At 27.9% G+C, this 144,179-nt stretch overlaps 1 protein-coding gene and 1 non-coding gene across 2 annotated transcripts; one reads left to right on the top strand and one right to left on the bottom strand.

Moving 5' to 3' along the window:
• The first annotated feature begins 34,285 nt into the window (after positions 1–34,285).
• LOC148238921 (uncharacterized) lies at positions 34,286–131,002 on the top strand. The gene is made up of 8 exons (XM_088187187.1): positions 34,286–34,683; positions 89,457–89,800; positions 122,274–122,614; positions 128,459–128,560; positions 128,628–128,736; positions 128,809–128,955; positions 129,026–129,160; positions 129,918–131,002. Exons 2-8 carry the CDS (start codon positions 89,677–89,679, stop codon positions 130,070–130,072), a joined length of 1,113 nt encoding a protein of 370 aa, XP_088043313.1. The 5' UTR covers positions 34,286–34,683; positions 89,457–89,676; the 3' UTR covers positions 130,073–131,002.
• Positions 131,003–133,092: 2,090 nt separating this feature from the next.
• On the bottom strand, positions 133,093–133,211 carry LOC148238920 (5S ribosomal RNA). The gene has a single exon (XR_015812122.1). It is a non-coding gene; the product is annotated as a 5S ribosomal RNA (ribosomal RNA).
• Between the last annotated feature and the right edge of the window lie 10,968 nt (positions 133,212–144,179).

Below are 144,179 nucleotides of genomic sequence, written 5' to 3'. Positions count from 1 at the left end.
TTGTTATTACTTTTTGTAAAGCAACAGCATCACACACACCCTTAATAGATAATAAAACAATTTTATATTAGTTTTTAGTGTCATTCAATGTGATATTTAAAAATCGTTTAAATTTTACATTTGTCTATAGTGACTAATTAAATAAAGTAAAAAAAGGTTTACCGAATAAAATAATCCTGTTTTCGTTTTCTTAAATGACCAAAAAACCGGTTAATTGGTTTCGGTTATAACCGGTTTCAAACCCCTATGCTTAACTTAAAGCAGATACCATATAATAATTATTATGGTATTTTTAAGAATTTTAAACGGTGGTAAAATGTCAATATTTTTAAGATTAGTTATGGATTTAAAATAGTTTATATATTTATACCTAATGTTTTTGATGTTTTTATATTTATTTTACCCGAAAAGCAAATTATAAACAGAAAATCAATTAATTAAAAATCAGGTAAATTCTCTAACACATATTTACATATATAATATAATAAATTAATTACATTAAAATCTATCATAAAATAAATGTCTACTTTTAAATGCTTGATAATTATTTGTCATAGTTAAAATAAACTTCCCTCTCTAGAGATGCATTTAATGATAATCATCTCTCCAAAATTTCCGAGCGTTTAACAATTTCGCATCCAAATAATGGCAAAACTTAACTACACATCTACAAATTACTCGGCACGCTCAGTTTATTAAGTAGTAGAGAGTTGGCCGAGTAACATTTTGCCTGTGCATTTACTGTGGTCAAAGAACACTCCAGCGGGGAAATTATTAAAATTAAGTGGTTGCCTTGTCTTGAGCTAAGGCTTTGTTCGTCCGTTCTTTGCGTACGAGGTATATAATATATAAATTTAGAGGTTTAAAATATGGCACTTAAGCCTTATTATAAAGCTGTATCTTGAGCGGCTTACCGAGATCCCGACGGTAAATGAGATTAGTACATACTACAAATATACCCACTTTGTGGATGTAGTTGTTTTTATATCAGATTGTCCCGGAATTAACGTTTGCAACTGTTCCGACGCTGGTTGTGAGGAAAGACTGAGAGAAAAAAACGACGAAACGACCCGTGTGACATGAATGAATTATTGCATTTCCTGCACCAGGTAAACCATTGTTCAGGAAAAACGGGGCTCCAAGTAGACGAGATTAGAACCTTTATGCATAAAGAAGTTAATGTATATTTTAGTTTGACTGCTTTTGTGTGTATTACTTACATATTTTTAGCGACATGTGTATTTTTGTAACGTTCTTAAATTATGGATAGGGTAGTCTGCAAAGAAAATATAAATTTTGATGCCATGTATGAAAAAGTACTAAATGGAAATACATTTTATTGATAATAATATTTCAAATTTAAATGAAACTGAGCTCCGTTTTGGCACTAACAATTTTTGCCTCTGATCGAGTGAAATTATTTTATATTTTACAGTTAATGTTATTCATGTCTAGTATACTGTAGGGACCTAGGCTTGAGCGCTACTGACGAAGATAAAAATGCAGGGACATTATTACGGCAACAATTTGTAAAATGGGCTTCTTATAAGTAATCGATTAAACATCGTCAACAAGAAATCAATTATTATGCAGATCAAGATTCGGTATACAAAATCTTGCATAATTGCAATTATATACCAAATCGTAAGTTGAAATAAAAATAGCACGTTTTAAACATTATTATTATGCATTTACGAAGATTGGCGTAAGCAAATACAGTGCTTGGTTCACAAACTATAACCTTACAACTGGTTGGTCGGTAATTCCTTAATAATTTGCCGACCAACCCAGCCATCTGATTTTTATTTCCGATTAACTATTCTGATTTCAGCGTGAGACCTTCAAACTAAACATGACAATTGAGACATCGGCATGAGATAGTACGTCACAAAATCATTAACACACATTTATATATTTTATTATTAATGTAGGTATTAAATATTTTGATTGTATGTATATTGTTTCTTTTTGGTATCATGAAACGCCTAACTTTTTTATTATTTATTCATATAATTCATCAGATTACTCACGATAAATAATTTGTTACATAAATTTACAACTCTGATATATACAAATGTTTATTTAAAATTTGTCGTTTTTATAACACAAGTAGATATCTATATGGTTTTGAAATAAATTAGTTAAATGATTAACTTTCATGTATATTTTATCGTAGTAGTGAAATATATCAATATATTGTACAATGTTATGAATTAAAATTAAGCAACATTTATTTTAAGGCACAAAAATTAAACATCAATATATTTTAGGCACCAAGGCACCAAATATACAGTATTTAAAACTAACCTATTATTGAAGAACTTGCAGAAATTTAAAGAAATAAAGAACATTTAAAGTTTAATTTGTTTACTTTTGTATTATTTACTGTAATAAATACATATTTATATACATAATTCATTTAAATGACCGATAAATAATTTGTTTTTACCTATCAAAATATCGACAAATTATTAAGCTAGCTGAGTAATAAGATATTATTTACAAATGTCTCATTTTATTTATACATTCACATAAATTAAAAACCAACATGAAAAAAATATTTCAATTAAATTGTTTTTTTTTAAAACAGTATTTATTAGATGCTAGTAAGTTTGGCAAGATGGCTAGTGATCTCAATATTAATAAGTACATAATATATATATAATATATAATATTTGTAAAAATTAAAATAAAATATTAAATCAACAAAATAATTTAATATTTGCATAATAGTAACATCGATATATAAATTATTTGTATTAAAAAATGATGTCCAAACTTTAAAATATCAATTAAAATGTAATTTCTTAAAATAACTAAATACTATTAAGAATAGCAATATTACTTGAAAAATATAAAAAATTGTATGACAAATAACACTTGAAAAATAAATTATATTTCTAAGCCGACTATATATATAATTTGGTACGAGGTTTGATTCATGCGAAAACAAATTATAAAATAACTTACGCAATAATTAAAATTCCAGTCGCTACCAAAGAGCTTAATAAAATTATATTATATAAGTAGCCTTATTTATTTTTACATCTGTTTTTTAAAAATCTTACTAATAATTGTTCATATTTTAATGCCTTCCAATATATTTAATTACTCTTGTTATTGTAATATAAAAGTAGCTACATCTAATTTTCTTTCACAGAAAACTCATTCATTTTAATTACTATCCCAAAGTACAAGACATGTAAAAAAAATATATATATTACCCTTTTTTTTACAATCTTTATTTATTTAATTATTATTATTATTCGCTAATTCATAGGCAGGTATGTAAAAAAATGTTCTTTGAAAACATATCCGATTTTTTATAAAAAATACAACAATATTTTCATTTTATATTATATAATTACAGACTTTTTAATGGGTGATTTACCTATAGAACACCTTTGGTTTATTAATACAACCTTTTGTACTATTAAACGATTTTCTTAATAAACTTCTTGCGACTTAATTTAATTTTTTTATTGCTTTATAATAATTTTGCAGTTTAAATGTTATTTTTAGATTTAAAGTAGACTATTTTTGCTAATTTTATATTATGACAAAAATTAAATACATAAATAAATAAAAATTTAACTTGTCAAATAAATATGCATCCAGATTACATAGAAGTCGCTTGGTCAATAGTTTTTTTAAATCTAATTAACACGTTCAGTATGGATTTTTATCCACATACATGTAAAGTGAAAATGCACTCCATTTTCGTGTTGATTTTCAGCGTTGATTTTAGCGTTCATGTTCAATTTAATATGCATAAGGTTTAACATGATTATATACGACCACGATTACAAGCTTAACTTCGTGTAATATATATACATACACAAAATATACACAATTTGCGGGAAAATTTATTTAATCCGATAAACCGCTATCTAGTTGAGGTTTTTATATTTTTAAGAAACTATTGCGATTATAAAATTTATTATTATTATATAAGCTAAGTGTAGTATAAAAAGCTTGCTTTTATTACGGCGAGCCTGAAATTCGACAAGGTCGAGGGGCAATTGGGCGATATTCGAGTTCAGCCAATGGCAAAAGTTTAATACGTCAATAAAAAAGTTTATTTTAACCATGCACGTCAATTACGCTTTCATATTGCAGTGAAGTTTTCATGATATAATACAATGTCGTGTTATTGCGTTATTAAAACACATCACAACGTAAACGTGTCGCAGAAAGGCGAAGGCGTCTCTTCAAATTTTCCTTCTGGATATTGCATTTCTCATACATGCCTCGTGTGTGTAATAAGCCACTATTTTTAGTTCATGATTTATATGGTACAAAGTTACTGAGATTATTTTAAATAAAATAGAGTTTAATTGCTTGTAATGAATATGTATATTCTAGAGTAAATACAAGTCATATTATAAGTAAAATGCATTTAAAAAATATTGTACATAATTGGTTGTAAAATTTTTTTATTAATTTTAATTTTAATAATTCTTGCTAGATATTATCTTATACCATATGTTAAGCATGTGTATATAATTTTATATCTTAAAAATATAATTAAAGTATTTTTACTATATTAATTGATTAACTAAGTAAATTTTAAAAATACGATACAATTTAAAATAAATTTAAAAAATTTAAATCTATAATTTGTGTCGTATAAATATTAAGTCAAATGATCTTATTTAGTTGCAATATAATTGTTCCATTACTATGATTTTCTTGTAAACTATTATATAATTATATTATAATGCTGCTTGCTGTAATGAATTAAGCTCATTCGTACGTGTCATTTGACATAATTGAGATTAATTCTCAATTCCTGTCCGATTTTAACAACAGCCTGCGCACTGAGTGACATGTGTGAAGTGGTGTTGAAGTGGGATTTATAGAATTTGAACTAAAATATTATATGGTAATGGATACCGAATAAACAGTTCCCATTGGCCTGTTTATATTGAAATATCAAGTAAGTTTCTTAAGCTGTATTATCTAATGCATTATTTATATACTAACCTAAAATATTAATCTATCCTTTGCAACCTGCTCGCATGATAGATGAACGTCGATCGGGGGGATAACCCTTGCAGAAAAAACTCATTAATATTTTATTACTTGGTAAAAATAATATTTACTTTTTTTGTTTCTCCTTCATGATAACTTCATTTTTATCCTAAATACATTTGTATATATGACCTTAAATTTTGAAATGACAAAATAATAGTTAGATTTGCTTATAATCACTGATCATCTTGATGATTTATCTCTTGTTATTTTTACATGTAAAGTGTTTATTATATAATAAAACACAAACACAGCTTTCAATGACAATATAGTTAAATTTTTTTAATCGCTTTTATGATTACGTTTTAAAGATAATAATGCTATGAAAACGTAGTTTCGAGTATGTAGAGTTTTCATTGCATAATTATCAAAAATTGATGCTTTATTATGATGTAAAGTAAATCCGTTTTCATAATGACATTTTTCTTCGAGGGTCCAACTTGAACCCTCTGCTCTTCACAATTTTTATTATCGACATAAATACGACAGTTACAAATTATAATTTCTTCTGTATGCATATGATTTAAAATTATATAAATGCATTTGACATGTTGCGGACTTCTTCTCTTTACAGAGAAATTTATATTCTTTGTGAAGATTGAATTTCTTTAACCGTAATTAAGATTCGCCGAGTTATTGTAGAAAATTGTGTGTCGCTAAATATCTCTTAAAATTACTGAAAAGTGCTGCCGACAATCAAATTATTCTCAAAAAATTCTTATATTGGGTTCTAGAAACATTTACAGAATCACGATCGCGTCCTCTTTTCCTGATCGTTAGAGCCAAGACGTCTGCACTAGCCGATTTGCCTATAGATGTCGCTATCCGGCTTCCTAATACGTTTTCATTTCACATTAATCCATTTAATGTCAGTTTCGACGAGCTTCCGGTTCGTATCACGTAATTTTAACATATTTTTATTTTATTAAATACATGTATAATAAGTGTTTCCTCAATATAAAGTTATTAATATTTGCATTAAATTATTTGCGACTAACTTTTGTAGTGTAACATTTTCCACGACCTCTACGCCAACGGTGGTTTGTTTGTTTGTGCCTTACCCATAAAGTGACAAAGCTTTTATCGGAAAATTACTTTAAGGTTTTGCCGATTTTGCCAGGAAAATCTATTATGAGGGCACAATAGCGCCCCCTGAAATAGTTTTCTTTGAGAAAAAGCGTTATCCTGCAGCACGGCGCACTCGCGTTATAATATCTAGGGTCGCGATATTTTACACTATGCCCCAACTCTATACATACATATAAAATTAAAATATATTTTAAATAATTTATATTTTCTGGCGCATTGAGCGCCTGTGTAAATGAAAAATACTTTTTATCGAACCTTTCTTATCGTCTATTTGCCTACTTCTGATAGATGGAATTTTTCACGTGACATACTTTTCTGTGAGTGCATTTGGATTAGTAAAGTAAATAAATACGGTTGTATCGCATACGGTTTGTATTGTTAAGAGGCTTAGTAAATCGCTTGGGAAATCATATTGACCCCATCACGCATGCTTGACACATCTATAAGCTTTTTTAGATATTAAAAGACTTTTCAGCAAATATTTTATGATTTTTATTTAATTAATATATTAGATTCTAATTTGAAATTGGTATTGTACGCAATTTTAAATTAATTATAAAACTAATAGAGTTCTACTGTAATGCTAAGCGTATTAAACATAAATTAATTTATATCATATTACACAAACTGGAATTCGTATTAAAATAAACATAAATTTAGTCGCTTTGTGATATTTTCAAACTATTTGCTTTAGTGTCAAGTAATGCAATTAATTTTAATTTTACTAAAATATAATGACACTGTATAAATATATTCCTTATAAAAATACGGTTTATTCTAATTATTTTATGTTCTGTAAATAAACTGATAATAAATGATTTTCGATGTCAGGGCTTGAAACAAATTTTACACGTGTCATTAAATTTTTTTTTATTATAATATAAAAAAACGCTATATTGTAAAATTTATTAGATAAAGTAGTTGCATTTTATAACACATTTCTAATTTAATAGAAAAATAAATACAAAAAAAAACTTTACTTTAAAAGTTGTGCTCGTGTGGGATATTCGCTGCTGGATTAAATATTAAAAAAAAAGTAAAATAATGTGTTTATTGTTAAATAAATAAAATGGCAACGTGAAAAAAATTGACTTATATGCAAACGCGTAACTCTAAAATAAAAATGCTTCAAGACAATCTATAAAAAGACATTGGTTTTATTATATTTATTTTTGTATGATCAAATGTATATAAAATAATGCCGATTCTATATTTCTATAAACAGCAAACATGTCTGAGTTTAAACAAATCGACATTGGAATTGTTTACAAGTAACCTTTACAATCGCGCATGGCGCCCTGTGGAGTTATTTTTTTCTCGCAAGCTTGCCGTGTAACGTTCTTTGTCGTTTCGTGACGCATGCCTTACCTGTAGGCTCGTGTACTTTTTTTATTATCTCTTTTTATAAAACGGCAACAATAAATAATTCACAGGCATTAATAATAGAACAAGCTTTTTGGGGTGGTGCCGAGTGGTGTGATTTTTCAGCCAGTTAGATGTTAGAAAAGCTGTTGATAGACAGCGTATTAAATACAAAGTATAATTTGTACCGATATAAGTATTAAAATAATGCAGGTGTCAGTATCAGGTGATGGTATCAAATGAGTAAGAGTCATACAGCCATGCAGTTGTAAAAATAATAAGTCTCTCTGGTTCCTTATGATCAGCTGAGTGGTGTTTGTGTTCGCTGAGAGTAAATTCATAATGCTCATCCGTCAGTTTGTTCAATGTTGGATGCGTGTTTTAAGCTAGCAATTTGAGGGTGACTATCTGATAATTACGAATGATTTGTACAACATAAATTTAGCCTTTGAAAATGGTTTTTAATATTGAAGTAATTGACGATTATTTATAGCCTTCGAAAGTTTTCGTTGCTATTTTGGAACTCTTGTGTGTTCCAAAATACCGATTTTACCCGTTCTAATAAGCCAAAACTTTGTTGTTGCAGAAATTTTCAAATATTTTTAATCACTTATATAAAAACGTTACCGTCTAAAATTATTAAAACACGTGTTAAAAATAATGTTAATTTTCAATAAAATACTAAAAACAACAATTATCAATAAAAAAATTATGGTGTTATAGAACTGGTTGTTGAATAATAAACCTGTAGGGAAAAATATTTTTTAGGAAACTTTTTATTAAAAAAAAATATTGTATAGACGTATTTTGCACTGCGCGGTAAACAAATTTTACAATAAAATTTATTTTAATAATTTTTATTTTAAGATCACCAATAGAACTTCTGCTCGAAATATATTATACTCGTAGGTAACACAACCATATGTATGCCTCTAGAATCAAATCTAAATTTGACTATTATATACCACAACTTTGTCAATTTAAGACTTAAAAAAATGTGTTTATATAAATTTTATGTATATGTTTGAAAAGGAAACTGACTTTCATTGATTTGCATTATCTATATAAAACCCAGAAAATTAAAAAATAAAGGTAACAACTAAGGGTGTAGAAAATTTTATATATTAATGGTCGGGCACTAAATATTGACCTGTAATTCGTCTGGATTTATATATTATTTTTCAAAACACGTCTGAATTTAAAGTAATGTGAAATATGTACTTGTATAATATTAGTTATAAATCTCACGTGTTTTTGGTATAATTTGAATGTACACACATATAAGTATGTACATAAATATATACATATAAGCCTCAAAAATATTATTTATTCTTTGATTGTTGCCTATTTGCTTATATCAGCATTTCCCAATTAAATTTAGTCACGGAACCTTTTTCTATATTCGATTTAATAAAACAAAAACCTTTGTATATTTATAGAGCAGCTCATAAAAAATGCTTCGTTTACGGAAAGTTTTCGTGGTCCGAAGTCAATCAACTTTATATAGAACATTACAATTTTATTATAAATAAATGCAACTGCTCTGAATATATATATATATATATATATATAAATCATTTACTCGTAAATTACTTAGACAAAGGTCTGATTACCTGTTAAAACTTTTAGACTCTCGTCTGAAGAACTTTCGGATATAGCTCTAATATTCTAAAGAAGAAGTGGCTTAAGTAGTAAAAACATTTTTTCACTATATAAATCCCTGATACGACCATTACCAACATAAGGAACTCCTGTATGGTCCTGTAATTTAAAAAAATGAGCATTAATCCAAAATAAGTGTTTAAGAATGTTATATTATATTATTAGCACTCTTATTTTTACATACATTTTTTTATTCTGAATATTTTAAAATATCATATTAAAATATCTATGATTTTTGTGATTATTGTATAAAAATGCTTATTTCACAACCTTTTGTAACAGAAAAAACGATAATTAAATAAAAAAATGCTATGCTAAACGTTATATTAAATCATCTACAACTATTTGACACTGACTATCGATTTCAACCAACATTGTCATTATGCGCACTATTATTTATACCAAAAATTATCTCGAAACATCGAATCAAACATATCACATGTGCCATGATAAATAGATAATCAAACAATTCTAATAAATAAATCATCTGAAAACATTTGAACCGAGCTAACAGCAAGTATGACTATGATTTTTGCACACATTGTATGTATGATTTGAGAAATTCAGCCTTTTGCAACGAATAAATTACCGTAAAAAACGCCAAACGCCAAACGCCCAACGTCTTAATAGCTTATTTTTTTAATTTTAAACGTGGTTGTCAACATCACAACAATACTAATTCAGATTACTAGTAATACTAACTAAGCTAATAGTATATTATATATAAACGTATTTATGTTCCAATTATTTTTATAACAAGGATAATACCAAATGCGAAATCGGTAATTTTAAACCTATTGGCTAAAAAGTTATCTGATTATGATCGTTTGAAATGTGACATTTCGTACTCTTTTAAAATCGTTTTGAAACTAGCTTTTGCACTTACTTAACTCTAGCACACACGGACTCTCGAGTCTTTTACCGACACTCACTTACACTTTTACTCAGTCGTCCATCTGCGAGGACTAGAGGCAATGAAAACCACCACTTTCTCACTTACAGACAAGCACCTAAGTCATCATCACTGCGCAGGTGAACCATCGACATGGCAAAGCCTTCAACGATGTCTAATCCCAATCGCAAATTAGAAACGTCCAACCCAGCTCACAAAACAGCTCACAGCTGTGATATAGCAAGCATATACTTTCTTTCATTTTAACAAATTAGGTACATGCAAACCTGTTTCGTGAAATAAACATATCTTTCAAAAGCAAAAGTAGTCCCCTGTCATTAGAATTATTTATGAAAGCTTTCATTCATAAGTTTGTATATTTATATATGTCAGATTAAATTTTACATAAAACGTTAAGATTACATGCAAAACAAGATAATCATAATTTAACGATTTATGGACTTCCGAAAAAACTTCGATCAAGCGAGATTATTTTTTTCAATGACACGTATATTTACGACATATATTCAAGAGAGTCTCACATATCTGGTAAAAAATGCTCAAAAATTATTTTTTACAATTTATATAAATTGATTTCAAAATATTGCTTTTCGATGCAAAATGTGTGATTTTAATTTTACTTTATAAAACTCTATGTGAAAAACGATAGTATTACATTTGAATGATTTAGTCACAGTCGGGCAACAAGTGATTTGAACACAATCATACATTTTAACATATATTGCTACCTTTTATTTCCGAAATCGATATCATTTAAGGTATAAAGAGCACCTACCGTAACCTTCCACAGACAATATGTCGCACACGAGAAATTAGGCACAGCTCCTCGGGGCTGGTAAGACCAAATAAAAGAGGGCAAAGGGCAAAATTTTGCCATGTTGGAAACTAGCCGGTTTTGTTCTCCGTTTCGGTCCGTCAGCCAAGCCCAATAAATCCGTCCGTTCATTGAATTTCGGCTTTGGCTGGTACATTACGGCTTATTTATCGTGCCGGTCCAGCTTGCAAATCATATTAAACCGGATCCGCCGATTCAATTTGGGCGCAATGCAAACCCACTCTAATAAATTTTATGTGCGACATCAATTCACTTAATAAACGGTATATGGACCCGTTTGTACCGGTAATTAGGCCCCGCTCATTGATTATTGATTGCCGAGCCAACCGTAAATCGTAACGATGCGATGGAGTGAGAGGGAAAAACTTTCGTTCTATACACTGAATACGTTCCGTATCTCACTCCATTTTATTCGAGATATTGCTGATAATAACTCGGTTTCATCTTCAAAGTGCAGAGGAGCTACCTCTGCGTAAAACTTCTTCGAATAACTTTCCGGCGCGAAGCGATTCTCTGCTTCATTTTTTCCTTGGATTCAGTTCGAGTTGTCCGAATTCGATATCTTGATATTTGCACGAGCGCAAATGACTTAAATTATTATTTATGTGCTTACAACTCAAACTTATAATTTATATTAGTTGTAATCAATAGGCTTAATAAACTCAAGATTTTTTATTAATTAGTGAAAAGCGATTCTTTACTTATTTTGCTTATTTAAAAAAAAATATTTTGACAAATTTTATAAATATACATATATTTTTAATTTTTTTTTAAATATTTCCAGATTTTTTTGTGACTGAATTTATCATCAAATATAATTCATAATCAAATGTAATTAATATTTTACACGTGTTGCTCATTAATAAGTAATTATCCTAAATACATGTGTATCGATTAAATATTTTGTATAAATATGGAGCAATTTAAATAAATGGAGGTCATTAACCAGTCGTCAGAATATACAGTTGTTTTATTTTTGGAGAGCTCGCCTACCATCTTCGCTGATCCTCATTTAAGTTTCGGCACAAAAATATACATTTATAAAATATAACAAACATAAAGTTTAATAATAACTATTACAATTTTGGTTGGTAAAGCTATACGTAATTAAAAATACTAGGTCAAATTAATCAGCAAACTGAAGTTATTACTGTTTGAGTTTAAATGTCCTAAGGCAAGATGTGCTTTAACATTTTGTGCATATATGTAAATTAAAGTCCTTTTTTGTTTGTATTACTAATACTAGATTTTAGTGGTTTGGTTTGCTCTCGCAAAATAAAAAAAAAGATAATAACAATGTTCTTTAATTGTTGGAATTCTATATTTTTTATGTAGCTTATAAAGATTCGTATAAATTTTTTCACGTGCTATGATGCTCATGAACGATGAGGAAGATGAACAAGAAAAATATTTAGAAGACTCATATCGAATTGGTTTAGAGTAGCAATGATACACCCAGAAGTAACCAGCCATTAGAAGAATTATGAGTAACTTTTGCTATTAATCACACGAGCTCTAAAGTAATTGCTGAAAAAATTATTGAAAGACTTATAAATTAAAGAAAGGTAATTTTAGACCAAGACAGCGCTTGCCCTCATGTAGCAAGAACACAATAGAAAAAATCAATTAATTTTCTTGGAAATTTCTTTCTCATCCACCGTATTTTTCAGACATTGCTCCTAACGACTATTATTAATTTATCTTGAAATTTTAAAATAAGTGTTCAATTTTTTTTTAACCCATTTGTGCTTCGTTTACATTATATTATACATATGTAATTATAAATATGCATTTAATATTTCACAAAATAAAAATGTATGTAAGAAAACCTTTTTGCATAAAAATCTTTATAATAAAATTTATGGTATATAAGAAAGTAAACCTAAAAAATATACTAAAAAACATGTGATAGTGATTCAAATGTATATTTAATAAGCTTCCAATGTATTAATAATCATTCTAAATAACTTTTAACCTAAAATATAATATATACTGAATATTATATATGAGGTTATATTACGTATAATAATCATATTAATATATAATGTACTATTTTAGTTACCATTTTAGCATTTTAACTATTAATTATAAACAATATTATGTTTGCTGAAATTAATCTCTGTGATTTTAACATAACATTAAGAAGATTATCGATAAATTTCTCACATATATTTTGCTATTAAGCGTTTATTATATTTTGCTTCACCATTGTAGATTATTATATTTGCATAGCTTATAATTATCGATGGTGTAAAGTTTTGCACCAACCATTCACGGCACTATTAACTATACGTGATCGAAATTCAATCAGTCAACGAAAACAGTTTTCGCTTTACTAGTGCATACACGAATTTTATGTCCATATAAATACCATTATGTGCAAGTTGTCGCCATAATGGCCGACATTATTCACGACGACAAAATGATGAAAATTTTTCTGACTCGCACCGATGAAATTCGTCCGAATCAAAATCGTGCTAAAAATTTACATTGTGTTGATATAATAGACGAAATGAACGTGTTTTGTCTGTTTTCGGGTTATATATCATACATCTACTGTGAAAATTGAATGTATACGTGTGCTTGTGATTTTTTATCAAAAGAACGCCTGATAACTATGGTCCAATTATATAATTTTTGGGTTAAGCACTAATAATTCAAATTTCCAATCGTTCATTATCAAATAACATACACAATACAATTATTTTGTTGTGAAAAGTAACAAAGAGTTTCTAAGAGCATGTGTAAAAAAAGCATCGTATTAATTTACTATATAAGATAATAGGTTAAGTAAACCAACAAAACTAAAAACCTAAGATACCTTTCCTTGTATACATATATTTTATAATTCGTCTATCGCAATCCTTAAAAAAAAAATTTAAGTTCATTTACTTAATAAATAATATAAAAGTTCTACCCAATGAATAATTATTCTGCAAAAAATAAATTAATTTTTTAACGAAGCTACAATAATATAAATAAAACTTAATAATAACTATTAATTCAAGTAATAGTACATTATATACAAAGTAAGAAAAAATTGGCTATGTTTTGAGGAATTATTTATACAGTGAATAATAATATTAATATTTATTTTAAATATTAAAATATTAAATTCATATTTAGAATTACCATTGTATATATGTGTGGTTTAATATAATGTATAAAAATATTTCAGTGTGTCTTCTTCATAAAAATTTTATAACACTAGACGTAGTTTTATATATTTTATGCATAACTATCGCTGTAAGAATTGCAGATTTAACTTATGAGGATTGCTTAAATTTAAGTGAGCAACTCAACCATTTATGACAAGTACCCATAAGTATTTTTTTATAGCTTCAATATGTTATTTATTTTTTGTAAAGAATAATGAGCAATAGAAATATTAGAGTTTAATTATGCTTTCAGATAAAAAATGATACAAGAAAAAAAATTTTTTTATGTAAGCTAGTTTATAATATTCAGTAAAGAAAAAAATGTGAAGCCATTTTACGAGGTTTCGAGACAAGATCAAAAGGTTTGATGGAAGGTATATTTTTAAAATCCTGCAGACATTTCAAATCTGTACATTGTGGATTGTTATATATCGTTCTGTAATACTTAGTATTTGTGTGAAGCTCCTAAAATAACAACCGTACGTCAATACTAGATATATGAGCACTTAGTTGCACTGTAATAAAACATATTTTCAAACATGACTTTGAATAAATAATAACTTAAAATCTCAGGTCTTAGAAAAGGGTTTATTTTATATATTTTATACAGTTGAATTTATTAATTTTACACAATTCGCCCGGTATATTTTAGTTTTCATTTAATAAATATATTAGTATGGTTTAGGAGTTGTTACATATATTTTTATTAATAAAATAAAAGCACTTAAAGATGCATCGCGGTGGTTTTAATATTACACGAGCTTAAGAATTGATATGTATTATATCATCTGCAAAATGACTAATTCTGACTTATTTGTCCGATCATCATTGAACTAATTTTCTTGTTTGTTCCAAAACCATTAATTTAAATTAAAAATAAGGGCTTCATTGAAAGACACAGAGAAGATTTCGTCTTTGATCGAAACTAAATAATATATTTACCTAATAATAAAATATGTCTATTAACCTCCTGCTTTTATTTTTCGTGGAAAAAATATTTTTGATAATTTTTTTCATAAAATACATTAAAGAGTCATTAAAATTTTTTTTTTTTGTAAAAAATATTTTTTTCGGTAATTATTTTCATTAAGTAGATTAAAGGCATAATTTTTTTTTTCATTTTAAAACACTAATGTAAAAAACATAAGGTGAAAACAAATTAAAAATGACTATAAAAACAAACAATAAAATTATTGTACATTGCAATATGCACTGTGTCTTAAGAGGTTAATAAGCCTGTGCTTTTTTATACTAAAATGTCTTGAAATATGTTCAGTCATTTATGTAATTTATTGCCTGTTGCTAACTTGTTAATAATATGCTAATAATGCTTTATTTCTTGATAAGCTCACTATGTAACTGTTACTATTTACAAGTGACATCATCGTACACTTTTTTGAAGCCATTAACCATGTGTTTAATTAATAACACAATTTGTAGTGATTTTTTAAAGTGAGATGTAGATAATAATAGCTTTGGGCTACCTGCCGGCGCTCTATCAAGATCAGGGCAAATAAATCGGCCAATTAAGGAGGTCCCGTCTAGCCGGGGGCTGTTTTCGCGACAAGCGGTTCCGATACGGTGCGATAACGTTATAGTCAGGACACGCTATAACGAGGTTGCCGACCGACGCTCGAGGCTCTATTATGCCATGACTTCGGCAAGAGCTTCTTGGAAAAAATCTACTATAACTGAGTAACCGATACAATAGTTACCGGAAAATTGCAATTTAAAATATTGTACACAGCTCATTGATAATTACATGGAGCTCTCAATGATATAACAATCAAATAAAATATACTATTTATATTTGGAACATATCTACAATGCTACATTGCTTTTAAGATCAATTATTTTTTACCTTTTAATCACTAATTATTAAGAAAAAATATTTTTATATTATAAATTTATATAAACTCCATTTATAAAATATTAACATAAAAAGTCACTACAAAAAAAAATTACAGAATTAAACTTTTAAAAACTTAACACAGGATATTGAATGACATGAATAAAATAACGATTGTAGTATAATTTAATAATGTTTATATGTGTATAATAAATGGTTTATATTTAATATATACGCTATTTTAAATTATATTTACTTTAAATTTTATCATGGTTTTTGCTATATATTGTCATGACAAAATTGATAAAAAAAAAGTTTAAAAATATAATAAGGAGACTGTTGTGACATATTTACATCTTAAAAATTCTCATTATCCGATCTTATTGTAATCCCTGGAATCAAGATTTTTTTTTATTAAGCTTCAATTCCAAGAATTCTTGGGATTCTAGATTTTTATTTATAGATACCAGATTTTTAAAATATGCTAATAAAATGTATTGTTAATTTTATATTGAAATGTAAAAAAACGAAGAATGCTAGCCATATAAGAATAATCAATTTTAATTTTGAACTCTAAACACATCTACTTATAATGGATATTAGAAATTATTTACCTTTGTAATTATCTAGGCAATGTTGCCACCCTGTAACATTTTTTAGTTTAGTATAAATATCGCTAATCCCACTATTATTATATAATATAAATTGAAACATGATCTTATATTTCTTTAAATATTTTTCATTTTTTGGAATAAAAACTTCATAGTATATTCCAAAATAAAATTATCAATACCTATGAACATAAAAACTAAATTATGATAATATTTTTTATTTAATAAATGAAAATCAAAATAAATATTATTAGATACTGTTAATGAAATAAAATCATAATTAATGAAATTTTTTAATAAATTCAAAAATAAAACGTACTTTAATTAAAAACAATCTTATTTCCTAAAATTGTGTCCCTTTAATATCTAAGAACTTTACAACAAGAAAATAAAAGTTACTAAAAGTTAGCAATTGATTGAAATTTTAACCTCACACTAAATTGCAAGAGCGCTTGTTTCGTAAGAATTAAATTTTATTAATCTCGCCTATTAAACGTGTACCGCAAAAAGATATAATCTGGTCCCGCTGTTGTGTAAACGCTGCGGGTAAAGGATTAAACAAAATTGCTATTTATTTATCTTTTAACCCCCGCGTTACAAAACCGAGTTTAGAAATCTCAATTGCGAGGGACCTTAAACCTATGTTCTGACCTTTCGTGTACTCTATAATATATTTATGAGCTATACACACACGAATATATTATTATTAATCTTGTTTTATAGGCGATTAATGTAAAATTCACAGTTGCGTGCGGTCCAGTTTCAATGTATTTCTTAACGTATCTCATAAAGCTCTCAGTGCAATGTCTGTATCAAGTTAAACCATTGAGTTGTTTTATTATGTATAAGAAAAACAGTACACGATAACATTGCACTATTACGTGCACATTGCATTAAAACATAAACCAGAATAGAGAAATGAGAAAACGCATTAAGTAAAAATTTTATATTTTAAATATAATATTTTTTATATCTACTTAGTATTCCAATTAATATTTGCTTTAACCATATTCTATCAATAAAATAATTTAACCTTTAAATTACAAATATAACCAAAAGTATGATATACTTGAGTACGATTTTTGAATACCTGAGTTGGTGCACATCTAAACTCTACATCACGATATTTTAAGAAAAAATTGACTAAAAAATTCACGATGACAAAATTTTTAGTAAAAGTAAATTTATACAAAATTCCATGTTGTATTAATGTTTTTTTAAGAATAAGACTTGGAGACAATGTGTATGGGTTCCACACAAATTAAGCGAAGAAAACAAGTCGGTGCGTATCCGCATATCCCAAGATCTTGAAGCTGGTCGCTTTATTTCTATTATTTGATAACCAGTGATAAGAAATGCTAGTGATAAAAAAGACAACAACCGTCGTAGATGACAGTAGTTATCTAAACGTGAAGTAGCAAAACCTACCTCAAAGTCAATAATTTTGTGTTATGGTGGAATTGCATAGGAACAGTGAATTAAGAAACTCTTTAACCACGTCAAACAATAACAGCAAGCTTATATTGTGATCAACTAAATCGTTGGGCACGAGAAATTAAAAGAAATATACTTACTACTACAAGTTTTACAGCATGAAAATACGCGATCTCGATTCATCAATGAACTAAGCTGGAAGTTTTTATCTCATCCACCCTATTCTACAAACCTTGCTCTTTTCAACTTTGACTTAATTCGATCGATGCAATACTTCTTAGATGGAGAAAATAAAAATGCAGAAAATGTGAAAAGAGGGCTATCGGAATATTTTGCTTCAAAGCCTCTAATTGAGAATTAAAAATTGACGTTATATTTTTAGAAAAAAAATATATTTTAAATTAATAATCAAAAAATATACATTTCAAAGTGATTTTTTTCTGTATTAAAAAAACGACATTGATTTTGAAATAACTTTAAATTATTATGCACTTATTATTATTAAACATCAACGAAAAAGTAAATAAATCTTAAAGAAATAATTTTGTATCTTTAAACATACTATGTATCGTTTGCATGTTTGAAGTGTATAATTGTGAGCTTAAAATTTCAACTATAGTTTAATTAACCCGTTTTTATTAAAATTTTATTACCATATTAGTTAGAGCAAACAAGAGCATAGATTAAACCGTAAACACAGTTTGTTTACATTATTTCGATTAAACAATTTTGTTATTTTGCATTTTTTTAATAATATAATGTACAGTTTTTGATTTTCATACTATATTTATCTCTCGTCCGCGTAGTATATTGGTATTTAATTTAGCAAAAATTGCAATATAAAGTAATAATTATTGATATTTTACAGTGACGTATATGTACATATATTTTTGTTTGTATGTATCACAAAATTAGTAACAGTAAATTTAAAAGTTTCATAAATAAATACAACCAAAATTTTTCTATGTATAATATATTACGTACTAATTTTTAAATCTTATAATAAGAAAACTTTATGAATTAATTATTAATATTGTATGTTATAAATATGTAAAAAAACTTGAATTTATATTAGAAAAAATGAATATGTGAAGTTAAGAAAAATATTGTTAAAATGCTTGAGAAATATTAAAATATTAAGTATTTTTATGTAAGTTAAAAAGTTACATGTATTACAAGTATTTAATTATAAATAGTAGTTAATTATTATAAATTAAGTACATCCAACAATATGTATTACTAGTATAATTTTATGTTATAATATTTTTAGAACAATCTGCAAAAATTAAAAATATACAATAAATGGTTTAGATTTCATCTTAAAATACATTTACTTTAAATTACCATATCAAATCCATTTTGTCATAGTTTTTACTATATTGTCCATTTTATGTTTTTTGTTATAAAAATATCTTCGTACATTGTAATTGTAATTATATTATATAGGAACCTATTTGCTAAAAAAATAATAATAAATCAAATAATAATTATTTATACAAACATTACAGTGTTTATTTCTTAGATAGAATTTGTAAATTGTCGTCTTTATTTTTCGATATTAAAGAAAAATCCTCAAAGTATACACATAAAACAAATTAATGGGAAATGTTTTTGAATTTTATACGCTCGTGAGGCGAAGAGTGAATTTATTTCGATGTTAATTGTTTAAAATAAAAATAGAAGAGGGCGCGTTAAGAAAATGTATAAGTGGTAGAAAAACGGTACGTATACATCCGAAGTAAGAAGCTTAGCTGAAAAAAAGCAAACAGAGCACAAAGGAATTTTCACAGAGCCGGCTAAAGCAATTATTCACAATTTAGTCTAACGTGCAGGTCTTTCGTCGGTGTTTTTCTTTCGCTTTGTAAGAGTGTGCTCATCTTGCTCTTTTTTTCCTGCTTTCCTTATTTTTTTCTATCATATAAATGTGCAAAATTTTCATTAGGCGCTGTTATAAAGCGTTGCCTTTTGAATGCGAAATCAAAGCAAATTGCAACGCACGAAATATCCACTCAAAACAAAATCTTACACAAACACGCGTATTATGTAGAGATAATGAAGAAACAAATTCTTAAAATAATAGCGACTAATGAACAAGATTAAATTCATTGTTTTTTTAACTAGAATAATAAATCTAAAATAAGTTAAACAAATAACATCTGATTAAAAAGAAAAAAATACTTATGTTGTATAATTATTTATTGACAAAGAAGCAATTAAGTAAAAAAAAAAATATTACATTATCGCTTACAATATTTTTATAAAATATGGTTAAAATTAATTAAAAATTATATTTATTTAGAAAACATTGTAATGATTCTGTTTATAACATAAGCTACGAAAAATATTTAAAATACTTAAATTTATTATATAATAAAGTTTTATTATTTACATTTTTCATCTTAAAAAGTTGAACTTTATATGTTTAATATTTTGAGTTTGTATGTAGGTAAATAGTTTTTGACATAATTGGAATTTTTAAATAATAAAATATGAATTTACTCAAGATACCATTTCCTAACTTACTTATCTTGCCGTATTATAAAGTTTCAATGGCCTCAAAGCATTTAAACACACCAAAATATGTTTATAGAAAACTTTTATGCAAAAGGTTATTTTAAGATTAATAATTTTAAATTATTCAATGAGCGTCTGACTTTTGACATTTTTACGCTTTACATATTATAAAAAAACTCGAGTCACTTTTGAACTAATATAAGCCTAAAGTAAACGCCTAAAAAACTCGTAAAACAATGATGCGCCTTCATTAGCGTCTTCTCGCTAGTAAGTTTGTTTGCCGCAGCCAAATTTTCGATAATATCATAATTATGACAAAAGTTGTTTCCATCTTTGAATCAACACACATTCATAGCTATTACGGCGTAGAATATACATGCACACAATTTGGCAAGCGTATGTGTGACGAGATCAACTTTTAAGTGGGTTTTATATATTAAAGTTTTATCGGCACCGCAATGTTTCCATCTCGACGAACAATGATTGATGATATCATTATTTATGAAGATAATCAACGGTGACACTTAAGACGTTTCCAAATCAGATCTGCCATGGTTTGACACTTAATCAAAACTGTGATTTAGGAATCACGGCTCAATTACAAATTACCATATCGTAATTGGCTAACGCCGCTCTTGATGTATGACCACCGCCAGTAGCGATCGGAAACTATGAAACTATTATATTTTACTTGTCCGTTTGGCAGGCATTCATTCGGCACAAATTGATCCATAGACCGTTAGGTGGGTTCAATTCAATTTAGATTTGCAAATATTGAACATAGCTCATTACTGTTTATTTAACTAAAACATCATTATAATAACTTATTCTGGAAATGCTAAAAAGCAGCATTGAAACTTATGGTAAGGTACAAATGTGATAAAAAAATGGCAATATTTATAAATATTTGATAAGACATGTAAGAAAATCCTAATCTATCCCCTGTGATCATATAAAACTAAACAAAATAACAATTGACCTTCGACTCCCAGTTGCTGACTAAGAAGAGCTGTCATTGTAAATTAAGATCGATGGACCATGTGACATAGTGCAGCAGGAAGCTCTTGATGATGATGATGATAATGCTAATTTTACAAATAAACAGTCAATCAGTCGCTTAAACGTTAAATAATATACTGTGATATCAGTTGCAATTTTTTGCGTAGTAATTAATTATGGTGACTGCAAGCCGACTTAAAATCTTTAACCTTGACGTAAACTAATCAATGTTTACCGCAACGTATAAAAATTAGTATTTTCTTGTTAAAATCAAATAAATTTTTTTCTTAGAGTGAATATCAATATTAAATTAATCTTGCATTACGCATTGTGAAAACTAAATGGTAGACTTGTCAGATATAACTTGTTCTTTTGACACATATATGATTCAATGTCATCAATTGTAATCATCGTAACTATTTATATTACAATAAAAAATAATATAGATACAGAAATATTGTATCTGAATCTACAAAGTAAATGTAGTAGAACGTAAATTATTATATATATTAATTTAAATTCATATAATAGACGCAAAACTTGTGTTATTTAAGGTTCAATTTAAACACGCACAAATAATTATAATTTAATTCTCACGTAAAATTCATAGGTTTGCCTAACGTAATAATTAAACGTCTGACGAATTATTTAGACGCCAAGCTTAACCTTTAAAATTACACTTGGCACGTGTTACCATATTATTTAGCTCGTGAATTGTCATTAGGTCTGATCTTCCTTATGCGTATCAACTTCATACGTGGGCTGTTTAAAAAGTTATTTTATTAATAAATAATGATTTAAGAGTAACCTACGACCTTTTTGACTAAATAATTTAGAAACACAGTTTATCCCAAATTGGAGAACAAGTCACAAATCTGTTTCTACACGATTTACTGTTTATTTGAATAGTTATTACTTTTTATTTTAATGGTCAATTATTAAAGATAATGCGTTATGAAAATTAATTTATATAAAGGTAATATTATTTATAGCATATAGATAACAATAGATTCTTGATGAACACCACTTTTTACATTAGACCTGGGCTCTCCAGCATACGGTCCGCGGGCCAAATCCGGCTCACAGCCAGATTTATTTAAGAATTCGACCCGCTGCTCTTTTATTTTTTTCTAATCTTTCCTTAGCTAAAATTCTTTATTGAAACACTAATACAATAAGTGATATTTTTAGATTACTACTTTTAACACTCTTTGTTTTTTATATTTATTAAACAATATATTCACATACTTAAATAACTTATTTTAAAATATAAAAACAAAAATATATATATGTTTTATAAAAATTGCATTAATTAAGAATTATTTATCCGTTGATAATATTTTTTAGGTTAGGTGTAAATTTACTGGTGCTGCTTATCAAAACTGATTTAAAATGGAAATCGCTAAATATAAATCTATATTTATATTTATTAAATTTTAAAAGTGCTAAATATAGAAACATTAAAAAGTTGGTGTGTGGAAGATTTGTATACAAATATAAGTGATTATTTTAGAGAGTTTGAATGTTATGTTATTTGAAATGACATAACAGTGTAAATTATTAATATTTCTAATGACACACGATCCAAAATTATTTTTAAACCAATCTACAGCTTTTAACGCAAATTTAATGAGAAACAAAGACTGTGACTACTGACTTAATTCTTAAAATGAACGACACAATTATTTGTTAATTGCGACTGAAATAAAATTAATTTTTGTACAAATGATTTTATGTAAGTGTAAATACCTAAGATATGTTGTTTATTTTTCTGTAGCTTTAAATTAAGATCATTCCTTCTATTATTATCGCCACAGTGCTCTCATACAAACTTATTTGATTAAATAAAGTAGCTTTATCTGGACATATTATTTCCGCTGATTTAACCATTTGAGTAGTGAGTTAATTTATACACATTTTTTAATTTGTTAGTATACACCTGGGAGTAAGTTAATTTCACGTATTTTTTTCCATAATTATTACTGTTGTTATTTATTTATTATTATATTATATTGTATTTATAGTAAATTATAAAAAAATCAATGATTTTCAACGTTTTATTGCTTTGATTTATTTTACTCCTTTTTTGTATTAGTATGTTTGAAAAAAATATTTAAACGCTTTTCTATTATTAAATTTCGATTATTTATTTTTTATATAATATTCGGCTTTTGTGGATTTTTTTATTTCAATTCAGAGGCTCTCAATATTTTTATAAAATGAATATAAAATATTTTTTGTTATGCTCGATTGATATAAATCTATAAAACTACTAACCTAGAATAAGTAAATATTTAAATGTCTAGTCTAATTTTTGTGTGAGTGATACTTTTTGATCAGACCGCATATACATATGTATATATATTATATATATAATAAAGTTTATAATATTAGACACACATGTCACACATTAGGTCAACTCAGCGTAAAATGTGTGAAACGGCGCTTGAAACGTAACATAATTCTACTTAATCGGCGAGCATTGAATTAAGCAAAGGAAAGAAGGCGGCAAGTGTTGTTACGTGTCATTCCGGCGTGATTTATCCCCTGTTTTCCTCATATGTAAGACGCCATATATTTCGGTAAGTTTTCTCCTAAATTGAGGGATGGGGTTCCTCCGAGGTCGGTTGCAAAAGAACCCGGCGGGGATGGTAAATGAAATATTGGCGGATGAAAATGTTTTCATAGGCCGCTGTAAATATTCCGAACGGTGGGCGAGAGATAAATTCTCGACGCGCGAATAAAATATATTTTGATACTTATTATAATAATATTTGGCACGTGTCAAATTAACATGATATATATTTTACCGAGACGCTTGTTCCGCGATCCAAATCCAAAGATCGCGCAATCCAGAAAAAGTGTCGTGTATTGTGTTGTTTTTGGCGCCGACAACGCGGATGACTTATGCGTTTCGCTTGTAGGGGTTACAAAAAATAATGTTAAAAAATACCGTACGTTAAAGATACATTATGTAGCCGGCTTGTGTGCACAAAAACCGCTAATGATAATCTACGTGTATTGTGCAAAACAACTAAAAGGGCGGCTCATAGACTATTTACGTAGAACTGGTAACCTTGCGTACTTTTGCAGTTTTTATGAATCGGAGCTCCAGTCGGACGAACATTTCTTTCGTGTTTTTATTTATCAGAATTAAATAGGTGTTGTTATATTTTTTTTAATTAAATATGTTGATGATTATTATAATTCAACATTACCTATTAACATTTACGGTCCGGCACAAACATTTACAAAATAAATAAATAGTGTATCCTGTGACTACTAATACACATTAAAATAATATTTTTATAAAAATACAGATCGTTTTAACGACAAAGAGTAAGCTAATCCAATGCGTCACGATGATCAAAAACAATACACAGTATTATTATAATACACAAAAAATAGTATACAAATAAAATAAAAATAATACATAGTAAAACAGAAAAAAATTATATACGAAACAAACCGGACCAGCTCATCGTAGCTGACATTAATGTGTAACGCCAGCGTATTAAAAAGCTATAGTCGAACCGGCTAGTGCAGACGTCCTGGCTCCAATGGCAATCAAAAGAGGACGGAATAGAGATTTTTGGAGATGTTTTGAAACCCAAAACTTGAATTCCCCGAGAATAGTTTGATTCTCGAAAGTGCTTGAAAAAATGCTTAGCGATATACAAATTTCTGCGAGAACTCGCTGAATTGTATTCCAACGCTCCTAAAAGAAGGTGCTGGAATACAAAAATGATAACAAACAAAAATCTTCTTATAAAGGCTTCTCAAGAACCTTCTCTAAACATTTTTAATTATTTGAAAATTCTAAATTGTAGATCTTGCTTCGTAGAGAATGCGAATAACTAACGGACTCCTAATTAATTTTTACTAAGATAGTAAAAATAATCATCTGTTGACAGTGTTGAAAAAATGATACAATATGCCACTCTCTAACACTAAAAAGCAGACGGTTGAAAAGCACATCTCTATATATAATCTAAATCACTATATAAATAAGTTTTAATTAATGAAAATATTTCAAGTCATTTGTATTTATGTCATTAATAAACAACGTGAAGAGCAAAGGGCACAAGTTGCACTCTTGATGAATATTCGAAGGGGTTAAATGTTCTTTTGACAATCGACCGCCATATACGATCGCTTAAGTAACTCAAGAACAACCGAGCTAAATCATTCGCGAATTTTTTTTAAAATAATACATATGTGACAAAGATGTTTAGCTTTGATTTCTCTTTGTTTTAGTAAAAAAATATTGTTTATATAAACAAAAAACGCATCATATAAAGCCACCAAGCCAAGTATAATAACTCACATTAATGTAGTTTCGATATATTTAGACATATATGTTTATGAATTAAAATATAAATACAAAGTTTATGGTCTGTTTATAACAGACATATTATGAAAATAATAACTCAGGCTATTTCAATATTAATTGTTTTGGTTCAATGATAGAGCACATATAATTATTTGATCGTATTTTTCAGTAAGATAAGAGCAAATATAAACAATAATCAATCTAGAAGCAAAGAAAACAAAAGTTAGTACACATATAATTAAAACTAGAGGATAAATTAAAACACATATATTAAAAGTTTATTTTTAATTGTTTAACCACTATTTTATATGTTTTTTTTTCTGTTTTATTATATAGTATATTTTTAATCATACTTATAATAAAACATTCTAATCATATTAAAGTGTGTACAGTATATATGAATGTGTATTTATTTATTCGAATCTAATATGCGTATGTATACATCGTAAAAAAGGTTCTTAATTAGGTAATTGCTGTTTATATGACCGCTTATATGAATAAACTTGATAAAATCAATAACAAATAATTAACACAATATTGATTAGACTCATAAAAAATATTTAATTCATTTTTGGTGTATATTTAGTTATAATTATACGTAAATAAACATTTTTTTGAGAACACATTTAATGTATAAAATTAAATAAAACTGTATATATTTTTATAACATACATGTTTATTATATGTATACCTCAGAATATCATAATATGATTTATAAGTCGTTTCAAAAAATTTATTTTCCCTTTTCATAGACAGCTCTCAAGGGGCACTATCTGGCCTTCGAGCGATGGCAATCATCCAATCCTGGTCGTAAAAGTATCTTATTTGATTTTTTAGCTTCATTTTTTTAAATTCCTATTAGGCTCTGATTTGATCCTTATCATTGTCAGAAACAAAGTTTGTTGATAAAAATATACACTTGGGAAAATCTTCAACGTACACTCTTATTTATTTATTTTATACATCAACACAAAATAGCTTCTATATATTTTTTCGGAACGACCACATCAGACCGTTGAACTTGGAGGTAATGTTTTTGTTTCGCTTTGAGTAAATAAGATTATATTATATTTACTACATTGTGTATGAGTAGAGCTAATAAAAATAAACACTAAAATAGAAATAACACTTTCTTGTCGCTCGTCTCTTGTGCTTTCTGAAAATTCAACCCTAAGTGTATGGTATTGTCCATATCCGATTTTCGCAGTGAATGGTACATACAAATATACGTACATGCCTGCTCTTTCCGCAGATTGTATGGAATAAAGTTTCAATTTTATTGCAGATTCTAAAAAATCAATTCTAGAAAAGCTTTGTAATTTCGAAACCAGCGAGCGTTGTGAAAGCCATGTATTTGGGATGGATAAAGTTTTCATTGTGAATAGAAATAATTTGTACAATGTAGACATTTTATAGCAAGAATATCTTCACTGCTCGATAACAATATGTATTTATTTATAAACTTTGTGATAAAGCGTTAATATTTTTCAAAAGGCAATCTGAATAAGTATTTTTTTAAATGTAAAATATAAGTTTAAATTTCATGTATGGATTTATAATTATAAATCTCATTTGGTTATAAATATTATATTTAAATGTTTCAATTTGTTACATTAAAAATATTAAAAATTTATAATTATATAAGTTTAATAAACGTTTTAACTTCAACATAAAAATATTTGAGATTGACATCCTTTTTTATTTATTTTAGATGGACTACACTCGTCAACTTGTCTTTTATCACTAATTTTGTCTTATTGAAATCTCATATATGTTTTTAAATATTATAAATCTGACCATTATAACTTAGATTTATCTAATGCGTTACCATGGTCATTGTGCAAACAATAAAATATGGTGCAATCATAGCTATCACTGTAAGCAAGGGGAGCGTAACGGACAGGAATAAGGAATGCGATCGCGACACTCTGGGGTCACTCTAAAAATGAAGAAAATGTAATTTTAAATAACATGCGCCCAACGAATACTGAACTTAATCAATAATTTTAGAATATATCGATTTACTACAGATATTAAGATTCATAGTTAATTGTAACATGACATTATAACATTAAATCTAAAGACTGAAAATTAAGTCTATAAATCAGTGACTTTATTTGAATAATTGTAAACAAACAATTTTCTTACAATTATTATATGTTACTATAATATAAAGCCAAATTTTTTAATAGCGCGTTTTTATAAATAAAAAATCGATTCTAGAGCAGAAAGCAAATCCACGGCTCTGAATTATTGGTTTAGCACCTTTTCAGCTTTGGTATGCTAACTTCAAATTATTATCACTGTAGCGAACACAAACAAATGACCATATTTGAAAGGGTCATTGTTTCAACACTATCGGTAATTTACTGTGACCAATATAATCGCCCATCAGAAGAAAACGGCACACACGTAAAGGGTTTTGGACCGCACAGACCTCGTTACAATCCCATAAATAACACGAATTTTTACAATAAATATTCTCCATCATTGAGAGAATATTTCTTACAGCAGATACATAAGCCCGGACTCCGATGAGAAGAAGGCAGTTTGACAGTCACGAAGTCACAAGTCCCCAGCAGTCACTTGAACAGACCAGCAGATTCACTTTCACCGACACACACAAAGATACCACCTGAGACTCCCGAATACGATCATCGTAGCAAGAGTAACTGCCTCCTGACACTCGCTGCAGACATCTTCAAGAACTCTGAGGATCGTCCACGGACATCATCCTTGCGCCAGCTTCTCCATTACCGCTTGAAGAAAACATCTCGCCAATAATCGCCCGTCGCAACATGTTAATATTGTAATAAAAATTCTAACTAGATTTCACCCTGAGTCTCAATGGCTACGAATACCCACCCCTGTGGTTCTCAAACCCTAAATCACTACAAGTAAATCTAAAAAAAATGTTTAGAAAAAATTATTGCATCTTTACATAATAACATTTTTATTTTTTTACCCTTTTATTTACTTCTCAAGGTACTGTTTCATGCAATTTTAAGTTCTACTCTCATACTCTCACACAAGTCTCAAGTGTGACAATAATTAAATTTGTAAGAAATTTCCATACGCTATCCACCCACTAAAGAATAACGTAATTGTAAACACTGTACAGCATTCGCGCAAGCTTAAACATATCAAAAGTTGTAATTCAGATTCCGATCCACACTTTATCAAGTCAGTTTATTCCGTTTTATACAAAACCACGCCGGTAATAATGAAAAGTTTTTGTCTCGGCCGTCGCATATAACGTCGCGTATTATACGAACGACCCCAAAACAACAACAAATGACGAGCACATTTCGGACCTTTGAAATTTACGCTTTTCGGATAACGATCGCGTAGTATATGTATTGTTTTTTATTTTCACACATTTTAAAAATAGCCTTATGTCTGAAGGGCGACCGTGTATAACGAATATGAGAGATATTCGGTAAATGCAATTACCGTCGGGGGCCATGCCCCTCCCCGCACCCCATCCATTGTGTCGACGGTTTAAGGGGGTAGAAATTTTCTCCCATTGTTATTATACGGCCTCAAAATAAAATCACACCAATTTATATGTATAATATTTACAGTGGCGGATTATGGATATAGACTTGGGTTGTGTGTGAATTTTATATATTTATATACATATATATTTTTTGACCAGAGAACAAAACGAAATCATCTCGTGGCGGAATGGAAACGGCCCATCTAACCGCGCAAAAATATTAAACGAACGCTCGGCTAGGTAAATGGCAATAAAATTCATCATGAAATTGTAAATATATACAATAAAATATACGTTTGCATATATTACGTAATATAGGTGGACCCATAAATATAACATATATAAATTTCTCAAATATAGTTAAGACAAATTTTATAAATTTAAATACAAATAATCAGCAATTTAGGTAACACATTTGCTACATATATATTACTTAATATATTATATGACAATACATATAAATAATTCATAGAGTATATATAACATATCGATATTCATATAACTGTAAAATTTATAATAAAATTTAACTATGTAGTAAAATTTAATTCCCTTAAATGAAGTGATGGATAATTATATAATAATTACAATTTTTTTTTCTCTGACACGATAGAAATTAAAAAACAGTAAGATCCATATGGTATTCAAATCCAAGTCTTTCCGGTATTAGACACTAACTTATATCATTGGTTAATTTTGCTGGAAACATAATAATATATGAGAGTTTCAACCACCTGCACAATTTAATAATATTTAGAACTCACTCTAACGACTATTTAAAGAATCAAAAAGGGAGATTAAAAATCGGCCCACCTACAATAATTAGAATTTTTTACGAAGCACCTAATAGCAGATTCGTACTGAAACGTTAATTATCCATAAGTACCGCTGAAAAAACTACTCTTTGTTGGGAAAGGATGCGCGATATACAGAGCACTCTACACGGCGCATAATATTATTGTTTTTGTTCCCTTCAGTTACTGATCGCCAATGTGCCCATCTAGATTTTTATTACACAAAAAACTATATTTTTTGCTATATTTATAGCACTTTTGCAAGTCACACAATAAAAATAATGCTTATTTTTTAATTTAATAAAAATAGTTATAATTATTATTTTAAATATAATGAGAACGTTCTTACAACTAAACTTATAATATTTATTAAAAAAAATCAATATTGTATATATTTAGTTACAATGTCATAAAAGGTCTCCAACACACTAAAGCTAGTAAGTAGTAATAAACAATAGTCAGATAACGACATCAAAGAAGACAGAATACTATTGACTAAATGTTATACAATACAATTTAGGTACGGAAAATTGTTATTCATGCATTTTTCACAACATTTAATTTACAAAAACCTCAGCACAAGTGTGTCTACAATTTGCCTCCCTCTGTACATTCGCGCATGTATACAAGTCAACGATGTGTTATTAATTACAGCACCACCTTAACAAGTGCAAAGCCATGTAAATAATTTATAAATTATTGTTTTTAGATGTACAATATATATTCAACGACTGTGAGGCCGCAACAATTGTTCCGCATTGATACCTTTTTCGTTTTAAATCCCTTTGGCTATTTGCTTTTAACCTGTCGAGAATTAATCATGAGCCGGACGCTATGCAGGCAAGGACGAGCCCCTTGTTATGATTGCTCCCCTACCTGTCCTCTACTTAGGAAAACACTCCCTTTTATATCCGACTGAACACCCTTCAGAATTTCCTCTGACACAACGTCATATGCATATCACTGTAAAATATTGCTATACAAAATCTCGCTTAAATTCAAAAATAATTGCAACGTCACCCTTTGCCTATTTATATTATCGTGGGTCGTTATATATGTAGATTCGGTAACAAATTTTAATGCTAAAGTATTATTTATTATAATATTACTGTCGCCTGCTACTATGTATTAAGACACTTACTTCTAAACATAATTATAATGAGTTTAATTATTTTAACTGTAACTTTTCAATAGACAATCGCTTCAAATTATTTTAAAAGAAAATTAAAGTTGAACATAAGTCATAACATTATTAATTTCTATGCAATTTTTTATTATACATCTAATAAAAAATCTAAATACCTGAGTAGAATGATGTATTCACCGGTATTTATTAGGCATTTACCAGAACCAAAATAAATGCCTCTATTATAACCCTTTATTGATGCTTAAAAATATGTTTAATTATAGTAATGTCAATAAATTTATTTATAAATTATAAACTTGAAAATTAAAATAAACAGTATCTCGTAATAAATACAAGATACTGCTTCATTTTTATAAATTCGCACGTTATGGTAAAATACGACTTAATATTAAATATTATAACACGTTGTTTTTACTACATAATATTATCTTAATGTGTGTATTCCCGTGAGAATATGTTTTGAAATGCAAAAAGGAATACACACCACGTGTATAAATAAAAAGGAAGGATCCCTTTTCTTATTGTTTTCCAGTGAAAACGCATCTCAGTTGGGAAATATAAATGAAAAGGGATGCGAACAGAAAGTCATATATACCACTATACACTATATATGTAGAAGGACAAGGGTGAGAAAATAAAATAAAATGAGTACAATGGGATGCATTTAGCTTCGATGTATTGAATTTATGGTGAAACAAAAGTATATACAGTGTGACCGATTTATTTTTATAATAATTTATTTAATTTATTTTAGACACCATATTATTATATTTTTTAATATATTCCAAACGCAGTTGAAATTTCATATACTTGTATGCTTGTATGCATCAGAGTCGTTTCAACATGTGCTGCAGAAGTCTGTAAAAAATATATTCTGACTCACAACTTTTTAAAAGTTTGACTCCGATTACAACTCCTGCTGTTGAGCATTAAAACTTATACAAATAATAAAAGTATATTATTAACTAAATATACATTATTTTATTTTATAATATCTTATCCTTATAAATAATGTCAAATATATTACCTCTTAAAGAATATGCCACAGGATCAGGGAAAGCAGAGAAAAATCATTAAGTTAGCTTATTTTTAATATTGAAATAAATAGTAAAGGTAATCAATTAGTGCTACAATGCTCAAATTAACACAGTTATGTATTTTTAGGGACAACCCATAATCGTTGCGCTTAAATAATGTCTTCAAGAGTCGTGAAACTGATGGATTTGTGTATCTTGAATTTCTTAAGAATTAATAAATAATTAATAATTAACAAAATTTTTAGTGACGATCTTTTTGGCAACACCTCAATAAACAACAGTCAGACTCGGATATGGTCATGGATAAGCTAGAATCACTGCCCGATTTACACAATTTTGAGTTATAATGAAACAAAATAATTAATAATATATGTATTAGACAAAAACAGCATTTCGATCTGCCGTCCTCAAACATTTTCCAGTCAATCAAAAAATTAAAATGCGAGGATATTTTTTCTAACTAAATTTAAGAATAGTTAATTATTTTATTTAAATTCTACAGAATTGCACAATACAAATAAGCACAAACAAAATAGCGCGACGACAAAATGGCGCAAAATAAAACAGCGCAAGGCGTACAAAAAAAAATTGAATAATTGTATAGTTAAATTTGATAATACACAATAAAGATAAAAAAAATGTTAGTGAGTAAAAAAACCATAATTAAATTATTTGCGATTAAACTTAATCAGTACAAATAAATAGAATGCACCTAAAGAGATACAATATCATATAATTTGTACTAAATATTTTTTACTTTTTTATATAAAATGATATATTTTTCCATTCAACTATACTTTATTTACAATCGCATAGTCTTATTTAATTTTATTGAAAAATTAAATTTAAAACTTGAATAATGAGAATCGACAAATTAAAAATAAAAATTGCCTAATTAAAATATATTATTAAATGATCATCTAAAATTTAATTCCAAAATTAAAAATGTCATTATTGTTTTTAGTCGTTGCACCGTTTTAACATGCGCCTTTTTGTACCCGAACTATTGTCGGCGCTTTTTTGTCTTGTGTACTTTTGACGAAACATTTTGTGATAGTTTGCTAGGTTACGTGATGAAAAGTTACCGTTAACTAAACCTAAAATAAATATTTTATTTAAAATTATAACCAGTTGTTTGATTTTTTACCTTTTTAATTATTTCATGAATAAAAAATATTTATAGTGTATTTATTTCTTCATTTTTAAGAATATAAATATTTTTATATTCTTAAATATGAAAAAACTGTAAAAAATCTTGATATTTCGAATATTTTTTCATTACGCTCTTATCCGCGGAGCAGATAAGTTAATAGTCTTTAATTTAAACAGTGTTTTTGACATAAAAACTGAGTGAAAGTGCGAATTACAAAAACCTCTTATCGCTGCGAAATAAAAAAAGTGTATGTAAAAAAATTAAAAATCTCCTGATGATGCTAATAGTTTACTGGCGAAATATATAGAGAATTAAATTAAGAAAGAAAAATGGAGAACATTTTTCACAATTTTTATATTACCTGTTACTATTATACTATACCCACGTGATAATTATCAATAAAAAAAATCTTAAAGGAACTATATACAGGTTTATTTAATATTTACAGTTTATATTGATGCGTATTTAATAAATATTTTATAAGCCTTACTGAATTATATTTAAAAATATAACTGTAAAAAAGGGCTCAAAATATAATATTCGTTCATTTATATAATATATATATATTGTTTGAATAATAATGGAAGCTAATGTTTAATTAACTATCATTAGCCATTTAATGTCGAATTGTCGCCCTAATTTGCCTAATATTTGCCGCTATCTTAAAATTGCCGCCCTATCTTCAAGACCATCGCATCACTTACACCTCAAACAAAATATATATGTATATATATATATATGTGTTTTTTATACGTACCTGAGTACGCAGTACATATGTATGTGTTCATTATCCCTCTCAGTTGATATATTCGGACTCGTTCGTACCCTCTCGGCAACGTTCGTTCCGCCAAAGCACCCCTTCTCCAGTCTTCATCCGAACGTCGTGAGGGTAGGATTCGCGCCCGGACTCACCCCGAAAACATTGCGATCGTGTTTTGAATAAAAATCTTAAAATGAAAAAATATAACAAACAATAATAAAAATATTTGGATTTTTACCTTATCATACATAAGTTAATAAGACATGATGAAATTAAAATAAATTATCGTTTAAATTATAAATAAAAGTAGACGTTATTTATTTAAACCATAAAACAGTGCCATGAATATAAATAACAGTGCAAACTTTCAATAATTAATTAATAATTGTGGATAAATTGTTATTTTGTGCATCGAATGCAGTTTGGTTCACGTGCATAGCTAAAAGGAACTGCAAGAGATTTGCCGCATTGGAGAGGAATACAAACATATTGAAACAAACACGGTATGCTTTTACTACTTTAATTCTCACAACTATTTACTGTTTATTTATTTATTAAAAAACATATAAATTTCTTATTACCCGTAATAAAAAAATAAGTAAAAACTATTTCTACTAAAATCTTTTTTATAGAAACTATTAAAGTGGGTCAAGTTTTATGCACGACAAATATACGCTGACCCTTATAAAACCGTCAAGAAACGAATGAACTACATCTTCTCCACTTTGGAGACATTCTAAACTTAGTGATTCAATACGTGTTCGTTTTATATAGCGCGAGTAAGACATAATAAATTTAAATTAACTTACTCAATTTCGCAAAATTTCTTATGCCCAATTAAATGTCTTAATTACTAACATTTCGCCTTTGAAAATATTTCTTTTGATATACACACTCCCAGTACGAAAGAAGTCACGCAGTTGAGCGTATTTTTATAAGCTTATAAATTAAATAATAACATAATGTTGTAAATAATAAATGTACTACAATTTTTTATCGCAGAGACATTTTTCCATTCGTTTATATTTTTCCTACTTGTGTTTACCTTCCTCTTCACGGCTATTAATAATTTGTCACAGGTGCGAAAATGATAATAGAAAACGTGTGAAAAATCGCATTTTTTTAACCAGATGACATATTGCAAGGTGACACAGAGAGGGGTGAAATTTATCCAAGAAAAAGTTCTTTTACTGAAAGAATGGAGTGAGTCATGAATTGTGACAATGATTAATTATTTTTTTTAAATACTTAATAAAATACTAAATACTAAAAATCTTAAAGTTTACAGAACTTTATATAAAATATCGACCATACTTTGCATTTATGTATTACGTAAGTATTTAATTTTTATGTAAATTTATTTCCTATATAAATATATCTTAAGCTAACGAAAATTAACAGCAACATTTTATTTTTTTAGAAAATAATGCAAAACAATTTTTATAGTTTATTATATAATATATGTTGTTCTAGAATGACTACAACAGTATTATACGATTTAACAACGTAGTGGTTTTGTATTTGTATTATTATCTATATGTACAATTATTTTAAATATGGTAGACTTTTTGTACAATTAAAATAAAAATATAGATCAATTGTTCGAATCTATCATAAACTGTAACAATTTTAAGATATTCTTATTTTGCTAATTGATGCTCATAATTTAATATCCAAATAAATATAAATATATTAGAGCAATTCATTGCATACAAATTTATTGAATTTAAAAATTATTTTTACAAATATCTATCCTAGTGGTGTTGTACAAATTGAATAAATGCGTGATTTATTGGATCGTTCACGTGATTGTGCATCTGCTAGGCTGAACCAAATCCAAATAATAAAATCTTCTGCCAAACTCAGATCTTCAAAGCTTCTCGCACAAAGTTCTAACATTTTAATAGTATTAGCTCAAAATCACGGCAATCTTTTTTTCAATTTTTTTAAGAAAGCAATTACAATTGATATGGCGTCAATGAAAAATATTCTTTTAATTACAATAAATAAAAAGTGATTGCGGTAACATTTTATCTCTATGCGTATTTCTTTTGGCACGCGACTTTATCTCTGGCTTAACGGATGGTTTTGGTAAGCGCCAATTATAAATTGACTTTGCCATTTTCTTCTTCACCCGTTTTTAGTGTTATTTGAGTTTTGTTATTTAACACATTGATTGCGTCAGATGCCTTTGTTAAAATATATACGAAGACATTTATTTTCGATGAATATTTATATTAAATAAATACTTTTAACGGCTTTGCTTAATGGACCAGTCTTTTTACAATGGCACGCAATTGCATTTTAGTAATCTCATTAAATTATTCCAACAGTTTTATTTTATTTTATGCCAAGATAATTTTTACATCTTTTTTATACAAAAAAACGCATTTGCAGTGTTTAGAAATAAAACCAAAGATGCATTCTGCTCTTTCCCTCTGCTTTTCGATCCTCAGTATATACATCCAACAAATCATTTTTCTGGATAAGCCCCGGTAAGAATATAAACACTATTTATTTTATAAATATTTGATATGTCGACTATATTAAATATAGCATTAATTTCCAGTATAATCATTCTGTAAAAACTTGAATTTAGCATGATCGTCAAAATTCGCAAAAATTTAAGAACCACTAAATACTTACCATATCTAATGTTTTTTGCAGTTTCTAGACCATGGTCACTTACTTGCTTATATTTTCCTAATAAATATTTTTTTATCTTAATTAACTAACAGCTATTTTTTATTTAAAGTATTAGATGCAGATTCTTTTTACCAGATTGTCAATTGTTTAATTGTCTAGTTAGCGTATTTTTAAATCACAGCATAACATTGAGTTGTGGAAAACCATTAAGCATTTGACGCAATTCCTAACGATTTTTTTTTTTGTACTTAAGAGTATTAATTATATACCAGGAAAGCGTACAAAATTGCAGATCTTAATATATATTTAAAGATAAGTAATTTGTTATTATTAATAAATTTGTTTTTGCCAAAAATCAGAAAAAATTGTTTTGTTCTGCTTGTTTTAGATAACCTTTATAAGATTTCCACGATAGTTTAGAATCTAAGGTGAAACATACGTACCTTGCCTTATTTTTTCAGTCTTGAATGTTGTACATTTTAATTTTTTATAATTTATTGTAAGCGAAAGCTTTTTTTATATTTTGTGAAAATATTTACTGCGGTGCTTTTAGTGGGATGTGCACTAGCCATTTATTGTCATTTATGAATAATTTGTATTCTGTTTAAAAGTCTATCTATTGCTTAATAAAGATTTTTAAAACATAAAATCCCCATGTTGTCACCAAATAAAACATTTATATAATTTTTATGAGTTTTTGTTGAGAAGTCACTGGTAAATATTGTGTATAGCAAGAGTTTAAAATTAAGGTTTGGGGGGACTCCAGTATACATAGATCTGAAAGTTAAAAAAAAATTTTAATTTTAACTAATGAAAATTTACCGTTTGAAAACGAGCTTAAAATTTTATTTAAAGCTACTAAAAAAATAATTTATATATAATGCCTGCGTCTCCAACGCAATCAAAAGCTTTAGCAAAATCCAAAAACACTGCTCCTTTAGTAATTTCTCTGTCATAGCCATTTTGAATGTATTTCATATATGTACTTGATCTGTAGCGGAATGGGATCAGTTTATGCTTAATTTCTCTTTGGTCAGAATATAATTATTATTAACTCGTTTTAAAACTGTATTTTAAAATATTTTTCTTAACTTGCATTCCACGCGGATGTAACGTATAGATAAGCAAGTGACAAATATATAAAATTTAGAAAGTAATCGATGGCATTCCAGCACACCTTACCCAAGCAAGAATAGCTTTGAAATTGATGGCAGAATGACTAGAAAATTGACATCTATAGCATTGCAGTTTTTTTTAAACATGCTCAACAGAGCATAAACTAATAGTCTCTGAGACGGAAACAATTGATATATTTAACAAAGTCTTTTCAACCTCCAATATATATGTAATACTTTTTGTATATGTTGATTTTAAATTAATAATAGGAAACTCCAATAGATATACTTCCTATCAATTATTCATTATGTTAAGAGCCGTTGAGAAACAGGCTTTTAATGCTCCTGATCTTAATTAGCGCAAACTAGTTGTATTCAAAATTAAATTGACAATTTAAACTAAACTTATTTACTTATACACAATTTAGTTATATATTAGTATAGAAAATTATTTTTCTTATCGAGCTATCTTATTTTTGTGAAGTGTTAAATTATGATTTTGCAAAACTCAATGATTCGCAAAGTTCTTCCAAAGTTAAACTTATTTTAAAATAAGTAAAAAGCACTTTATTTATTAAGTGTGGTTAAATAATGTATAGAAATATATAATAGCTAAACATAATAGTCTACCATAAAAATTATTCTAGAATTGCTCTAATGCTATTTATAGTAGTTGATTTACTAATGATACAAAGAATCTAGACCTAACTAAAAATATATTTTTAATTATATTTCACACTTCATATAATGCGCCTTAAATACTTCACTAAAATCCTGTGTTAATTAACCTATAACCTTCAAATGTTGCTAGAGTTAACTGTGTTAATTAACATATAACCTTCAAATTGCTAGAGTTAACTGTTATTTTTATATTCACAGCACTTATTATAATATCGAAAACCTATGAATATTTTCCCATTAAAGAAGCCTGTTTTTCTTGTTTGCAATATTAATATAAACATTATCCTTCGGAGTTTCTAATGCTGGCTGCGAATTTTCACCGCCAATAAAGAGAAGCTCCTGAGTATAACATAATGGCGCGTGAAGAATTCCGCTCGAGAAAAACAACCCACCCATCCCATATACACACAGACATATACACACACGACAAAGTATGTAAATATAATGACAGGAAAAAATCACTCCTAGAGGCTTTTCTCGACAAGCCAAGGCAAGGCGATGGTACAAAGGAAAGTCGCGAAGACTGATATGCGCCAAGATGATTAGATTACGCCACAGAATTCCCGATAAATTGCCATCCGACGAACGAAACAACACACGTCAATTACGAAAAAGCGGGTCGAAGGATCGAAGAAGGAAATCAGTAGCAGCATTACGAGAGAAATTTAAGATTCGATTCTCATTTGAATTCCGTATTGGTCCCGAGAGGGAGAAAGGAAAGATTGTGTGCCAACGCCTTGTGCGTAAAAAAACACGCGTTATAATATACGCATAAATTCTTGTCCAAATTCAATAGGCGGCAAACGAACGTCGGAAAAATATTAAATATATTATATATATATGTGTAAACAAGAGATCTCAAAGTATCCCATCCTCAAATTAATATTTGAAGTAAAAGACTGTTTTCAAACTATACTTTAATAATACTTATTTTAAGGCTCTTTATTTCAGTAGCGTATACATATATATGTATACATACATTTTTAATAAAACTAGTAAATTTTATGTACTTTTCTATATTACTTATCATTACAAATATTAAATTTTTATCAAATGCATCTTCATACTATAAAATATTAGGCATTACAGCAGTTAAATCAACATTGTTAGCTGAAAGATATATTTTACAATTTGTTATCAAATTTACATTAACAAATATTTTTAAAGCCCTAACAAAAATAATTTTGGTAATATATTATTTTATTAAACCTGTAAATGTGGCATCAAAATTATTATGACTGCATTAATAAATATATTGTACACATATGTATATATGTATTTCAGCAAAAATAAAAATGATAAAGGTGACGTTTAAGTGAAACATTAGACTGACATTTGAAGACATGCGAAACAAATTTGTAAAAGATAATTTTGCTGCGTTGTCATACAATTACTGTTTTAACATCAGTAAAGAAAACTACAGTGTAAATATTATGACGATTTCTCCACGGGTTATTCTTATCTATGTTTTTAATAAGTATTCCGCTTCCTAATGCACTCGCTTCAAAATAAAAACGCTCTACGTTCAAACTGTTACTCTGTAAGTCGTATCACTTCGTATGAACAGTTTATATATATATATATATATATATATATATATATATATATATATATATATATATATATATATATATATATATATATATATATATATATATATATATATATATATATATATATATATATATATATATATATATATATATATATATATATATATGGTTAATATTTCTAGGAGTCGGATTACTCCGCGTACTTTTTTGATTCCGTGTGGAATCATGGTCCCTACGTTTCGGCTAGATTCGCCCAGCCATCCTCAGGGGAAAATTGAGAATATGAACATCCGGTGTGGGCAAAGCCCAGCATGTGGTTGTTCAGATCTGAACAACCACATGCTGGGCTTTGCCCACACCGGATGTTCATATTCTCAATTTTCCCCTGAGGATGGCTGGGCGAATCTGGCCGAAACGTAGGGACCATGATTCCACACGGAATCAAAAAAGTACGCGGAGTAATCCGACTCCTAGAAATATTAACCAAATATTTCTCCGCGAAAACGCATTCAACCACATATATATATATATATATATATATATATATATATATATATATATATATATATATATATATATATATATATATATATATATATATATATATATATATATATATATATATATATATATATATATATATATATATATATATATATAATAATTAGGGCTATACATTAACGTCATGGACGGCTCAATGTTAATTAGCGCCTTATGTAAAAACTAAATTTTCGCCCCCTCCACCTATTAATACTTTAATAACTCATTGCATGAGCTAAAAATATTATTTAAATTAAAGTAATCTAATATTATATTTGACACGATACTTTCTTTTGCAATTGTAGGTATTTAAGAATTTGTCGTATTTTTTTCGTCGCATTTTTTTACGCTTGGAATAATCTAAGGAGTACACATTAAGCCTTAATGATTAAGGTGTACCAGAAAACTTATCTCCTTGGTAAAAAACACAATGAGAAATGTTAAATGCCAAGTGAGAGTACAAAATAATATATTTGTGAATACTCAATAGCTAGTTACAAGAGCTACACATTATTTAAACAGATGCCCCATTATTAAAGCAAGGAACCCAGGCTTTATATTATAAAAGGAGTCACAATTATAATTTATATTATGTTAAACTAGCTTTCCTAACGATCTAAGCAAAAATAAATATTAAAATATTTTTATAAAAAAATTTAAATGTTGGAAACTGCGGCAGTGATCGTGTCTTTGAACGAAATTATTTATTAAAATGTAAAAAAAAAAAAAAATAATTTGCTTGTGTTTATAATATAAAACACTTTTACTCTCTTTACTTTTACTCTAAAATAATTTTTAACGAAGGTACGATTTATTTTTATTTTTTATTAGCCACTTTTTTGAAACGAAATAGTGGATATATTTGAGATTTTACAAGTTCTATTTTCTGTTTAAAAAATTATGCTGATATAATAAAAGCAGCGGAAGTGCAGTCTTTAATTTTGAGTGAATTCCATATACAAACCTATTATTTTCAGGCAAAATGTGTTTTTATGAGGAATTAAGAAAGGCTGAGTTAGGCTTTGTTACGATTTCTCGTAACATAGCCTAACTCTTTAATTAAAATCTTTTCTTTTTTTTAATGCATATTATTATACTGTAAAACTTTGGTACCTTGCACCACCCTTGTTACTGCTCCTATATGTAGATAAATTCATAAAAAGAAGGATTAATTGAAAAAACATTTAAATTAATAATTTTTATAAAAGGTTCAAAATTTTTCTTGGACCTCAAAAAATCAAAAAAAATTTTAAATTAAAAGAATAAACAAATTAAATTTTTCATAAAAATTAATTATTTAAACTTTTTAATTGTAACTTTTTATACTATTGAAACTAGGTACCTTGTACTTGTTACACCGCCTTCTTTAAAAAAAAAACATTTTTTAAAAAAAAAAAATTATTTTATTTTTTTATACTGTGGACACTTGGTACCTTGCATCTTGTAGCACCACAATTCTTACTGCCTCTATATGTAGATAAATTTATAGAAAAAAGGGTTTTTTTAAATTAATAATTTTTATAAAAGTTTAAAAAAATGTTTGGACCCTAAAGAAAAAAAAATTATTTATTTTTTTAAATAAAAAAAATTTTTAAATTTGAATTTTTCATAAAAAATGTTTTTATAAAAATTTTAAAGTTGAAATTTAAAAAAACAATTTAAATTAGTTAATTTTTTTAAAAGGTTGAAAAAAATTCAATTGGACCCCCTAATAATATGCAGCCTGGTTACCTTGCACCCGTTGAACCACCCTGGTGACCGCCTTTATGTGTATCTGAAGGTATAAAATTAAGAACGCGTGTACATAAATTTATATTTTCCCTCAAACAAAAATCTTTTGAGTTAGGCTACGTTAGGTTATGCTACGATACTGAGGTTATCGTAGCATAGCCTAACTTAGCCTAACTTAATTCCTTATATAAACACATTTTGCCTGAAAAGAATGGGTTTATATATGGAATTTACTGCAAATTAAGGACACGATAACTTTCGCTGCTTTTATTATATCAGCACAATTTTTTTGCCAAAAAATATAGTTTGTCAACATCTTAAATATATTTGTTAGCCAGCTATATCTAGTATTTGGTTTCAAAATAGTAGTTTTTCAAAAAAATTAAAAATTTGTATCTTTGTTAAAAATCATTTGAGAGAAAAAAGTAATAAAAGTAAAAGTGTTTTATATTAAAAACAAAAGCAAAATAAAAATTAAAAAAAATCTTTTTTCACAATTTATTAAATTATTTCGTTTTAAGAAACGATCATAGCCGCAGTTTTAACAATTAATTTTTTTCTAAATATAGGTTTTGTATTTATTTTTGCTTAGTTTGTTAACCATGTAAGTTTTTGTCATTTTTTAAATAAAAATTGCGACCCCTCTTATTATATGGAGCCTGGGTGCCTTCCCTTAATAACGGGGCACCCCTTAAAGTCGTATATAAATACAAGTTGTTAGTCTAACCGAAATATATTAGCAGGTAGTTTTAGCCGTAATTTTAAATACTAAACAAAATAATTCATCTTTTTTTATTGCTTACTAGAGTTTTAAAATGGGATTAAAGGTCTTATCGTTCAGTCTTGCCTATGTGTGTTAAATATATATATGTTCAGTTGCGCTGTTATTTATGTATATGTTGAGTTGCGCGATTTTGGCCCTTATTTGCCGGTTTATTTTTTTTAATTAATAATTTATTTTGAATATTTAATAAACATTTAAAAATGCTATAAAAACGCAAATCAAGAAAAGCTAAATGGGCGAATATAATTTTAGTGAATTCGCATATTGCATATTATTGACTGACTATTTCGAAAATTAAAATACACAATAATTGTTTACGACACGCTGTTCCAAATGCTTTGAAACGTATTAACGAATGTGGTTATTACAAATCAAAACTAAGAATTGAAAGAAAATGAAAAACAAGTACACAGTAAGATTGAATCTTAATTCGTGAGTCCCTAAAAAATCGTCGAAAAACGTTTTCAAAGATGTCTGCTAAAAGTCTTTGCAAGCGGATGGCCATCCATTTATTGGTGGACGGTAAGAAAAAAGCTTAACTATATGGGACTCAGAAGTTGTAAAGCTCGACACAAACCATTTCTTTTAGAAATAAATAAAACTCAAAGGTTAAAATGCATTAAACGATACGAACTGGACCAGCTCCTCCTAGCTAAAATTAAACAGGTCAATGTGTAATTGGAAGACTCCAGGAAGGAAGTTGGAAAAAAATATGATTATAACCGGTGAAAGTTCAGTTTATATGAAGTTTAAAAATGAGATAGCGAACTTAGCTTAACCGGTATACGTTTGACGATGCTTGATTTATATAAAGTTAAAAAATATAGAACAGTGTACTTAGCTAATAAAATTTAGTCGTTTAATAGCGAATTTAAGCTATATATGATTGCCGTTGGTGTCTGCTCTCCATACGGTTGATTTTTCAACAGTCAACTTCACGGCTTCCACCCTCTTGAATTCGCATTAAATAAAAATAATATATACATGTCTTAATAGCTTTACAGCAAATCGCTTAGGTCAGCGCAATAATATCAGATTTATATTCTTTAACAATATATTTTGATATTTTAAAGAAAATATTGCGCCTTTATTTGGTATCACGGCGCCCCACAAAATCTAGCGCCCCTGGCAATCACATGTACTGCTTGCCGTTCGGGCCGGCCTTGATTAACGTTTTCATACCACTGAATTTATTTAATTTTAAAATTATTATCAATGCCTAATTATTGGAATAAATTTTTTTCATTTCATTTTTGTAAAATATTAGTTTAATAGCAAAATACTGCAGATTTAAAGGCAGCGAAAAATTAGTTTATTGACTTTTTCTTCATGGAAAATACAATAACACCATAAAAAATATCACACTGTTTAAAAATATTTGTTGTCTATGAGTCTCGAAACTTTATGCGTATGTGTGTTACGTGTATTTATTTTTAAATGTTTTCTGAATATTATAATTATTTTATTTTATTTATCGTAACAGTAAAAGGCTTATATTTTTTTATAATAAAGCATTTTTAAACTTTGCATTCTTATTGGTAGCTGCACTTACAATATTTAAAAAAGCATATTGAAGTATATAATTTGTGTAAATAATTCACTGGACACAACTTTTTATATTTAAAATTTTTAGTTTATAGTTTAGTTCTTAAAACGTTAATTAATCTTGTATAATTTGAGTATTTGTATAACTAAAACAATAAACATATTACACGATTTATCAAACAATACAATTATGATAAGACAATGTATCTGTATATTTAATTCAAACAATACACTTTTACCCTAAATTAATTAATTTGTTAGATAGCATATATTTATTCTAACACATATATTAATTATTCCATTTATATCTATAAATAATAAATTTAACTGGCAAATTACATAGGTATACATATAGGTAATTACATGTATATAGAAATTTGGCTTTATACTATTTCAGTTAATTAATTAATGTCCATATATACGCACGACTTCATAGTAAATATAATTTCCATGTAATGAGTTAAGTCTACTTTAGGTTAAATATGTAGTTATTTTAGTTTTTAATTAATTTAACATACCATAATTTAATCTTTTTTTTTAATAAAAAGACTAAATAAATATTTCTTCTTAATATTTCTATTCGTGTAATAAGGTTACATATTTTATAATAACAACTGCATTGGAAAAAGGATTTTAAAAAAATAAGTTTGCCGAAATTGGCGTATTATTCGTAATCCAGGAAAAAGACAAAAACAATGTTTTCAACAAATAAAATGTACAGATTTAAAAAAAATGGAAATGGAAAAAAAAACAATAATACCGGTATTTCATTGTGTAATAATAGAACTATTGTAGGTCGGTTTTTTTTAATACCACTATTACTGGTATCGGTACTACCGATATTGCAATACATAGGCAATAGTGAGACACCAGACTGAAATAAGTATTTAAAAAAATTTAGTTATTATCTATTTTATTCATTACAAACAGTACATGTCACTGTAAATTATTATTCATTATATCCATGAGATGACAAAAACCTAAAAAAAATCCTGATACGTGATGAATCTAAATTTTTGAATATTTATATAATAGCCACAGTGGATATTAAAAAAACACTCATACCCATACTGGATTCGAACCCCACCTTTCAAGGTCTATAATGCTGTTATATTTTCTTGTTATTATGTATTAAAAAAATAAAGTAGATGTTTTTTTAATTAATACAGTCAAAATACATATGTAGTGAATTCATAATGCTAAATTTTTTTTTTTAATAATACTTATATAATTTACGATAGTAATAATTAATTGTTTGAATATCGTTCTTTTCATTATAATAAAAATGCTCGATTATATATGTAAGAGAAAAATTGATGAACTAAATAACTTGAAACATATTAATTTTATCTCATTAAAGATCAATATATGTATGATTTCAGTATATTAACTTTAGGTAGTATAGAGATATAAATTATATATCACTTGGTGCTAGTTTATATTTTTTTAAATAGCAACTTCTAAGTAAATCCATATTACATTATACATATTTCAGTGTAGTAAATATACTTTAAATCGTATCAAAACTTTTTAGTTAGTTGAAATAGTAATCCGTTTCGCAATACATATTACATACAAACTTTAATCATATAGCTCAATAGGTCTTGGATAGACGTAAATCCAAACACCAACGCACAACATTCTGAAAGCTATCGCTGCATATTCTTGTAATTTTCTGATAGATTTGATGGAATTTTGCATATTTGATCTGACTATTGATCTTAGAATTTTCTAGTTTATCTCAGTTGAATCTAATGCATGGTATAATGAAGACATACTGCGGTTTAGTGCACATAAATAATGATTGCAATTTTTAAACATTTATACCTTTCGTTCAAATATTCGCATTTTATCACAGGACCGAGGCAGGAGTCGTCGGTGTAAATCTTTTCATATTTCAAGCCCATTTTTGATTTCAGATAGTAAAAATTTACATAGGTCGGTTTGAAAATTTCTTGTATTTGTGTTATAAATATATTATAAAAAAACTTTGCGATTAATCGACGAACGATTTTTTAGTTCAAAAAACGAGTAATAAAAATAAATTTTGTATTCATGCTTCTGTGTATAATTTCGCCGAAAGGAACATTTTTAATACATATTTTATTCATGACAGTGTAAGAAGTTTGCCGATGAGAGCTACTCAACTGAGGAAAATATTTTTTCTTCGGCATAAATTTCACTTATTTACAGACTCAGTGTGAAATAATCAACTGCGGTGTGTAGCTTTCATTTTTATTACCTGATCGCAGTGTACTTGACGAATTCCACTTAACCGTTTCATTATTTATTCGTTATAATGTAGACGGGTTTCACAGTCAAGGTGTTACATAATACAAAGCAAAGAAGGTATTAATAAGAAATGAATCGTCCATTACCCACGGTCTTCTGTTTAATGTTTTCATCCATAATTTTTTAATTAAATATATACATATAATATGTTAAATAAACTAACATACTATATCTAGATTTGTTATTAAGTATTACCGGGAATTTTAAATTTGTCTTAATATATTTCTCTTCGATAGATTGATTTTATGTTAAGGTGAGAAGATGTTCTGAATTACGTAAAGCAGGCCTGGATTCAGTAGTCTGGAAAAGTCCCAGATTTGCCTACGATTCCAAGAAGAAGCAGTGATCTGTTCATTTATTTATGCGTCTTTGTTTTTCTTTATAAATCTGGTTAAAAACATATAAAAACATACACACACACATACACACATTAAAAATTATTTACGCGTTTTTTTCGCGTTCATCTTTTTTTTTAATGAGTCTCTATATTCTTCGCCAAAGATTGTCCCAGCATTATCAGGAGTTTTCACATTTTACACATCAATGGCGTGCACTTCGTACATGCGGTAGAGGCGGCGCATGCCTTGGGATTGTATTACGATTCTAAAAATTAGATATTCTTATCATTTGTTTATTATTTAATTTATCTAATTATTAAACGTAATTAGACTGACTGGGCAGCTGTCTTAAGCAATCGATACACGTGCACCATGAATTGCTTATCTGGAATGGAATTGCTCGCGCACGCGCACTAGAACTTCAGCCGTTACACGTGCTCGTTTAGCAGGTGTGAAATCTCTCTTGGTGATTTGTTTTACCTAAATTAAATACAGCAAGAAATTCTGTGTTCTTACTTTATTTATTTTTAATCTTCCGTTGTAACCTGACAAGCGTGAGCCCAATGCGTTACATATGGGTAAATGTGTACTAACTATGCAGGTCAATCAGCCATAATGAATACTATTTTAAACATAATTTTTTATTTTTAGCGCTTTTTAATAAATACAAATTCGAGTCTGCTGCTGTGACGCAAAACTGCGGCATCTCTTTAGATAAAATCCCTTTTGTTTAAAAGTTACAAAAGTAAACTTTTTACTTTTTCAAAAGCTCAATGTAACTAAAGATAGCGTTAAATTGTATTATTTTAAATTCAATACAGATCCAAAGTCCGGCAAATTTTAACAATTTAATCTAATAAGCAATTTTTTGTCCTAAGAGACTTGTAACAACAATTCCGTGAATCTGTCATACAAATCTCTTAGTTTTTGGATTCTTCAACGTATTTTTAATTAGACATTTTAAAGTCATATTTAACGAATATATTAATAATATGCACACAATATAAAAATAAAGCAAATTTAAATCAGATTGCCTTCACTCGGGTCGATTATTCCTCTACAAGACTTTTCCCGTTTTCCTGATTGCGAGGCAAATGAAATCGGAAAAGCTGCCCGAAAAAGGCGATACATTAAATTAGATTTTCGTACAGTCGCTTTTTATATTTCCCGTTTGTGTATATATATTCTATACGTGAATAGGTAATGTATCGGCGATATACGTTTTTAAGTTTATCTACGTATGAATATTTTAATAATTCATGCGCATGTATCAGAGCTGCTTAACAATTCGTGATTTCAACCCGATAACACCTTGCATTCGCAACAACAGCCTCTTTAAAGTATATACGACTAGCATTGGTAAAATTCGCCGCAACGATCGAAGCCTTATCGTGGTGTGCGTTTTATTACGAAACGTGTTCCGCTTGTTGGTTAATTTATACCACGTTAGACGTTTAAGGCGTTTTATCAGATATCACAAGTATCCTTTTCCACGAGTTGTTAACATCGGTGATGTTATTAAGTGAATATTTGCCAAAGGATAAACATTGTTTCGAACGTCGGAAAGCTTAAGAATAACACAACACAATGATGTTTGAAACGAAATGTAAATTAAATGAATTATTGTGCCATTGTTGCGCTCTTAAGTATTATACAATACCGAGAACCCTTGTGCGAAATGTACAAACATGGCATTTTATAACGGGAATGCCTGTGAACAATAAAATTATAATATAATAGTATCATATTTTTGTATATATGATAAAAAACAATAATTATTTTTTCAACTTTATAGTACGTGCAAAGTTTTAACTTTTGCTTATGGAAGTAATATACCTTTTAGCACAATTTCAATTTACAATATAATGTTTAATACAATAAAAAAATACATTTATATTATTTTAAGATATATGTTGATTTAAAATTTTGTAATGGATACTTTACTGAAAAATATTGTAAAGTATGTTTCAATAAATAATAAATACATAGAAATGAACCAGGTATTGCCTCCTACAAATCGATATGTTTCTTACCAGGAATGACTGCTTCCACACGATATCTTCTTAATATTACAATTTTACTTGATAGATATACACTTTAATATTAAGATACAAAACTACACAAAACTACAGCAATATCATCTAATATGCCTCAGAGTAGTGTTCTTAGACCGATTTTGTTATATACGATCTTTCTTAGACGAACTTAACAAAAATTGATACATTACAATAATGGCATGTGATACTGATTTAAGAATAGATTTAAAGAAACTGCAAAATCATCTCTTAAAATTCTAATTTTAGCTTTGTAAATGGCAAATCTGAACTAATAAGACTCAATTCATCCATATTGCATTCACGCTGAACAATAATATTTTTTACAAAGCAACACAAATGTGTATAATTGCTATACGAAAAAACTACATAATACCAGTGGCGTACGGTGGGTGTTAATATTGGGTGTGCTATAAAAAATTAAAAAAAAACGTACATTTTTTCATTTTTATTAGCCGAGGTTTTGGCATGCCTAAACTGCCTTACAGCTTTTTCCCATTTATAAATAAATAAATAAACATCAATCCTAATCTAAAATATTATTATATAAAAATATCAAATTTCCAATAAACATAAAATTATAATTATTTATATATAAAATCTAATCTTCTTTCTTTAATCATAAATTTTTCTATCACGCTGTCATAAAAAGTGCTCTTCTTTTTAATATCCATAAGGATCCCTTTTTCTATTGAAATCAAGCTAAGGCCACATAGCCTTTCTTGGCCTTGGGTACTTCGATAACAAGTATTAATACGTTTCAGAGCAGAAAATGAACGTTCTGCTGAAGCAGTACTGCTTGGAAGAGTTAGTATTAGTTTGCCTAATTTATCTATTTTCTGAAAACCTGACTCAAGATTATTTGTGTTCATAAATTGTACAAGCTCATGAACAGATTTCTCTGCAAATTCAGGTAAATGATAAAGAACAGCAAGCTCATTTTTTAAACTTATATAATCAAATAATGTTTCATAGAATTGTTGCAGTTTGGTAAGTAATTCATTTGGAAATTTTCCTTTATATTGCTCATATTTTTCTTTCTCCAGAAGGTGAAAATATTCCAATTTGAACATTGAAGAAAAAAGGTATTCAATTTGCTTACATATATTATCAACTATTGTATTAAATAGTTGGCTAAACGCGTGCTTTTCTTCAACAAGCAAATCATTACTCAGTCTTGGATAATTTTCTTCCGTTACATAAGAATCCCATAATGTTTCATAATTATTTTCCTGTTCATGTCTGAGTAGTTGCAAAATTTCGGTAGCTTTCTTACAGCAATATAATATGTCAAAAGATTTGGATTGTAAAATGTTGTATAACACATCAGTTTTTCCAAAAAGGTTTGAAAATATGTGGAGAAGTTTTCTTGTTTCGAAATCTTCCAAAAATCTAAGAAAACCTCGTGCTTTTATTACAGTGTCAGGGTCCCATAGTTTACAATTTTTCACGACGTCTCGAAATAAGTCCGTAAATTCATTTCTGTATTTTTGCACTGTGTTACTTAACCGTGATGTGTAATTCCATCTTGTAGGTGTAACAGAAGGAAGTCTTCTACCTACAAACTCTTGTAAAGCATTTATTCGTTTGGAAGATTTCGAAAAGAATGCAGACAATCCATTTAAAGTTTGAAAGAATGATTTGCACACTTTTATATTGGAAAGACCTTAGCATAGCAGTGTGTAAAAATGGCCAATGGATAAACTTCGAGTACTTTGGCTTGCAAACCATTAATATGCCCACTCATTACACTCGCCCCATCATAAGTCTGTCCAACTAATTTTTCTTGAATTTGAAATTCTTCAATTATATTTACAACGTGGCAAAATAAGCCATCGGCTGTTTTATCAGAGCTAACGTCTGTAAAGCCAATAAACCGCTCGTAAACTTTACCTTCATAAACAAAACGCAAAACTGTCGAGAGCTGTGAGTTCGTCATTATATCTGAAGTTTCGTCAAGAATAATAGCGACAAAATTTGCTGAATTTACTTCTTCCTTAATATGATCTTTAATAACATCACCAATTGCTTCAATTATGTCATTCTGTATGGATGGGGAAGAACCACGAAACACCGTTGCAGTATTTAAATGAGTATCCAAAATAGAATCGTATTCTCGAAGTGCATTTAAAAATGTAAGGTAATTTCCTTTGTTTAGTGAATTACAGGACTCATCGTGGCCTCGAAAAGGTTGTTCTTGTTTTCCTAGATATACTACTGCGTCAATCATTCGTTTTAATATTTCTCTATTTTTATTAACTTGTTCATTATGTTGACTTATATTAGCTTTACGTTAAGCGTCAATCATGACTTCAATTCGTTGTTTTCCAAACATTTTGAGAAAAAAAAATGATTGAACGTGTGAATGCGCTCTTTTGTGTTTTTTCAGTGCCGTTATCAGATGACTAAGGTCAGCAAATCCACTTTTATTCCACACGCTTCTTTCTTTGGAAAACAATAAACATGGCCAACAGAACAATCAAGATCGAAGTTCGCAGCCTGTTAACCACTCAGTTCGTTCATATGATGAAAATGAAAAATGTCTTGTATATTCACATTTATTGTCTTTATGCTTCATAAATAAATTGGGAAGAGGTGGACGTGGTTTGCCAATTTTGATGATCTTCAATTTAATTTCATAACTTCTTTTTGAAAATGGATTATTCAAAATATCTTCAACAGTATTCTTCATCATTATTGGGGTAAATAAAAAAATATAAGCTAGAATAGAAAATTAAGTATTGATCATATGTAAATAAGATAATAAACTATTTTACGCCAAAATATAAAAAATGAGTGACCTGTTATTGTGATATAATGTAATAAAAAAGCAGCGACGGACGCAAGAGTTTTTGAAGTACGTGCACCAAATTCGAGACCAATTTTACTACTGAGCGCTGCCAGCCGACAGATCGATTTCAGCCGTTAAATCTCGGAACAATTTACTTTAGTCGGCCGCCGCACTCAAGGTCGGCGCGCCACATGAGTAATACATAGCGTGTCGGTCGCGCGGAAACTTTTAGAGCGACTGACAAATACCAATGCATACTATACACTGCATATTAAAATTTTATAATTTTGCATACTACTGTATGCAAAATGATGTCGCTTTATGCCCTAAATTTTTTAAATTTCTAAATTTATATTTTAGATGGTTTTGCGGGTGTGCGCCGCACACCTAGCACACCCTGAATATACGCCCCTGCATAATACCCAAAAACATTAAATAGATAAAAGCAGATCATATAAAATTACTACAAGTATTTAAAAATTATTTTAAATAAAAGTATTGGGGATTTCCAATTGTTTAAACATTAGGCCAAATTGTAGAAAGTTCATCGATATCTAGAAAACATTTTTTTTTCTTTTATATCAATTTAGTTATTATTAAAAAAATCTTTTATATTCCCAACATGTAGGATTAAATTAATTATTATTTTTATAACAATAAATAATATTTTTTTTATAAATAAATTTAATATGTATTTTCTTGAAAAATATTATTCTTTTAATTATTATGATATTTACATACACATATTTTTAGCTGTTTATTCAATTGTACTTTAATTCAGTTAAATTTTTATTTATAATAATAAATCTTTATAATTTTTAAAAAAACTTGCTATGTTGTTTATTTATATATTTATTTATTTATAAGTTTGAGTAAATTATTTATTAACTTACATATAAAATAATTATTCACACATGTAGCTTTTAAATTTAAATTTGTGAAATTAGTTTTAAATTTATATGTTTCTTAGTGGTTTTAAAATATAAAAAAAATATTAAATATCTATTATTATATTTATTTTGTACGAGAGAAATATTTTAATAAATTTGCTTCTGCGCTATTTTATTATAATATTGTATATGTATATATAACCTTTACAGATGCTAATATTTACGAATTTAAATATTTTTCTTAAAACTAATAAATAGATTTTAAAATCATGCCCACTAACAAAACTGCTACTAACCAATTATTTAGTTTATATAACAAGGTAGACATTAAACCATAATTCAACTTTACTAAACATACCATAATTTTATGTTAAATAATTAATGGAAGCTTCCAGTATAAAACTTTCTAAATGCTATTTTTATTTTACCTTTAAGTGCCTAGTTTATGGGAAAGAGGTAGAAAATAAAATATATATATATTATATATATTATAAATTATTGCTTGAAGCAATAATTGACAAATAACACATTTAAAAAAATATTATACTTTTAAGCTATATAAATAATAGTTCAAACATATTATAGAATCTAATTTCTAAGCAACCTAAGTGAAAAACTATTTTCTGCAACCGTGTTTAATTTAATATGAGTGTAAGCATATTTAAAATGCAATATGTTTATTGTATTTTTATTAGTTTATTCGGTAAACTAGTTCTTAATAAAATTACACAAGAATTTTAATGTATTTTAATATTATTTAATATGCCATATAAAGATTTATTAAAAGAAAGTATATATATTCTACTTTAAATACATTGTAGTATTATTAATTTACAGTACTCGACAACTTTTTGTTGTTTTGGTTTTAAAAGCAGATTTTACCTTTATATTATATAGAGTAATATACTAATGCAATATATTATAAATATTTTAAATGTTCTCTGAATCTAATGTTGTTATTTCAATACAATAAATAAATAAAAAACGACTTTAGTCGTATTTATTTTATAGATAGAATGAATAATTTATTGTATATTTAATTTTTAATTTATCTACACGATTTTCAAGAAAGATAACAAACGCCTAGTAATTGGTACAGGCACGAATTGACCTTTAAAGTCACATCTCTCTCTCTGGCCGCAAAATTATCGTGTATTGCTTTACCCAAATTATTATCGATGGCGAAATAGACTGCTATGTGAAATGTGTAATTTAAATGTTTATATACACAACATCGACCCTTGTTCTGACAATTACGATATGCATATACCTAAGCTATCACCTACGTTACATTCAAGGAATACGCTGGATGAAAATATTACTTACATAATATGCTATAAGGCCCTTTGCTAAAATATAAAATAACAATCTAATAATTAGAATTGTTATACATAAATGTTTTAAAATTTAGCAACCCCTAAAATATATAATTACTTAGGTTAAAAAGTAATAATATTGTGTTTGTATTATTGAAACCTAAATATCAAGCATAAAAATAACTTATGATTTCCCTGCTTTTTGCGCACTCTGAATAATTTTGTAGAAGACACTCGAAAAACCATTAAAATATCCTGATGATCAGCTCATATGGAATACCCTGATTATTACGATAATTATAAGTAAAATATCATCAAGTATGAGTAAAAAATCACAACTTTACAAGATAGCGAAAATAAAATAAATATATATACTCGTATGTATTATTATATTATTCTTACCCATGTTTGTTAAGCTTGTAAAATTTAAATTAAAATAAATAAAATCTAAAGATTTATCATTGACAATTATTTTTCGCACATATATTAGTGGCTCAAATTATACATAACATAAAAAATCATTTAAATTAATTTGACTGATAATTCTTCTACAATATCTACAGTGATTAATAATTCTATTTAAACTGTAGTTATCTTTGCTGGTTTTAATACGCCAATAAAACACTAATTTATTAAAAGTATTATGAATTTACTATTTAAATGACATTTTTGTTTCTTTGGTGTTAATGTATTTTTGAAGTTATAAATAACATATGTGTCATTTTACAAATGCTTCTTAGTTTTGTTTTTTTTGATTTTTTTATTTTTCTGTACTGTTGATTATTTGGCATTTAAGAATAATTTTTTTAAGCCAATATTGTATTTATTTGCCGGTTAGGATTTTATGTGTTTTTTTTATAATATATTCTTTCACAAACTATAAATGAATAAACTACAATATGTTTAGATAAATATTTTTTTAATAAAAAAATAAAATATGTGAATCAGAATTGTGATTGTGCTACGTTGTTTCGCTACTACATTTATAGCATAATAAGCATATAGGTACTTGACAAATTTCCTAATATCGTAGTAGTAGTGATTCGATATAAGTTTGTATATGTTATACTATAAAAAATGGAAGCAATAGTTTAATTTGATGCGACTGAATAATTCTAAAATTATAACTTATCTGCGTTTTTTTCTGATTTATTAAATTAAAATAATAAACACAATGTCATTAAGCGCCAGCATATAATTAGCATTGAAGGTAATAGTACTTTTTATTTTTAATTAAATTTACAATATACTATATCACAAGTTTATTCGAATGAAATTTTAATTGAATCACAATATTCATACACATTTTTTTAAATTATATAGAAGTACATTTTTTTATTTGTCACAGCCGTTAATTGAATTTTTTTTTTGTATATTTTCGCTCTTGACGGCAAATAGCATGAAAAAATTTTCAGCATTAATGCAGCAGCGACGCTGAATTGAATAAACTCAATAACCTGCTGAATATATATATTTAAAAATTTGAATCGCAAATAAGAGATTTGTCGTCGAAATCGAATGACGTAAAATCCAGATTATCCCACGCGATTCTTTTTTGTTCAATGAAACTCGCACGATCCGCGGAAAATGCTTTTTCAGGTGTCTCTTACTCAAACTGGACAACCTGTGCTATACTTTGATTTATGGCTCTCCTAAGTTTTTTCCTGCAATCCCTCGTGTTTTCTTTGTGTCGACGTACTCTTTATTTTTTGTGTCTATCTCAGCATAGTTTAGTAACTAATCAACCCTCGTTTGTCCACCTGAACCTACTCCGATTAAACGTCCGCAATTATAATTAATATATGCTCGGTTTTGGCATTAACGATCTCAAAAACAATCCCCAGAGAACTCAATTAGTGTGTTGTCCCTGAACATGAAATTGAAAGATTATTGGATCACACAGAGACTTTGGGGACAGTACCTAATACAATTATTATAATATATAATACATACTCATGGTCCTATCGTGTATTACAATATAAAATTATTCGTTTATAATTCTTAATAAAATAAATCTTAAATGTAAAGTAAGACGTTAACTTTTCTCATTATTTCCTTAATGTTTATAATTATAATATCATTTTTTAAAATCTGTTTGGATTTACAATTATTATTTATTTTCGGGTTTTATTATATTATAATTTTAAAATATGAAAAATATAGTACTTTCATTAATTTTTCAATATATTAGGCGTCATTGAAAATAATATAATTATAACAATAAAAAATGGCGATGATTACAACAATAAAAGTTCTGGATGTTTCTTGACATTGTTCACCGTTAACTTCAAACATGAACTTCACACGGACTAAAAAAACAGTTTTACTATTTTTAACAGCCTAGTATTTACTTCCTGAAGCATATCAGATATTTATAAATCTATTACATTTTTATAGAAATCTAACGGTGGCTAAATTTTAGCTCAACCTTCTCAATTAATAGCTACAAACAGGTGTACTTAATTAGTGAAATAGTATTATAAAATTTTGTGCAATATCGACACTGTCGTATAAATATACAAAAAGCTTCAATAATATAACCTTTACTTTTACGTATAAGCTTTATAAAGGACGTATAAAATTGCTTCAATTTAATAAATTGAAGAGAATTACAAATTATGAATATCAAGAAGGTAATGATGTTCAAAGGAAATTGTCGATTTTAATACTTCGTTTGTATACAGGATGCTACCAAATTGCCAAAATTGCCAGAGGCGCAATATAATTTAAGCGCTTGGAATTGTTTATGAATATTTCGCACTTTGACTTTGACAAATGCGGTAATCGTGTCTTATAATGTGAGACTGTACTACGTATGCACGTGTCTTGTGTCATTTTCTTTAATGGTGCGGATTAAATTATATACATCTCACGAAAACGACGCGGATAAAATTTCAAGTTGCACAACGTTATCTACGACGCGTCTTTTTGTCGGAGATGAAAGAGGGGAAAAAATGACAATCTCACCGAAGGATTTTCCAGATTTCTCTCAGCGATAGTGTCTATTGTTGGCATGGGACCGCGGAGACGTACAATAAATGGATTCGCTGTTTAGTATTTTTCATGTTGCATTGAAAAGTTTTCGCATTTTCATCCCCCATGAGAAGCTCAGAGTGGCAGGACTCCTCTTCACAGAGATCTTGTTACCGTGAACCGCTTAATATATTTTACGACAGGCACGAAATAAATCTGTTGCTGGATACAGAAACATTTATATTGAGTGAAAAGCAATAAAGATACTAAAACGGTCTAGGAATACAACCCATAACAATAAGACGTATCATAATTTTTTAACACGCTATTTAAAAATTAATAGCGCTATTCGTACAGTGCATATCTGTCATGTTTCAGAATATGATTGATTGAATGTATTATAATAAAAACCCAAATACATGCAATATTTACTTATCATCATTAAGTATACAACAATATTTGTATTTGAAAATCGAAATACGTATATCTTTTTAACGCTCATTGAGTTCTTATAAAAATGTTTACATAGTAAAAATATATTTATTTTATTTTTTTAGAAATAGAGCTGGTATAACGTAATATGTCTATATACTAGTATCACATCCATTTGAAAATATATTTTAACAGTAAAAATTAAAGCTATTTTTTTATTAGCTTTATAACTCAAGATACGTGTTCGACCCTTTTTATTTTCATAATCTATTTGTTTTATTGTTTAGTTGAAAAATAAATGTGCTATTATGGCTTTTAAAAGAAATTTGACATATATTTTTCAAAATAATAAATGTTAGTGGCACACTTTAAGAAAATGTGCACTATTCCACACAAAATGCCCTAGCTCTTTATAGCCGACATTATTGTTTCTCCTAGCAAGCATCTTAAGAAGCTGGATGGCTCGTTTAAGAGAATCATTTTCTAAAGTGGACGTCATAGTGGTATCGGGTAAGAATAAGAAAATCTCAAGGTCAATCTACAGCCAGTAGCTAAAAATCTACGATAGTAGCATAAAAAATAATTTTGTTAGATACACAATACGTCAAAAATACAATGAATGTATCCTAATACACTAGGATACAAATAAGTATATATAATAAATTTCCCTTGATTCTTATTTAACAACAAGAAATACCATATTTAAGAATGCTACGAACTAACGTATCATACAGAATATGATACGCGCTATGCGTCTTAGACACCTTAACATTCCCAACTTCCGATAGTTTTAAAGGTGGGAATATTTCTGTCAAGACTCCTAAAGGAATATTTGCCGGCAAGAAGATCTGGTAAAAATGTTAAACTTTACAATGCTTAAACATTGTAAAGTTCAACATTTTATACCAACTATATTAATAATCAACCACCTCTGCAGTGACTTCGTGTATTTTTGCAAATAAATCCACATCTGTGAAAATACTCATTATAATTATTAAAATTAAATAATTTTATATAAATAAATTAAATAATTAATAATAATACCACAATTTCATGTAACATGATTTCTAAAATTTTAAATAATTTTATTTTAATATTTAATTTCTTGTTCATTATTAAATACTACAAGCATGTTATGTAATTTTATCTATTTATTTAACTAACGAATAATACATTAATTCTAGACAAATAAATAAAAGTAAACGATTTTTATTTAAATAAATTAAGAAACATTTAATTATATCTTAATTAGGACATTAATTGTTTTATGTATCGTTGATAAAGAGAAAAAATAAAAAAGGACCCAAAATAGATACATGCGGTACATCAGAATAAGCGAAATATTTGTTGAAGCGAAGATTTCCAAATAAGCTCATTGTTGGCGGCCACAAAACCAACGTGACATTTGTCAATGATGAAAGATTCCTGGTAACCTGGTTCTATAAAAATGTTGTCTTATACTTTTTAAAAGTCGTATAGACTACGTCAATTTTATTATTTGGAGTCGCGTCTTCGAGAAGCATAATATATTAGTGAGAACGTGAACGAAAACCATGTTGCTGATTTACTAAAACCTGTCGACAGTGATTATACAAATATTGCCGACGATATCAGTACTACGATCACAAATTTATTATGCTTATAAATTTGTTATAGGTAAATACACTCTTATTTAATATTAGTAAAAGTCTAAAGTAATATTTTTAAGATTATAACTATTGTTGGATTTACTATATTTTATTTTAATAATTGTATTTAAAAATCAAATACCATTATAATAAAATCTTATTTTGATACGATTCACAAATATGATTAGTCTCTTAAAAAATACATAGGTAACAAACATATAATATTACAAAATACATTCAATTTTTGGCCCGTACCTTAAATTTTATAATATAAATTACATTAAGTGCTCAGATTTTAATTTCGATTAAATTCCAAACATTTTATAGGGTTATGTTTACTAATCTTTAGTACACATTCGTGTCGTTATCTGAAATCAAATTGCAAATTTATATAAATGGATTAATATTATCTTTGAATTTGACAGCACAAAATATATTTTACGTATATCATAAAAAAATTTAATAACTTATATAAAATTGTGTATTACATGGTGATTTTATAATTAAAATAATAAAATAAATTATGTTACAAGAAAAGCAAGTTACGGCCCTTCGTTAACATGATTTATGAGGCAGTGATGTGTTCGGCTATACAAATTTCATTAAGTCGTTAATAATATAATTCTGTACCGGCGGGGGAAGGTTTGCGGATAGTTTGAAAGCAGCAACAAAGACGTTTTTCAAGCGTGTAGGATGTTTCAAGGGCGTGAAGGGCTAATTTGCGAAAGGGCCTTCCGGCCTACGATTAGCACGGATTGATTTACGGACACCGCTCAGTTACTTTGACGAGAGGGTCCAGCCGGGCTAAGATTTAGAGCAAATATGTGGCAATGACCCAACTCACGACACTCTCAGGCATAACTCAAGGGTTTAACAGCCCTAGCACGTAATCACCTGCACGGTCAACTCGCTGTTGGGCAAACAATTTATCACGTACCTGTCGGAAAAGATATTAAGCCACCCGCGGCAACAGGATACAGGAACTAAGAAAATATCCTGATTGTCAGGGGAATGGATGAGAAAAGTTTTCCATGCAATTTAAAAACTACTGTAAGAATATGTGCATAAACGTGACTAGTTCGATACATTATTACGTAATATATTTTTTAATATTGAAGTATAAGAGTCGGCTAATAACTATTATGTTTTTTTTCTACATATATTACATTAAAAAAGCCTAATGAGGTTTTAGTGGTTTTAGCGTACGTCACGAATTAAATCTTCGCATGCTTAGTACAGTATGTTTTTTTTTTAGAATCTTGTGGCTTAGTAGATCATAAAACATTATTTTGTTTAATAACAAAAATATGGATTTCTTTTAATCTACCATCCCCAAAAAAGCACGTGAAAACAAATTTAAAATAATCCTTGCTTTTCTTTATATCATTTATGAATATAACGGATTTTACAATCAGCAGACTGCTACTCTTTTATCGGTCTACTTACGGATTTTCCAAAATCACTGCAAGACACCTGCAACATCTTTGTTTAATATATTGCCTTTTTACAAAAAAATTTACATCAAAAGTACTTCATATATTTTTACTAAAATTAAAAGTATATTTAATAAATATTTAAATAAAAATTGTTTTGCATTACGTACAAGGCACAAGTCACACAAATCATTTCTATAACGCTTACAAATAAAAATGTAATGAGTTCTTATTGTAATATAATTTAATATATTTTTATATTAAAATTAAAAATACGCAAGCAATTAACTATTTTTATATTAAGTTAAATACATTTAATATAATATTTCGTTTATTTTAATAAAATAATATAATAAAATGTTATTTTACACTGAATTTGTGACTGGATTCAAGAATGTTTTATTACTTTGAGAATTTTAAATTGTAGTATAATATATTTTTCTTAAAACTATTTCAACTAAGAAAATATAAAACCACATAGAAACGAATGGTTTGATAAAACTTGCAAATCCCTGCCTGAGTTAAAATCAAGGCCTATAAAACACTTTAACGGCAAAAATATTAGAAGTAATAAACCTATAAGCGTTAAAGGAAAGATGAAAAGAAGATTCATTTACAGAAAAAAATGGGATCATAAGACAAAGACCTGAATGGCTTACGATGATGATATTAAATATAATCTGTTTTAAATTTCACTTAGTTGCATTATAGGACCTAAGAAGATTGATACACACCACTCTTCCATATTGTTTGGTTAAATGTTGCACACATATTTATTTCTTAGCATGTTATTTGATTAAAATATAGTGAATTTTTCTATCAAAATATCATTGAATTTATATGTAATGTTAAATAGTAACAACTAATAAGTTAAGAAATCGTTTTAAAAATGTATTTTTATCTTTAAACAACAGAAATATCAGGTTTTGGGGGTAGTCTACTTTTTGTGGTATTTTGATTAAAAGATATAAACTTTGTGTACAAATATTGTGAAAATAATTATTAATCTACGTATAGCAAACTCACAAGTACGCGATAAAATCCAATATGCTAAGTTATGTAGCAATAATTAGACCGAAGAGGAGTTTTCTTATAAAATTTGTTAATAAATGTTTTCCGCATTTTAACATATTTAACAGTTTTGTGTTTTTTTCGGATTTATTATCTGCTTTTTATATGATACAATTTTTTATACGAAATTCTATATCTAATATTTATATTCCACTACAAAAATGCCGGCTCCTGGACGATTTCGCCTTTAAGCATTGCATTACTTGGTTGCTCCCACGGGACGACCCTAAACAAAACCAAGTTTAAATTTAAATATAAACATAAAATGCCCAAGCACTTTAAGTGCTCAAACTCCAATGTTAAACTACAGGTCTAAATTAACTAAGTTAAATTATAGTTAATTTAATTTGACTGTTAATTTTGTGTATAATATTTATATATGATAATAATTAAAAACAGCATTTCATAACTACGAATGTGTATTTACATCAGTAAAAAATAAAAATAAATTGCTACCTTTTATATTTATAAGACATATTGAACGTGTATTTATCGTTATAAATACATATTTGATAATAAAATTCAATTAATATCCGAAAAATCGAAAAGCTCTCACCGTCGCTGGGGACTACTCCGCCACCGAGACCGATGGGGACTATCGGTATTACTTTTTTTTTTGTTCCCGCACGACACATCCCATTTGCAGGACCATGTCGCAAAAATGTACGCGTATCTCCCGCACCGCGGCCCATATTTTGATTTATCGGCTCAATAAGGCACGGCCATTTCTGGCCCGGGGGATAAAACCGATGGGTTATTTGTATAAAGGCGTATCATTGTTCGACGGGTATACGTAGATTACATCGCACAATTTGTCTCTCGGCTCGATTGTTTCACTCAAAAATAGTTGGACCACAAAAACGGTTCTCAAATGGAAATATGGATATCGTTCTTTATATTTATCGCCCAGTTTGCGGTGTGGTAGTTAACGGCGTTAACTGCCTTTGCCGCGGCGCCAACGACGTTTTGAACCAGTCGTTAGAACCGTTTTTACTTGGCCGAACACGCATTACGCTCCATTAATAGAAATTATTATTGTTTTAAATTATGTAAAACCTATTATAATAAATGAACATGTATTGAACCCGTTAATAAATCAACATATACTAAAATAAAATTACCGAAATTTATCTATATTTAATACTCTGAAAAGTATAGTTTATTTAAAAGACATTTCTGATACGTGACTAAATATTTTCAGTATACTTATAAAGTTCTTAAGAAAAAAATAATCATTAGGATGTGTATACATATAAAGATATATGAGAAATATATTTTAAACTTTTTTATCATATAAGTGGTGGTTCTAATATTTAGTTCATAATAAATAAATAAGAGATATTCGAAAATTTATCACGTAAATTTTATTTATGTATTGTAATCAGTATTATACTATGTAAATAGTATCGCTATGTATGTGTGGTGTATGATAATACACGTAAACAAAGGAAATATATTTAATTATAATTAATAAAAAAAAAATAGAGTTGGCACGATGATTTTCGAGCCTTCGCAAATGAATTCTTTTGTTGTCGTCCATTGAAAAACAAGCATTCAAATATAAAACAAGATGGCCGACAGTAACGTGACAACAGTTGTAAATAATTATTATTTATTAGTAAAATTTTGCTACGCGACAATAATTTTCGTTAATTCGTCTTGTGCGTTGTTCGATTCGACTGAATATAAATAATCGGATTGCAAATAAACTAGGTATGTTTTAACTATCAACATTAAATATATACATAATGTGTGTAAGAATTATAAGAATACATTGATTAAACTAGATAAACATTCATAAGACAATCTTCGTGTTGAAATCTTCAAATTTTGAGTTGTTGGTGGGCTCCGAGGCCGAAAAGTGAGTTTTTCCTTTTATAATACATAAACATTGTCATAATGCACATAACCGTTAGATTTGATTGAACCGGGTACGTTTTAAACTTGAACATGTAATATATAAAAAAAACATATAAATGCTAATAATACGTATTTTTATCTATTGATATTTGGGGATATATGATCTTTCACGACGATCGCGTGACAATGATTGTGATTAAAACCATTTTTGTTCATTAAAAATCTTCGTTCATTAAAATTTCAAAGTTTCATTTTAACATATATACATATATTGGCATATTGTCTTATTGAATAAAATACAATATATGTAGAACTTCTACATCATTATATGGTTCATGTAAAATCTGTTTATTTAGGAATTTATTTTTAAGGAAAGCGCTTTCTGAATTCCACAAAACATGAGAAAAATCTTAATGAAAAAATAATATCAAAGTGGTTTTATCCAATTAGTGTTTGGTCTCGTTTTTAGCCTATTTAAATTACTTGCAGTTGAAAATGCCTAATTAAAGCGTTAAGTTAGTATTTCACGAGGCCTTAGACGTTTCGTGGTCACTTGAAATTCACAACTCCCTGAAAGTGAGCCACTTTGAAATTCACTATTGAATTGTTTGGTTATTTATCTTTCACTCCCAGCGACACTCGGTGTGCTTTGTGCTTTTAACTATTTTCAATTTAATGTGTTTACATGCTTGGCAAAATATTTTAAAAGCGATAAAACACAGTAATGCGTTGTTAAATCGTACAACAACACGCAACCGCGTAAAAAACCCGAATCATAAATTTCCCAAGCACATTGATATTGATAATTACCATATAAAGTTTTAATTCGCGTTTTTATTATTCTGCGCCATATCGTATGCACAAATCAATAACATTTGTTGTGTAATACATACTGGTGGGTCTGAAAGTATTGACATATTCAAACATATTTTTGTATAGTTCTGTTCTCAATAAATAAGTTGTGAAATTATACATGACAGTGACATATTAAAATATATTGAGACTTGAATAGCGATCGCCATTGTATGTACAGTGTTGTGTAATCGACGTTTGAAGACTCAACAAATATTAGCAAGATCTATATCTAAGATATAAAAATTACTTGTATGAACTGTTTATAATGATTTTAATAGAAATAAATCGCCGCAATATGGGGCTTTATATATAAAAGAACATACTTATGTTATTATAAGTTATATAAAATGATCGAAACCATTGTTATAAGAGAATAGACACAAATGTATTTTAAATATTTTTTGTGGTATGGAATTCCTTTATTCGGTGATCTATATGCAACTTTTTCCTTTCTCTAAGGATGTATTATTCATTGTTTTAGATATTTTCTGCTTACAGAAAATTCTATTCAAAATTTATTTTTCATAATGTGCGGTGTTTGGTATGCGTTTATTTTAAATATAAAATACATCAGTTAAATAATGCATGTCATATAATTAAATACTATGAATCTTAACAAAGTATAAAATATTAAAAAACTAAAATGATGTCCCTGATTCTAAATCAGAAATTTTCGGGTTATCCCTCAAACCAAACCAAAAAAAAACTGTCTCGAATCTGTCCTGTTTTTATATCGGATCATATCGAAATACATTTTCACTAGTAGATATATATTTATCAGTGAAAATTTAATGTATTTAGCAGACATTAGTAAAATTACATTTACATACTAAACATTATTTATTTATGTGCGATGTATAAATGTTACAGTGAATGTGTATTTTTCAGTGAAGCTATATTTTCACTATTGAAGTCCAAATATGTTTTTAGCACTAGATATGTATTACTACAAAAATATATATACTGCTCTAAACTAGCACCTATTATAAACCAAATATATATGCTTATTATATGCTGTTCTAAACCAAACCAAACCTAACCTCATGAAAGTTCTTAAGCTAATTATAGTTTCAGAACTTTCATTAATTCAAGTCCAAAATACAAACTAAGCTAACTCATTTACAGAGGAAAATAAATAAAAGAAAGAGTACAGACAAATGTCGCATTAGCATATTGTTTATTAGTTTGACTGCAATTTGATATTACACTATATTTAAAAAATAGGATAGCTATCCTTATTTATATAATTACGGACTTCTAATATAAAAGTATTGGTCAAAGTATATAAAACCTAATTTTGGTCAATAGGATTGTTTTTTTGCGCCCTCCTATTTTGACTCATTGTATGTCGTGATATTGTTATTAAAAGTCTTTTTATGAACGGTAGATAGCTGAGCGTTTCCACTGCGACGGCAACGGCACGATTTTATTGCTTTTGACGTGGATTCTAAGCGGGTCCTCTTAAATTTTGCCTGAAATGTCATTTAATGAAATACAATGAATCTTGATAATATGGAAATATTAAAAATTACTACTGACTGGCCAGCTTTTGCCCTACCTTGGAAAAAACTGGGTTGGGTGCCGTGCGACTATTACTGCGTATATTAACCGTAGTGCTCAAATTTATTTAAATACATTTTAATTTTCCTGGTACGCGATTCACAGTTTTATGATAACTATTTTAAGTATTACAAATACATGATATGAAGGATATATTCATACACCCTCGAAACGAAATTTTTTTAATTGAGTTTTGAGCGCCTGAAATTTTGGATATTGATTTTTATCAATTATGTTAGTTAATAAAAATTTGTGGAGCACTAAATGAATATGTTATACTAAAAACGCAGTTTTACGTGTTTGATTTTGTTGTATAAAGTTAAAATAAAGAAAAGCACAAATTTGTGCTTTTCTTCATGCACACGGACGACGCAACGCAAGGTACCTGAAACGTACAAATTTGTGCACACGGTATTCAATATGATAAATCAGTTACTTAATTCTAAAAATATTAAAATATATTTTACATATATATATATATATATAAAATAAGTTTATAACTATTTATACATGTTAAACTCTTTTTTCATAAATCAGACTTTTAAGCGAGTACCTTCATAATGATGACATGTGGTAAAGCGATCGTAAAAATCCCAAGCGGGGCTACCCCTAAATAACCGCAATAAACATGTAATACGAGAGGAAAAATATAACTGTCAAATAAAAAATATATACGCTTTGTTATATAATTTTATGTATTTTTTTACAGTCGTTAACCAAAACATAGTAACGAACAAACGAAAAAGGCGAAAGGATTAAATTGAGCCATAATCACGCCGCGCGGCTACGTGTGTCACTTTCACGACTGCTAATCATTTTATGAATTTTTTTCAAACAAAGATTTGGGCTTGTTGAATATTCCACTCTTGGGCAGTTAATCTGCGTCATGGTTGCGTCACGGTCCCAGTTGACTTATGTAAATCGCCAGTTTATTTTGTGGAATTCGTTATAATCGCTTCGCTTCGATTGCCATCTTTCACAGAGTTCGGTGCCGAATTCAATATTATTAGACAAACACTTTAGCCGTCTTTCTTGTGAAATGCTGATTGACGTGCCTCGCCTTTATTCCGAGTGAATTCCGATTTTTTTTGCAATGATAATTCATATTTTATTTTAACGCCTCGGAAAGCCTGCCGCGCCTAGTTACCAAAGTGAGAAAAATCTCAATAAAATACTATATTATAAATTACAATTAAAATATTGCCAAATATTAAAATTGATATAACTCAATAATAAATTAAATATTCAGCATTACTAGCCAAGAAAATTGTCATTGAAATTAATATAATTCGAAAACTTTGCAGACAGTAAAAAAATTTAGTGCGATTCGTCTGATAAATGTATTTCAATTGAATATACATATATATGTATATGTTTAAATTAATTTAATTTTAATTTATAAAAATATTATTAACACATTTTATTAATAATTTAAACTAAAACTAACTTATTTAAATATAAGTGTTAATACAATTACATGTTTTAATAATATATACTTAGAGCGCTTAAGTTATAAAAGTAGTGATTAAGATTTGAGAAGCAAAGGATTTAAAATCAATTATATTTTTTTCGTGTCTTAGAAATCGGAATTATTATTGAAATGTCGACAATAACCAATTTAAATAAATTTGTTTTAAGTATATGTAAAACAGTCTAAAACTGCTTATTTAGTATTTAATTATAAATATAACTAATCAGTATAAAAGTTATTGTAGAGAGTTCAGAATCTACTTAAACCCAATCTGAAAGTCTTAAAATTTTAATATTTGATTGTCCGCCTTGGGCTATATTATAAATGAAAGTAGCTTAGCTCCTGTGATAGGTGAATGCGCTAGATATGTTTTATATAATATTTGAATCAGAGCTTTCAGCCTTACTTTCAAAGTTTTATAATTTGTCAGTTTAAAATTAAAATTATGTATACAAAATGAATTTGGTGTTTTTAAGGAATTAAAAAGTCAATGTTAAATGTTTATTTTTTTTTTCTTGATTCAGAACATATTATTTTTTTAATATTTAACCTTTTTTCACTTCAGTCATTTTTTTATATCCGTTAGCATAAAATGTTGAAGGCTTTAATGCAAAATATTTCGATAGCCTCTTTTTCACATCGTCTGCATTTTGATTTTTTTTCGTTTAGAAAGTGTTGCATCAATCGAAATAAATTGTTGTCTGGATCAAATGTGTCATAATGCACAATCCCATTGCAATCCCACCATACACACAAAATATTATTTTGGCAGTGAAGTAGGTTTTGCTACTTTATTTTTGTATAACCACTATCTCTATGGCGATTGTTATCGTACAATACTTATTTCGCATCCCCGGTTATCAAATGATCGAGAAAAGGCGATCAGCTTTAAGATCCAGAAACTCTTGGAATATGTGGATACGTGCCAATTTATTTTCTTCGCTCAATTCGTATGAAATCCTTACACTTGTTAATATGCCTATGCACTATTAAATCGAACTGGTTTAGTTTCTCGGCCAGCTGATAAATATTTTAAAGAGGATTTGCTGACCCAGGATTATTTATTAAATAATAATTTCACGTTTGTAATTGTTTAAGCAATGTTTGCCATTTGCGGATATCTTATGAATCAACTACTACTTCACAAATGTTTTTAGTGACCGTATTTGCAATTTTTTTTTGAAAATTCATATAATATGCAATTTTGTATAAATTGTAAAGATTCTGCTATCGTAAATTTTTATATATCAGACTATGGAGTCTAGATTTGCACAAACACATATATAACTAAAGATTGTCAGAAGTATGACTGATGTTTAAATTTAAACTTAAAAAAACTACATTTATTTTTGGATTACTTAATTTATGTATATATTAGATTTAGCTTAATTAGTATTTTACAAATATAGAATTTTCACGTGTTTCTACGTCTTATTGTTTTACGAAAATCGCCTTTAAACTTCAAATATGTTTTTTAGCATATTTTATATTTCAGATCTTAAAAATATTATTTAGATATTTAATATTATTAATTGATAATTACAAATGGAATGCATATAATTACTTAAGATTTAGGACAATTTTATTATAAATTTTATAGTATATATGTATATAAATATAAAATTAACCTTTCAAATAAAAAAATTATTCATATACTTACACGTTTATATAAATATTTTTTCATAACAAAAATAAAACAATACTTCATAACTTTCAGTTATATCTAATATCCACAATAAAATTAAAATACTATATAAAATAAAATATATTTATCACAATTTCCTAATTAATTATTATTACACATTTTCTAATTACAATGTCCTAATTATTTATCATTACACATTTTTTTCTTTAGCAATACCTTTTTAATTTAATTAAAACAAATTACAACATTCTTAAATGTCAACATTACGAACTTTTTTTATATTTATTTGACTAATTATACACCTTCTTCGAAAAACACGATAACATTAAATTAGTTCTCGAAAATTTTTGTAATGAATAACATTTTCATGTTAAATAATCCCACCTCCAATGTGATATTTTCTGTAGAAATATTATGACTTAAAGGTCTTAACTAAAAAATAAAACCATTTTAATTGAATAACTAAAATACAAAAATAAATAATAGCTTCAATAAATAATATTATAAAAAACGATTTTCGTAATAATTAACAAGTCACTTTTAATACATAAATAGTTAAAATAAAACAAGGCCATTTAACCAAACGATTTTATTTTATGATCATATATCTCCAAAACATCAACGGGATGGGTATAAAATATTACATATCTATGTTTATATAGTACGATTTCGTGTAGTCCCAAACCGCTACATTTTTTCAGCCGATTACCCTCGAGCGCCCTAAATTGCTTAATGTGACAAATGTTGGTTAACTTAAAAATAATTCTGTGGCTTTTTCGTGTTTTTGCCTCCATCGAGAACGACCTTCCACCCCCTTATGGTCACGATGGCCACAATACTTCTGTGGGATGTCCTTTTTTTGACAAGGGACGTTCTGGAAGTTGAACACAGCGATCGCATAACATTTTCATTGCCAGTTATTATTATAAACCTTTTGCTTGCCATTTTTTATTTGGATAACATTTTTATAATACGACTTCGATTGAATTTATTACCAAAATCGAGAATCCGCATTATATTAGGTCCAACATTAACCCTCGGGGGAGATTCCTAACAAACTTCTATAAGGGTCAAAGTTATCTACATATATCCCTGAAAATTTGTTTCGATAAGAATTCCTTATCCGTTCGACTATATTTCCTCTCTTTTGTAAAATACTTACAGCAGGAAATCACTGCTATTTCATTAAATTTAAATATAAAATATATTGTCCTAAAATATTATATAGTATAATAAAATGGCGCCACACAGCAGCTATTATTACCCTTTATTTGATTTAGGGTTTAAGACCTCTATGTGTTTTTTTATTATTTTATTTTTCATGCAAATAATCGTCCATTGTTTACATGCGTATGTATTATATATGTGAGTATTTATTAATACGTGTATCGGCGATACCCATGCTCCGGCGATATGTCAAGGGTTATTTATACCCCGCCTTTTAAAGCAAGCAAAAAATATCAATTTTTCAACTGAGCAGCAAAAACACAGCGTTTCTCGTTGTATATATGGTATATATTGCTACAGAAAATATAAAATATATCAATATTTGCTGTAATTACAAAAAAATATATCTAATATTTAATTTCAAGTAACCTGTGATTATGTAAATTTAGTCACCTCGCTCTTAATATATAATCTTATTTGCCTATAACATTGGGATTATTAAACTATGTCTCTTTGTAGACTATCTAACATAATTTATCTTATTTGCTAATAACACAATAGCTTTAACCTATTACTATTATTAGGTGATTTGGAAATATTTTAGTATGTAATTTAATAACATATATGTAAATTCAAACATCACAATGCCTCTCGTCTGCGACTATTAATAGCTGAATATTATAAATCTGGTGTGTGAAATAAAATCTGTTGCTTAATTCAAAGTATTCAGGTTAGATGTAATCATGAATAATGTTAATTTGATTAAACATGTTGCAAATAAAAATGTAATAATTATATTTACTATCGTTTTTCTGGCTCATCTTCTATTTACTATATTTGTATGGCCTTGTTTTTTGATTTTTTTAATCGCAATCTTTTTTCTTTATCGTTAAAAATATTTTGTACAAGATCCGTTATAAGAATCATTAAATTGATTCTTATTTTGATATACAATTTTCACTTAGTTTTACATTTATATGCAGAGGATATATATATAGATTACGTACAAAGTTAAATTATAATCATCTATACTATCTTACAAATATTCTCTTACACATAGAGGGAACTATGTTTTATGGAAAAAATCACATAAAAAGGTTTGAGCTGATAGAGACGGAAAATTTGCTTCTAAGCGAAATTAATGACCAAACAAATATTAAAAAATGCTGCTGTAGCGCTTTTTTCATATATTTTTTCTCTCTAAAAAGGGGCTAGCGTTTTACGGATCTGATGCACGCATTGGTAGTATTTTTATTATTAAAAAAAGTACATTTCTAAAAAAGATGCCCGAATGGTTCTTGAATAAATAAAATAAAAAATTTAGTGATGCCAGTTTGATTTCTAGAGTTCTGCATAATATTAAAAAAATTATGTTTTTGTGCAATAATACACAACACACGTAGATTCAATCCGTGCGGTCGTTATTCACGAAGACACCCTTGCGCACAGTGCTTGCGGTCGGTTTACAGGGCCCGATTTCCTTTACACGTGTCCCCCGGGGCGATTTTTTTCCGTTTTCGCATAATCCGAAATTTCGCGCCGGTCCCTCGGTGAGAATATCTGTCAAACGCGCAAAATTAGAAATTCCCGCGCGGTCTCTCCCCTGGCGCGTGTATTTTTTTCTAGCTCCATTCCCAGAGTTTTTTCGCGATTATCTCCACATGCCGCGGCCCACGGGCACAGGGCGGTAGTTTGCATGTAATTTTAATGTCATCGTACTCTTAATCCTCGTGAGGGCCTTTAAAATATTGGATTATTTTTAAAACGAATTTGAAACGAAGTAAACTAATTAGATTGGCAAGTATCGCAGATACGATTAGAACACTTAAGGTTCCTCCAAAGTATTGGACCAACGCCGTTACTGGTCATAGAGATAAAACTACTGCCCTTATAGCCTACAACTGGGCGTTGAGAAATCCACATCTTATTCACAACCAAATACGGTTATGGTGGCCCCAAAAACAAAAGACGTTGGGGAATCCACTACACTTCACAACCTACTACGACAGTACCTTCTATAATATTAGTTTATCACTTCACGGCTTAAAAAATATTGCTATTCAACCAGCCATATATCGAGAAAATACATTTTTCAATTTTATTAACTAAAGGAACCAAATGTAATCATTTAAAAATTAAGTTTTAGACCATATTAATTATTAGCACACCAGGAAATCAATGTTAATCATAATTTGGATAACAATGTGCTTAATGGCATAGAAATGACAACTGATTTAGATTTTAAACTCCAATCAGACTATAGATTCCACCAGTATATGGAAAACATATTCATTAGAACCTCTAGAGTAATAGGATTTATTTTGCGATTCGCGAATCAATTAAAGAGCTCAGTGGAAGTGTGTGCTTTTTTAATCATCTAGTGCGAAGTACCCTTCAGCCAGTGGTGGAACTTCAAATACCCTCCCCTCCGTAAAAATAATTATCAGCCCCTTCCCCTTTTTCTATAAATATTTTTTTTCATAAAATACTATCGGTTGAACGAGCGATTTTATTGACTTATTATTGTTATAAAAAGAAAAAATTAAAAAAATTAAATATATGTATATTTAAATTATCATGGAAAAAAAACTTTCTAATAAAAATATTCACTATAATTAGTATAATATATTATGATAATAAAAAATTAAGATCATAAAAGCAATAAATATATTTTATTTTATCGCAATTTCGTTGAGATTGTTATGTATAATAATAAAATCCTTATATGCCCACATTTTACGGTTTATATGTATAGCATGTTTAGATATTAAAAATTATTATTATACATAACTTTAGATATTAATATTACATAATACATAACAATGAATGTACGAATGCTTTGGTACATCAGATTTTGCACTATTGGACTTATTGTACCGGAAAACCAGCCCTGTAACCCACTGCAAATATAGCACACGTATACGCGAATCACGTGTTTGTGTGTTTTCTCGCCCACGGGATTTTTTCACCCAAGATGTCACGTTTCTGTCTGCTTATACGGTTGTTTATCGATAACAAACTGAATGTATAGATTTATTTATTTTATATCTAACAAAAAAGATAGATATGAATGGCGCTAGTGTTTACGAAACATTCTTCTATTATGTACCACTTATTCGGGATGTGTTCGTGAGGATATTTGTGAATGAATAAATAAAATGTCCGATGGCTTAGAGTGGGTCGATTAATCCTTTCGAAGGAAAATGCTTTCACGATTTTTGACATTTCATATATTTACTAATCTTAAAACGATCCTTGAAGATAAGTCGACAAATACCTTTTATATATTTATATAAAAACATATATTTAAAAAATCCAACCATCTACAAATACGTAACTCCAAATCATGTGAGAAATTATGTTTGTACGACTAAAATACATATTATACTTTTATTCTCCTTAGATTAGGATGTTTCTGTAATTTTAATAACATGCAAATTATACAACAATCTAAGTTTTAAATAAGTAAAATATGAGGGAAAACAAATCATTTAATTTTTAAAGATTTTTTTTAATAACTTTAGAAAAAACCTCAATTTATTTTTTACTGTGACATCTGTGAATATAGATCTCAATGATTTTATTTAGATTATAAACTAGTCTATTATTTTCAATGCCATAGTTTTGCACCCGCCCTTTTTTCAACATCACAAAATTTTCGATACAGCTCTGAACGTTTTTAAATATTGTTTATATCTTTTTTAAGTTATTCAGTTTCAATGAGTAGCCTTTTTTATAAACTTTCTTGAATTAGTGAAAGCATTTTGCTTTTATATAACGTTATTGCCACAAACAAAAACAATTTATTTATATCTCAAAAATATATGGTAAGATGCTGTAATAGTGTATAACCTTATAAAAAAGTGTATTATGTATACATCTCATGTGATCCATCACTTTCACAGATATATATTTTTTATATATTTTTTTTATACATAGATACAGTGATTCTCCCAAAATAGACAACATTACGTTGTTTATAAAGCAAAATATAAATTAAAATGTAAACATCGAACGGCAGTTTATCTTAAAAAAATAAACGATTTTCCCAGCAAAAAAAAAGGTTGAGTAAAAAAAGAAGACGCTTTCACGTATTTGACATTTTGCGTAACTAATTAATTTTTGATTTAGTGATTGATGGCGTACTTTAATTTTAATTAAACAAGGAAGAACAGGTACTCAATCATTTTTTAATTAAACTTTTCTCATAATCGTCTGTCGAAGACACGAGAGTTGAAATTTTGTAATTGTCACGTCATAATTATACGAGAGATCATACCAAATAACATAATTTAATTAAACAGAAAATTAAATTAAAAATAAATAAGTGACTTACCAAGCTAAAATTAGCGTGTAGTTTAGTAGCCATTTACCGATTTTAGAACCAGCAGGGAGTTGGATATTGATTAGTAAATTAGCTTTACAAATTAGGATCAACTTTAAAGCCAATAATACTTGAGTTAGTTGTTCAATAAACTTTGACAAATTGCTGCATTGCTACAAAATTAGAAACTTGAAAATATCTTAAATGTTAAAATATTTTTTTATTAATTTTCAATAACATATTATTTATTTTCCATGCTGATAATCATATTTCATTTGTAATATCTATTTTACTAATATTATATGAATCTAATTTGTGAATATTATATGATTAGGTAATATTAAAGTGTGATAAATTTCATGTTTGTGAATATTTCTATTATATTTCACATATTTTCATACTTTTAAAAAATCGTTCTTAGAATATTACGTCGACCAATAAAAACGTCGATAACATTGTATATTTTTCTGATACATAAAACAATGGCACAACACTTTATACATATAAACCGTAAAATGTGGGCATATAAGGATTTTCAATCAAGTTTTACAGCGTGGCTTTGGAAAACGACATCTTATCTCGTGGAAGGAGTCACTTTTTCCCTCTTTTTTCACGTCTGAACTTCCAAGAAGTAATGCAATATCGGATCGTTTCTCAACTGGCAAATGGCCCTTGAAATGCAGTCCTTTCCATCTGATAGTGAAACTTCAGTCAATTATCTAAATAAGAAGTTTAACGTATTAAATCGCGCCGATAAAGCTAGAGGACCGTGCGAGTATATTATTAGATTGTTTTCACTCTGACTTTATCGTTATTAATTATATAGCGTTGATATTTATTTAAGCAGTTAAATCTGAAACACATTAAATACATTTAATTTTACCGAAATTAATGAATTACGCGTTTGATATTAAATACGCTATTTATATGTAATATTACATATAATGTTCTTGGTAATATATTAAATATTATTATGCTGAAATTAATGTTGTATGTTTGTAAGCTGATAACAATATACATATATTAAATAATGCAAATTATTTTATTTTTTTTTAATAATATAATAGTTTCAATCATATTAATACTTTTTTGCCCTAATTAAAAGTTTTATAAGTAAAATTCATAACGCAAATCAGCCTGTTATTAAATAGAGATTTACATTATTGCTTAAATGTGAAAAGGAAGACGATTCCTCAGAAATATTGACTTTATTATCCTTAGGATTGTAGAATATTAGCAAGTAAAAGGTTAAATACTTTTTTAAAAAAATAATTAGAATTTCCAAGAAATGTAGTAGGGTAACTATATTTTTCTCCGAGACACAAAGTGCAAATGAACATAATTTTATAACGTATGGCATTTCGTACGATATTTGAGGGGTGAATTATATAATATTTATTTTGCAAAATGGCGAAATTTGACTAGGCAATATTTATAACGATCAATTCAATATCAGAAAGAGAATTCTTAGGAGGTCCATTTATTGATTTTGTTTTATTTATGGTCCTAGATTGCAAATGTGCAAAATATGAAAACGGTGACATCCAATATTAAAAAAGTTATGTAAGTAGGGGTCTTCTTTTTTCAACCTTAAGAAGTAACAATTTAAAAAATATATATGATTGACAAAACATTATTGGACAGCTGAAAATTTCATATTGATTTTAGATTTTAAAATTAAATATGAATAAATATGTATATTGTGATTAAAAATTATATATTAGATGAGCTTTAAATTATTTTTCTTACTACGTAAAATAAAAATGTCCGTATAAAAACTTCTAAAATCTGTGCAGTATTTTTTTAAGTATTTTGATTTGCAGTATTAATCTATAAAACAGCATTTGCTAATTAAATTTAATAAGTTGTAAATCATCAAATATTTAATAAATTCGTTGCAGTCAAAACAATGATATCTACTTCGGAATCTAATTGATGCCTATTCTTATAATTGCTTCATTTGAGGTACTCAGAATGTTTTCAAATAAACCTAAACTTATAACCTTTACAGAAACCTCTGATTTTCGCATAACTTAATATAAATTGTCACTTATTAGATCAAAAAAAGTTTTGTTTTGCTCTAATATATATTATATTTTGGAGCATAGTTGATTTACTATGACAGTTTTAAGTATGGCGCTTATTATTAAACGTTGTTACATTTTAGCAACAAATTTATATGTTAAATTATGCATATTTTAAATCTGTTTCTTTAATGTATTTGTAAGTTTTTTATATAAATTTTTAATTAATTTGTATTTCTTTTTTACTACTACTTTGTTTTACAATATTTTTTCAATTAAATTTTACCTAAATTTTTACGTTTCAAAATAAATTATATATTATGTGAGAGTGTATCAAGGATACTCACAATGAAAATTATGCTTTTACCCCAAAGATTGTAATTTGTGATTGGAACAGATCAACCCAAAGATTGGTTATTTTGTCGGCTTCTCGGTATATTACGAAAATTACCACAATCTCAAATTCCCTTCTTTTTTGAAATAATAGAAGGTTTTCTCCCATTCTTTACGAGGTCCCGCCGAACGGAACTTTTGTATCTATTGAACAATTAACTTCTCCGAAGGTTATCACGTGATGCGATCATTATAGTATAATTATTGCCCAGCGGTACGATTGCGGAGTTGAGCATTAAAGCACTATGTAGAATGCTGCGAGCTTTCTCACAAATGAATCTTTTGCACAATGGAACTCTCAGGAGTTAAAAGCTTTCGGCTAATGTATATTAACAATCCTCTTACCGCTAATGTTTATATAATCGTTAAATAAACAATAAATGAGCATATTAATAAGCAATGCTTATTAATTTACAAGGGTAATTCAATAAACCAACACACATAATCTTGTAAAAGTGCCTTCGTACATTTTGCTTTAAAGCTCGTTGTTTTTGTTTTATGTGGTTAACTTGTTGTTTCTGTATGTAATATGTAAAACATAAACGTTAAAAAAATTGACTTAAATATAAAATAAGTGGGTTAATAAGTCTAACATCTAAAATACTCATTTTTAACAATGTTAAACCGCTAAATTACATATAACCGTATTATATTATATAATATATCAGTAAAATGTGAATTGTTCAACAAGGAATATATTATATGAAGAGGTTACAAAGAAGTCAAGTATAATATTATATATGTATTTATCAAAGCTTAGAGCTCAAATTGAAAATAAATGCGACTGAGTTGTACCCGATTTTCTTATATATTTTTTATTTTTTCTTAGTTTATAAATAAAATAAAAAATAATATACTTTTTATGGCTTATAAAATTAACTTATTATCTAAAACGTTATTTCTGCGTTTATGAATATTATCATTATATTATTCATATTTACATACCTAAATATCAATATTTTTAATGTTATTGTTTTATATATGTACATACATATTTTTTCCCTGCTAAAATTATATTCAATACAAACATTGATATTTAACATTTAAAGATAAACTTAATTAAAAATACAAATATGATGACTCAACCCCTAATTAAATTGCCATATCCATATAATAATTCTTTGTATACAATATATTTTTTTTAATTAGGTACCTGTGTGTTAAAAAAATTGTTTGCTTTTTACTACATTATATATTGAGTGTTTCTGTATTAGTATTATGTTATTTTTGAATAATAATATTTAATTATATTATCAAAATAAGAGATAAAAAACTAAACTAAACTCATTCGATAATTAAACATTTTTTAATGTTTCATTTACGAATAATTTATAATATTAATTTTTTACTTAACTTAAAAAAAATACTTTCATAATAAAAATGTCTACAAACAATTATGTATGTGTAAAAAATGGTAATATAGATTAGCCAGGTGTACACCATCTCTTTGCAAACATTGTTCAAATCTGGACCTCAAATTGGTGAAAACTCGCTGGCTCATTACGCGTGGAATAGCAGCCATTTGTACTCGAATATTATCTTTTAATTGGACTTTTGTAGCTGGTTTGTTGTAAACCAGACTTTTTAAATATCCCCAGTGAAAAAAGCCAGGACGAGTCAATTCAAGACTCCTGGGAGGCCATGGAATATCACCTCGACGCGAAATGAGGTTTCCTGCAAACATTTCATTTAAGTGTGGCATGTGCCGCCATCTTCTTGTAGGCTTCAAAATCTTGCAATTTTGAGAAGAAAAAATCATGTCACATGGTTGTGTATCAGTTGTAATTCACGGTTACAACCTCGCCTCATTGGTCTTAGAAGAAGTATGGGTCAATAATCTCCTGAACTGAAATGTTATTTTTGTTAATTTTTTTTATTATCATATGCATTTTCATAAATGAAAATGCGCTTGATCCGAAAACAAAATGTTAAAATTTGCAATACGTTACAAGATGTTTTCGACAAAAACACAACGTAAATTCAGTTCATTTGGTTTTAGTTCATGCACTAGTTGAATTTTATAAAGGTGCAATTTAATGTATTTTTTTTAATATACGCCGTAAAAATGTTTGTGACATTGCAAGCTCAGCTGATCTCTTGCGAGTTAATGATCCAGGATCCTGTAGCACAGATGCTTCAGCTTCCTTAACCTGTCCTTCGGTTGTCATTGGCCTTGGACGTACCATAGGCTTCTGATTTAGGGTGGAGCCTGTAGCTTCCAATTTTCTGACCCACGACCTAATCACACTATCAATTGGATAATGATTTAGGTCGTGCAATCTGAACTCAGCTCGATATAAAGGTCTTACAAACGAGCATGAATCGCACTTTTTGTAAAAATGGTTTACACAGCACGCTCGTTGTGCTCAAGCAATGATGGTTTTAAAACCGCTTATCCTTCTGGCCCATTCTTAGTTGATTAAAATTGTGATGTGGCATTTAATTACAAAAATAAACATTAGCGTTTAATTAGACATACATATAAATAAAAATATGACTAAATTAATTACAAAAAAATTATGTTACTTATTTAATATTTTGAACATAGCGTATTTTTTGTATTATAAGTGACATTATAATACTGCGAAATTCAGATTAACATAATTTTAAAAATGTTAATAAAATATTTTATTTAATATAAATATACATATTTCTAAAAAACACTCATTGCTATTTTAAGGTAGGTATGTTTACTTATTGAATTACCCCTAAGTATATTCGACAATTTTTATCAGGAGGCGGCTCGACCATAAATTCAATTCTGGTTTAGGAGAACGCTCGTCTCCAAATAGGCTAATGTGCATCCCCTTTTAGCACAAAGTATAAGAGAACCTGACTTCAGGACCTTACGAATAAATTATCCAACCCGAATTACTCACCAGTACCCCGGCTTTTTACTACCAGTCATTAACCACGTCGGCTATGACCTCAACGTAATGCCCACGGCAAATTTTTATCCATTTTTTTGAGTGCAAAAAATCAAATGTATGACGACCAATCGTAAACTAAATTATGATTCATTTAGATTCGTGCTAACGAGCTTAACGCCCTAGCACTCAAATACTCCGTTACACGTCATTAAGTGTTAACAAAACATTACACAGTCATTACGCGCCATTACCTAATGAAATTAGCACTTTAAATACTTTATATAAGTATAAAAAATAATAATATTATGTAAATTATCAAAATATATTTTGTTTTATACAACTATTTCGCTTTATTCGTAGACGATTAAATATGTAATATACACTTTGAAGGTCCAATGTATAAGTTATAAAATTCATTGTATTCTCACGAGGCTTGTTGAACTGGTTATGTAAACATATTAATATTTCGAGGACTGTATTAAATTATTTTATTTATTGCATATACTTCAAATTGGGATATGATAATAAAATATATATATACGTTTATAATGTTTTTCCGGATAAGATATATACGTACATATGAAATACAAATGCAAAACCGGAAATCATATTATAAAAAAAAAATCCCGTATCGTAACACTTTTTTCACACAAAGTTTTCGTAGAATTTTAAAACAATGTTATATTTTTGTATTGTATGTCTTTCATAATTATATTATTATATTTATTTAGGAAATATTTTTAACCAAAAACCACCTAAATGTATGTGTTATATACATTAAAATATTTTACCTTCTTGAATGACAATTATAAGTACATAATACATTGTGGGTAAAATAGTTATAATAATTTTAATTTCAAATATTGTAGTTATATTAATTTATATTCATAATGACTTATATTTATGTATTAAATTTAATTCAGAAAGCTATTGAATTGAAGCTTTGCCAAATTACTATAAACTAATAGATATTGCCGTTTATTAAATTAGCGGTTCATTATTTATTTAATTATTGCTACTGACCTGATTGGCAACTTGCCATCCGATGCATTTCGCATGGAGAGCACGAAGCCATAAAAATAAATATTGAACTATACACTCACCATAAACGTGGCGAAAAAAGCAGATTGATATTTCGCTCATAAAAATCTAGGTTACGTGCTTTCGTGCGTGAAAATGTACCGAAAATTTCGGCATAAAAAAAGTTTTTAATGAAAAAAATATATTATTTATTGCATAGACGTGCCGAGAGAGAAAAGTATACATTCTAGTCGTAAATTAGGTGCGTTACACATGTTGCAAATTAAACGAGTTCGCATATTTTAACGAGATTTTCAAAATTCAGTTAACTCGAGCTTTCGTTGTATGCTGCGGGTAATTTGGCCGCCTTCCATCCTTCTGCGAATTTACTTCTCTGTCGAAAAGTTATAATTACCGAGATAATTGCGTAAGTTTAGTTTGCATATTTATATATCTCATTGTAATTTCTTCAAGTTTGCGACAAAGTCTGACGAAAAAATAAGCAGAACCACTCTGAATTCTAATATAAATTCACAGCATACTCTTGCACAACCTTGATTATTATATTAATATTATATAACGTGCATGTCCTTTTACTAAAGAAAAACATACATACACTTTTTGTTGACAAATATTGTTGATATAATTATTTTTTTATCAACAAATTTGTCAACAAAAAAATTGGTATTCTCTTATGTTGATAAATATTTTCAAAAATAATTGACTCTACATCACCAATATATTTTTTTGTAATATATGTACAAAACGAATTATGTTAAAGGAATAATTAATGCGAAATAAGTTAATAAGCAATGTGTATTGATGTATGAAATCCAATAAAACCAACAAACTGAAAGACCCATGCATAAATTGAGAGAATTACACGCAATGTTTATTAACGCGTTTCCAAAAGTTTCGTCACCAGTTTTAAAAGTGCTAGAAGAAAAACATTTGCTTATGTCTATGGATTATATTATTTTTTTTAATATTATTCTATCGTAACAGTAATCTTTCATGCGCATAGTGTCTTATTTTTCAATAAAAGTTTTATGTAAAAGAAAAATGATAATGAATACTTTTTGAAAATTTTTTCATCGATCACTAACCACCTATGAAACCTATTTTTATCTGCTTTAAACTCATGACATAATATCGTTTGTTTATTATTAATATAAACATAAACCAGTAAACGATAAATTTCGCACATGAGAAACGAATCACTGAATCAATGAAGTTTTAAACACGCACTATAAGCACAAAGATACTGTGACTAAAATCTACTACTTTCTGAATATACCTCGAGTAACATCAAAACCAAGATAGTAATATGCTATTCATATTTATTTATAGCTTAATAATCCTGCTCAAAGCAATTTTAATACAGAGTGACAGCAACACACACTGCCTTTTTCGATTTTTAACATAGTGTTATTTATTATAAATAAAATGTTTGTAATTTAAACCGGAAATATGTTAAATCGAACATGTATGTATATATAAAATATAAGCTTGATTTTAATAATTATACTAATAATTATTATATTTAAGTAAATAACATTTTTAGTTACATTATACTGAAATCGCCAACAATTCAGATTGTAATTGTTGTCTAAAGTGAAAATTGGAAAAATACAAAAGGTCACGCTCGGTGGTCAAATCGAGCATTTAAAATTTGATATAGGTCATATAAGTTTGAAACTTTACTTTATATAGCTTAACTTAACATTATGTTACATTAAAGCAGTTCGTTTATTTTTTTATTTACATACATCCATATTTAGGCAATCTACTAAATTGTATACATAAAAGCTAAACGGTAATCACGCAACCCAAATTTTAATGGAATTTTTTATATCTTGTTTATTTATACCAAATTTTTGACGATCTTTTATTAAAAATACATTCTCAAGGTTTACGAGCATACGAACACCTAATTTAGGCAATTTCCTAAATCGATATACATTAATTCATAATTTTGCCTGGTGAACTTTTGTAAAATAAAATTACATTAATATTCTTCCGATTCTCGTTGACCCATTTTATCACTAAGTACTTTACTTCTTCCCAATGACATTCGATTCTAGCAATTAACTTTTAACTGCAATTGCTTAACAGAGGACTGAGTGTTTCAATAATGCATTACCAATATTTGTTTATCTGAGTCAAATCAAATAAAAAAAGCGAAATTAATAATATTTATTGTATATTTGATTTTTAAATATATTAATAAATTAAATAAATAGCTATATACTGTTAAACTTTTTATATTTAAAGTTTTCATAAAACTAAATGTATATGTAAATAATAATTTTTGGGATCTCGACAAGATCCCCAAAAATTAAAAGCAAAGAAATACTCTTATATTTTTATATGAAAATTACAAACATAGTCAAATTTTCTTATAAAAAGTGAATAGTGGCTAGGTTTTCTAAATAACCGAAACAAGAGTTACTTCCGGTAATTTCCGGGTACACGAGATTTCTTAACATAGTTAAAAAATAAAGCATTTATTCATATTTTATCACTTATTGCTCAAGTATTTTTACATAGATGTATTTTTTATGATGATCTTAATAGACATTTTATTTTTAGAAGCTAAAGGAGCTTATAATTTCACAACCGATTTTTCTAATATAAATCTGGCCATTCTAAATTATTATATATTTTTTTTATGTTTTACTGACTGCAACTATAAGTCTCTTAATTTAAGCTTTGTATTTTTTTCCATTCTACTGGTATACCCTTTACGGAAAAAATTTCCCATAAAAAAAGTACAATGAGTCCTTATTGCCTCATTTTCTTATTCTATCAAACTTTATATAGATTTTTCATTTTAAAAGACTATTTTAATGCAAATTTACTACAGAGTATTTTAAATTACTCACTTATAAATTTATTGTAAAAATCTAATGAAAAACACAGACTACATCAAATTTATTTTTTTAACTAACAAAACTTAGGACAGATAAATAATGAATGACACTGTATTACAATAATTTTTACATTATTTATAATCGTTGAATGGTATTTTTGGGTTTCAAAATATCTTATTTTCCGGATAGTTTTGGACTAACAGAATGTTGAAAGCAAAAGGTTTTTAATATATGCTTTTGTTAGGGACATCAGAAATCTCAGGAATACCTGGAATTTAGATTTTCCTATTAGTGCCTCTAATACCTTAAGCATTTAAGGTATTAATCTTTATTAGAGCCTTATTATTGAAAAAAGGTGAAATAATTTTACAAGACTAATAATAAAATTAATATTCAGATCTTTGTATTGTGTATGAAAATAAAATATTAATTTTTCTTAATGATTTTAAATTTTTTACTAAATTTATTTATCAGTTATTTTATTTTTCTTGACTACATATATTATATATAAAAATAGTAAAATTGTGTTTTATTATTTTTATATTTTTTTTTTTACTTACAATCATATTATTATTACAACGCCTAATAATCAATAAAGCTAAGTTCAATAATACTTAAATGTAAATAATTTATATATTTTATTAGAAATAAATATAGAAAACATTTTTAATAAACTCTCTTTTTATTATTCAACAATTTTAATACTTGTATAAAAATAATCTGATCCGTATTATTTATTTGGTAGACTCATATTTTGAAAATTGCCACGAAGCTCGTACGTATTGTTGAATTTCTGAATATCACCATGATCTGTTTTACACATCAGTTAATGATATTGATACCCTTTTTGGATTGATTTTGGATCAGAAGATTTAAACCATATTTTTTTTGAAAAATAATATGCTTAGATTTTAGTCAAAAAGTTAAAATTTTACAGTATGACATGTGCAAATATCACGTCGCTGTTGTACACCGTTTAGTAGGAGTTCTTGTGATTGTCAGACAGAAACATGTTTTTTTATTTTATAGTATAGATTATATCAGTACATTTTTATGTACCCATTGGGTTATTTAAATGAATATAAATAATTTAAAAGTATAGAAAATACCATTTGAATATTTATTTAATTAGATTTTTCATGTCACATGTTTGCTTTAGCAAGAATAAAATAAAAAAAATAATCAATAACGTCGTGAAATAAGCGAATTTTACAAAGTAATTGCAGATTACGTGACTAGACGATAGCACGTTTGGTTGTTTTTATTTGTCCAAGTTTAATAAAACTTATTTTGACTACAACGTATATGTATATCAATATAATAATTAAGAAAAAGCCCAAGTGCCCATGTACTTTTTATTTTGTATAAAAAAAAATATATGAAAATACATTAATTTGTATAATAACCTTAAAAGCCCCTTGCATAGAAAAGACACCATAACAAATATACTGGTCCGATATTGATTCTAAACGTTTATTGAGTCTTGAAATGTCGATTTTTGTAACACATGTTCTTTCTTAGAAATATATTCTCTACGCATTTTAAATATCTGTTGAATAAGCATAGCTGATACATTTAATTTTACCTGTAAATTGTATATTACAAAAGTCACCTCAAAAATTACTACAGCTATTAAATAGTATTAATATATCACCATCACATATACCATTAAAAAACGTTACATAGTAATATCACCATGCGAGTAACATATTTTTTTATGAATTTACCACCTTTGAACCTATTCAACTAATAGCCATTATATGAACGGGAGATCTAATTTCTCTCAGAACTTATTATTTCTCTCAGAACTTTTTCTCACATATATACATATAAAATGGTATTTTTATGTGATAATATTATTTTATTATGCGTCGAACCACGTGCGTGTATCACAGCCATCTTAACTAGCGATTAATTTTATAGTTGCGATTTGAGTTTACTCCTCTCCAATAATATTATCGTAATGGCGTAGTTTATATTCGCATTCGAAATGTACATCGTCTACATAAAAGATCAACATACATATTTGCTTGTGTACGTATGAAATTCAGTAAGCCATGATCGTTTCATGTGTGTACCGCGTGTAATATAATATAATATGGATGTTAGGCTGTTACGCGCTTCGCACCCCAGACCATCGTCGCGTCAGTTACCCCCTTTTTTCGAACATCGCGCACAAAAATTGAAATAAATCGCTCGAGAAATTGAATCACTTACGATACATTAAACGTATCAGCCGGGGGAGTTTTGGCAACAAATTTATTATTTATGAAATTTTTGAAACGCTCAAACGGCGCTAATCTCTTCCTTTCATCTCGCAAGAGTGCCCTTTTTACGATCCTATGTGAGACGACACTTTTTTTAAATGCAATGAAAATCGTACACGAGCACGTTTTCTCTCTTCTTTGAGATTTTTTTACTCCGACACCGCGTCCTCAAAATATTCGGAATTAAACGCGAGCGATGTGAAGTGTGCTCTCATTGTCGGCTCGAATTAATTTTATCTGTGTGTTTTAACGATACTATAAACGTAAGCGCAGAGTCGGATTGTGGTGGTGTTTTTTTATTTTTTGTGATATTTTACAAAATTGTACTACGCTTAGGTGACATGGGTGTTGACCGTTCTCAAGATAAAGTCTGACGTAGGATTTTTTATAATAATAAATTCACGTTAAACGGCAAAAATGTTGCACGCGTATTTGTTTGCTGTAAACACGAGATAAACAACCAAATTAATGCATAAAAATACGTAATAAAATAATAATTATGTAAGTTAAACAAAATTAATAAACACACCGTTAATAATGTAAGCAGCCACCGAATTAAAATACATATTTATTAATGTATAAAAATATAAACAATTTTTTACTCGGTTTGGCAACAATGTTGTTTTCGCTAGGATCCGCCTGACGTAACAATATTTTCCAATCTCAGTTGCAGCATCGTTGTGTTTATCATAGCCTTGTCAAATCCTAATTGCTGTTTGTTCTGTACAATGAATAAACAACTGCTACAATACATCGCTCATGCAAATTCGTTAATGCATATATAGAAGATAAGGAAGCAAACATCGCAAAAGTCAAACTTTTTTTAATTATCAATTTCAGTAAAAAAATTTGTCAAAATTATCACGATAGACTATATAATCTACCAACATATAAGATCTGGGTTGAAATCCCATATCGATCTTATTGTGTTTTTTATTTAAATATATCGTGCGAGAGAGATTGGAATTAGTTACTGTTATATAAAATTAATTCCAATCGATAATCACAGATTAGCTTTTTATTAAAATAAAATCGAAATAGGTGGTTCATAGTAACATCCATCGGTTGTAAGCTATATTAATCCTTAGGATAAATGGTGTTACTGATTTATAGAATAAAATTTAATCACTACTTACTTAGTAATTGTTGAAGGTGCTTACTAAAACATTGTCTAGCGTCTGTTATGTTTTAACGGATAATGTACAATATAAATAAAACATTTTCCATTTTTTGCAACTTTTATTATATCTTATGTTTTTAATAATGAGTAATCTACCTACATGTTACTAGATGATCAAATGCTAAATATTTTTTGTACCAAATAAATCAAGAATTTTAAATAAGCTTTTATCGAGTAACAATTTTAGTTTATTATTTTACATAATTTATAATGTTCAAAAAAACTTTAAAAAATTTTTTTTTATTAATTTTGAAGAGATTGTTGTCGTATTTTTTGTTGTCATATATTTCATATACCCATGATACTAAGTCTCCTAAATTATACAATTCATAAATAAATAAATGCTTTTAATGATTGTTTTTTTTCAGGATCATATAAGGATGATATGACTTTTCAGCATTGTTCGTTAAATTACTGGTATTGCAACAAATATATTGAAATTTCTCCCAATTAGTCATTTTTGTAAATATATATATTTATATATATATATATATATATATATATATATATATATATATATATGTATATATATATATATATATATATATATATATATATATATATATATATATATATATATATATATATATATATATATATATATATATATATATATATATATATATATATAAAAGCCCAGCATGTGCTTGTTCAGATCTGAACAACCACATGCTGGGCTTTGCCCACACCGGATGTTCATATTCTCAATTTTCCCCTGAGGATGGCCGGGCGAATCTGGCCGAAACGTAGGGACCATGATTCCACACGGAATCAAAAAAGTACGCGGAGTAATACGACTCCTAGAAATATTACCTAAACATTTCTCCGCGAAAACGCATTCAACCATATATATAAATATATATATATATATACATACATATATATATATATATATATATAAATATATATATATATATATATATATATATATATATATATATATATATATATATATATATATATATTTATATGTATATATATATATATATATATATATATATATATATATATATATATATATATATATATATATATATATATATATACATATATATATATATATTTCCTCTATATTTCGCCGGCGATTTTCCCGGCATCATCAGGAGTTTTTTACATTTTTTTTATATGGTACACTTTTATTTACTTCGCGGAGGAAGGGATTTTTTACTCGCACTATTTTTTGGTTTTAATTTTAAAAACACGGTTTTTAGCTTAATAATTATTACACCCTTACTGCTCCGCGGATAGGAGCATATATATATATATATATATATATATATATATATATATATATATATATATATATATATATATATATATATATATATATATATATATATTTACATATATTATGCATACATATATATATTCTAATTACATATTTTATATATAAATGAACATTGTTAAGTGGCGAATAATATTCAACTGAATTAAATATGAAAGCTTTTCTGCTAACCTTTCCCAAAAGGTTTCCATGGATATTTCGCTATTCATCCATTGACCATAGCGAGCGCAGCTCATTTATAAACATGAACTGAGTGATGTTTTGACCCTGACATTAGATGGGCCCTATTGAATGGCTTCGGAATGAGCATTTCTGATAGATGGATAGGTCCCCAGGGCATTCGATATCCATCTGACCCCTACTATGGCACACATAATTTATTTACACACATACAAGCGAAAAAATAGCTTAATATATTTTTAACTATTTTCGCACTCCATCTCGTGCATTAACAATTAATTCGGAGTGTATAAAGTTTTAGAGAATTAACTAATTGCTCAACATACGAAACTTTACTTAGAGACTTCTCAGCGTACTCTAACGCGCCTTAGATAAATAAAATAAGGGTACTTAGCCCCTGTTGCCTATGCCGTATCCATTAAGATTCGTCTGTGAAGTTTTCGGCAGTTTTGCATAATCAAGATTAATGTATTTTTTTTTTATTTACAGATTGACTTATACTTGAAGCTTACAATGAAGAAGCACATCGTGTTCAAGCACGAGTGGAAAAGCCGCAATCGAAAATAATCGCATCTTATGAAATGTGTTCTGTGTGTAGTTTTAAGTGCTTTTGTGCAACTGAAGTATGTTTATAACAAGAAACGACGACGCTGAAAGATGAAATTGTGACGCAAAACGCTGATTCTCAAGAGTGAAGCATCAGAACAATATGACCAGTTTGGCCAAGTCAGTCGCTCTTGCGCTGGTCCTGACCATGTCTGGAGCTTTTATGGTCACGAACATGGTCAATGCTGAATGGAGGATGCACGATCATGCCAGGCACCACAGAAAATGTAAGTAAAATTTCTTATTTTTTTTAAACATATCTTTGCAACACGACATGTGTTAAAACATGGTAAACGCAATCAACAACCATTTAATAAATAGTGAGACACTAGACAGAATTTAAGATCTGTAAATCAATGGCATTATTTAAATGAATATAAACTATTGTTACAGCTTTCAAATAATATATGTCACTATGCATCACCTAGTTAATTTATTTTAATAATACATATCTTCACTCGTGAGATTGTAAAAATCTAGGAAAACATAATCTGTGATCAGAATGATAATTATATATTAATTATTAATTTTTCTCTCTCAAACACGATTAAAATAAAAAAATCACTAAGCTTAATTTGGGATTCAATCAATAATCATTTAGGTATTATACTTCTACCGCTAATCTATGGTATATTTTTAAAATATTTACATTTTCATGACATATATTCTTATTGATATCCTATTATTTTTAACTGGTTGTCTCACCTCATTATTTCTCTACCTATAATTTGGTTTGTTTTTTTTTATTTCAAGTTACTTAATGTAGTTGGTACATAATAAAAATATTTAGATTAACCTTTCCAAAAAACCTACATAAAATTAATTTAGGGAAAAAATATTATTCATATATTTAATGATACGTACATGATACTGTCAAAAATAAATACGAGAGTATCAAAAATAAATAGACAAATATCTGAATATAAGATTTTATGTATATTTTACAAAATCTAAATACAAATAAGCAATTTATGAATGTAATAAATTAAATGTAATTCAACATAGTTAGAATAACAAAATTGCTGGTTTTTTTCTAAAGCTTTTAAAATAAATTTTGTAACTGTATATTTCTTTCCTTGCCAATTACTTCAAATTAAATGTGAATGTTTAATATTTATTATTATATTAATAATTTTGTCAAATTAAATGTGTTAATGCTTATGGCATATTTGTTTCTAAGATTAGTTTTAAATTAAATTTTCATTTATCAGCGCTCTAAAACTTATTTTTAGAAAAGAAAATATTTGTTCCGGCTCATAACAAATATTTCCCCTTAAAATTGGCCGCAATTTATCGTTTGCCACAAATTAATACAGATCAATTATAACAATGTAATACAGACCCCGTCAAGCGTCGGTTTTCTATTTTAAGAGTCAGCAATTGAAATACAAAGATATATTTATCTTACAATAATGGTATAAAAGCATTATTATTTTAGTCGAATATTTAACAGACTAAAATACTGTGAAAAATATTTTTTTACATGAATTTATCAAAGTGGCTAGTTCTACAATGTTATAAATGTAGGTAAAATAAAAAAATGCAATTTAGCCCATGGCGGCTTTAACTAAGTCTTTAGAGCTTATAGGCTCATCATTGATCCTGTGTTCAATCCGTTTGCACTTTGCACATGTATTATATGAGTTTTTACCTTGAGGTTAGTGGTTTAAAGCTTAAGGGTAAACCCAAATTCAAGGTTTATATTCAAGTATGTCTATAAAGCGTTGATTATTTAAATATTTTAATACTGAACTTTGAGCTTATATTAAAGTTTCAGCGTATATGATCCTTGACATTAAATTTTTCAATGTTTGAAATACTGAGCTATAATAATTTTAATCGTTGAAATTTTATTTTAATTAAATATATAAATATCTATTGAAATAAACAATTTGACCTTATAATCAAACTGTCAATTTTAAATGTTTATCGCAATGCCAAAATAAATTATGTAAAATTACGAGCAAATTTTAAAGCTATTATTAGTGTTTTAATAATGCGTTATCGATTTTATGATTAAAGTTTACAAATATTTTTTTTCATAAAATGAATCGTAAATTTTTAATAAAACGTAAAAAACACGGTTAACGCTATACAGACTAGCAACTAGTAAACAATCATAGATTTCATATTAACAGGTTAAACAAAACTAATATTTTCGTAATATAAATTAGAGCATTCAATCATGTATGTATAGCAAAAATATATTTCATATAAATAAAATCTAAGATAAATATCTCGTCATCTATTGATATGCAACATTAAAAAGCATATTCATTTCAATACACATATTTTCTATTGACATTTTCCTAATTATATTATATAAATACGTCCTTTTTTGTCGTATGTAGTAGCCATTCAATATTTACGCTCATAAATATTTAATATTCACGCTCACCTGTGAAAACATCTTGTTAAATCTCCCGGGCCATCGTATCTAGATCGTACATAAATAAAATATACATTTTTATTAACAAAAGAAATGATCGTTTTTTTTAGAAAACTATAACTTACACTCTTTTTAATTGATTGTTAAAATTGGTTATTAAATAGATACTATTAAAAACCAGTTTTGCGAAATTAATCAGTCAATGCATAAATAAATGTAATAAAGAAAAATCAGCTTTAATAATTTATAAAGGAATTAATTAAAAGTTTAAAAAAAAAAATAAAGTTTACTCTACCTAAACAACGAGACTTATCATTTCAAGTTTGTATGTAAATGTATTATGCATACATACAAATCCACTTATGTTTATGATTACATTTCTTTAAATTTAAGTTAAAAATCGTTTCTATTTATTTAACATTTCCGAATATATACATTATAAATTGAGAAAATTGGGTTATGTTGGTTTCATGCGGCTTACGTACAAAATGAGCTACAACGAGTTTAAATTAAATTTACAAGAGTTAAAAATCAAATGTTTAAAAGTTTCGAATTGTTTCCATCGCGTGTTCGAAACCAAGACTAGAAGACTTGAAAGGTTAAAATGTAAATAAATTTCATCAAATTATAATCACATTCATCTCCCCTCGAAAATTTAAATTTATCGAAATAATTTTCCTTCGACGTTAATTTTTTAACGGACAATTAACGGCTCGGAACTTTGCGGTGTCAAATAATAAAATCTGACGGTGAATGGAAAAACTGACGGGCTATGACGATTATGATAATGACGTTCGATTTGAATATTTTTCTTATTATTATTATTATTTTGTATCGGTCGATTGGTTAGCGTCCGCTAATGGTCGATTGTGGAATTCAATTTAAAAGTTCGCCCGTTTTTCCGCGTTATTCCTTCTCCTTCGAACTTCTCGGTTCGGTTCCCGGAGTTTTCAATTAACGACGAACGGATGTGGCGCGCCGTATAAATACGTTTTCGAAAAGTTCTAATTCGACTCGGCCTCACGTTCTAATAATATGGAAATTCGACCTCTTGCCAGCCGCCGAGCGCTCGTTGCTACAACACGCAGAACATCCCATCCTATATAGTAGAGTAACACGCCGCTTCTGATCGGAATATATATCCAACAATCTTGACAGAAACAGTGGATACATTATTCAACGATTGCTACAATTGCGCTCGAGCCGAGCGTATGAACGAGCTCTTATTTATTTAAATTCGGCACGTGATAAGTTTGGCCCGAGTTTTACTAACCCCTTGCTTGCTACTCAAATATGACATGCCACATGTCATAATAGAGTACTCTTATTTCCATAGACCGACCAAACATTCAGATCCAATTTTGGCTACTTTTGCCCAAAATGCGATGCTTGGGTCTCGGCCGTGACCAAATATAATTTTTTACAATATTGAAAACAAAATTTATTCTAGAACGAACGAAAATTCTGCAATTTATTTATATTAACTTTATTATACGTACATCGTGCTAAGTTTATTCGATTTAATAAACACTTTTTTTATTAAAATACATCATTTTTTATATCATGAACATATGCAATGTTAAAAGAAATTATTCCATAGTCTTAGGAGACATTTAACCCTAGTTGATATGCTCTCAATTGCTTTACATGTTTATTTCAACTCTAAATTGCAATTCTATACATCCATCCATCCATATTTCTTATTTGATTTTTTTATGTGATTATATAAATACCGTATAACGCAGATTTTCTATTAAATGTATATCCAGTCTCTTATATAGCCTTGCAAACGATAATGAAAGACATTCTCTTTCTTCAAAAAATAGGGACTATGCCAGAAGATTTTGTATGGATATATCTTTGTAATATTTATTAGCTATATTATTTTTAAAATAATATTTAAGAAAAATCTAAGCTTAAGAGACAAATATATTTTCTAAATTATTATGTATAATATAATATAATAACCAATAGATGCCACTGCAGCTAAGACTGGTTCTTAATTTAAATATTCGAGTGCCGCTGTCGGGACTCGAACCCGTAACCTTAGAGTTTTAGGTCTGAGACGTTAAGGACTACGCTGTTCCGTCAATTCGTCAAAAAAAAAATTCACAACCTCTGCATGTAGTATGTCACGAAACTTTCAAATGAAACCTTCAAAACTTTATCGTCATTTGAATTAAAAGCACAGTGATCTTACAGATGAGCCACTGGATTTTTTAAATATTATATGATTTGTTGAAAATTCAGAAAAACGCAAATAAATAATATGACGTTTAGTGATAGGTTGCTGCTTTAAGCCCCTTTTTTGGTTGTCCTACAAATATCTAAAACGAGAAACCCGTTCTCTATTGCTAAGAAGTTAGTAATACCTTGCACTTGAGTCTCTCAAAAATTCGAATGACACTATTTAAAAACGAGTTATGATATTAATATGGTTATATTAATATGGGATAAAGAAATCGAAATGTGTAGCGATTTAACCTGACGAATCGAAGTTAGTAACCATCATAATTAGGGAGATATATTAAAGCTGAAGACTTTATAGAAGCACTGCATTCTTACCTTGACTTATCTAGACCAGTGCTCTTCAACCTTTTCACATCCGCGGCTCGGCAAAAATGGGAAAAATATTTCGCGGACCGGCGTTGACCCAAAATAAAAAACAATGCTATAAAATTACAATTTTTTGTTAGTGCGACATTTGCTGCTGCTTTTTTTCAAGCAAATTTGATATACGTAGTTGCAGCGTGTTTTCTGAGAGATGAAGTGCTGAATCCAATCGATTCTTCTGTTTGGTTTTTATTACTGACATAGATGAAACAGTCTTTTCACACAAACATGAAGTTGAAAAAACTAGCGAGGCTGTGTCGCATCAGTAGGGGATTCCCCGAATCGGGTGAAAGTTTGCACGGACCGGCGCCGGTCCGCAGACCACCAGGTTGAAGACCACTGATCTAGACGAACCACTAGTTCTGAAATATAATATTTGGATCACTTAATGGGAAAATTCAAGCGCATCGCTTATATTATATATACTTATGTATACTATTATCAATACTGGAAGAAATGCGTCAGAGTGCAAACAAATAATATTTTTTACTTCTGTGTTAGTGGTCCGCAAAATGTTTTTTTTTATATTTTTAATGGTCCACTGGTGTAAAATAGCTGAAAAATACTATTCTACAGTGTCGAAATAGAAAAAACGGTAAAATAATAATGTGAGGTTTATTAAAACGATGGTACGAGAAGTCGAACTTTAGGACCTACGTATATATAATATATAGTCATGCTTTACCTTCCTAAAACTAATTTTGAATTCTCTTGAAAGTTTCTTTAAAGATAAGATAAGCTCTCAGCGATAAAAAAAACATATTTTACCGTATTCACACATATTTTTTCAATTTAATCAAAGTAGTATTTTTATAGTTATATGGTATCATTACAAACGTGAGGAGTAACCGATCCACCAAGCATATTTTATCACAATATGTCGTTTTACATACGTTAATATCACAAAATCCTACAATATCATATTTCAAAACTGTAGAGCCTATTCATGCCTGCTACGAGTCTCACGCAGTATAGAATTATAGATCACCATATTACAGTATATGTATCATAGATTGCACAAGCAATCCTTCATGTCAATCTTATTTTCAATAGTCAATGCAAGTTTTGTGTTGAAAGCTTCTTGATGTTTTTTGTCTGTCTGGTGAGAACCAACTAATTAGGTTTTGTCAATATGACTTTGAAAATAGTTATGTCGTCTCCATGTATGATCCTCTTGCGCTTCATTATAAGCTCTTGTTAAATAGTATAAGCTACATCTCGTATCCTTGCTTTTGATTTTTAATATTGTGTTTTTATGTGCACTTAATATTTGTATTCTATGTATAGACAAGTTTCTCGATACAACGTTAAATGAACAGAATTTTATACAAAATATTATTGAAAATAAACTATTTTTTTACAAAAACTTTATTAGCTCCTAAAATATATATACATTATATAAACATAATTTTATTAGATTAACCGCTCCATTAAATATTAACAATTATATTATTTATAATATTTGCTTTTACATTTTATTATGCCGTATGTATTATTTATGTTATGTAAATAAATATGAATTATGATTTATTTTTATCATTTTACGCTTTTAATACGTTTTTTTTTACTGAAATTAAAAATATTCACATTATTAAAATTTTCCTTTTGCCTCCTAGCTTGTATCTCTCTTAGTAGGATCGGTTTCCTGTTTCACGATGACAATTTTTTGGATTTTCACGGGTCAGCCATTTTACGAGACCCTTGCTACTTTTAATATTATACACGGCAGCGCGTTTCTCGCAAATTCGCGTTGTTTATCGCCAACGCCGCCTGTAAGGTGTTTTGCACTAAAGAATATTAATTTATATGGTAACTATACGCGTATTTTAAAACTTTGAACGTAATGAAAGTCAACTGCGCTGAAATTGAAATAACGCAGAATGCCATAACACAGTGATAGATTGACGGGAATTATTTTCGCGTCGTAACTTTTTAATATATTTCTGAAATTAAATATCTTATGAAACGTCAACTGTCAAATAAGCGATTATATCATAAGATCTTGTCATAATTAAGATCTTATGTATAAGAACGTGTTTCAAGAAAATATTCCGAGCAGATGCCTTAAAATGAATATTTAATTAAGTTAATCATATTTTAGAAGTAATATTTTCAGCGAGTCAGCTTTACTTAAAACTATCTTTATAACATCGGTATTATATATATGTATGTAAAAATATCTATAAATAATTTTATGTACTTTTTTCATTGAGTTTTATTAAAACTGTATAAAAATCTCATGAGAAACTATTCATTTTACATCTCGAATTTACAGTACCAATAAATAGATGTTAGTAACGTGAAATTCCGTAAAAACTTTTATTTTTTCCGTACTTCTGGGAAAAAAGTGTTACATAAAAATAATAATAAGATATATCTGAACTACATCGTATAGAAAGCTATGTAATTAAAATATCATATACCAACGTTTCTGAAATGAACTTTCATTAAGTGAAATTAGGGTCCTGTAAAAAATAAAAATAAAAAAACACTAAACTGCTTGACGCGCGCAAGGAAATATCTCACAATTGAAAACTGTTATTTTTGGAGCATTGTTTTTTTTTAAAATAAAAATCCGCACCTGAACATATCTCGAAAGGTGATATTTTGAATATTAAATATAAATTATTATATATACATGTCATGTACATAATAATATTAAAATATCCATATCATACTTGTCAGGTTATATCTTTGTTTCAACTAGAATTAACATACTATGTGTTAATTCTAGTTGAAACAAGATATAAGCGTAACCATTAAATTGGTTGTCTCTAATAGTAATTAATTTTCTTTCTTGTTATCCATTGTATTTATTCTTCTTACAAGATCGACAATCAATGGATTCAGCAACAATAGCATTAAAAATAATTATTTCTTAATAGTAATTTAAATCATATTACTGTTTTATTCGTATGTACCAAAACCTCAAAACTATTTTAATCGATATAACAATTTCAATTAATGGTGCTTGACAAATATCATTGGGGAAAGTTTTATAACTTCATGAGTTAAAACAATTAACAATAATTACATTATATATAAGTTGAACAGCAAACGTGTTTACATGTTTTACTTATTAGGTAAATAATATTATCGTCAAAATACAATTTATGTTTTCTTACCATTAGCTTGAAACTTCATATATTTCTAATAATACTCTTTTCTGTAATGCATATAATGCATTTTGTGTATCCATTATATAATTCATTTTACTACCGCTATTTTATATAATTTTTATTAAAAAAAAATTCTAGTTAATATATATATTTATTCTAGGATGTTATAAATTAAAGTATCTTTGAAAATGATATTGTGAATAAACAAGGTTAGCCCAAAGATTTTTTTTCAATAATTAAATAAATAACTTTTTATATATTAAAGAGCTTTCAAGTTGCTCTTAATGTTTCATCATTATTAGTCCGTGAACTCAAGATGAGTCTTTGCCTCTTTCAATAATGTTCTTCCTAGTAAAGTATCCGTGTTTTATTATTAGTCTTTGGTTCAGATGGACAGGTGATTAACCTGACCTACATAATGAATAGGTAAATATTTAATCGGTGACATCTATATTTATTTATTTAATTATAAATTATTTTAATTATTAATAGCGCATTTTTCTAAATATAAATTAGAATTCGCTGCCGTGACTCGAACCCGCGGCCTCCGGGTTGCAAGAAAAGACCGTATGTACTACGCTGTTCCAATCCCCACGCCTAGATATATTAATTTGTTACTTAAAACTGCATCATTTCCTAATTCGTGGCGATGTATGTAATCACCTCGATCACCAAAAATAGTAATAAATTGTGACAGGTTTTAGTGGACCAACAACGTGGTTTTTGTTCTCATCCGTACATTTGGCGTTGAATTAAAATCTGATTTAACATCGACAAAATAGATAATAAATGTTTTATTATATTTAATATTTTATATTAGGGATTTAATGTAAGCTAATAATATAGTTAAAGCTTCATTAAGTAATTTTTATTATACAACCTTTATTTATAGGGTTATTTAAAAAATTAGAAATACGTTACACGACGAACAGTATCATTAATCTTGAATTTATCTCAAAACCTTATATGTTTTAATAAAGAAATTAATTTCTTAGCTCGGAAATATATAGTCTTTGTCATTGTAGACTGTTTTGATACAATTTTGTAAGTAAATCTCGTTTGCTGATTTTTGTTTATTTTCATAAATTTTTAAAGGCTTTGACAACTAGCTAATTATCACCTAATATTACAACTACAGTGTTACAAATCTACCAATAATTAAAAAAATCTATTCTACGCACTTATTTTCTGCATTCTTAACTACGCGTTACAGTTTAGCACTTCTGTAATTTTTATAATTATTTTATAAAAAATATACAATAAAATTATTTTTTTGAGATCATTCGCAAATTCGATTATTTTTTAATATTTCGCACTATTGGAATATGATGCAGCTTTACGGTTTATAGTTGGAAAAAAGCCTCTTCAGTTTAATATATTATTGCTCAACCTTCTTTACATATATTATGGATATTTCTCTATACTTTATATTCAAAGAGAACAAATTTGAAAGGGAAAAGAATCTTGCAACTTCTAGTAATTTATAGACGTTCTGATGTTGAATTTTAAGGACATGTGTCGACGTTCGAACTTTCTGCGGTGATTTTTTTCCCTTGAAGAAAAGCACACGTGAAGCGGCTTTGATTATCTTCAAGGATTTTCGGCGATTTATTTCCTCGTTTTTCCAAAGTAAAATTCACGCATATATAAAAGTTTTTTATGGCGTATCTGAATACGATATTACCTTAAAAGTTACTTTTTTCGTGTCTTGGAAAACGATATTAATTAAAACGTATCAAGCATTCAAAATGTCTAGGAATAAATGAAATTCAATATTGTATTTTCGGCGAATAGTTTTGTTTTCAACGGAAAGTCGACTTCGGAAAAATATTTTTCTGAATAATTTATGGTTATACCGTAAAGCCTTTTCCCTGTTAGGGTGTTCCGTCTTTTTATTGACTGTTTTAATATGTTATTCTTAATCGCCAGTAGGGGAGATTTTATGTATCATAAAAATGAGGTTACATTTATTTGATTATTAAAAAGTTCGTATGAATTTTTAGTAATTATTTAAGTTCACGAATGGCATTATTTATTTATTTTAATTAATAATACGACATGTGTATCAGATTTAGAAACAACACAATAAACTAGTACTCGATTTATCGTTAAGAATAATTAAATCCTACACAAAAACCTTGTTTGCTTTCACTCTACTGAATCTGTTTTTCACTTGGATGTCGTCAAAGATTTAATAGAAAAGTGTTTGTCCTTTCATCTTTTATACTTCTCACTACGCCTTCGATCGTTCTTTTATATTGCGCTAAAACCATTCTAGCGAACAATTAAATCTAACAAATACGTACAGCTTCACAAATACAGATTTTTCCTTGTCTAATTAAAGGCATAGATACAAATATTTTCTCGAATGGCAATTAATATTATATTATGATGTTTAACCTGATTAATATTACTTTAATATACAAGAGCAAGTAATTAAATCACAGTCTAATATAAGATATTATTATTTTTTAACAAAAAGCTTCATCATATTTTACTGATTTATTAAAATAAACGACTTCATTAATTGTCACTCCTTCTTAATGCATAGCCACCAATTATTCGTAGTTTATTATATGGATGCTATCATCCTAGATTTTTTTTGTTATAGCTAGATCCATCATAACAATATATCCCATCCATCAAAGTCTTAAAATCATACTATATCAGCGACTTTAATGAATTTTTATAAGCTCAATGTTCGTATTAGTACACCATGGCTTATTTATTACACATTATAAAAAAATTTTAATCTGTTTTATATGTAAAGTTACGCTTGTTTTTTTCGTGATATATAATAAATAAATATGTTTTAAATAAATTTAAATATGTATTGCTATAATTACTTACTTTATATTTACATCACATGAAAGAAGGTTGAATTACATAAATTAATTTGTGTAGGCGAAGCAGTAATTAATAAATATTTTTTAAATAAAACAAAAAATATGATATATTAGGAGTTAATTAAACTTTTAACTATACAACAATAAAATCATCTAATAATAATATTACCATTGAATGTTTTAGCTAAGACAATATCCTAATTAATAAAATGGTGTTAAACAAATTAAGCATTATTATAACAGTTTTTATTTATTATAATGTATACTGTCTATTTGAAAAAAATCAATTCTTATAGAATATTTATTCGCTTCTTAATTTTTTCTCCTAGCAACTAGACACCTTGGAAAAAAAAATATATTTAGAAAATCTTTCACAAGAAGCCCACTTTAAATGATGAACATAAATTTATAGTATGTTGAACTAAGTATGTTGCTCATATTATATTATTGTTTTATAGATTATTTATTTATTTTAATAATTTATTAGATATTTGAGCTAATTGTTCATATACTAAATAAATAGAATCTAAACATACATATAAAATATGACATAAACATAAACAGAACATACAAAATATTTATTTCTCAATTAATTAGTATATTCAATATTCCTTTAAAATTATTTTTGTATTTTCAATTACTATTTCTTTAATAGAGTTATTTAATATTTATCGTTTTAATTAATAAACACACATTTAGTTTAATTCTCATTTAGCTTAAGTTACAACCTCTTTAACAATATCACCTATGCAATAAGTTAAAGTGTCGTCAAATATTAAATTTACGTTTTTCTTTTTTATTAATATCTATTCTAAACCACAATAGTCCTAATTTTGACCCCTATGGTACACCGCTAGACATTATTTTTTCTTTAGAATAAGCGTAATTTATTTTAACTTTTTGCTTTCTCTTTTTTAAATAGGCATCAAATCATTTAAAAACTATTTTTTACCACTTACATCTTTAATCTTTAATTTCATTAACATTCAATTTCTGTATATTGCTTCGAAAATTCTCTTGAAACCGTTTCAATTTTTTTCGTATCCAACAACAAATTATTTATCTAGTTTAATTTGTTTAGTGTACTACAAAATTATATTGAACTTAACAAATCAGTTTTGAAGCCCAATTTCAATATTTTCACAATTATAAAAAATATTTACGATTTTTCATTAATGTAACTATTCCCTAATAAAATTTAACTTTTAAATATAATTATCATTATTTATTAAATATAATTAGCGTTATAGTCACTATTAATTAGATTTATTTTATATCTACAATAATTTTGTATTAGTTTAGGTATATAGTCACTTAGCGTAACATGATTCGGCATCACAAAATACATTAAAGTAATAATTTATAAACATGCTTGACTTTGCAGCAATAACATAACATATAAAATGCAGTTTTGCAATATATCGTGGGAGGAATCAGCAAAAAAATCTTTAGTCAAAAATTCAGCTCTAAATATATTCAACGATAATTTGAAATCAAAGTTTATCAAAAACAATTAAAAATATATATATTCAATATGCATCATTTATTTTTAATATTTGGACTATTAAATGTATTGAAAATTCAGTTTTATCAAAAAGTAAATATATCTATGATGTAATATACAGATCTATTGCAATAGAATACAAAATTGTTAGCAATGTATAAAACAAAAATCAAGGTAAGTGAATCTAAAAATAAAACGATCGAAAGGGTTTGATTACTATTCGGAACTCTCGACATTTTGCAAAGATTTTTCAATATAAACCGGGTAAACAAGTCTATTTCTAGAATGCGGATAATTTTTATATAAAATGAAAATGTCTTTGAATATAATAAATAAAATCTAATTTTATATACATAAAATCCTATCTAAAAGCGTAAGCTATTTATAAGCTTATGTTTTTACGTATAATTAAAGTTAATCGCTCAAGCTTACTACAGCTCTCAATTATATCTTATTAAATTAGGCCGAGTTAGGGTTTGATGACGTATGGAATAATAAGCTGCTCGTTCGCGTTTTTGATTAATGACCGAAAATTTTTCGCTTCGAAACGCTCATCAAACATAATTCTCATACTTGTATGCTTCGTATATAATAAATGTTTAAAAGTTCTCTGTAATTCGAGTGGTGAAATAAATCTAAATTGATCGAAGCAATAAAGCAAGCGAGCCTTTGCAAATCGATACTTGACCGTGTTTTAGTTTATTTACGTGAAAATATTTCTTATTTCACACACCGTAAACGCGGCAGATGCCGAGAGAAAAATTGCAAACGGAATCAATGTGATGTTTAATACATTACCTATATTGAGTTAAATAAATCGGAAATAATGCTGAGGGTTGTTCTTCACATTTGAGATTATTCTTGCGTATAATAATATATTATATTTTACTTTAACACGTATACGTATACGTTTTAAGCTTAAGGTTGATGCAACAAAAACAAGGATTTCTTTACAAAAACAAGGTCTGGTAATGTTATCACGTTTTATATTATATTATATAAATATGAGATTGTAAATATATTACAATAATATGCGTATTTTATAATATATCATTTCATATATGGGTAGAATAATATTTTCATTAGGTTAAAACACTAATATTTATTATACCTCTTTAATATAATTATAATATAAAAGTACACAATATTATTATAATATTATTAACACAAATATCTTAATGGAATGAAAAAACCAGTAACGTAAAAAGATTTAAAATTCAAAAACGTTAACGTTAATTAAATTTATATTTTATTTACAATACTTTTTCTATTTTTTTTTTTTTTGATAACCTAACGATGCTAACATAACATTTTTGTTACGATTGGATAGTAAAATAAATTATAACTGTAGCACTTTTTAGACAGAAACTTAATTTAAATATGTAGAAAATTACGTATAACGACTGGCTTCACAATGTAGCAATATTGGCTGAAACCAACGTTCATAAGTTTTTTTTTACATATACGACTTCAATTGCAGCCCTTTGATATTACCGAATTTAAAAAATAATTACCAAAAAATAGCACACTATCAAAAAATAGTAACATTGATCAATGGTGACTCATTAATGAAATGTCATCCAAACTAGTTATGAGTCAATGAGTCATCTCAACAATAAAATACCCTGATAAATTAGACAAATCATAAACAATACGAGTAGCAATCTCGGTTGAGTAGCCCTCAAGAACAGGCGTAGGAGTTGCCCTTGGCCAGCTGGCTTAAGAAGCCCCACAGAGAGCGCCCCCGAGGGCCATTGATAAACCTGCCTCATGGAGAGAGCTTACGCCCCTGAGACAAATAATAAATGGCTCATTAGAACAGACGTATGAGACAGGAATTAATATAAGGAATGAATGATTTTCACATAAGCAATTCTACAATAAATATATATTATTATTAAATTCCCTATAAGCTTATGCATATAAAAAAAACTCGCTAGTATCCATTAAAAAGCGCGTATCTTTGATATATCAGATTGAAAATTAAACAATGATCCATTTCTTGAGTATATCATAAAATGATATTTTTTATTTCTGAAGAATAAACAATTGCAGAAAAATTCGGAAGTACATTCTTTACACTCAGTTTAATTATATTGATATGAAATGTCCTCAATTACTAAATTTAATTATTTTACCATTGTTAATCTATTCTTAATAAACAGCTATTTCAACTCTCTAACAAATCCTTAAATAATTCATACATTTCTTTAATCAACTATATCTTCAAACAACACAATGGATATTTAACGTGAAACATATATCATAATAACTTTTCACTAACAAGTTCTCAGTAAAAAAGTTATTTTTTTGAATGGCAAAATTAGAGTAGCGCATACATTACGATCGCATGCTCTGAATATTAAGTCGAAATAAGTAAAAATAAAAAGATTTTTTTCAGGCTGAAAATTCGCTAAACAAAGTTAGTGTGGTATGCCGTTCGATGAAACATATTTCAATATCCGAAACGGTTTGTCGAGGACTTTTCAGCGTGCCTTTGCTGATTAATGGCGCACTTATTCTAGCTACTTTATGCCCATATTTTATGTGTACAACGTGAACGTAAAATATTATATATTTTTTTAGTGTTAAACTACAGAAAAGCCGTTGAAAATTCATCGCTGTGAGTACATCATAGCGAAACGCGGAAAATATCGCATCTAAATTCAAATCGTATGTATTAGATGCTGTCTAAATTAATTCAAATCTAAAGTATTCTCTAAAGTAATTTAAATAGCATACATAAAACATTTCACATGTCTTGTTACGTAGAACCGAAAGCGATCAAGAGTCTGCTATCACATTTCCACAATCCTATTACGTATTTTTTTCGTCTCGGAATACGACGTATTGGCGAGAATCTATTTACGATAAGACGATAGAATCATATGAGCAGGATAGTTTTATTTTATTTTTTATATGTATCACTAACATAAAATAAAAAGCACGCTAAAATCATATGTCCGATTAGGAAGCTCTCAAACTATATATATGTATATCAACAGATTGATTGAGGAGTTTGAGTTCTCGCTAAAGGTGATTCTGTGAGTGTGTTTGACCTTGCATTAATTGGTTCGAACGCGTGAGATCGCAACACACGTGGCTATTCCGGAACTCTGAGCTGTACTGGAACTTTATATTTTAGAATCTCATTAAGAATAAATTATCTTTATACAAAAAGATTTATTTATTTTACAATAAATTTATTTGATATTTTACTTTAAACTGCCTATTCTAGTAATAATAATTCATAAGGCTTCTTATTGTAATTATATTGTAACCACATTTATTTATAATTATATTTATGGTGAAAGAATTTATGGCAATGTGTGGTTTGAGTTCAGTAATTAATCATTAGTCTGCCCTAAAATCGTCAAGCTTGACATGTATAGTATTATTTTTAGATACAATTAAGAAACCATTACTATATTAATGTTTTATATTAAAATGCGTCCCTCTTCATTTTATGGCTATGAGGCAAACACCAGAACAACGAGAAATCTTAATAATTGAATATCAATGCGTAATACTTAATTAAAAACCTTATTAAATGAATATTTTTTATAATTTATTTAGCTAATATGGCTATAAAATTTAACATACATATAATACATTATATAAACATAAACAGAAAATAAAAAAGTCTTAATATTATAATTTATTTCTTAATGCGCGAAAGTGTCTTTTTATTCCATTCAGGAAACCCGCCACAGTTTTATTTTTGCAGGTTGTCCTAGTTATATAAACATAAAAAATTCACTCTTCTGAATATAATTCCCCTGGCCGTACTCATTTTTTTATACCTAACTATCCTTAAATTGTCTCTATTTCTAGTCTTAAATCTATGTTAATCTTTATTTATTATTAAATACCTATTAAAATACTCTAGTAATACATAATTATTTTACTACATATAAACACTAATACATTTAACCATTCCGATTTAAATTTCGATCATACTTCTACAACAGGTAAATCTTTTTTTATTTAAGACAACTCTCATTGCCCAATTTTATTGTTTTTTTTTTGTTCATTTAATCTAATCTATTAAACATACCTAATATTGTTGAATAATATAATAATTGAAATGGGTCAATATAATACTATTGTAATTTTTATTTTTTTGTGTTTATATTAGTACATAACATATTTTATACCTATTTTTCTATTTTTTGAATATGCATTTACAATGTTTCTTAAAATTTAATTTTTGTTTACAATTACTCCTAAATATTTTATATTATCAAATATATATAACAAAGTTATCTACAATATAACTATTGTTACAATTAAGAAACATACATTTAGTTCTAAGTAAAATATTTTTTAACCATCTTTCTATTATACTTAATTCATTATTTAAATTATCTACAACTTCTTTAATATTTTTACCTATGCAATATATTTGTGTGTGGTCTACAAACATGTATTTTACATTTATTTATATTAATAATTATATTATTACCATATAATATAAACATCAATGGTCCCAATTTAGACCCCTGTGGTACACCGTGAGATAATATTATTATTAATACTATTATTTAAATAATCATTAAACCATTTTCACTTATATCAATATTCTCTAATTTATTCAACATTATTATTCTGTCTATTGTTTCGAAAGCTCTCTTGAAATCTAAGAAAACTGCTCCAATGATTTTGTTTGTATCCTTTGCTAAACAAACAATCATTTAACTACTTTTAATGCAGTCTCAGTGGAATCTTTTTCTCTGAATCCCAATTGTCGTTCTCATTAAAAATCTTTTAATTGTTTGATTACTACTTCTTCCATCACCTTTTTTCTACATGGCAACATGTTAATATATCTCATTCCTTAACCTTTTTACTATTATTTATTCAAGGTATAAGTATAATAGTAGCAATCTTCAAATTATTAGGTATTTCACATTCGGAGAGTGCTTTATTTACCTAATATAATTTAGTTCAAAACAAGTTTTAATGCAGATTAGTAAGGGATTGCATATAATTTTTTTTTTAATTAAACCTAATAATCTACAGTTAGTGATTTATGTGTATTCTTGAGTCTTTTGATCTCTTAATATATGTTTTGTGTTTTAATTCTTGGGTTTCTTATATACCATCCGATAGGCAGCAAATCCTTTTCTTAATTACTGATAGATAATATTTTTTATAACAGTATTAAAAACGTTTATGAAACAAAACTGATTTTAAGATAATGATAATTAAAATTCTGTATCATTAATTATCTATCTGCAGTTACGTTACCTTGACGAGTTTTATTTTACTTGCAATATTTTAGATCTCTTGAATTTAAGCATGTTACAATTGAGTATTTTGTGAATAAACCTTATTTTTTTATCAAAAATCATAAAATCATAAAATAAGTTTGGAAGCATTTAAAGCAAATGTTGCAATAAGGAAATAACTTAGCTTATAGGAACAAAGATAGTTATATAAGTCCCAAAGTTTCAAATTGTAGTAGTCCATATAAAATATGTAAAATTAGGTTCGGCTGCTCAAAAATTAAATGTCTATAGTGATACAATATGAAAATTTTTTTATTTTTTAATTATGTTAAAAAATCAAAGCTTTCCAGAAATACCCGGAAATGCCTCTGAGTTTGCGAAATGTGTTCATGGTATTAAAAAATTTGTATATTAATAAATATTAGCAAGGACCGTTGTCTTATGATAATTATATGGTCGCATTGACACAAATTTAAAATATTTTCTATCACAAATAAATTGCAATATTGAGTCTTATATAGTACTGTTTACGATATTTTTTCTACCTTTTCTGTTGTCATACAATTACTTTATTGCTTTTATTATTTCTTGGACGTATCTGAGATAGAATCATATTATAAAGCACTGCAAAGCAACATGTTTGATACGATAAAAATAATTAATGACTATTATTTTGTCATAGATTGTTAAATGTGTATTTTATTAATCAATATCAGTTGGTAAGCTAGCAATTATATCGTAATTACCAGTTGACTATTAATTTGACTTAATGATAGTTGAATGATGGTTAAATGACTAAAACCCTATTTGTATGACTACCTATTTATATGACTACCTAAAATATATAAAATTTATTAAATTATTCTGGTAACCTTGTGAATTTTATTTATAATACTCTTTATTGGTATGTCATTTTTACCCGCAAAATCATTTATAAAATTTATTTTTAAAAATAGAATCAATATTAACGTACCATTAATTTCTACCATGTACCTATGTAATGATATAATCAATTACCGTTTAGGTTTTTGTTAAATTTTATTAATTTTACTGCCGTTTATTTGTATTGAAATTGTATATATGTTTTTATAATAGTGTATCGCCGAACGACGTATTTAGAATGTTTCGATAAAAAACGCGATTGTGCATATGAATTGAAGGCATTCTGTACCTAATTCGAATTCAGAAAGGTGAATCAATAGATTTGTTCGTACGATTTTTGAAGACGCGAAAATCCAATTCCTTTTGATGACTTCAACAAGTTTGTCCGCAGGCGCGTTTGACCCGGGGGGCTAAAAAATGCTTTTTTGAGGGGCGCTTACAATGGGTCTCGGAGTGGCTTTCGCAGGGTTAACCCTTAACGGTACCATCCGCGTTCGCGTGCCTGTCGAAATTAACTTTGCGAGCTATTTTAGACCGTGTATCGGGGGTATTCGGGACCGATAACGTACCTTACTATCTATACAAGACTTTATCACGCCACATTACCACTAAATTGTACAACTAATGCTCTGTAGCAGCGGGGGAAACAAAAAAGCAAAGGAACCGATCGGTGGGTCCGCATTCAGGAAATCGCTACGCTTTTCTACGGAATTAGACAGAATTACGGGTAAATAACAATTTTCCCGACCGCCATTCTTACGCCGCGCTAAAACGCTTATCGGAAAACTTTGTTTTGGGGGTGAAAACTTGGAAAATCGATCGGAGCTTTTGATAATGCGATCGTGAGGCCTCTGTGCCACGTTTCATGGCAAATCGTACGAGATACAGTACACAAACTAGCAAACATACTCAGAGATTCTAATCCCAAATTTTGCTTTCCGCTATAAATCTTCCCTTCTTGACAATAATCTATATATGTTATATCAAGCAATTGTCTTTAAGTCTGACACTTGATATTGCTAACATAATATGTAGAACATAATATAAAATAAATCATATTAATTGAATGAATTTGTAAAACATTTTTTAGATAATAAATAATAATAAATCTATGTAAAATCACATTATAAAAACAGCAAGTTATTTCCTTTAATATTATTATTACTGTTATTATAAGTCCAAATCTGTTTTACCAGAAGTTTATATGGGTAGATATTTGATTAAACTTTAGTGTATTAGTGATGGATAGTATCAAATAGTAACATCTATATAGCAACGTTTTTTAAATATTTTTTATAAATATTATATATTTTTTTCCATATTAATTTTTTTTTATTAATGTATATAAACTAAGTTTTAATTAAACATAAAATTTATATTATTTTTCCGTATAGGTCAGATTCTCACAAAAAACGACTAACGAAATATGAACGTTCGTGTCATGGATATTAAATGTAAACATTTATAATGTCACGACGCTTCGTCACTTAATTTATATTGTTATTTTTTTACATCTAATGGTTTTCCCCAAAATAAATATTTGTCGCTTTTAGAAGTATTTGTTTTCGCTCACGATCGTAAGCTAGAGAAGCTTTATCGCTCTTTTACTTTTATTCTAAAAAAAATACTATAGTGATAGATTTTTTTCAAATATCAATGATTCGTTACACAAAAGCTTTATTTTTTTACTAAATTATATGTGATTGCCCTGTGTTAAGCCCTTTAAAGCTCTTTCATTATGTAGTATATACTTATTATATTTTTATTTGCATGTGTGCGTGTATTGCATGTTAAGCTCTAAAGTTGCGTGTCAAATTATAAACCAGCCGCAAAAATTGAAAATAGTTTCTTTCTTCATTATAAACCCTTTAATTTTGTGGAAAGTCTCTGCATAGCTTTCTATTAACTATAAACGATCGTGCACTTGAATTTCCTTACCCTGAGGTTAAACTTTGCCGTTGTTGTTTCCGTAAAGTTTCACTCTGAGAATATTTAATACGTATTAAATTACGGGCAATTATCGTATGCTAAATCATTACGCCGTTTAGGTAGTTCAAATTTGAGCCATAGCACTTTTCTCTTGTTAGATAATAAAATTTCTTAACATGCATTATTCTTATGTGAAATATATATATTATCTTTGTGGCTATTTTGCTTGATCACATAAAATTGTTTACATTTATATATTAAAAATGATTTATAGCAAAATATATCTAAATTTTATTTTAAACACCTTGAATTGAACACACAATTAATTATGAAGAGTTTTTTGACATAAATGTAAATATTAAAACGCGTTAAATATGATAAAATGAAAGTTTCTTACTTAAAAACTATGATTGATTAATCAATCTACGGTAAACTTCAAATGTTTTATTGCAAAAAATTAATCATATTTTGTTATAAAGTGTAATGTTAAGATTAATAATAAATATACAGTAAAATAAAATTTTATACAAAAAATACCATTAATATATTTAGATCGCATTCTTGTCTTTGGAGTTTCGATATATTTCGCCAAAATTTTTTTGGCGTCATCAGCGTGTTAATTAGCATGTATATGTTTTTATTTTTGTAAATAATTTTTACTAATAATATTTTGTACGATATATGGTAAATTTAATTATCCAATTTATTACTTATTTTTCAGCAGAATTTATATTAATTTACCTTGAAGTTAATTTTAAATAATTAAATCATTTTGTACATATTTGATTTAAATCGTCCTATACACAAAATCTTGGATCCCCGCAATATTACAAAATCAGGACTGTATTTAAACTAAATATATTTTGCACAAACATTAATAACACAAAATTGTTTCGTTTAATTAGTCGACCCTACGAGCTTTTATTATATGATTCACGTTAGGTAGTATTTCTTATAACCGCAAAGTGGATAACAATGCCCAGGTACCGGTGTATAAATTTGAATAATTCAGTCGAAATTTTCTCGTTTGCGAAATATTTTCCGGATCAGGCGGATGCTGTGAAAGGGGACGGATGCAATAAATGTGTCCTGGGTTTTTCACCTGACTAGTTAATATAAAACGTGCGTCGCAAGCTTTGCCAAGCTGAGACTTACCGCAGACAGGAGGCCAGGATGCCTGGTGTAGTCCCACGACAAGTTTATCCTTTCAAAATCGACCAAAACTTTGCCAACTAGAAGAGCTCTACAACTAGAGGGTAACAGTTTGACGAAAAGGTCTTCCGTATACACACAACTTTTAATTATGCTCGGTTACGAGAGCTTTAGCGTCGATCCACATTAAAATATTTGTTATAATATATAAAATAATAATTAGAACATAATTTATTTATATAAAATACATATTTACACTGCAAGGGAATTCGCCTATTCATTTTTTTTTTATTCGACAAACTAAACGTCGATACCAATCTCTATTCATTTAGGAGAAACGGCTGTAAGTAAATAACTTAAATGAAAAATAAGCGATAAATTCTTCTACCGTAAACGAAGTTCTTTGCGCACAATTGAATTCCGATAAGAATTAAATAAAATTCTATAAATTTTAATTAAAGCACTTTTACTAAAATACTACGACATAATTCTTTTAATGAGGTGTACATAGTTAAATAAACACATATATAATAAGATTTATACTAAAAAAAATATAAAATATTTGCCCGACGACAATGAAATCAATTAATTCATTAAAATTATTAATAAATAAGGCCAGAACAAATCATTGTATACTAGATTTTTATTATACAATAAAAATCTAGTATACAATTTTTTGGTAATTTTTGGGTTCCTTGCATACACGCAATACTCGAATAATTTCAATATCCGTTTTACTATGACTATCCGTTGACAATATTCGATTAAAATGTGTGAAACTCCGAAATTAACCTTTAAAGTACGAATTACATTTTTGATCCTTTATATTTTATTATGTATACCATTTAATTAATGGTTATATAGGAATATAGATAAGTTTATAACAATAAATATTTATAACAATACATATTTTGCTGCTATTTATAGAAACCTAATAGTAATAACATCTTAGAAAAAGATTAATGATATTGATATATTACTTTTTGTTTTATTTTCTACCCGGGTACCCGGTTTAGTAATAAAACAATATTCGAGAACCGGGTCACAAATTTGCCCGGGTATTTTGATGCCCTAGTTACATCCAATCGACACAGATGACACCTTCGAAACCCAGAGATTAGCAGCTGCTTTTACTTCGATTGTCTGATCTGCTCCAGCCGTTTAACTTTATTTTTAAGACGATCTGATATGGCACTTATATATATTTATTCCACAAATTTTTCGACTGCATTTAAGCTTTTGTGATTCGAACGTTTTGTGTTTGCCATTAGTAATTGTACATCTTTCAATCCATATATTTTTTAAAACTTTTCTATATTGATTAACTGATTATATATCAAATTTATTTATCAAATATGATAGTGTTTCTTGACTACACATTTACTTAACTAGTCTGGAAATTCGTGATGCTTCTAAATGCCATATTCCAAAGCTTTTTTCATTAATTGCCTAAAATACAATAACTGGTGATTTCCAATTTAAAACAGAAAAAAAGTTTTATCTTTGCTGAAAAAAGTGTAAGTCTTATGTACGATATTATTTGTTTATTTTTATATCAATAGATAAAATATGATACTTCGAATCAATTAACACTATTTGCAATACTTAAATTTGTATATATGTAATAATATCATTTAAACATTTCCTTTTGGCAAACGCAATGCTATCATTTTCTCAAGTCTTTGAAATATAACTTTATACAAAAAATAAAGTGATAGTCATTTTTCTTTCAGAAAAATAAAATAAAAACCCCATTAACCCCATACGACCCCCGTTTTTAGTGTTTATTGTCTCACAATAAATTTCAAATAATACTCATCTCACTTGTGTAAAGTGCGAATTTAAAGCACTCATTTTTCATACCGGATTACAAAATGAGCTAAAATAAAAGTGTAGGGTGCAAAAAATGTATTCTTCAGAACAATGAGCGATATTATCTCGACTACACTAAAAAACAAACCTAAAAAGACCGCCTCGGTTGAGGCTTAATTATGGCGTGAGAACAAAGATTTATACAAAATATTTTAATTACATCGTACCATTGTGCACTTTTTTCTTAAATTATTCCCATAATTGTTTATATTAAACGATATAAATCAACGAAAAAGCGAATTAGCCCGAGCGGAAAACTTTAATTAAAATGTCAATATGGTTTTTGAATCGAAGTTGAGAATTTGTTTTAATTTATAATTCAAGTCTCATTTTATATATCTGTGTGATCTAGTGTCATTTTAAAAACTTCTAAAAGTTTATGGTTTTAATTAAAATAATCTTAACGATATAAAAAAGTTTTATATATAATTTTAATGTTGGGCTTAATAAATTTATAACATTTAATTTTTTTATAAAATCATGTTTTGGAAATAATTTATATATTATACATAAAAATATGTTGTTAAATTTTCATTTTGATAGAAACCGAAAATTTATAATTATAATCGATTACTTAATAACATTTTATTGAATTATTAAAGTCGCATTACGGCACATAAGATAATTCGATATAGATAAAAAAGTACATTGAATAATAGTAAATAATGTAAAAAAAATGCTAAAAGATATTGTGGCGTCTATCTTAACTATTTCTAAAATATTTAGTACTGTTGCTATCAATAATTTAATTAAATGCCAATATTTAATTTTTTCATTTAAATAATTAAATCAAGTATAAATAAGTTTAGGCATATTAAAAATTCACACATAATTTTAAATATACCTATATAATTTTTATATATATATTCATATTTTTTTACCATTATATTATATTTATTTTAATATCCAAATCGATTTTAATTTTATCAATTTAAAATAATTAACTTAAATCTTAAACGCAAAATTCAACGTTTAGCACTATCATCAATTAATGCTATACAAATATTGTGACTTATTAATAAATTAGTCACAAGAATCAAAAAAATCTGCGGTGGCCGAGATAAAGTCCATAGACTACGCCCTAGACCAGTGTTTCTCAGCATGAGGGCGCACTCCCCACCGAGGGAGGGGGGCAATTTGAATGTTTTGAGGGCAATACGCAAATTAATAATATTTTCTACATTATTAATATATGCTACAAAATGAACAAATGTCAATACGACGCGTGTTGAGATTTGCGAATTGAATTCTATATTCTATAAAGCTTATAAACTTTTTTTAATAACTCACCCATTATGTCATTGTTGTGCGAACACTTTTTGTCCAACGAATTTACATCATATGTAAAATTATCGTCTTGAAGTATTATACATTTGAAGACGAAACATAGCATATAAAGCATAGCATAGGATATAAAGGACAAATTTTAAATATGAATAGCAATAAATTCACTGTTCTCTGGACGAAATGCTATCAAAAGTTGTACCCTTGAAGCTAGTTATAAAATTTCTCTCCTAATTGCTAATTTCATACTGCAGCAGAGGAATTATTTTAGCCAACTATATCAGTTTTTCTCAAAAAAAAATATAAATGTCACTAAGCAAAAGTACTGTTAGTAAGATGAAAGATGAGATGGTCAAGGATGTAGAGACAGAACTAATTTAAATACTGCAGATGAAAATATTGAACGATTTTATTGATTAAATAATTATGAGGTGACTGATTCTGCTATACTTTTTATTATAGATCATTTGGGTAAAATGGCTTGTGACTTAAATAACAGATTAAAAATAAATTGCTTTTCCACCTTGGATAACTCAACCGATATTGCTAGATCTAACTGATGTAGCCATACAGTATCTAAGAATTGCAAAATGATGAATCTTATTATTCAAAATAAGAAATCCAATTAGGACAAGTTTAGCAAGAAAGTTACTGTTATCACTCCCATTGTGCTTAAATGATTGACTATTGATGAAAAACATCGTCTGGATATCACATACCATGAAGATTTAAGATTGCAATTGCCCAAATTAGTACCTCATATAAAAACATGCAGCACACATCAAGCACAAGGATCGCACTAATCTGCATGGTATTTTCTCCAGTTATATTTACATGTAATATTCAAAATTTACTTACACCTAACCCATCTCGAAGAAGATAATTAATTTTTTCCCATTTTAAAAATAAATATTGTTAATTAGTTTTAAATTATTTTCCTTGATGTTTTTAGAGACTAATATTTAATAACATCTTAATTAATAATGTAATATAAATATAAAAATAAAAGTACTCGCAAAGAGGTCTTTGTTAACTTTTCCTCTGTAAATAAACATAACTACATTACTAAATAGCGCGAATTATTAATCAACATTTTTATTTTATAGTAACTTACGTTATATACTTATTTATTTAAAAAATTAAGTGAATTTTAGTAAAATATTTTTTAAAAAAATATTTATTTTTCTATACAAATTAACTTACAAAAGTCAAATTAAAAATAGTTGTGCCTATGTGCATTTTTCTTTGAAGCAGTTTTTAGTTTTTTTTTTTAAATTCGCTTATTATGAAATTATGATAGGAGACATATAGATTTAAAAAAAATATTTTTAGAACCTTTGTTTTTTTATTTTCGTATATTTAAAAACTATTTATCACTTAATATTATATACCAAATTTATTTATGATGATGTCGTTACCTTTTTTATTGTTATTTTTTTCTTTCATGGATGCCATAACTTTTGTCAAAAGGGGACATTAGAATTTTAGAGATGCTTTGATGATGCATATCGAAAAAAGGTTAAGAAATACATACATGCAATATTATTTTAATCATATTGTTTTACCTCTTGTTTCGACTGAGATATCAATATTCAATAACTTGTTTTTTCAAATCCAGCTAGTCATGAAAGATTACGCTGAAATCTTTATACACGCTAACGAGTAAAAAATCAATTTAATTTATTAACAACTCAATATCGAAACGATACGATTTCACTCTCGTTTGCTTACCCACTCGACGATGGAATTATTGACTATATTTACGTTTTCATTCCCCAGACCTTGTTATCCGATCGCACTCAAAGTGGAAATTTCGCGCCTCGAGTCGCTCATGGGACGCGTGAATATTTTATAATGAATGAACACAAGGCGCAAGAAAAATAAAAGTTACTCACACATCGACGACGAATCGACGAGCTGGGGATCATACATTATGCAGAGCGAATTTCAATTTGAATACAAATGCAATCAGATATCGATGTTAACGTCCTCCGCAGCATCTCCTTTGTGTTGACGTCTTTCAAAGTACCTTTACATCACATCAAGATCTTTTCCTTGTGGCTCGAGATGGTTACTCTTAGCTCTTCGTCATAAGCCTTTGGACGACTTTCACGCGCAACATTCCTAAACATCTCTACTTGGGCTTATTAAATATCATAATTTATGCTTAAATTGGTAATTTTCGGATTGATTTCCATCGATACCAGAATTTAAAAAATTCAGTTAATTAAAAACTTCATCGCTACTAAATATATTATATATATGTATTTGCGCATAATAAAATAAAAATAGAAATTCAATTGTGTAAAAGATCCTCTAAATAAAAAATCTTTTCTCACCAAATATGACGTAAAAGGCAATGAAAAACCACTACACCTATTTTTTTTTAAATATAAATATACAAGAATATTTTTAAAAATATAGGTGTAGTGGTTTATCATCGCCTTATACAACTATAAAATAACATTTCTGCTACAAATATGTGCGCCAACTACTAATATGAGCAAGTAATTTATTTTGAAGACAACCAGAATGTATATTAATATAAAAATTACAAGACACCATAAAACTATATTTTTTAGCTTAATGGATTACAAATATTCAATAACTTCAAATAAATTAATTTACTTTAAATTTTTTTAATATTATGTATAAAATCGACGCAAAACTTAAGGGTTTTAATTGGTTAGAAAGATTTTAAATATTTTACTCATATACTTTATTCAAAGAAAAATATATTTTATTCAAAGAAATTTTTTACTCATAATTTTCTGTAATAAAATATAAAAATACAAAAAGGTTCGCACATTTGCACAAGAACATGGATATTTAAATATACATTTTCGGTTATACCATATATAAAATATATAAGAACTTAATGCATCCACCAGACTTCTTTCTAAATATGTCACAAAACATCTACCATATATGGACAAATGGTGCCACTTTAAAGAGAAAGAAGACAAAATAGAAAATTGACAATTTACAGCACTTTCTCTAGACGCGCTTTTCTCGAGTATGTTTTTAGAGTTCATTTTGAAGAGTGGCACATTCAAATTCGATTCTAAACCTATTTGGCAAACCTCTATTCGCAACGTAAGCGTAAGGATCTAATTAAATTTCGACGAAACAAAACTTCACAGATAAATCCAAAGCCGTCACAGTCGTTATTGCTTTATCTTGAACATTAAGTCGCTTTGGGTGTTTTCCATCGGACGTTTTACGCAAGACACACACGTTTCAACTGTTAAGTATTAAAGTCCTTAATATCGTTCGAAACGTTCGCAAAGCATTGCGTAATAAAACATCTCTTTACACGACTCGCACCGTGATATTAAGTTAACTATGAAACGTGAGGGGGGCACACTTTGAAATTAAATTATCACGTAAGAAACAACGACGGAAACTTCTTGTATAATGAAGAATAATTTTATCAAAATATTAACGCGGAAACTCGAGACGCGAAATATCCATGCGAGATGTGGAGAGATACTTTGCGAGACGTTAACATAAAGGGACGCTGCGAAGGACGTAAACAAAGGTATCTGATTGCATTTGTATTCAATTGAAAAACCTTCTGTAAAACGTATGATTGAGAACATTTTTATCTCTATATCATTGGGGAACAGCATAAACATCATTACCGTAAAATAGTGCCAATCAATACGTTAAGCTACACAGCCAATAACGTATGAACAACAAAAATTACGACATTAATTTAGAACTAATATAATATTTTGCCTGTCAAATATCAGGTGAACAATATATTTTCATGGGATAAAGGGAAATATGATAACAGAATTTAAACACAAGACTAATTACAGATATTTAAACAAACGTCCGATAGTGTTATATATTATCTTCGGATCATACAATAACTAAGATCCAGAGATAATATGTAACCCTATTGTCATATTCTCAAACACTTTCCCTTAGAAGATGTTTTGTTTAATTAATTTCATTGTTCGCATATCTATATAATAAATGTATATATATGGTTTCGATTCTCTTCTCGAGAAATTAGGACATAAAAATCATATATTTCTCGAATGACTGCAATTGTAATTACATTGAGAATTGAAGCAAGCAATTGAATTCTGATAAACCTTATCCTTCCTTACCAAAATCGTTGCCCCAATTTCAAATGCGTAGAACGTTTTTATAGCAGTTTTTAGACACATATGGTTTATATATACAAACAATTTAATCATTGATCAAGTGGGGCAAATAAAAATGCTTTTAATGCGAATTCTTTGCGCACGTTTTTCATATTCAATGGTTATATTGTAAATAGCACCTTCCTATACTTACCATGGTACAGCTTTTCTCGATATTTACCAATACACAAGTAATTGTGGGTTGGGAAGTAAAGTAAAGTTCCTATTAATAATTAGGCGCAATTTTAATCAGTGGACAAAATTTAGAAATTTATTTTCTACAATGATACTCTTTAACTAATATAAGTAGAACTGCGTCTTATAGTAGCTGAGACAACATCTAAAATAGATTGGTTCTTGTTTTTTTCGCTTTCTTTTAATGAAATTTTATATACCTGTTACTGAAACAGAATAACCATTATTGTGTTTTAAAATAAAAATTGAATACTTAAGGCAATGCAATAACTAAATTTAAAATCAGTGCAATCTAATTGAACTTGAGATTTTTTTTAGATACATGCACCTTTAGACTTAATAAAATTAACTTTCATTATCAAAAGTTATACTTAGACACTATTAGTTATAAATACACACGTTATTAGTAACGTCACTAAATAAGTAAAATTCTTAAGAATTAGATTAAATATAAAATGTGAAGCTATTAAAAAATTTAAATTAACATCTGAATACATCAAATATAAATAATTATATAAAATTTTTACATCTTTGTAAAATACAATATTAAGCCTTTTATTACTTTATCAAGCCTCGAATACATCTAAGGCTTCCGAACCGGGTAGAACCGTAAGCATCATAAGATTCCCTATCGAGCTCGACGGTTTACCGTTACATTCTAATTAGAATCCACTACTATTTGCCTCTCAGCCATACACCGTGGGGGTGTTACCCTGCACTTCTAAAGAAATATTTACCATTTTATTTTTATTATATAATAATGCTGTTTTCTTATAATAAATATAAATATTTTATTGCTTTTGGAAACAAAAATAGTAGGAATACATTTAATAATGACTATAATAATTATATTTATTTAAAATATCGTTAAAATTCTGCACAAAATTTAAAAAAATCAGATACATAAGTAGTAAAATTATGGAATGAAGTTAGTGGTATTGTAGGCAAATCAAATGTTTTCATTTAACAACCCAGAACTGACGCCGATCCCTTAGAAATAAAAGTGGGAGTGTTGTCGCATGCAACGAAGAAAGAGATAAAGCATGCTCTTTCGTGTAACGGTACGGTCCAGGTGACATGGGAATCTTATGAAGCGAACCGGAACCGGGTACCCACACGATTTGAAAAAAACGAATACCCGGTTATTTTAATTTCAATACAATATTTGATTTCTTCATATTTAATAAATATCTCAATACTTTTTTAAGATGCAAAATTTTCCGGTTATTCTTCTATTTTGTAAAAATCATTTATAGAGCGGTGTATCGAAAAGCGACTGGAAATCCTTATTTAACAGTCTGAAGAATTTTATGACACACTTAATTTTGGCATCCTCAAACATTTGCCGCTTAAAAAAATTAAAATGCAAGTACATATTTGCAAAAAATATACACGGCATACTCGGAGGACGGTCGTACACAAAAAAACGGTATTTAAGGCAATTGTTTTATAAGCGTAAGAGTCTTGCTTGCTTGTTATTTATCGTTTAATATTTCTTATTTATTTTTACAAATATAAAAAAAAAAATTCTACATATACAATTAGATAATTCATAAATAGAATAATATAAAATTTTCATTCAAAATTTAATGATGCTTTCAAGTTTATAATCCGCGAGAGTAGATAATGGTCAATTTATAAAATATCTGTTAACCTTTTGAATCATATAGAAACATATTTTTGCTGTCAATAATATATTGAGATGGGTGAGCCGTTTCACGTGTTTTTACGATAAGCAAATTCATATATCAAAATTATCTCACCATCGCGGACAAAAGGTGAAACAACAGTAATTTTGAAATATTTTATTGGCATTTTTTATCTAACTTTGCTTTCATCTGCCGTGTAACATAAATTCATGATAATAATTTTGTAACGAACAATATTTTTAACAGCCGTTGTAAATCATTTTTTTTAATTTTAATTTGATGGTTGAAGTTTAGGAACCCCTCCCTTCTTACTTATATTTTTTATTGAACTACTGCTTTTTGTTTTAAAAATGCAATTTTGAATTTATTTGTATTATGTAAATAAAATTCATTTAAATCAAGAAGCAATAAATATTATTATATAATTACATATATTTGGATAATTTTATTTTTATATAAAATATTTATTTTTATTATCAACATTAAAATAAAATTCTTGTTAACCATTCCGTCTGATTACAGTTAATTTCGAAGTTTCGTTTAAATAATTATAAATCTATACACATTTATTCTTTTAACTTTTAAATCTATAAGCTGAAGAAAAATTATTTAATTGAAAGAAAATTAGATATACAAAATATAATTAAATAAATATAATTTAATAAATCATACGTGTATATAGAATATATACATACATTCATTGTTGATAACAATTTCACATAAATAATTTTTTGATTAGGTAATTACTGTTTCTTATATAATAAATTCCATAATAATTTTTCCATTGCTAATAATTTTTAATCAAAAGTTTAAAGTCATATGTAATATGAAACATTAGATAAATTCATATTTTTAAGCTATTGCTTTTTAGTTAAAAATTAACAACAATAATGAATTACTTTTTGATAAATTTGACTTTGAAACTTGAAAGTCATATGTATGTAATTCAATGAAAGCAATGTATTTAGTAAAATATAAATCTATATTATTCTTGTTTTCTTTATCTATCGTTTATTTGAACAATATGTGTGTACATTAATATTTCGATTAAATCAAATATTAACAATTTTATATCGCTTTTAATTTTCTATACAATCATATTTTTTAATTTTATAATTTAATACTATTTGAGCAAAATACGAAAAAAATATTTTAATTTATTATAAACTTATAAAATATAAATTATTACTCGGCGTCAGTTTATATAGTGAATAAAAATTACCCGAAACCGAACCGGGTACCCTGTTAATTTATTGAAAAATACCCTAGAACCGGGTAATAAATATAATCGGGTATTCGGATGCCCTAGATACGTCGCAGTATTTTTCAACATAACACATTCAATGTTAAGGCGAAACAATGGCGTTGAAAAATAGATAAGAGTATATTTGACCCTAGAATTGAGATAAAGACATTGTCGCCAATGGCCCATAAAATATCGTAAACTCCAGAAAATGAATCGATTTCTTGGATATAACTGCAATAATAAATCATGTCAGGAAAAATTCACGTAAAATGTACCTCAAATGTTTTCGAAATATATCATACTGATTTATAAATTGAAAGTATTTGTTTTTTATATAAATTTTACTTAATCTTAAATCAGAAATCAAATATAACATTGTATATGTTAGGAGGCTAAATAAATAATGGAATATAAAGTTAACTGGATTATTAGTTTTTATTTACTATAATATATATATATATGTGTATATAAGTTACAAACTAAGCACAGGACCTTTGATATTTTATTTATGAGGGAGCCGAACCTTTTCTGGAAATATTTTTTTTGTATTTGAAAGTCGTGTTTCTTAATATATGCGCTTATAAATTAGGTATTAAAATTATTTATGACCCTATTTTTCATATTTATTTCAGTGCACCGCTGGGCCAGATCTCACCGGCACAACGGAGAGCACAAAGCTCCGATGCCATCTCTAGCACTTCCCGAGTCGTCTTCTGAGCCGTTCACGATGCAGCCTCCCACCTTGATCCAGCACATAAGCGAGAGGCCGAAGAAGATATCGAGCAAGACTGAAAATCAAGAAGGGTTCAACAACTTGGTTCCGGTGACGCCAAACAAGGGCGGCAAAAAGGGAAAAACCAGCAACAAATCCACTTCGGGCATATTCTCGAGTCCAAATTGTACCACGGTGCTAGCTCAGACCGGTACCACGGCTATCCTTCATTGCGAAGTGAACGACATAGCCGAAAACACGGTAAGAATAGCCACGAAACGTGAATTTAACACATAATCGATCATGTGAAATATATGCATACGTACGTGAACACTAAGGAAAACTGGATTACGCATATGTATTGTATTTGCATAAGACACGTAAAAAATTGTATATTTATTTACATTTACAAATGAGGTCTTTGGATTTCACGTTCGTTAAATCCGGCTTAAAAGATAAAGCCTGCGCAATTTAAAAAAAGTTTTTTCCTCGCATTGAATTTTATTCATATACATATTTTATTATGGTATAATGGTAATTTAATATTTATAATATATTTTATAAATTTAATATGCATGTTAAAATATTATTTGTTAATATCATCATACATCAGAGGCTGCTCAAGAATTTCGAGTCAAAAATAACGTTTCTTAACAATAGGATATCTTATGAAATGTTAATGCTTCAGAAAAAGAAAAATATTTAAGCACAGAAAAAAACTCAATTTTTCTTAAACCATTATAATGGATAAACCAATAAAATCTTACATCTTCAAAATATAGGAAAATTATAAGTGTCACACGAAAATTTAACCACTTCATCATTAAAAATATTCAAAAATGTCTAAAAATAATTCCACTCTATTGGGCTTAACAATAATAGAATTTTATGCAAATGAACTTGCCTGTTAAAATAATAAAAATTTAGATAAACCTAAAAGATCTACTATCAGCATTTATTTAATTAAACAATTTAAGTGAGATGTTATTTCAAACCCAATTTTTAATTCCTATATATTAAAAAAAATGCTTGAAATCGTTTTTTTATTGATAATAGGTGATACGATATTATAGTAATAATTTTTAATAAATGAAATATTAAGATATAAATTTTACTATTTTATATTATGTTTTATGCGTAAAAGGTTCACGCATAAAGTTTTAGCTACCACGTATAAATATTTACTTTTAAATATAGATACCTGTTTTTATATTTAGTTTATAAACTATTCAACATCTAGTCAGAAAATTTACAAGGTCTTCCTTCTTTTCGTTCGTTATTTCTTGAGTTTTTTCCATAACAATGTGTTACGTAATCACGGGCTGATTACGTAAGAATATATGTTTTTATACCTAATAGACAACGTGTAAAGTTAAATTATAAATAAATGGGTTAAGTTTCCAATTTGCTTAAATTTTTAATATAGACTCTTAATAGAACTCCACAAAATATTTCATGCCAAAAATAATCGGTAATTGTGTATTTATAGCCCTCACCATTGACTGTTACAGTCTGAATTTAAACTTTTTCAAAAAGAGTATGCTGCAATGACGCCGCCTGACCACAATGCGCACTTTTTAGGCGTGTTATGCTCTCTTGTGAATCACATAAAGATTTTTCTCGCCTCATATGCTGCAATTTTGATTATTAACATACCCAGAGCCTCAAGGTGCCTCATCAGAGAAAAAGATTTTCTCTAAAAAAATAGTATCATTCTGCGTAAATTCCTTGATGTATATAAATCCTGGGCTTCAGTTTTTGTGCTATCTGATTTTTATACAGGTATAGTGCAAGTCCAGATGCAAAATGCGGCAAATGAATCCATAAGAAAAGCCCAAAAGCTGCATATGCCGACGAATCAACGGGTCTTCAGCCTCACATTCACATACAGCAGCAATATTCTTGGCTGAGTGGGCGCCACAAGTGATGCACATGTCTTACATGGTCTCCAATTTTTTTCACTACGTTGTGAATTGTTCGCTTAGTGGGACGATGAATTTGAACATAATCGTCCCGTTAATTTCGATACACAATTCGTACAGAATTGTTATTTTGTAGAAAAATTGAACAATTTTAACGCGTTGAGTGTTGGTTAAGCGATTTATTTTGAAAATGTATTGTTGAAAACAGGCGCGCACAATGATAAACATTCCTTTTCGCTCACTCTCGTGTTAAGTGACGAGAGTGAGTGAGAGATAAGGGCGTGCGGAACGCAAGAGCGAGCGAAATGGAAAGTATATCGCCGTACGCGCCTGGTTGCAAACTAATATTTGCCACTTTGAACACGTAGGATTATTGACAGCTGTCTGATTTTCTATTTGGATCATCCTGTATTATACCAAAGGTTTTTAAGCATTTATAAAATACGGCATGAAAAGAAGAATTTACTGACTAATTGTATTCTTGCTGAATTAATTAGGATAATGAGTTGAACGTCTATAAACATTGTTAAAATATTTAAGGTACTCTAATTTACATGAAAATTAACGAAAATACACAATATATTATATATATTAAGTCATATAACATTGTCATTTTATATTATATAAAAATAATACAAACACATAAAATGATATACAATTGTATTCATCTTTTTTATACAGCTTCTTATTTTTATATGATTTTTAAGTTTTACGATATATGTATGTTTAAAATTAGGACAAGAGATTTAGTATAGAATTGTATATTTTAATCCTCACACCAAGACCTTCACAGACATTTAACATTTAGAAATGTTAATCGTTATTTATTACTTCAATCTATGCAAGTATTCATTCATCAGTAATTTTACAATATTTAATATGCATAAACAGCCACTTAATAAATTTAATAATATACTAATATCATAAAAATATAAATAAAACAATAAAAGTCCCTAAAATTGAGAGGTTCAACGTTGATGCGGTTCGAATTTCCAAGTTGAACAAAATCTTCATCTTTCCGTGTATAATTTCGTGCCGAGCTTCCAAAATGAACCGATCAATTCGAACGTTATAACGAAACTGGGAAATGCCATTCTGAGAAAAGATCACTTTACAACCCTCCGTGGACTTTAGAGGATACCTTTTGGTTAAACAATTTTGATTACGCGTGTTTTTGAAGATGTTTCTGTCATTTTGCAGCTTTCTATCTTTAGCTCGACCATCAGAATATCGATTCAGTTCCAGCTTCAACTTAATGTATTTTATATATAGTTAACAAAAAAATACACTCTGATAGACACTAATTGAATATTCATAAATAACATTTGTAATGTATGTATCAGTCGGAGCGTTCGCGCATATTTAACTATATACAGTAAATTTCCATAATTGCGCCTTTCTAATGCAAAATTACAATATAATAAATTTCGCTCTGATGTATGCCTAGTAGATATATTTTCAAGGGAAATTCACAGAATTATGCTCTGAGTCGAACTCGTAATTTATACACTGCTCCAGCCGTGATGCTCAAATAAATTACATATAAACTAAAGATGTCTCTGAACATGAATTTATGGCAAGATAGTAACAGCTCAATAGTTCATTACTGGGCTTATTGGTATGGAATATATTTTTAAATCAAATACAAAATTGTTTATCTTTGAATTACGATAATATATAAATTCAATAATGGGGAAAATGTAAATCAGCAAATAATGAAATATATATGCGAAAAAATACATAATGAAGATATTCTAAAATTTAAACGGAGAACTTTTAATATGCTGGTTTAAGTAAATCACTACATCAACACATTTATGATGAGGATCAATGCTAAACTTACCAACATGATTAATATGTTGTGCCACCAGTGGCTATTATGAATATGTAAGTACTTGTACCGTTGTACCTTTTTAGATGTCCTTAATGCATGTTGTATAGCTGAGATTTAACTGTACGAAAATCTCCCACAGTGAAATTAAATTATGCGAGCAAAATTGAAAGGAGACACGCTCTCCGGTTAAGTAAAGCCTTAAGTGGAAGCCACAGAGTAGTGGAGAAAAAAGCGAACGTAAGTCTGAAGAACAATCGGCAAGAAAGCCGACGTTACAAATAAAGGAATTAGCAAAGGATAGAGGCGGACCTTTTGTCTTGCCTAAGAATTTCAAGAAGACCTAGATAACGCGAATTACAATGGGGCAAAATAAAAGCTTCATCTTATTTAATTACGAATCAGGCAACATGGCGTGCAAGAACAATTGAAACCGAAACCTGAGGGGCTGGGAACGATTACAGTTGCTGAATTGTTGATTAGAGCTTGTTGCAACGGCTAAAAATCGGCGATAGATCCTTTCCGGACGATAGTAAAAAAGGGTGCGCAGAATGTTCCGGATAATTGGAGAACGTGCGGACGGACTTTTGAAATCGATCGTCAATTTTCTACGTGGGTCGGTTATCGGAAGCCTCATTATCATGTTAGTAGAAAATTGCGATTCTCTATCAAAAAATTGGATCGGCAACACTATAAAAATGTGACGCCTCCCCCCCCCCCCGGCCTTAATGCGAACTCTAACGGAAATTCACTATACGCGTGTTATTACTCTTTTGCGTCATTAGCTATAGATTCGGCAGTTAACCCATACATAATCATAAGGCATAAACTTATGGTCGAAAAACATTAGGCTAGCCTCGCGATAAAACGTTGTTGGCAAATGCGCATATGCTTTTGTTATTGCTGAATTATATATACTCAACCCCATTCGTTTATAATACGATATATTACTCAACGCTTATCTGTCTCGCGAATAGGGCCCACTTTTATAGCCCTTATTATTAGCAATGGTCGGCTATAATATTATTATAATAAATTCGTATTTAATTTTTAAAAGTCCACAGCTGCATAATATTAAATCGGAAATTTGAGTAGTTTCTGGAATTTCTGCAATTACAAAATGTTTATTTATTTATTTTATTTTGTATGTGACTGCTTGTTTTTCATCATTTAGCTTGACTAAATTAAGCACTTAATGATAAAAAGATATATTTCGCACAATGAGCTATAGATACTTCAGCGGCACTTGCGTTATTGAACTTTGTTTTTAGAGTTAGTGCAATAAATGCAAATTTATTGCACCAACAAATATGGACGAGTATTTGTAGAAATATTAAAATAACTAATGGTTAAAAAAAACACTAAAATTAAAAATTGGAGTATCTATTGTGAAAATATGATACACATCGAAAGCGAACCCGGGCCCTGGGAAAATAATAATTCTATTCCCCATGACAAAAACGTATTTTTTAGCGCGGCATGTTAAATTAAACCCTAATAATATATGGGTTAAATGTCTTTCAAGATCTTCGATCACTGGCGGGCAGCCGTTATCTGACTGTATTATGAAAATAATGCATTTTATCACTTACGTTAAAGTTACTGAATAATGTATAGTATTATATTTGTTAAAAAAATTATCAAGAGACAAACTGTCAAAAAACTTTTCAAGCTCTGCGAATTTTTATCTTTTCAAGCTTAAAAAAATTGTGATTTGTGGATACATAATAAAACAGGAGCAATGCGATGAAATGCCTTAGAAATATATTTTTTAAATTATCAAGAGCCTAAGCTGTCTAAAAACTTTCCAGGTTCTGCGAATTTTTATCTCTTCCAGACTTAAACTAGAAACATAAAGATTTGTGGATACATAATAAAACAGGAGCAATGGAAAGAATTGTCTGATGAATATATTTTGAACTAAATAGCTAGTTTGTTTCGGGCCGATGTATGATAATTTGTCAAATAAATCAAATATATTTAATTATAAATAATTATAATTAGGATATTGCTTTTATTAATCAATTATCCTGTATATTGACTCAATTCAATCGTAAAATAATACATTTACCTCGCAAATATTTTGTAACAAGTTCACCCTCATTAAAAAATAAATTGGTTACCCAAATATTTATGAACTTCTTTACAAAATATTGATGTATTTTATGAAACAGACACTATGTTATTATTATATATATGTACATAAATAAAACATTATTAAAATACATATTATTCCATTTGTGAGCAGATCTGCCTGAGTATTATAATATAATAATATGTTTATAAATTTATATTACTAAATTTACTCTTTAATTAATATCCTGTTCTTACAATTGCATTTTCCTGTTTCAGGTTACGTGGATTAGAAAGAAGAATCATTCTTTATTAACAGTAGGATTGGTAACATACAGTGCAGATCCAAGGTTTTTTGCTGCCCATGGCAAACATCCGAGGGTAAATAAATCACTTACATTTAACGCATAGAATACAATTAAACAATAATAATATTTTAAATTTACAGGATTGGGCACTTCATATTAGGTTTGCAGCTCCTGGAGATGCTGGAATGTATGAGTGTCAAGTACCAACACATCCACCTACGAGCTTGTATGTTAAACTGGTTATAGTTGGTAAGGAATAGTTTATACAATATCACATGATAATGAAATTATCAACAAATAATTATTATTTTATTTTTACAGAGGCAAACGCTGATATTATTGGAGGACCAGATAAAATCGTCCAACAGGGTTCAATGCTGAGGTTAAGTTGCCACGTTAGAAAATCTACGGAACCACCCACTTACCTATTCTGGTACCACGAGAATAGGATGATCAATTACGATCTAGGTTTGCTATGTTGTTCAAATGTAAATTGTTTATACATAGGTTCAAATCTTGATTGTGATTTTATGAACAGATGGAGTTGTTGTGACGCACTCAAGACAGTCTAGTGAATTGGTCATTCAGCATGCTGAACCAAGACATGCTGGAAACTATACATGTGCTCCAGCCAATGCAAAATCTGATAGTGTAACAGTTCATATATTGCACAGTGAGTATTTGGAATATCTGACTCAAAAATGTCATATGCCTAATCTAAGATAAATTATATTTTAAATCTCTTTAGCTACATAAACTATTTTTTATTAAGACTACCTTATGGAAAATTAAATCAACACATTAGCGCAAGAGCTCCTTTTTAAATGCAACTGTTTACAAATAAAGTTTTTTAACGCCTTAAAAAATATATAAATGGGGCATTAAAATTGTAATAAAAGTAATTACATTTTATGACTGCAATAAAAGCTTTAGTTTGATATAAATAATTTAAATGTACAGAAATATAATTTTTTTAAGTCTGGTTGCTTTATAATATTTTATGACGAAAATAATCGTAAAATATAATTTTACGAATCGCTGTTTTATTGTCGTTTTAACAATATGATGATAACTACGTTGTATAATAAGTGTCAATAATCAACTAGATATTAGGTTAAAAGAAATTAATTAAATAAACTAGATTGCTCTTTTATATTTTTACGAAATGAACATCTTATATATAATGTAATTGTAAATACCGCATCATAGGTAAGATTTCCAAACTATCCTTTCCTTTCTGTCTATAGATTTAAATATCCAAAAAAATGGTAATTAAATTTTAAATACTATCGTTTTATAACCTATTTAAAATTTACATATCTAAAAGCGATAATATTTATTGTTAAATATACCTTAAATTATAGAACTTAATTTTAAATATAATATACAATATAATGCTAAATGCTAAGGACTTTATTTTATATTTTTAGGTGAAACTCCAGCTGCCATGCAGCACGGAAACCAAAGTGCCACTTCAAGAGCAGATCCAAAACCAAAGTTGATCGTTTGCCTGTTGTTATACTTAACAAGTGTTACCAAGTCGTTTTTAAGTTCTTATGGCAGCAGTGTTCTTTTCATTGCATGAAAAATAAACAATTCCGTTTTAATGTGAAGATAATAAGAACTAATACCTAAATGTCTTATGTAATATTAAATAATTAAAAATCATTTAGGTTTTATACATTAAAAATGATAAATAACTAAACCATGAAAATAATAAATATTTCAAATAAATCATTTCAAAATATATAAGAAAATAAATCTGCAAATACTGATCAATATTGTATCTGTACAAATGCAGCTAAATAAAAAAAATGTATAGAAATTGCGACAAAAACAATAGTGAAAATGTTATCATTTTCAGTTATATAACAGATATGTACCTTAAAAAGAAATATGTATAATTTTTATTGTGTATTTATTTATACCTATCTAAAAATAGTTTAATATCGTTTAAGTCAAAAACATATGTTGTGTACATATCTTTGTAAAGGAGATTCTCCAAATATCTGTGATATTTCAAAATTATATATGATGTATAAAAATATTGTAAACATATAAATAAATCATACATTGATTTGTAAATATAGGTTCATATTCCTTAAATCGCAAATTATACATATTTATGTAAATAAAAAAAGAAACATTACAGTCAAATATTTTTTTAACATTCAATATTTGGTTTACTAAACTCCACGTATTTTATTTTATTTTTGATATAATAAAATGTACATATGTTTATAATTCATATAGAATGTATCAAATTTATTCACATATCATTTTACTATTCAATCTAAAAAAAATATCAGTTTACTATGACAAATGCTAAGTAATTCTATATTTTATTTTTACCTTATCAGTTATATATTTTTATAAAGAAAATGCGAATAAAGTGGGTTTGACGTCATACATAATATTATTGTAATTTAATAAAAAGTGTACATATTTGTTGTATATATTATGTGAAATAAATGACTTTTTAAATGCTGTTATGTATACGAGTATGTACATGATCTGTAATTGTTTTATTTTCACCTGAAGATGTATTACAAAACCGTTTTTAAAAGACAGAAATATTTCATACTAATACATACGTATATAAATGCTTCATTGATAACTAGTGGGATTGTAAATATGTAGAATACCGGAAAATTTGAGAATTTTTATTGAAAAAATAGAAAACACATTAATTATATTTTTATTAAAAAAAATTAAAATAAAATAAATTTAACAAAAAAATAATTAATATTTAAATAACCTTGCTTAGACTTTTATACTGACAGAAAAACCCAAAAATTAAGTCGAATTGTGTTTAATTCATACATTCGTTTAATTTGATATTTTTTTGTAAAAATGTAACACCCCAAGTAATAAATTATATATGAGATCCATTTCGTCTTATAAAATAAAAACTTCTGTTATATCCAAGCTCATTATTTTTACATTGGAATTATTAATTATTTTTAATATTTAAAAATATTTTTAATTTCTGTAATTTCTACAGAAGATAGCAAGAATAAAACAGCAATAAAATTAGAAACTAAACCTAGTTTTCATGAAAAATAAGTTATTGTATAACGGAATAATATCAATATATTGTACAAATAAGCGATATAAAATTTTCGATGTTAAAACATCACTGATGTTTTCTCGTCCCGGTTTTTAAAATATGAATCCCAGGAGTCAGGATAAGCGTTTTGATTAACATAAATAAATGCTCTATTTATATAGTCACACTGTACAACAATATTTCAGTACAAACTTAAGATTACTGAAACATACTATAATTAGCTAATTGTCAAAACATATTTATGATAAGAACATAATAAATATGTGGTACATTATGGCCATAAATTATAGTATAAAATTTTTGTCTCTCAAAAGTGCAGTTAAAATGTTTCTATAACAATAAGAGTTTATTTTTAAAAAAATTCGACTAAAATATCATGTGCCTTTTGGGTCAAATATTATAATCCATAGCTAAAATCAACGTACAATTTCACTGAAATATGTAACCAGTTATTGAGACAAAAAAAATGAAAAATTCCTATTATGAGCAAAACTATATGTATGAAAAATATTTATTTGAAACAAAACATTTTACGATCTAACAATCACCTAAAATCATCATTCTGCAATAACCTTGTACAAAATATGTGTTACCAGACTAAAAAACTGCAATTAAAAAAGTGTTTTAGCGGCCTGTCAAAAATAAATATTGTACAAAGAGCTTGGTGATTTATAAGGTTGTTTTATATCATGTGGCGGGTTTTTAATTAGTTAGCAGCCAACTGTGATTAGAATAAGATCTTCTTAGTAATAAGCTATATTTTTATTTATTTTACGAAAGGTGTTAGGTTCTTTTCTTTCTTATCTGCCTCTATCTGCGGTTGATATAAAATGATAATTTGCTAATCCACAAATAACTATTCGAATACTTGCAGCAGACTCACAGGATTTTACTGCAAGCGTTTCACGATCTGTATGCCAAAGGAAAGTGAAAAAAAAACAAGCAAATGGGTACCGCACGAATTGACCAAAAACCGCAACATTTCAATCTATGTTCTCCATAACATCGAAACTGAATTTGCACATAAAAGAAATGGTGACTGTATGGTGACAATGGTGTTGTATTCGTTGGACATAATTTATTGGTTGTTTGTTATGCGTAGAAAATAAACCATAAAATATCTGATATTAGTAAACAGACTTGAAGCGATAACAGTGCAATACCTCATCACATCACTAAACAATAATAACGAGAAAACTGTTATTCAAAGAGATGCTTTTGAGATGCATTTTCTACATACACTTTGACTTTCTTCTTCAAAATAGCAAATTCAATAATCAAATTTATGTTATTATAAGTACCTTAAAACACATTACGGTCGTTCACGCGTTTTCGTGTGTTAGCAAAATTTTTCAGTCAGTCTGTTTTTTTTTCCAGGATAACAAATAATTTAACTTGTAAAAATATCGTGCCAACATAAAGAAAAGCCTTTATCGAGAGTTGGTAATAAATATATAATTGTTTTGATAATAGTCACACTTTGTCAAAACATTTAAAATTTCGCGAAAATAGCGGACCGTAATCAAAAAAAATAGGGCCAACGACACCCGGTGTTCCCAAGCGGTCACCCATCCAAGTACTGACCAGGCCCAATGCTGCTTAACTTCGGTGATCGGACGAGAACCGGTGCATTCAGCATGGTATGGTCGTTGGCATATGTCGATATATAAAATGTGTTTTTATAACATAATTTTTGATATCTATATAATAAAAATATTTATATAATAATTCAGAACAATAGCATTGACATCATTTTTTTAAATACATTTATTAAATTGGTTTTTATTTCTACAAGAAACGTTAGATTTTTACTATTGACATCTATTGATACTAAATTTAAGATATTGTAGAATAAAAAATTTTCTTGTAAAAGAATTGTTAGTTACATTTGGTTTACAACTTGAATACAATTTAGTTATGAAAATTCTAAAATTATATTTCTATTTAGTCAATAGATGTCAGTACAATAAAATTATTATTAAATTCATTAATTTATAGATGTCTATGAGCATATTGTAAATATATTTTTAAAAATCACTAATAATTTTTATTATTGTTTTAAAATATATAACGATGTATTTACTTTATTTCTGAAAACCACAATTTTTAAAGAAACTATTTTTGATGAAATACATACATTATGACGGTTATTATAAATCAAAATAATAATTATTTAAAATCTACCATTAGGTTAATCAAAATATTATTAAAAAATACGATGAGTAGTTAACGTATAGGTATATTTATAATATACAAATACGTATACACTAAAATCTATATTTAACCAATTAGAAAATATAAACAATATCTCATACCAAAACATCATAACAATAGCAAAGTTTCATCACATGTCATAATTCAACTTTAAAAATACACTTGATACGTAATAACCATTGGATTTGTAGCTTGGTTATCGCCGCACTTCTCCCCCATCTCGCGCCCCCATAAAAAATATATTATAAATATTAATATGGCCAAAAACAAATCAGGGCGAAAAATGTAATGTCAAACAAATTAAAGACTATGGCTTGTAGGGGAATGCAGACCGTTTCAGCCGAACTGAAACTCTAAGGTGTCAGACTGCAACCAGACAATAATATTCTACATGCTTTTAAATAATATAATATGTATTTAAATATTTATTAATAAAAGTCTTCGAGTTACATGATTTTGAATTAGAACAGTTTTCTATTTAAATAAGACGGTAATAATTTTAGATATAAATAAAATTAAAAAACACACATAGGCAAGACTTAATAAATAAATAAAACATTTATAACTACAACCGTACCTCGAAATATAAAAAAATAATACCGCTTGGCTATAATAATACTTACACATATGTACTATTACCGACCCTCAGGGTGACCGACCAATCACATGACAGAAATTTTAGAACTCACGTTGAACGATGTTTTTGTGCACTTACTATTGAAAATAAAAAGAGTTTATGGTTCTTTTAAGACTCAACCAAGGTCTATCATATATAAGTCACCGACCTACAATATAGCTGTTATCGTGTTGGTAAAATAATAAACAAATAATTGTGAGTAGTGCATTTAGTAACGAGTAAAATATAAAAATTTAACCAAGATTAATCTTGATTAAATTTTTGCTCCAATTATTTTAATATTATTATTTTTCCCCAATGTAAGCAATCGTATATGTAAAAAATACTTAATTTTATATTAATTACGCATTTATGTTGTATATTATGAGTTTAGAAAAATGTATTGCCCGCAATTCACCGCCAGCAATTTACCGAAAAAATGAATTGTTAGCAGCTTACCGCTACCTCAATTGGTCGCATAAACAATTTATAGCATACAAATAATCGCTAGCATATTTTACATTCTAGAAGCCATTGCTTCTTCTTCAACCAATGAATAAGCGGGTTTGTATAAGCACATATTATTAGATGTGTTTATACAAACTCGCTTAATCATTGGTTGATTGAAGTTTACAAATAGATTTACAAAGCAAGACGTAATTAAAATGTTTAAATTAAATGCTGTCCTAAAATGCCTATGAAATTAAATTTGTTCGTTACAATTGATGCGGCGGTAAACTGCTAGCGATTAATTGCTGGCGGTGAATTTCGAGCAATGAATTCTCTGGACCATGATGCGAGCATCATAACCGATTCAGCCGAATTTAAACTGTATCTTATATTAAATGAAATAATATTTGCAACCAGAAATACATAATAATTATATTTATAGCAAAAAATACTGTAGGTATTTAAAATATTTAAAGATATTTGTATAATTCCTATTTGGTGTTTCAGCAGTAGTATTTTAGATTACTTGCTATGTATTTAAATGGTGGCATTAGTAAGTTACTTTATGGAAGGTTACTTAAATAATGTGATAAAATGGGTCCTTCTATGTACTTCAATAATAAATACCAACTTCCCTCCGCTTTCTTTTGTATCGATCGAATCTAATATCACCATACATGAATCCCGAACAGCTATAAAAGGGCCCATAAAGAGAGCGAACGAATAACAAATAATGGCAGTTAAGGGTTTAAAAGGCCCATTTGTATGATCCCTGCGCGGCGATGGGCCTTAGGAACCCCACGAGCCTCCGGTATAGGTTTTCCCGACGAAAAATCCGAAATCGCCATATAACTGCGAAATTGGCGATTCGGAATTTTTTCCACTATCACCGCCGAGCTTATATAAACGTCGCGGGCGGTTCGCAATAACGCTCTCCCCGTACGAGGTGATAAAGGTTAATTTATTTCTTTGTATATATCCTTTATAATTTTTTTTCGCCTTACGTTCTCCTTCCACGTTTTTTTATGTATGCCACGGCGATTCCTGCGAGTATCATCACCCCGATAATGTGCCGGGTGTGGGATAATGCACCACAAATGGATGGTGCTAATATCGCTCGCCCTCACGAACATAAATCACCGAGCTATATACCGAAGCGACCCGCGTTTGGCGACCCCTGAAAAATGACATTCACTTTTTGACCCCCGCCTAAACTAATATATATCGCTATTATTAAGAGTATCGAATATCTGAAATTATGTGTCTCAAGATACGAACATTCGAGTGATTGATTGTCATGGTGTCTTTATTCAATTGATAAAAATATAATTTTGTTCGGGCTTATTTATTCCACGGATCAACTTCAGAATTAAATACACAAATATAATATAAATTTATTTAATAATTAATACAGACGATTTAGCATTTATAATTCTAAGAAAACATTTAACATATCATCTCATATTGTTTTTTTTTAAATGCCTGAATGAATATATTTAAGTAAGACTGATAAAATAAATCCTTGCATTACTGCATTCATTTTAAGTCACAGCATCATCAAAATTCCATCATTAATATACCACAAAAAAAGTGTTAAATTAACAGTCCCTTATCCACGTTATCAAAATAACAATTGTGCTAAAAAATCAATAAATAGTTTCCAGCACGTTTAATTTTAAAAAATGAACAGGATGATTGATGCCTGATGTTGAAATTTTGATATGGTATGACACGTTGTTTATTTTTTAACTTATTTAATTATAAAACACTTGAAACATGGATAGGCTGGAGTCCCGCAGGGCATATTGCTCGCGCCGTTTCTCTTTATTTCATACACTAATATTAATAATATTTTGGGAACTGCTGATCAAGTTATTCTAAGACAGTTATCATAACTAGTTTTCGTTGTCAATAAATATTTGTAATATTTTTTTTTTTAAATATATAAAATTGAAATAAAACAGAGACTATATTCACATATCTTTAAAAGTCAGTGCATTTTATTATACAAAAAGAAATATTAGACATCCGCTTAGATACCTTGGAATAACATCAGTAATATTTTTTCTTATAAATAAAGCAGTAAAGATGATATACTACATACTTTTTATACTTAGCATTGTAGCTAATTATACACAAATCCAATCAAGAGACACGCATTTTACCATACTCAGTAAATTAATAAGTTATTTATTTTATTATCAAAATTTTCATTTATAAAATATAATAAAAATAATTAATAATATTAAAATCCATATTTATTCATTATTAAATAATTACAGTGGTATCATTATTATTAACGTATATGGTTGATTACGTGTAACCTAGTACGGTCATAGATTCTGGCATCTTATATTTTTCCCACTGTTAACTTACGTAATCAATGTAGTCTATTATTTAATATATTATTAATTATCTGTATAATAATTATTACATTTTTTCCCAATACTATAATAATATAAAATTTCACTCTAATCATTTGTCATATTATCCCATTTAACGATCTACAACCTCAACCCCTCTAATTTTATTCGGTAATTGTTAATGACCATAGTCGTTTTCAGTGCGAAATGGAGTATCAAGACGTATGACGTCACCTGTCGGAGCCAATAATGGACAAGCCGTGTCTGAGTGGGAACTCCGCTCGCTGGGGTCCCTTAAGGTCCCCCCGGGGACTTCGGGGAAAGGGAATCTGATCCGGCGAAGGGGTAACTTTGATAATAAAGCGTTTGCCGCGATCTAACACCCATTCGCTTTTGATTATGCTAACGCTTTATCACGAGCCCACGCGACCATCATTTAGCGAGCGCTTCCATTAATTTTCCTCTTTATTTGCTCAATTATCAGTTGATATTGAAAATAACAATCTATTCGTATGATATATATATATACACGATAGGTCAATGAACACAGCAAAATTATTTTATTTAAATTCGACGGAATATTACTCGCTTACCAGGTAGGACTATCGTTTGTGTCAGTTCATTAAATTCCACATGACTGCTTGAGAGTAAGTAAGTTTCTGTCTATTGTTGGACCAAGATCTGAAAATTCTTAAAGTGAATATTTGTCACGAGTGTTTTTCGTCATAGGCTCTACATCTTTTTACATATTGGCTCACAAAAAAAAAATCACCGGTAACGCTCCATTGCTAATGTCTTCCAGTTTTCTATCTTCAATTAATTCAGATTAACGTTCCTTTTTGAATCGTCTTCTAGCCCGTTTTTTGTGGCTTCTATATTGGTAATGTTTCAAGGGCCATGAATGGTTGCATAATTTCTACGTGTAATCTTTGTGATTTACACAATCTGGTATATTTTAGCCATTGTCAGTTTCTCAATTCACATTTTACTCGGTTCAAATATTTTTCTCAAGATCTTCTGCTTGATAGATTCTAGTTGGGTGTTTTCTTTTTTGGTAGACTCACATAAGCATGTAACGATTGGCCATTTGACGGCTTAATATATATATTTTTTTGTAATGTATTTTAAGCATTTTTAATCACCTAGTTATTATTCGGTATCCGCGTGAATGCTTGCATGCGTGAAATGTCCTGTTTTTGGCTAAAATGCGTATTTTAATTTTCTGACATTTTATTCTGAGAGTTTTTATTAGTTGTTAAGTACTTGAAGTCTTTCACTAATTTGAAGCTTGCTGGTTTCACTATACGCAAACTGAAAATGTATTTTTTTTATACATTTACTAATAATTCGTACCTAGCCGCTTTTTTGCCAAAATTGCTGGCATGTTTAACCAGTATCTTAGTTAATTTGCTGGTTATAATTATGTCACCAGTGTATTCGCGTATTCGCATATTAATCTGTCACAATTTCTGGTTCAATATTTAAAAAATATTTATCGCCTGTTTTTGTAGATGACCAATAGCATTTGTCCCCCTCTAGAACAGGGGTGGGAAAATGAGCCACATTTGGAATGAAAATTTGGCTGCAGGCTATATTAAAAAATTGCCTAACTTGTGTTTTTTTAAGTTAGAGTTATTTTATAAATTTTAAAAAACAATATTTTTAAACCAAAACGTATATTTATTGTGCAGGAAGAATTGAAAGAAAACAATCAAAAAGATTTTATAATACAAAATAACAAGATGAATAAAAAGTTGTACAAAATACTATAACATTGTTATGTAACAGAATTTTTTTTTACAAAATACATATTAATTATTTCAACAAAACGTACAATTATAAATAAAATATAAAATGCAATTGAAAGAATATTATTTACATATAAATTTAAATTATGATAAGTTTGCTTTTTCATTAAACTAAAAGATGACCAGAATTAAATTTTTAAGAATGTTAAATTTTATTGAGACAGTACAGTTGTTATATTGTGGAAAACATCAAAGTGGAAAAACATACAGTAGTTAATAATATCAAAATACAATTAAAAGAATTTTCAATAAACAAAAAAAATAGCAGAATTACCTAGTTCCTAAGTTTTCCATTTTTTTCGCACGTATAATTTTTATGTTGTGGGGTACACAACAAAAAATAATAATAGTTCAAAAAATGATATTAAAGTTAAATTATAATACGTATGTAACAAATGTAATTAAAATATTTAAATTCACTTACGTACATTGCATTTATTACGTACATTACAAATACATTTTCTTGACAGGTTTTTTTTAACTTAATATTGAAAATGTTTGTTGGAAAATGTACGTCAATCCAAAAGATTTCAAATCAACAAGCTTATAAATATCCAATGATTTATAAAATAAGCATATTTCTTTACTACAATGTAAATATTTTAAATTAATATTACACTGCAGGTATATAATGTCTAGTTCAATTTCACTCGGTGTACTTTTAACGCCTGATTGATGAACAATTAACAATTAATTTTGTGTTTTATGGAAATCAGAAAATTTTATAGAAAATTCATTACTTAATCTGTCAATGATATTTACATATTCGCAAATTTACTCGTAAAAATATTTAATGTTTTAACTGTCGGAAAATATATAATTTTCAGATGTCTAGTCCTTCATAAACTTCATTGATAAAAATCATTAAATTATGTCAAAAGCGGAAGTACAACCTCTTATAAAAAATAATAATTGAACTGTATCATAATAAGGTATATTTTGGCACGAATCAATTACAAAATCAACTTAAAATGTTTTTTTTTCAATAAATATATATATATATTATTTAAATAATATATCTTAATAAGTTTAGCGAAGCATTTTAATAAGTAATTATTAAAATGCTTCGTGGGAAAGATAATGTTTTGGCTGCCATTTGCCCAAGCCTGCTCTAGAGTAATTGTTAGTATTTTTTGGAGTACTCCTAGCGTTTTGAGAACTCTGAACATAATATTTCAGTTCACATTATCAATTGCCTATCCATGAATAAATTATATAGCTTAATATCAAATTCATGTAACTTTTTCATTGTCTCTCTTAAAATTTATTTGGGCAATACTGCATTTATTTAGTCGCCTAATTATCGCTTTACTATATTTTAGAGGCTTGTTGTGTAGCACTGCTGAGAATAATTTGTAAGCTGTCTTAAGTAAAGTAGTTTTGCCTGTAGTTTTCTGATTTCAGATTATCACTTTTTTTGAGTACTGATACTATGAATCTAGTCTTTCATTTATCAAACAACCATAGATTTTTTGCTGCTTAAAGATGGCACAAGGCAACACTGAAATAAAAATCAATTAAAATAATGCCATATTTTGTAAATAAATATACGATAAACGAGAAAAAAAATATTTTGTAAATAAATAAACGATAAACTAATCTGCTAAGCTGAAATATATTATATTCTTCATATTTGCTGATTTGCGACTAGCCATCAATATAAGTTTTATTATAAATATTATACATTTTTATTTGTACTGTTCACCTCCATTTCTTTAGCATATCTATTAAGTTAATTATAATATATAAATAATTTTAAAAACTACAAAGTTTATTTTAAACTGAAATTACTTAATAAAATTTGTGGAATGTATCAAAGAGAATATTTACTCTCAGAATTCTAAAAAGTGCCTTGAAATCAAATCCCTAGTTACCTTTGCTATAGAGTTAATCAGTTTAATAAAAATAACGTATCGAGCTGAAATGTATAGTAGATACAAAGATTATCAAACAAATTTGTTACATTCTAATAATTAAACATTAATATATATATATAAATATAATAAATTCGAATTTGTTGTTTTTATATCAATTAAATTGGGAAATTTTATAACATTCTAAAATTTTTATTCAAACCTCTTTGTGTATTTACCGATACAATTTCAGTTACATGTCTTAATTTTTTTTTACTTATCTTTTTTAATTTGCATATATTAGTTTTAAAGATTGCTTAATTTTCTCGTTTCGGAAATTAACCGTGTTAAATAAGTGAGCGTTAGAAGCAATTGCATATTTTAAGTGAAAACGCTTTGGTTCTGAAGTTAAAATTAAAATACATACATATATGTACATACTTTTTACTTTTATTAAATATAATTTAATGCCACAGAGCACCAGCATGTTTTGTTACTTTACCATATAATACAAGTAATATTATAATATAAATTTGTAAATTATACACAAATATTATAGAGGATATATCTACGATTCTGTAGCAAACAATAGGTCTAATGCTCATCGCTTTTCCCTTTAGTTATACAAAACAAAATTTTAGGCAACACACTAAATAGTAATTTTGATGAATAAATAGTCATTGATTTCATTGCATGCATGATGTGTGATATTTGATTTTAACAGAGCCACTTTAGTTCATGTAGCAACACATATTATAATTACCAACATAGGTGAATATATACCAAACAATTGCATTGACCGTGAACAATTGACCATTCATTGTTTATTTAGATTACTTTACAAAATAAAACAAAGCTATAATAATTAAATACCGTCTAAAACTGTATGGTGAAAAATAATAATACAAATTACTCATTTCATGATAACTAATAATAAAAAAATTAATCTTCAATAACAATATTTTTTAAATAAAACTACAGATTTTCTTGCCTCGTCATCCAGCTTTCACAGAGTTTACAATAGTTTCTTCTATCTTAACCCATTTTATAAACAACAGTTCTGCACACTTATTGACATTGTCCATACAGTATCTTTATTTATTATAAATACACTTCTGTCTTTTATCATTTTGCTATATTTTACTTTATTTAAATCCTTAATTTTTACCAATCTTTTATATTTAATATCCGAATATACCATGTCGATCCAATTTCGCTTTTTTATACTTTTTAATTTTTTACTAAAACAGATATATATTGTTAGATACAATGCATATACTATATGCATATACAAAGTATACCACTTTCTCGATCGAAATAAAAAACTTTTTTTCAGAATTATAATTTAATGAATTGTTTACTATTTATTTAATATTTTTTATAGCACATTTTATTTTATTTCCAAGCACTCGCCAAATCGAAATTGCCAACCAAAAACAAACACAATCGCCTATATACACAAACTCAATGTGCACGCGCAAGTGGAAATATATGGGAAATAAGCTAGTTGCCAATGGGCAGGAGCGATTCCAGAGCTCGTTCTATTTTACGGGTTTCGATTCCATAAACTGTCGGCCCGACTTAACGCACCCTCCTCCGTACACTTTATGTCCACCGGCGAATCCCACAGGTTCCCCCAATATGGTCTCCAATCTACTCCCCCGACGTTTTGGTTTTGTCGTTTTTTTCCTTTTACCTTTCTCCCATAACCCCTTTTCTTTTCTGCTTCGATTAAACCATATTTTAATACCAACACGGTTGCCACTTTATTAGCGTCCTGTCAGCTCAATTTTATTATCATAGTTTTCAACAGTTAGGGAATATATTACAGTATATTGCTTTTCCTCGACCTTTAAGAAGAATATCAAAACATTTTAGATTAATGAATAAAGTAGTTTTAACACTGGTGCAGAATAAGAGCAACTTTCACCCAGCAGTAAGATCTCTTAGTTATATTAAAATCAATGATAAAATCCTTGAGACTTAATAATTTATATTTTTTATTGTTCCGTCGCACTAATGACAAATAATAAAACATAGCGTTCTAGGTCTATTTCGAAAAATCGCATTGATACAAAGAATATCTTCAGCACCAAAACGTGTAATAAATATATTATTCAGTAAGCTTTATGGACTTTCTTCGTAACGAAGCAGATCTATAGGAAACAATGATGCGTTTCGGTATTTTATTTCCATTTTGAGCCCTGTATTTTTTTCAACAAAATGGTGAAACTGAAACAAAATCAAGTTTAATTTATTTTAAATAAAATGTTATAGGCTTTCTCCAATTTACTGAGAAAATTATATATTTATAAGACACCAACTTTAGGCTGCTTTAAAAGTCAAGAAATGTGTATACGAAATTATTAAAACGTACCAAAATACATATAATTTATATAGATGTTATTATGCCGGCAACCGATATAGAACAAAGTTAAACATGCAAATAGACCCATTCACCTTTCTTGGAATATAGGATATATAAAGATATTTCAGTTCAACATAATTAATTTAAATTGTCCTAATTATAAGAGACCCGATTAAATTACAATAAAAATTATTTTGATTTATAAACAAGTCGAACAAATCGAATGAGCAATTCTTGATATTATTTTATTTATTTTATAGTTGAAAATAAAATGTCTGTACATTCATATACACTTAAAATATTTATTATTTATTCTAATTCCTGCATATTATAAAGAAAATGTATGTATGTACATAATTTTCAGTAAGTATAAGTTACTTATTAAAATATGCAGTCTGTGCTTAAATGTAGAGATAGCATTGTATTCCATTATTTGTTTGTATAGCTCAATGTATGCAATAGCATCATTATTTACTGCTTTTAGCACCTGTTAATCGGTATTGATCATATTTTTGACCATTTAATATTAGCCATCTTCTTGGTGATTTTTTTTCGATTGCTCATTTTCTTAATATTTTATTCGTTTAGATTACTTCCAGTACTTTTGTCAATTCGCCTAGTTCACTAATCGCCGAATAATGACGGCTGTAGTTAGAAAAAGGAACATTATTTTAATGTTTTGGTTATTATAGTAACGTGACGATTTGCCTTGTGCAGTGGTAAGCATCCTTTTTTTGCGGTGGACCGCAACGGAAAACCCAAGTAGCCATGTGGGGCACAATTTCCACAAAAACTGAGTAATATTTTTATATAAAAAAATAATGTAATATTGAACAAAATATTAATTACTTGTTAATTTTATAAACTATTTTAAAAATAATACATATTCACACATAAAACTATATACAGTAGAACCTCGACTTATGAGTTTTTCAAGATACGAACATATT

Source organism: Plectrocnemia conspersa, unplaced genomic scaffold (assembly GCF_051122295.1).
Source record: "Plectrocnemia conspersa isolate PC_06_02 unplaced genomic scaffold, ASM5112229v1 ptg000001l, whole genome shotgun sequence".
Lineage (NCBI taxonomy): Eukaryota > Metazoa > Arthropoda > Insecta > Trichoptera > Polycentropodidae > Plectrocnemia > Plectrocnemia conspersa.
The sequence above is the reverse complement of the archived record's forward strand: the minus strand, read 5'-3'. Positions and strand labels throughout refer to the sequence as shown.

Coding starts and splice junctions, on each gene's coding strand:
- LOC148238921 (XM_088187187.1), top strand. CDS start 89,677: ATGACCAGTTTGGCCAAGTCAGTCGCTCTTGCGCTGGTCCTGACCATG. Junction 122,615..128,458: donor ACGACATAGCCGAAAACACG/GTAAGAATAGCC, acceptor TTCCTGTTTCAG/GTTACGTGGATTAGAAAGAA. Junction 129,161..129,917: donor AACAGTTCATATATTGCACA/GTGAGTATTTGG, acceptor TTATATTTTTAG/GTGAAACTCCAGCTGCCATG.